The sequence below is a fragment of the Delphinus delphis genome, chromosome X, assembly GCF_949987515.2.
Source record: "Delphinus delphis chromosome X, mDelDel1.2, whole genome shotgun sequence".
Classification (NCBI taxonomy): domain Eukaryota; kingdom Metazoa; phylum Chordata; class Mammalia; order Artiodactyla; family Delphinidae; genus Delphinus; species Delphinus delphis.
Window position 1 is genome coordinate 28,021,203 of NC_082704.1, and position 144,179 is coordinate 28,165,381.

At 40.0% G+C, this 144,179-nt stretch overlaps 1 protein-coding gene across 1 annotated transcript; it reads left to right on the forward strand.

Annotated features, from left to right (window-relative positions):
- Window positions 1-23,630: 23,630 nt before the first annotated feature.
- Window positions 23,631-83,870, forward strand: KLHL13 (kelch like family member 13). Its single transcript, XM_060002923.1, has 7 exons — window positions 23,631-23,728; window positions 45,023-45,164; window positions 61,812-61,944; window positions 62,487-62,683; window positions 71,175-71,970; window positions 80,045-80,158; window positions 82,285-83,870. The coding sequence occupies exons 1-7, from the start codon at window positions 23,631-23,633 to the stop codon at window positions 82,770-82,772; spliced, it is 1,968 nt and encodes a 655-aa protein (XP_059858906.1). The 3' UTR covers window positions 82,773-83,870.
- The last annotated feature ends 60,309 nt before the right edge of the window (window positions 83,871-144,179 follow it).

Below are 144,179 nucleotides of genomic sequence, written 5' to 3' on the forward strand. Positions count from 1 at the left end.
AGCACCTCAATACATAAGGCAACTGCTAACAGCTGTAAAAGAGGAAATCGACAGCAACACAACAGTAGCGGGGGATTTTAACACCTCACTTACACCAATGGACAGATCATGCAAGCAGAAAATTAATAAGGAAACACAAGCTTTAAATGACACAATAGACCAGATAGATTTAATTGATATTTATAGGACATTCCATCCAAAAACAGCGGATTACACTTTCTTCTCAAGGGCACATGGAACATTCTCCAGGAAAGATCACATCTTGGGTCACAAATCAAGCCTCAGTAAATTTAAGAAAATTGAAATCATATCAAGCATCTTTTCTGACCACAGCGCTATGAGATTAGAAATAAATTACAGGGGAAAAAAACATAAAAACCACAAACACGTGTAGGCTAAGCAATACGTTACTAAATAACCAAGAGATCACTGAAGAAATCAAAGAGGAAATCAAAAAATACCTAGAAACAAACGACAACGAAAACACGATGATCCAAAACCTATGGGATGCAGCAAAAGCAGTTCTAAGAGGGAAGATTATAGCTATACAAGCCTACCTCAAGAAACAAGAAAAATCTCAAATAAACAATCTAGCGTTACACCTAAAGGAACTAGAGAAAGAAAAAGAAACAAAATGCAAAGTTACTAGAAGGAAAGAAATCATAAAGATCAGAGCAGAAATAAATGAAATAGAAACAAAGAAAACAATAGCAAAGATCAATAAAACTAAAATCTGGTTCTTTGAGAAGATAAACAAAATTGATAAACCATTAGCCAGACTCATCAAGGAAAAGAGGGAGAGGACTCAAATCAAGAAAATTGGAAATGAAAAAGAAGTTACAAAAGACACGTCAGATATACAAAGCATCCTAAGAGACTACTACAAGCAACTCTATGCCAGTAAAATGAACAACCTGGAAGAAATGGACAAATTCTTAGAAATGGACAAATTCTTGGAAGGTATAACATTCCAAGACTGAACCAGGAAGAAATAGAAAATATGAACAGACCAATCACAAGTATTGAAATTGAAACTGTGATTAAAAACCTTCCAACAAACAAAAGTCCAGGACCAGATGGCTTCACAGGTGAATTCTATCAAACGTTTAGAGAAGAGCTAACACCCATCCTTCTCAAACTCTTCCAAACAATTGCAGAGGAAGGAACACTCCCAACCTCATTCTATGAGGCCACCATCACCCTGATACCAAAACCAGACAAAGATACTACGAAAAAAGAAAATTATAGACCAGTATGACTGATGAATATAGATGCAAAAATCCTCAACACAGAATCCAACAACACATTAAAAGGATCATACACCATGATCAAGTAGGATTTATCCCAGGGATGCAAGGATTCTTCAATATATGCAAGTCAATCAATGTGATATACCATATTAATAAATTGAAGAATAAAAACCATATGATCATCTCATTAGATGCAGAAAAAGCTTTTGACAAAATTCAACACCCATTTTCATAAAAACTCTCCATAGAGGGAACCTACCTCAACATAATAAAGGCCATATATGAGAAACCCACAGCAAACATCATTCTCAATGGTGAAAAACTTAAAGCATTTCCTTAAAGATGAGGAACAAGACAAGGATGTCCACTGTCACCACTGTTATTCAACATAGTTTTGGAAGTCCTAGCCACAGCAATCAGTGAAGAAAAAGAAATAAAAGCAATACAAATTGGAAAAGAAGAAGTAAAACTGTCACTGTTTGCAGATGACATGATACTATATGTAGAGAATCCTAAAGATGCCAGCAGAAAACTACTAGAGCTAATCAATGAATTTGGTAAAGTAGCAGGATACAAAATTAACGCACAGAAATCTGTTGCATTCATATACACTAATGATGAAAAATCTGAAAGAGAAATTAAGGAAATACTCCCATTTACCACTGCAACAAAAAGAATAAAATACCTAGGAGTAAACCTACGTAGGGAGACAGAAGATGCATATGCAGAAAACTATAAGACACTGATGAAAGAAATTAAAGATGATACAAACAGATGGAGAGATATACCATGTTCTTGGATTGGAAGAATCAATATTATGAAAATGACTATACTCCCCAAAGCAAGCTACAGATTCAATGCAATCCCTATCAAATTACAATTGGCATTTTTTTACAGAACTAGGACAAAAAAAATCTTAAAATTTGTATGGAGATACAAAAGACCCCGAATAGCCAAAGCAGTCTTGAGGGAAAAAAATGGAGCTGGAGGAATCAGACTCCCTGACTTCAGACTCTACTACAAAGCTACAGTAATGAAGACAATATGGTACTGGCACAGAAACAGAGACATAGATTAATAGAACAGGATAGAAGGCCCAGAGATAAACCCACACAACTATGGTCAACTAATTTATGACAAAGGAGGCAAGGATATACAATGGAGAAAAACAGTCTCTTCAATAAGTGGTGCTGGGAAAACTGGACAGCTACATGTAAAAGAATGAAATTAGAACACTCCCTAACACCATACACAAAAATAAACTCAAAATCGGTTAGAGACCTAAATGTAAGACTGGACACTATAAAACTCTTAGAGGATAACATAGGAAGAACACTCTTTGACATAAATCACAGCAAGATCTTTTTTGACTCACCTCCTAGAGAAATGGAAATAAAAACAAAAATAAACAAATGGGACCTAATGAAACTTAAAAGCTTTTTTAAAGCAAAGGAAACTACAAAGAAGACGAAAAGACAACCCTCAGATGGGAGAAAATATTTGCAAATGAATCAATAGACAAAGGATTAATCTCCAAAATATATAAACAGGTCATGCAGCTCAATAGCAAAAAAACAAACAACCCAATCCAAAAATGGGCAGAAGACCTAAATAGACATTTCTCCAAAGAAGACATACAGATGGCCAAGAGCCACATGACAAGCTGCTCAACATCACTATTATTAGAGAAACGCAAATCAAAACTACAATGAGGTATCACCTCACAGCAGTTAGAATGGGCATCATCAGAAAATCTACAAACAACAAATGCTGGAGAGGGTGTGGAGAAAAGGGAACCCTCTTGCACTGTTGGTGGGAATGTAAATTGATACAGCCACTGTGGAGAACAGTATGGAGGTTCCTTAAAAAACTAAAAATAGAACTACCATATGAACCAGCAATCCCACTACTGGGCATATACCCAGAGAAAACCATAATTCAAAAAGACCCATGCACCCCAATGTTCATTGCAGCACTGTTTACTATAACCAGGTCATGGAAGCAACCTAAATGCCCATCGACAGACAAATGGATAAAGAAGATGTGGTACCTATATACAATGGAATATTGCTCACCCATAAAAAGGAACAAAATTGGGTCATTTGTAGAGACGTGGTTGGATCTAGAGACTGTCATACAGAGTGAAGTAAGTCAGAAAGAGAAAAACAAATATCGTATGTGTATATATATATATATATATATATATATATATTTTTTTTTTTTTTTTTTTTTGCGGTACGCGGGCCTCTCACTATTGTGGTCTCTCCCGTGTGGAGCACAGGCTCTGGACGGGCAGGCTCAGCCGCCATGGCTCACGGGCCCAGCTGCTCTGCGGCATGTGGGATCTTCCTGGACCCGGGCACGAACCCGCGTCTCCTGCATCGGCAGGTGGACTCTCAACCACTGCGCCACCAGGGAAGCCCACAAATATCGTATATTAATGCATATATGTGGAGCCTAGAAAAACGGTACAGATGAACCGGTTTGCAGGGCAGAAATAGAGATACAGATGTAGAGAACAAACATATGGACACCAACGGCAGAAAGTGCCGGGAGTGGGTGGTGTGATGAATTGGGAGATTGGGATTGAAATATATACATTAATATGTATAAAATGGATAACTAATAAGAACCTGCTGTATAAAAAACAAATAAAATCAAATTCAAAAAAAATACTGTCTTGATTTAGGCAAAAGATAATTGACATTTCCCTTCTTTACTGTAGCTGTTTCCTTTGCTCAGTTCAGTTATTGAGCCATTCAAGTCTCCATCCATCTGTCAAGTGAAGAAAAATACACAACCTAAAAGTTATGAGTTATGTTTTATTCAGGGACCTCACTAAGGACTGTAGCCTGGGAGACAGCCTCTCAGAGAGCTCTGAGGAACTGTTCCAAAGAGGTAAGGGAGGAGCCACGATATACAGGAGTTTTTGCTTAAAAAGAAAAAGCATGTAGCTGGACATCAGAAGATTACTGCTAATCACAAAAGACAAAAATCTCAAGTTAATGATTTTAGTGCTTTTCTGTGTATGGGAAGATGTAAGAGTCTGGGCTCATTGAAATTATTCCTTAGATATGTATCTTAATCCATCCTGAATTCCCCTCCGGGTACACTGACAGGGTGCCCGCATCGGCTGATGGCTTGATGGAAGGCAACATTCCTTGGATGCCATCAAACCAATATTCTGTTGAGTCCGAAGAGAGAGAGTACCTTAGTATCAGTTAAAGAGCAACAATGAAGGACTTCCTTGGTGGTAGAGTGGTTGGGAATACGCCTGCCAATGCAGGAGACACGGGTTCAAGCCCTGGTCTGGGAAGATCCCACATGCCGCGGAGCAACTAAGCCCGCGTGCCACAGCTATTGAGCCTGCAAGCCACAAATACTGAGCCTGTGTGCCACAAGTACTGAAGCCCGAGCGCCCAGAGCCCGTGCTCCGCAACAAGAGAAGCCACCGCAATGAGAAGCCCGTGTACCGCAACGAAGAGTACGCCCCGCTCACCGGGACTAGAGAAAGCCCACACGCAGCAAGGAAGACCCAACGCAGCCAAAAATAAAAAAAATAATAAAAATAAATTAAAAATAAAAAAGAATTAAACTGACATGTGACAGATTAATAGGAGAAAGTCAAATTTAATTTTGTATGTATGAGAACCCCACATACATGAGAGGTTCAAAGATAGAAAGGTAAAATGACACATATATGCCATCCTGAGCTAGGGAATGGGATAGGGCCCTGGGGCTTCCAAGGATGGGAGGGTAATTCACAGAACTATAAGAAGAGCAGATGTTGGGTAATTAGGTGTTTGCCCTGACATACACTGGGCCACTCAGATAAAATTTATCTCTAAGTAATAACTTATTCTGGAAAAGACCCCCAATTTAAATTCTTCTAGGTAGTTAAGGGAGGGGCAAACGTTCCTCTTGAGCCTGCAGAATCTTGATTGCCTTTAGCTCAAAATAATCCTCATACAAAAGTGGTACATTTTGGGAAGGCTCGTTCTGAACACCTTTAGAAGGATAAGACTCTTTAATGATTTCTTGCTTAATTATCATCTGAAAACAATGCTTAGTTGTAGAGGAGAGAAGAACTTACCTCTGCTGACTTGATTTCACTAAAATTGCCTCCTATAATTGGGTTACTATATGTGACAGGCCCTGAGTAAAGTTTAATAAAAACATAAGAAAGACCCAACCACCACTCTCAGGAGTTTATAGTCTAGTGTATTGTTTATAGAAAGAGTTATAATCCAAGGTGACAGGAGCTGTAATATTCGAAGTGCTATGGGAGTTTACAAAACCTACCACCAGAATCTGCTAAGGGATGTGAGGGAAGGTTTCATGGAAGGAGGTATGGTTGGACACTTAAGTATGAGTAGAAATTGGCTTTGGTAGACAAGGAGGGCAGGGAATTCCAAGTGGAGAGAATATCATATGTAAGGCCACTGGGGTGTGAGAGAGTATGGCGCATTTGAGGTCTATTGCAAGAAATTGCTCATTGAGGGGCATAAGAGAGCTCTGCGAATTGGCTTTGGGAGGGTATTTCTGCCATAGGTGTACGTGGATCGTTCTGCACCTTTAGTCATATAGCATCCTATATCTTCATGGCCTATTCTTTCCCTCCTGTGGCCATTTACTTCCTCATGATCAGTGTGAGAAGACCCCTTTTACCCCTTTTTGGTGATGTTTAGGAGTCATGTTTGTCTCTTTTCCCCCTAAAATAAATATTAGTACAATACAGAGGTGACTAATGAACACTGAATTAGATGTCAGGGGACCTAAATTCTTGTTTCCCAGTTCTCTTAGCAGCTATGTCACTTGAGCCAAGTCATTTAATAAGTGTCTCTTCACTAGGAAAATGGGGATGTTAACATCTGCACTGCCTACCTCAGGGTCGGGGTGAAAATGAAAACGAGACTCTTAAAAATTAAGAGGTATTGGGACTTCCCTGGCGGTCCAGTGGTTAGGACTCCGCGCTTTCACAGCAGGGGCCATGGGTTCCATCCCTAGTCAGGGAACAAAGATCCCGCGTCCTGCATGCCACGCGGTGCCGCAAAAAAAAAATAATAATAAATAAAAATTAACAAGTATAATAAACTTTTTAACTTGGAATTCTGCTGGGTGAGGCTATCACTTAACACTTAAAAGAAGTAAAATACTTTGTGGAGTATCTAGATAGGAAAATTAGGTTGAAAAGTTATTGACAAGTGGAAATATTCTTACTTCTTTATTAACTCCGTATGTCTGCCCTTCTGACTGTGGAATGTCATTTAGCTTGTGTCTATGTTTCCAAACTTAACATGATAACATTTCTTCCTTCCCAATCGTCTACCATGTGTAACTTAGCTTCTTTCCAATTCTCACTATAGCTATTAAATAGTAATGAACTTAAGACTTAGGTTGGTAAGCTGTGAGTTGTTATATTTTATCGTCAACCTTGAATAATTGACATCTCTTAGGTAGTTTGAATTACTCATGACTTAGCCTCAATCATTTGTGTTACCATATAGCGGTATGACCTGAGTTTTGTTACATTTTAGGAATATATAAGACGGTTATGACTCATTCAGCTAGGAATGGGAAGTTTTGAAACAGTGGCCTTCTACTCCCTTTGCCGTTTTTCCCAAGCCAATGACAGTACAGGCAGAGTTATTAGTAACAGAAAAGGAGGCTTCCATTCATTTTCTTCCTTTTGACCCCACCTTTCCCATGAGATAGAGTGGCCATACTACTGGAATCTGATAATTCACCTGAAATATACACTTCTGGGCTATAGATATATGAACAATTGCTCCCAATATAAATACCCCTGGCCATCCCTTCTTTAGATCAATGTTTCTGAAAATATACCATCTAAGAATATTTCCACACAACAGAAAACTCTATAAACCATCCAACTCATCCTGCTGTAAGAAGGAGGATGAAAGAAGAAATGAGAAGAGTACTGCTATACATGAGATGACACGATGATGATGCTATTTTAAATAGAATGTAAGTGAATTATTTATACTTGATTAATGTAGACCCTATCATCAAAAATAATGTCCAATTACTGTGGACTACCAGGAGGTAGTTACTACCCTCTTTTCGCCTTTTACAACTTCTAGATGAACTAGTTCATGTGAATTTGAATAAAACACCTGTTCTAGTTCAAAGCTAATATAAAATGATTATTGCTTTTTTTTTCTGCCAGGTCTGAGGGAAATACTGTAGCAATTGTTTTGTTTTCCACAAAACTAAATGTTGAAATGGTCTGGCTTATTCTCTCTTTGTTTTAAAATCTATGGTATTGGACTTCCCTGGTGGCACAGTGGTTAAGAATCCGCCTGCCAGTGCAGGGGACACGGGTTCGATCCCTGGTCCGGGATGATCCCACATGCCGCGGAGCACCTAAGCCTGTGTGCCACAACTACTGAGCCTGCGCTCTAGAGCCCCTGAGCCCCAACTACTGAGCCCGCGTGCCACAACTACTGAAGCCCACACACCTTAGAGCCTGCACGCTGCAACTACTGAGCCCATGTGCCGCAACTACTGAAGCCTGCGCGCTCTAGGGCCCGTGAGCCTCAACTACTGAGCCCGTGTGCTGCAACTACTGGAGCCCGCGCACGTAGAGCCCGTGCTCCACAACAAGAGAAGCCACCGCAATAAGAAGCCCGTGCACCGCAATGAAGAGTAGCCCCTGCTCGCCGCAACTAGAGAAAGCCCGCACGCAACAACGAAGACCCAATGCAGCCAAAAATAAATAAATAAAAATAAATAAAATCTATGGTACCATTGATACATAGTTTTAAAACATTCTTCCAAAGACCCAGTGGATTAAATCATTTTATGTCCCTTAAATACTGCCCTTTTTTGAAGATTTCTTGAGAAAAGTGTGGCACACATCCAAAATCACATTCTTCCATTTTTTTCTGTATTTGAATTTTTTCCTTACAAGTTAGTGGAAAGGAAAAGTGGTCAGTTTTTGCACTCAATAAACAAGAAGGTGTAGATAGATTTTATCTAGGGCATTTTTAAGTCATTGAGAGAATATTTTAAAGTATTAACTACTTTTTGAAATTATTGGCAGAATCCTCTTAACCCACTTTAACATAAAGTGCTTGAAGAAGATGAAAAGATTTTTTATTGGCAAATGAAAGAAAGCACCATGGTTTTTGCATCATTGCATAAATGTAAGAAATTATGTATACATAAAAAGGATGAGACAAAGCTGAATGCTAAATGCCAACTTCAACGAGAGCTTGTCTGTTTGACACTGAGCATAATGGGGTGTGGTTCCACAGCAAGAGAACGCTAAATATTTACACCCCAGCACACGTTTCTCTGGTAAAGCTTCTTATCCTAGATTAATCTCCCAGCTAACACTATTATCCCTTTTTTAACAACCCCCTTCTTACACTTGGATTTTCTCCCTTAATTCTTCATGAGATTCTAAACCTTCTGGATCCAATCCCCTGTCCTCACTCTCCCATCTATATCTGTGGTCTTCATGAATCCTTTTTGTTTATGGTATGGACCTTCAGGTGAATTCTCTTGTTTTACTGCAAGTAGTAAAGCAACAACAACAGCTCCCCCACCCTCAACTCTTTTCTTCCAAAGATCACAGCTCCATCGTTTAGCTGTTCTGTTGGTATCCATTTCTTATCAATTCTCTGGAGGTTTTGAACCAGAGCTGTGATATATACAGCCAACAATGTTGCATAGTAACGCAGAGTTGCTGCCCAATCCAGATCTAGTTCTCTTACATCCATATTCTTTGCTTTTTAGGCTTGAGAGTGATGAAGAAAGTTAGTGAGATTAGTGTGTACCGTGAAGTCTGGGGAGGTTTACTTTCTTAGGCCACTTACCCTCATGCTCTGGCTTTTGCCTCAGTGTCTTTTCCTTGCCATCTTGCTTCACTTTATAAAGTGTCAGAAAAGTTCCTTGAACGTTGTGTGCATTATGTGCTTTAGGAAGAATGCATAGTATGGTCCATGTGATGGAGGAACGTTTATAAACTGTAGACTCAGATTACCATGGAAGACATCACAGAAAAGAATGCAATTTGAGTTGGGTCTAGAGGGATGAATGGAGTTTAGAAAAGTGGACCAGGGAAGGGATTTCTTGCAGGAGGACCTCTGGAGCAAAGGAGGGGAAGAACAAAGCGGGCTTGTGAGGTATAGAATGGGAAGTTGGTGTTAGGAGATACTAGGCTGTGAATTAGAAGAGTAGGTTGGCCGGCTTGTCTTGAGTTTTGCGTGTTGGGCGTAGTTGTTTAATTCCTTGAGTGATCTACTCTTTCAATAAATGGCTTCTCATTGCTCATAGGATAAAATCCAAACCTCTTTGCTGGCACGTAAGGTCTTCTGTGATATGGTTCTGTGTATCTTAAAACCCACGCCCCTCAACACCATGCACCTGAAGCTCCTTCCATTTGTACTGAAGACTTTCCTGATTCTCCAACATGTTGTAATCCTCAAACCTGTGTGTGTCTCTGCACAGACTTTTTTTCTGGAGTCCACCTGGTGAATGCCTCATTCTTCAGGCCTCAGTTGCAGCACCAATTTCATTGTTCCTCTGCTGCTGTAGAATCCTGGGCTTATGCTGCTAAAACTTCTACACCATATTTTGTGCTGTCAGAGTACATGTTCGCTTCCCTCACTCAACTAGAAGCTTCCTGAAAGCACGGGATTGTGTCTTATTCACCATGTCATCCATATCACCTAACAGAGTACCTACCTAACGTGTAGCAAGTTCTTGACAGATATTTGTTGAATAAAATATTTTCGGCACATTTAATTTACGCCATGTATAGTTGTATTTTAAGAGAGTCATCTAGAAGCAATGTGATTGCTAGATTAAAGATGGGAGATGCAGAGAGGCCAGTTATATGCATTTTTTGGGAAATAGTTCATTTGTTAAAAAACAAAGAAACAGTAGGGGTTAGATTCCTGGAAAATTGATAAAGAATAAAGGATAGGAGTTATTGGTTGGCTACTAGGGACTGGGAGAGGGAAGAGTTAAAGATAATAAAGATTTAAGGTAATATGACAAATATCAGGACAATGACCCTTGAAAAAATAAGATCAACATGTTTGGTTTTTTTTTTCCTCAGTCAGATCTCCTGGTGTTAGTATTTGTCTCACCCCACCTCTGCTCTGAAGATGAACGCACTGTTCTTGTTCAGTTTACTGTAACTAAGCTCGAGATTCATGTGGTTCTGATCTTCATATCGGATCGGGAGTTAAGATAAGAAATGTAAATAGTTCAACCACGCTGACTACAATTTCCTACCGAGGGAAGGTGTGCGGTGCATAGGTTTTGAATACATAAAGCTTGTTTCTGCTTTTGGGAGCTACAACTGTGAAGTGTTATACCAGGCAGATGCACTGGGGTGCGCTACTATGTAGAGGAGCCTAGCTGTGCATCACAGCTCTCAACTTTAAAACTCCAGAGAATTTGATGAGAGAGGGATCCACAAGAACATGACAAATGATGAGAGTTCAAACCTTAAGAGAAAAATGGGCTTATTGGTAAGAGAACTTCTTTTTCTTTATTTACTGCTGTTACTTATTCATTAAAATGGCAAGCCTGTTGTTTTCATATGTGGCTGTGAAACGGTGTTCAAAAATCAATTTTATATGTATTGTAGAATTCAGGAGACATATTGGTAACCATGGAAAAATCATAGGAAGCATGTGTAAAGCTTGATTTTTTAAAAAAAAAATCACTAGGGAAATTTTACTTTATTTCAGACTATGGTATAGATTTATTTATATAGCTTAAATGTAATACAGGTTAAGAAATATATATTTTTTTAAAAGTTAAAATAAAGAATAGTGACTTGTGTGAAGATACATAATTTCACTCAGTTACCAGAAGGTGGCACACCAGATTCTTCTTAAATACACAAAAGAAAGGAATAATATTAATAGGAATATAAAATAATCTGTATTTAAAGATACTTTAATGTATTTTTAAGCCAAAAATATATATAATTGTTATTTGCTTGGTGAGGTTTATTACTAAGATATGACAAATATGAATTTAACCCATTGTAGCTTTTTATGATTCAAAAATAATTTTTGTGTGTATAGTAAAAGTAGACTTTGAAATAGTATTGCTATTAAGGAGAAGCTGTTTTGAATTTATCATTTAAAACAAAAATTTAAAACAAAAATACTTGCTACCTACCTTTTGCATAGCAAGTCATTAGATGTAGAATAACATTCTGGATAAGGTTTCTGCCAAGGTCTTTTTAAAGATACTATTAGACTATGACTGTTGTGACTTTAATAATGCAATAGTGCTTGTGAGATGACCCAGAAAAATACCAAATCTGTTTATTTTGAAGAAAAAGTTAGACAAAGGTAATGATTAGTAATGTTTACTTTCTCTAAGCTAATAGCAACATAAATGAAATAAATGTAAATAAATTGAATTTTGTGTCAGAGCTCCTCAAACACCTGCCAGCATACTTTAATGTTTTAAGCGTGTTGACAGCATATACTGCAGTGCTTCTGTAGTAGTCTCTATTTTTAAAACTGCATTCCTGAGGCAGTACCAGAAGTATGTCTGTTCATCGTTGCCTTTTGTATTAGCCCAAAGGAGTTAGGTATATGACAGAACTTCACAAAAACAAAATCTTCTCGTTAGGAAACAATACGTCTATTTATATGTTTTTATTAATTACAAGCAGTATGAAAATAAGAAAATGTAGTAAATGAACCTAGAAGAACATTAGCCATCTGTTCTCTGAAAGCTTGTGCCGTTTGCTTTCTGGTTTTTATGGCAAAACAGTATATCAGCAAAGAATTGAACTTTAGGCTTAAAAAGCTAGAAAATGACAAAGCATTCCAAGGCTGAGTATATATTTACTGGAAAAGTGTTTCCTTGTGTCCAGATTTGTCTAGTTTAGTCTTTTAGATCAGCTGCCAGTAAATGTTGTATTCAATGTCAATCTTTATTCCAGACTTTCTGAAACATTAAGAGAGTGTAGATAAAAACAAATAGAATCTTATGGTTTGCTAGTTAAGGGGTTTTTTTTAAGTTAATTCACATATTTTTAAATTGTTCTGTTCAGGATTTATAAATATGGTTTATTAATTTATAGCTAAAATATTTGCAGAGTATGCTTTGAAAATTTTGAACTGCATACAGTAAAGCCACAATTAACCAGATTTTTTTTTTTTTTTGCACTCCACTTTCAGGAGACGGAGGCAATTATCTTTAAAACAAGCCGATTTCAAGGATATATTCAAAAAATCAACTTCAGGGTATGTCTAAGGGTCTGCATTTTCTTCTACCTTTTTGTCAATGAGAATTTATTTTCATAAAAAAGACCCTGAGGTACTAGAAGCCATTCAGTCATCAAAGAAACTTTCAATAACGTCTAGGGTACTGTGTTTATTAAGACAAAAAAAGAAATTATTTCATCAAAGAAATACCACACATCATTGTATTGTGCTTTATATTTTCCAATGTGCTTTCACAAACACAAGTTCAGTTGGTTCTCATCACACTGCTGTGAGTCTGGCATCTTCCCTGTTTTACGGAGGATAACACGAGAGGTTACAAGTTTGTGGCAGAGCTACAAGCAGATCACACGTGCCCAGCTCTGTCCTCTTCGGCACCCTTCCTCACTGAAAAAGTTTAAAACAAGTCTTTAACTTCTACCCTGTATTGCACAATCAGTGTAACTCAGACTACCTCTGTTGCCTAATTGCTGTACTTCACAGTTTCCCACTTTGCATGTGTCTGTTTGTCCGCCTCCAAATCTGTCCGCCAGCTGGAGACCTTGCTTTCAGACTCTCCCAGACCTGGAAGGGTCTGGAGAGTGGGAGGGCAAGATAATAGCCATGGACAGTGGGGACAGACAACGATTGGTGAGCAGCCAATGCTGATACGCTGAGGAAGGCCAGGCACTGAGACAGAAAACAGAACCTCATTCTGACCGGGGTCATCCTGAGTGGGGGTGGGCCACCTTGACTTTTAAAGCAGGGTTTCTCCAAGTTGAGTAGACCGGGCATGCAAATCAGCTGGATTCCTTGTTTAACATACAGAGTACCGCTTCTCACTTCCAGACTTGTACATGTTCAGTATTCAGCCCAGATGATTCTTAAGCATGCTAAAGTTGGAGAGCTTCAAGGTGTGGGACGTTTTGGATGGACCTACAGTCTGTCATTCAGAGTGAAGTAAGTCCGAAAGAGAAAAATATCGTATATTAATGCATATATATGGAATCTAGAATTAAAAAAAAAAGGTTCTGAAGAACCTAGGGGCAGGACAGGAATAAAGACACAGACATAGAGAATGGACTTGAGAACACGGGGAGGGGGAAGGGTAAGCTGGGACGAAGTGAGAGAGTGGCGTGGACACATGTACACTACCAAATGTAAAATAGATACAGGGAGACGCAAGAGGGAGGGGATATGACGGATGTATGTGTATGTATAGCTGATTCACTTTGTTATACAGCAGAAGCTGACACAACATTGTAAAGCAACTATACTCCAATAAAGACGTTTAAAAAAAAAAAGGTATAGGACTTTTCTCTTGGTATACATCGGAAGGTAAAGAAGAGCCCCTTTTCTCTTGGTAGCATCCAAGTTCCATGTCGAGGCCTGTGGGGGCGGGAGTCAGGCAGGGGTGAGGAATGACAGCTGTTGCTTGCACACCTTGCTATATCTCCGTTGGAGGCATATCACAATAGATGTTGTGCATTATGGTGATTGCGAGGTATTTTCAATAGGTTTGTGTTCGTTTTCGACTCGAGGAAGATAAAGAGCAGAAACATTGCCCCCAAAAGGTGAAAAACAAGTGACGTTTAATATTTTTTAAGAGTGAACCTATCCCAGTTGTTTTCAATTTAATTTTTAATTTTTAAAAACACTAGGCTATCTAGGATTCTGGATGGTTAAGGCTTAACGGCAGCAATATATTTATGCTTACTCATGTTTCATATGTGAATACGCAGTCGGCCCGATTAGACTTTAAGGGATTTGTGGCTGGGGAACATGTGTTCTGTTGTATACTTGTAACATCTAGCAAAGTCATCACTTCTCGGTACTCACTGATGATTGAGCGAATTCAGCTCGCACGTCTTCTCTACAGGTTTTGGTCTTGGCATAGTGAGTGGATTGATTTTGGTGTTTGTGAAGTTCAAGGAGCCTATCTTACACTGTCAGGAACGGCTAATATACTACAGAGGCCTCAGTATAAACAAATGCATTTTAGTTGACAAATGCGAAAACGTGGTCCTAATTAATCAATTGGCTAATGCTTGTTCCCTGTTTAGAGTATCAGTTTAAGCTCCATCTTGCTGCTTCTTCACCCTTTTTGGAATACAAGTTATGTTGGTCTGTGCTTTACAGATCTGAATCTCAAAAACTGTTGATTCTGGAAATCCCTAAACACAAATGTTTTTGTTTACTGGCTGGACAGCATCAAACCAAGTGGCCAGACCCTGTAGTGGAAGACATAAAAATGCTCAACAGTGTCTCTGACTTAGGTCAAGCTGAATAAGGAATGAATGAATAAATATATGCTAGCTAAAGATGTATTTTACTCAAGTGTTGTATACCTTCAGAATTCCATGAGAAATAACTGATTATTGAAAACATATATTTGATTTTGAAGACGTGAAGTGGTTCTGAACTACTGGTTGAAGTAGACAGACTTAGGAAGGCAGTCAGGAACCCCAAATTTAAATTGCATCTAGCTAAAACCTAGGGTCAGCCTAGAAGATGAATTCTGTTTTTCATTCCCTCATGTCAGAATCGCATTTACTTTACTTAGTAGTACAACATGAGATAAAGGAAAAGAAAGGATTTCCCCCACTGGACAACCATTGCATCCAAGTAATGAAGTTAGACATAAATCTAAAACAATGCTGTTGTTAGTTTGTAACACATGAACACTTTATATAACATGAGTTAATGATGTCTTCCATCATAGGATTTTCATAATTGCTAAATATGTTTTTGAGACATAGCAATTTTTAATTGCACACTAGCTTCTGTAATTTAGACTTGCTACCATATATTTGGCATCTTGCAGTATAAATGTTTCTATACCTCCCTCCCTGCCTTTCTTTTAAGAAAAAAGTCTTTAGGGAGTTCCCTGGTAGCCTAGTTGTTAGGATTCTGGGCTTTCACTGCCGTGGCCCAGGTTCAACCCTGGTCTGGAAACTGAGATCCCGCAAGCCACGCGACGCAGCCAAAAAAAAAAAAAAAAAAACTTTAGAATTTAAAATTACCCATGAGAAGAACTCTAAATTAGAGAATGAGAAGGTTCTCAAAATACTCATGAAAATAGAGGTATTGACCTGTTTGCTAAGTCTCTTTAATACCACCATAGTAGGCAGATATCGTAACTCTAAATTATACCTTTAAGGAAACTATTGGTCCCCATGTTATGGCAGTGGGTCACAAGGTTCAAGTTTGAAGTTGAGCCTTTTTTGGACTTTAAGATATTTAAAACAAGATTAAAGTAATTGCATATAAAGGGCCTTTTTCATGGAAAATTTAAGTAGTGTGGTATAATCTCAGTGAGTCATTAGGATTAGCTTTTCACGAAAGTGTTTGCTTCTGGTTAGCAAAATATTATTGTGATTACCCTAAGTATTTGTAACCAAGATTTACAAATACTCAGGGAGAAGAGGTGGAACGACTTAGGTAATCGCCTAGATCTCAGTTTTGCCTGTAACATTTATGGTGCGCATGTGAATGTTATAATAACTCTTTAGATAAAAGGATATAAATACGATTTTTTCAAGATAGTAGCATTATTTCATTAATTTTAATTGGGATATTGAGGAAAATGTCTTATTCTAAAGGTCTTTCAGCAACTCAGATTTTTGTAAAAAATGTAGGTATTACTGAAAGAATGTATAACATAGGAAATGTTGACTTTCTTTAACTGGCATGCTTTTGAGACTTAGGTATGTGATGTGCTTATTATTTTAAAAAGTTTTTCAACCATTATAGATAAACATTATTAGAAATGATTTACTCTTATCAACATAGTTCATAATTTACAAAAATTAAGATTGTAATATTGCTTATTACTTTGTCTTCATGCACAGTTTGTAGTGTTGCTTCTATAGTTGATGCCACAAAGCAGTGAAACTATTTGAAAAGCTTTATATGCATATAATTTTTAGTCAGTAGAGCCATATTCTTAACTTTTCTTTTGAGTAACACTGTACATTTTAAATAGATTTTTATTTTGATAAGTTTGCAGACTTATCAAACAAACACATCAGAAACTCTAACGATAGTTTGGCTATTTTATTTACCAAATGTAATTTAAGGAGATACTTAGGAAGTTGTTGAGAGACAACTAAACAGTTAAATTATTATTATTTGAGGTGAGAGCAGAGATTTTTCCTTAGAGCAATCCATCATCACTGTCAGTGACGCCTTTATTTTACTTAAGAAAGTATGTGTTCTGGGTGATTTTCTTCAACATATGCTTATTTTTAACAAGACAATGTGTATGTTTAATTTTTTTTCATTTTAAGGACTTTATAGCCTAAAATTATCAAATTAACAAATGGATATTCCTTTTACTTGGAACTCTGCTTTTAGTCATAGCAGAATCAATAACAGCATTTTTAAAACTTTTCAGGATATATCCTGGCTTCAGTACACAGTTCTTGTTTAACCACTACTCTGCTTATAAAAATCTCGCTTCCAATCTGCTCAACAAATACCTACTGAGTGCTTTCCCATGTGCCAGGAATAGTGATCAATTAGGAAGATAAAGATTCAGGGATTCCTTCTTGAAGGAGGAGCCCGAGTTTGGGGAAGGCATCTCAGGCAGACAAAGAAGCAAAGCTGGAGCACGGGGGTGTCCTAACAGCAGGCCTCTTATTGGAGCCCTGGGTACATTATCCCTATTTGATGATCATAAACTGTCTCTGTAAATGGCTTTTTTCAACAATTTAAAAATAGTAATGCAAAATCATGTATATAGATAGTATGTATGTAAAAATCATTGATTTCCACCATTACCCCTCCCAATACACCCAAACAATTTGATTTGGGGTTTAAGGCTTTTTTTTTTTTTTTTTTTGGCGGTACACGGGCCTCTCTCTCACTGTTCTGGCCTCTCCCGCCGTGGAGCACAGGCCCCGGACGCGCAGGCTCAGCGGCCATGGCCCACGGGCCCAGCCGCTCCGCGGCACGTGGGATCCTCCCAGACCGGGGCACGAACCCGTGTCCCCTGCATCGGCAGGCGGACTCTCAACCACTGCGCCACCAGGGAAGCCCTAAGGCATTTTTTAATACACGGGAATACTTAAGAATTAATTTAGGTTATGCATGTCAAAGATGTATGAAGACTTACTTGGGCATATGGATTTGGGAATCATGTGAACGAAGAACTCAAGGGTAGCCCCCCCCCCCAAAAAAAAAGCCATAAAGAATATAGATACTGCAGAAAACGAAAAGAAGAAGGAAGGGCAAGGACTTCTGAATTTCCCATTCAGTGCAAATCCTTTTTTCAGCGTAGTGAGGTTAAGGGTAGTCAGAATCTGTGGATCATTGGGTCCCCGACAGCTGGATCTCTCTTGTTGCCTGCTCAGTCCTTTCTACACCAGCTCCCATCTTAGCCTCATAAGCTCATTCATCTGACCCCCAGTTATAAAAGGTGCTACATAAACATCAGGAACCACTACCATTCTGGCTTTCCATTCTCCCTCCAGCCAGTCCATTACCTTCCTCACCCTTACTTTTTTTCTCCTTTGTTCCCCTTACCTTATCAGCTTACTAGCTCCTCTTATTGCTGTTCTATACCTGACTCCCCCAAAGCAAACAAAGAAACAAACAAATGCTTAGTACCCATATTTTCCTTTGGAAATGTTAAAGATCAGAAGAGTATTTCCCTTCACATTACTTATGCCATCATGGCCTGAGGAATTCTCTGGGCCTACACACACACATGTGCGTATGTGCCTGCACAAGTGTGTTTTTCTACTTGTTTGTATTGTGAAGGAGATTGTGTACAGTAATCCAAGGCATAGTCATGGTTACAATAATCTATGTAAATTCTTTGTGGGACCGTAAGAGTCCACACAGTTCTGTTAAGGAAATTGATTTGTGAGAAGGTGCTTATAAAAGATGAAATAATGACTTTCCAAAGCAGCTGTCTTTGAGAAATGTCTAGGATTTTCCATTTTGATCTTAACAAGGCTACATATCAGAGTATCTAGTAAGAAATTTTTAATGTATTTGATATTCAATTTCCTAAAACAAATGAAAAGGAGACACACACACACCTAAGTATATATAGCCATTCGCGTGAACAGTTCTATTTCCTGTAATGAGGAGCCCTGAATGTATTAAGAATTGTGCTCTGTTGTCTAGAAGTTACCTTTTTGTATGCTTTAAAGGGTTTAACAGTCCTACTTGGTTGCCATCCAAGTACTTTTACTGATTGGTAGAATATAAACAGAGCACACGATTTGGCATGATCTACAGTCTTGTCTGAGCAACAGGAATAACATGGATCTCCCAGATTAGTCTGAAGGGACATTGTCAGGACTCCAGAAGATTACACAGCGCCTGCTCATACAAACGATGGTTAATGCTATTATTCTTCAGTTGTACTTACCACGGGATTAAGCAAAACTTGCAAGAAAAAGGTAGGTTAGTTCTTAGGGAATATTGGGAAAATATGGAGAAAGGTCAGATATGTGACATATTAGTCAATTCATTTCACGAGATGGTGGTACTGGAGACAAACTGTAGCAGTCTGTAAGCAAATTAAACTTTCATATAAAGTTACTTAGAAACATTTACATTGAGAAAAAAATGAGGCTCTTGGCTATATATTTCACTTTTCTCTCATACTATGACGGGCTTGATTTTTACTCACCGTTTTCTCCCTGATCATTCTTAAACACCTTCTGGAATTAAGATTTTGGAAATGGTCTTTCTGCACACGTTTGTATTTTTGGTGTTCCTTTCCCATGTCTGTCTTTGAGTGTACATACAATTGGAGGAATAAATAACTCTTTGTAGTTCTTTTGAATACATTGAGACATTTGTAGAATGTGGTTCACTTCATATGGAAACAAACATCTTCTGGAACTGTCTCATTGAGAAGAAAGGACAGTAGGGATTCTAGAGCAGGAGTCCTAGACTAGGAGATGGAATTTGGTTTCTAGTTCCAGTTCTGCTACTAGCTAGTAGTGTGACAAGTTAACTTCTCTGGGCTTCAGTTTTTTCATCTATACAATGAGGGTACTGAGCAAGATGATTTGTAAAAGTTCTACAAACCTTCTCTTTCTACTTTGGGAACCAGGGAATTCTGTGTTGTAAGATTTGGCCAAGAATGACTTCTTTCATGGCCTTGGCCAAGTCCCAACATTGTTCTTTATTACATCTCTGAAATACGCATTCACAGGTATTTTTGAGTGATTGATGTTCATACAATGTTTTGAAGAGCTTTTGTGCATGTTGTCTTTCTATCCCATTTTAGGCAGTTGTCCATGATAGAAACCAAGTGTTCTGTAAATGAAATCAGTGTTTCCTGTGATGTGAACGAGGGCGTTTGACATTTCCCAGTCTAAATATTTTTTAAAATTAATTAATTAATTAACTTGTTTATTTTTGGCTGTGTTGGGTCTTCATTGCTGCACGTGGGCTTTCTCTAGTTGCGGCGAGCAGGGGCTACTACTCTTGGTTGCAGTGCGCAGGCTTCTCATTGTGGCGGCTTCTCTTGTTGCGGAGCATGGGCTCTAGGCGTGCAGGCTTCAGTAGTTGCAGCACGTGGGCTCAGTAGTTGTGGCTCGTGGGCTCTAGAGCACAGGCTCAGTAGTTGTGGCGCACGGGCTTAGTTGCTCTGCGACATGTGGGATCTTCCCGGACCAGGGCTCGAACCCGTGTCCCCTGCATCGGCAGGCGGATTCTTAACCACTGCGCCACCGGGAAGGTTCCCCCCAGTCTAAGTATTAAAGTAGTGGGACCACTGAGCTTGCATAAAATTATATTTAAAATATATATTTAATCATTTTCTTCCTTTCACTCTGTAGGTGAAAACATTTTTAGTTCTGGAATGTAATGGTAATTACACTCCGTAGTTGCTACTAGAGTCGCCATCAGGGTAGTAAAATCTGATTAATTTGGACTCTGCTAATTTGTAATTGGGGCGATTTTACCTGGCTGAAGTTTATTTCTAAACGACGTATGAGGAATGGTGTTGTTAAGCAATTTAATAGTGTAAAGTATATTTCATGGACTATATTTCTAGTTAAGGGAATTATTTTTAAAGCCTTTGGCGTATTGGTTGTTTGCTCACGAGAGAGAATTACAAATGACTTCTAGCAATTTATTAAATCAAAAGAAATGAATATAAATAAATGCTCATCATCAGATATAATGCTTTTCGGGTTTTGGGGTCTTTAAGAGTGTTTAGGATGGGTGGAAGAAAGCAGTCTTTCTTTTCACTTTGAACAAATATTACAACCGTTGGAGTGCTACAAAAACAGGTTCTGAACGTTAAGTCTAAGAGCTGATTTGGTGGTATTGGTTGATTTCTTTGGAGCCGAACGAGATTAGACCAAGAATATGTTGGTTTTTTGAATCAGTTGATTGTTCGTAGTAGAATAATAACTTGAGAACCTTTGCAATAAAGTGATCTTCGCCTGTTTTGGGAGGTTACCCTCTTGGAAATTTGGAAAACTCTACATTCACCCTATTTCCCCCTCATAAATATTGAGTCGTCTTCACAGATAAAGACTCAAAACACTTAACTACCTTGGTTTTACATAGGTTTGGGGGTCTTTGTTCTCAGAAGGAGAAGTTACATTTGCAATTGCTACTTTGTAATATTTTCATAAGCTGGAAAGTGATTGAAGTTTCTCTCTAAAATGGCTCCATATAGCTAATTTGTAGCTGTTTTATATTTTCAAATGTTTGAGAATGCTTCAGGACTTTGGAATGAGACATTCCAAACTTGCTTGATGAGTGTGTGGTGTGTGTGTGTGCGCACGCGTGCGCGCGTGTGTGTATTGTGTGTGTTTTCCTTCTTGGGGTTTCCAAGAAGTTACCACTGCCAATTGTACCTAGGACCTTTTTGCTCCTTAACTATTAAGATTATTATACAAATCCTTCTAATGTAAAATATTGACTACAGTTTATTTGTATTAGTGGCACTTTTAAAAAACTTTTAAAATGTATTTTGGCCACTAAGATATTGATAAATATTCCTTCCTCTGATTCCTTTGAAGACTTCTGTGAGACAGTTTTTGGCGGGGGGGGGGGGGGGGTACTGAAAAGAGTTGGAAATATCATTTAACCCTTTAAGTTGCTTGACTGAGTTTTTGTGCAGTGTTTTTGTGTCTGATCGATTGAATAAAAATTATTTGTGAGGTAGTGATGGCTGAGACCTATTTAGTATTTAATGAAGTTTATGCATTACTGGTCAATGTTTCAAAATAAGCTTTCTCTCCTTAGGTATGTATGCGTGAATGTATATACTATGTATACATATATGTTGGATTTCATAGGAAAATACATTGTTGAATATTGATGTGTTCTTGAAGGTACTTGTGATTACCTTAGGTGATTTCACGCTGTATTCTGGTATATGAAATTACGTATTTTGCAATTTTTGAAAGCAGTGTCTTTCTTACAGAAATAATTACCTGTGCTTTTTGAATACAAATGAGAAAGGCTCTTAGGGACTAAATCTCAATCTTTCAAAAACTGGGAATCGTTTGGAAAGAGCATATGAAAGCCAGCTACTTAAGTTGAAAGCACAAGCTTATTGTTTGAATATACACTTGAAAGTAAATATGAGCTTTTCATCACTGCGATGAGTTTTTAAAAAGGTAGCGGCTTTCATGTCAATGGCGGTCCTCCTTTATTAAGCTTGCATTTGATGAAGATGGGTAATTCGGTTTTTAGGTAGAAGGTGGAAGGACGCATTGAGGGTAGATATTTAGTGATGGCGACTTGCCTACATCAGAAATAAAATTCTTCAACCTGAAAATAAAGAGTTCAGCATAATACCGGTTTATCCTATTTTCACTTCTTTGAATTGTGTAGAAAGTGTGTGAGTTTGGTGCTTTAAACAGAAACTTGAAACACCCAGTCGCGTTCTGGGCATTTACAACGCTATTTTCTGGCAGTATTTTAAAACAATACAGATGAAGCCTCTATTTGCCGTTACTTTCATGAAATACGTCAACCTCCCTTTGACGGCAGCTTGAATTTTTGATCCTCCTTGTCAGTTACTAACCCCTAGAGGTTACCGGACCCGCCGCTGAGCTCTGGAATGGTCCCTGCTGGACACCTGCTTGGTGTCTCTCCTCTAGGCAATTTGTGAGCTGTTTGGGGGCGGGGGAGGCGTGAAGGAGGGTGAAGGGGAGGGAAAGGGGGAGAGAAGAAGGGGAGGGCAGCACTGAATTAGATTGTTGATAGCGTCCCTCCGAGGACTGCTATTAAGAGCACGCTATTCTGTACTTCTCTGCTGCAGAAGACAGAGTGATATTCGTGTTAGCACACAGCATGTTGTAAATGTATGAGATTTTTGCTCTTCCTGGCTTGGAAATAAGAATAGGGAAAAGAGAGCAACTTGAATCAGAAGCTACTAGAAGAGCGTGCAGAGTTCTGCAGCAGTTTATATTTGTTCTTACATTTTGCCTTCTTCTAACTGGAAAACAGAGAGACTGGCATTTTTTTTAAACGGGCTCTTCCCATAATGGCATTCTTGTATTGTGTGGCCAGAGCTTGCACAGGAGGAAAGCAGGCTGCCGAATTTAGTCACTGATCTCTATTAGCTGTGGCCTAAGGCTATGCTGAGGTTTATATCCCATTTGTATTGTTGCAGCTCAAAAGAAGAATGTTCAGAGGATGACAAGTGTATTCTGAGTAGGTATGTTGTTTCATTTTCATATGAAACCCGTCTATTTTTTTTTTTCCTGCTACTATTGGTCAGAAATCAGGTTAATAGGTGCAGAATATAGTGCAGTGCTGCAGTATCCCTGTTAAGGTAGAACAATGGTAATGCAAGCTTAAAATAATACCAAAAAAAAAAAAAGAACCACCCCAAACCCTAGCCGCTTTTATCAAATAAAGCTGCATTGTGTGGTATGCACAGTGCAGTCTTTTCAAAAAAATTATACTGCAGTCAACGCTTTCCTAACGAGGTGGCACTATTGTTGAATTCGAACGATAGAATCATCATTTGCTTTAGGGGACAGGAGGATTTAAAGGAGGTACCTTGCAGCCCTATTTTACAGATTGGAAGCATCGGTTTAAGGGCACTGGCAGAATCGTTTGCTTGTTCTCCGCGGCAGCCACTGCTGTGTCAGTACAGTGTGGAATGGAAGTCATAGTTGGTAGTCTGTTATGGAAACGCTGTTTACTGTTATTGTAGTACCGTGGTGACAACATGCCATTGAAATGGAAAACGAGCTCTCCTGCTATCTGGAAATTCCCAGTTCCTGTGCTTAAAACATCCAGGTCAACTCCACTTTCTCCAGCATACATGTAAGTGAGAGAAAATAGGATATTAAAGTGGGATTTCATTCATGAATCAACCTTGTGACAAAAGGGGGTAGAAAATCCCAAACAGCAACATCCAAAACCCCACAAGATTAAAAACCTCAAGCTTGCTTACATTTAAATATATTGGCATGCCCACATTTCACCATTGTTTTGGTTTTCTAGGAGTTTATGTTTCTTTTCATTTAAAGTGCCTAATGGTAATGTAATTACTAAGATGAAAGTCTAAAGGTATATCTAAGGAATTGCATAAGGATAAACTTTTACATTGGTTGGATGTTTTGAATTTTTGTGTATCTGAAATACTTAAGATGACTTCTTTTGTGTAATGGCACAAAAACTGCTTATGATTGATGTTGATGTGTTAAATATGGAAATGCTTTCTATAATTTTTTGATGAATTTGAAACATTCAGAGTTAACACATTGATCAGAAAATGAGTCTTTTATTGAGGACTTGATACTTGAGTTCTGTATGAACATTAATAAGTTTGATATTATATCTTTCTCAGTTTTATAATTCGAGTTCTGAAGTATAAGTTTGAATTTGTGCAAATTATAGTTCTATGAGTAGTTATTTATATACATGGAGTTGAAAAGTGTATTATACAAATATCTATTTTAGAAATTTATTTTAAGTAGATATGTACTGAAATATATCGGGATGTCTTTCTAGAATTTTTGAAAATCTTATTTTTTAAATTTGCAAAGTGTTGCTTTAAAAACAAAATCTTGGAGATATAATAAAATATTCTTTTAAAGTATTGTCTGTGATCTTTTTTTAGTAGAGGAAGGAGTGAGGGAAAGCTGGACTTTTTTTTTTATTAAATAATTGTACGAGAAAAGCTTTTGAGTGAAAGTCTGTCTTAACTGTAAGTGTTCCCTTTAAAATATTTTTCAGTAGGACAGATGTGGAAAATTCTTCCCGCTTTAGGTCCATTGTGTGTTTAGAAATCTGGTGAGTTGCCATTTTATTACTTAGTTTTTGTTTTATATGAGGTTCAGATGCACAGTGGTATCTCTCTGGTTCTTTGAAAGGCTTTCAGCTGCTGAGGAAGTGTGCTTGTGCTCTCAGTCCAAAAGAAGCAATTCCCGGGAAAGCGAGGAAAAATGAGGACATTTCAGAGTTGAATCCTGTCATCATTTCATTTTCAGATTATTTTTTCTATTCCTTCTTAGAGATGCTTCAGGTTATTTTATCTGGGTGTTAAACTCTGTTTCCTATAAAGTTAAAATTTTAAGTTATATTTGTAAAAGAAAAAAGAAAAAAATCAGCTCTGTTTGTTTCTCAAAAGCTGCATTTGTCAAAAGTGCAAATTAATGGAGGTGACAAGTTAATGGAGCTCCTTCAAATAATTCGAGAAAATGAGATGTGCCTGTTGACTTTATATATCTTAGCTGGTGAGAAATGACCAAAGATTTACCAAAAGCAACTTCATCATCAAAACAAAACATACACACCCCAAACTAAAATCAATAGGTTACAATTAATAATGGTTACTAATGATTCTAGTATTCCTACTGCATTTTACTGTCCAAAAGATCCAATTTGTAGCCCCTGTTGCAGCTGATTTGCTAATTTTTAGAGATGATTAAAAAATACTTACATTTTTAAAATCCATACTAGCCACAAGCTCAGATACAGCTTAATACAACATCTTTAATGAAACACTTTCTTTCTTTTAAGTCCTCACCTCTTTGACCTGGTGATATGAGTGAACTGATTTAGATGAGAGAAGCCAGAAAATGTCATAGATCTTGCACGTTGGCATTGAGTGTTGGTAGTACACATATGTAGAATGGAAAAGTATATTTGAGGAGCTGGTGTTAGTCTGGACTATTTTGACATTGTGACGGTCTGTATTGTTAAATTGGCCTTAACTTATTTTTTTAATAAATAAATTAATATGAGGTTTAAAATATTATGTAAATATACACAGAGAATATATGTTAAATATAGGAAAAGAAGACTAGCTTGGGGAGTTTAAATCAAGTTTTAAATAAATTGTTTCGTTTTTGACTGATTTAGAGTTCATTGCCTTGCTGGGCCAGAAATAAAAATACCACGTTTAACATGTTGTTCTCATCAGTGCTTCCTTATATTCCATAGCACTTCTACACACAGATGATATTTAAGTTGAGCATATTTTTCACTCAAAAACTGTAAAGAGCAAGTTAGAATCCTGGGTCAAGTAACATCATGTTTGCTCTCATGGTCGGTTGGGTTGGCAAACATAGATTAGATGGCTACTTGTGTCTTTTGGGTCTAAAGTCTTTGCATTGAAATGGAGCAGTTAAACTCTGACTCTCTGATAGATTGTGATATTTTAGGATTTACCTGTAAAATTACGTATAAACATTAAAAATACTATCTTGAATATAGAATTCTTCCCAGTTAATATAAGCATCTTTTGGTATATTTGCTCGTATTGGTTTGTAATGTTTTATCGTTATTTACTGTGATTTGTCGAATACATATTACATGATTTTCATTGATGACTTGGGTGCTTTTTCAAAGACTGAAATTTCAATATAAAATATTTTTGCTTGTAGTAAAAACGTATTGTAGTAATGGAGCAAATATGGAGAAATATAAAGGTTCCTTATGGTTTCTTTCTAAACTCAATGTAGGTGCTGCTGGCTAGAACTCTTCCATTGATGCTGGTGATATAGGGCAGTGCTGCTATCCACTAGTGAAAGCTAGAATAGAGAATGTTTTACTTATTGCAAACATTGAACAGAAAAGCTTGTTTTTCCTTGTGGATTTAAAGTCCAAGTTGGCTTGCTTTCTGCTTGTTTAGAACCTGAACGTGAGTTAAAACCTTTCCATATTTTCAAGACTTATTGATGATAAAGACAATGTTTATGATAATATTAAGGAAAATAGTTTCTTATATAGCATAAAGTGCTTTTCAAATTGTGTTAAAATATGATTTGGGAAGAGTGGAGTATCATAAAGACAAAAGATTTGGGAAAATAATCCTTTGGCCTCCACATAGCTTGATTACCAAATATTATTTAGTCTCTATTAGGTAGAGTCTCCCTTCAGCTTCAGTTTTGAACACTTGCAAGGGTGGTGTGCCATCCATGTGGAATTCTGAAGGGACTGTCTTGATCAAAATCTGACTGATGTGTTTGTGTTACACTCTGTTCAGCAGAAGGTTGAAGTTCAACCTTAGCCTGAAGGAGTATCTCCTGGTCAGCGTAAGCTAAATTAGTAGACTCTGCTCCTGACAGGTGTGAACCATGTAAATTAACCTGTCAATTTGCCTAAATTAATAAAGCTGAAAGGGCAGTCACTTCTAAGCGGTTTTCTGGTGTTTTGGTATTCATTGTTTTCAGGCAGCAAATGATTCCTTCAGGCTGATGTTATAGGGTTAATGTATTGTTAGATTCCAAGGACACACTGAAATAGAACAGAATTAGCATTAGCTATCTTTTATCTTTCTTCACAAGCAGTTAAGTCTCGCTAATAATGGTGTGGCCACAAGGAGGAAGACAATAGGTAAGAATTAACCAGCACAATGTAACAGTGAATCATAGCAAGCCAGACAATGGGTGTAGAATGAGTGTTAGTGAATTAGACTTGTCCTCTCTTAGCCGATACACTTGTATTCAGTTAGCATCCTGTTTACAACTATTTTGTTTACTATGTAAAATATATTTTAGAGTAAGTGCCAATAGCACTGACTTTTATAGAAATCATTTTCTATCATTTTATCATTGAGATTCAGTATCTAGATTTCCCTAGAAAAACTGGTGCTTTATTTAATTGTCAATAATTTGTCTAGATTTAGTCATACTATATAAATATTCCTTGTTTGTGGGTGATTCAAAGGACAGTGAAAATTAAAACATGCACTTTCTAAATTTGACATGTTTTCTGTCCCCTAAGATTGTCTTTTTTCTAATTTAGTGAATAAAATACAACCTTGAAAATAAAATAAAACAAAACCTTAGGTATCCTTTTCATCTAGCAAAATACTTCCCAAATTGATATTCTCAAATTAGAAAAGAATATAATTAGTTAGATATTTTCACAATTAGTGTATACATAAACTTTTGTTTGTGTCTGCTTAATTTGTTTTTTTACTACATATGCTCAATCTAACAAAATTATGTGGAGAAATAACATAAATAACACAGAGCAATTTAGCGCTCATCTGTAACTCCTGTAGCATGTTTCTTGTGAATTTCCATCGTCTGAACTTGCAGAAGGGCTAGCTTAACACTTATTAATGGAAAATCATACAGATAAAAGTGACCTTAGATGTCATTTAGAGAATCCAAATCCCCTTTAAAGCAGGAATCCTTCCTGTGACAACTCTGAAAGATGCCGATGCACGTTCTCCTTGATCACTGTCAGTGACAAAGAGCTCACTACCTCCCCAAGCCAGCACCTTTCATTCGTGGACAGCTCTTCCATGCATTGAGCAAAATCAATTCCTCTTATCTTTCATCTCCTATTCCTAGTGTGGCCTTCTGGAGCTATGGAGAAAAATATTATTTCCTCCATAACGTACAAGCCTGGAAATCTTCTTTCTTTAACCATTACTCATGTGACATGTTTTCCACACTCTTCACTCTGCTGGTTGTGCCTCACCCAGATAGTTTTTTTGTGTTAAACTTTATACAAGATACTACATGTGAATGAGATGCTCCCCACGTGGTCCGACTAGAAGAGACCTCTCTCCTTTCATACAGGCGTTTTGCTTATCTTAAAGAGCCTGCAATTATATTATTTTTTAATCATAGCATTCATCCTGAACCACAGTGACTCAGAGTTTACAAACTTCTTTTCGGAGGTTTACGACTAGATTTCTTGTTCCTCCTAGTCAGCGTTTATTCTCTTGGCTACTTCAAATCTTCGAGTCTGAGGAATTCTGGCATGTGCAAATGAAATTAAAATTTTGTTTTAAAGCCTATTGTATGTGTCTTTAAAAAGATCTCTTAAAACCATTGAATGTATCTGAGGAATATTGCACACAAGAAACTTACAAGACAGAAAGCTAGTATTTCGGATGCTTTCAGCAATTTCCAAGAATTTTACTTGTCGAAAATTTATCTAGATTCGTTGTTTTTTTATGCCTAAATGAGTGTTACTTCCAAGTACCCCTCAAAACATTTCCCCAGAGGGAAGAGAGACGGAAATGCAAATCTTTCACCGTCGCGGGAAGTCTGGAGTTACTAAGAACTCTGAGGATTCCAGACATTCTGCTTGAAATTTAGAATATTTAGATGAGACCTAAATAGGGCCAAGTTAGGGGGAGGGAAAAGAAAGAAGGAAGAGATAGGCAAGTATCTGTATTAATGACTGTATTACTTGTAGAGTCAAGAATTATAAGCGCTGTGCATGCCGATATTTTAAATGGAAATAGCAGCCACAGTGTATTGCTTTATCTCCTCAAGGCCAAGAAAGAGGTGGTATAAACGTGAGATTCTTAGGGCATCAGTACACAAAGAAGTTACTGAGCAATCCACTTTTGAAAGAGCTCAGTTCTTTTTCAGTCACCTTGTATATTGAGTTTATAATATTCAGAAGTTACTGCCTGTTATGCGCCAGGCATAACTCTGCTGGGTGTTATGGATATAGTCCTTGCAGCTATTCAAAATGACTAGACTTTATCTTCTATCCTATCTTTCTTTATAAACAATTAAATTGCTTGATTTATTTTGCTCCTGTGAAAATGCTAAACCAAGACAACCAGTTTAAATAACATTCTTGTTTACTGTGCTTGCATTATTGATAATGGATTTAATGGCAATAAAACTACTACAGAGGAGAAATGTATCTGGGCTCACTGAGGAGATATGAATTGGATATAGATACCAGATCTTAAAGTGCATATTCCTATTGTGATGATCATTTCGCAATATATACAAATATCAAATCATTGTGTTGTACACCTGAAACTAATACAATGTATGTCAGTTATACTTCAATATTTAAACAAAGAAAAAAAGAGAAAGTACATATTCCATAAGATGGAAAATGATGCAATTTACATTTAAACTTGATAGTCACTTTTTTTTTTTTTTTTTTTTTTGTGGTACGCGGGCCTCTCACTGTTGTGGCCTCCTCTCCCGTTGCAGAGCACAGGCTCCGGACGCACAGGCTCAGCGGCCATGGCTCACGGGCCCAGCCGCTCTGCGGCATGTGGGATCTTCCGGGACCGGGGCACGAACCCACGTCCCCTGCATCGGCAGGCGGACTCTCAACCACTGCGCCACCAGGGAAGCCCGATAGTCACTTTTTTAAACAAGAAAAATGGAGTGCCATTCTTTAAGTTGGACAGGGCTTAGGTACTTTGTAGCACACAAGTGTATATATTTTTACCTTACAAGCATCAACAGTTTGATCCCAGACTATATGATGTAATCTTAGAGAAAAATAAAATTATATTATGTTTCCAATTATAGTAAAATATTTTCACTGGCATGACTTACTATGATGAGGGTATATGTTGTTTTTAACCCAATTTTGCGACATTTATGGTATGGTAAGACAGGAGCATGCCCAACTCGTTGGACAATTCTTCTTATGATATGGTTCAGTGGAGAAATGAAATAACATGTTTCCATAAGAAAAATGTAATTAAAAACAACTTTCAGAATTCTTGAATCTAGCCTATACAACAGATATTGTAAATTTCATGTGAAACATATTTATTTGCAATTTTCAAAAATGTCCTGGTTTAACATAGTTAAATGTAATACAATTTATTGAGTGCTACTATAAAAGTGCAAACCACTGTGTGAAAACTTCCCCAATTTTGCTATATGGGGAGACACTGCTTTGGGAAAGATTCCCGGTGTTCTCCTTACTTGTTGCAAGTAGTAATAAATCCTTCCCTCACTGGAAAAAAAAAAGTGCCAAGCACTTTGGAAGCTGCCTCCCAAACACTCTATAAGGGTAAGTCTTTTCCCTGTTTTACTCTAAGGGCACAGTGGTTCCGAGAAGTTAGTTAACTTGCTCAATGTTACACTTCAAGTAAGAGGTGAAGTGAAAATTCAAACGCAGTTCTGCTTGATTTCAATGATCTTGACTCCTCTAATGCCTTTTTCTTTTTATAGACTCTTGCTACTTTCATGCCATCTACTACTTAGGAAATATCTCACTAGAATTCGAAGAACAAAGGAGTATGACAGATGAGATAAACTTTTTTGAATTGGGTGGTGGTACAGGGAGAAGTTAGCTTTACTTTGTGGTACTGTCAAGTGGTGAAGTTGCAGGAAAATACTGGGGCAATTATCTCTACTTACTGATATGATACTGGGATTAACCTCATTGTTTCCTATTTCTTTCGAAGCACTATTCTACCTTCGTTGGCCAACCACCTTTTCTCTCCCCAGTAATTAGCTGCCATTGACTGGAGCAGATGTGCTCTGTTTATCACAGTCCTAGGGTACTAACCAGTCAGCATGTTTAGTACTTTCTTGTGGACATGATTGTCCCATTGCTTGATTGTGTGCAGGCGCTGAGAAAAACCTCCACGTATGAGTTTTCTATTGCTGCCATAACAAATTGCTGCAAACTAATGGCTTAAAACGTCACAAATTTGTTATGTTATAGTTTTTTAGGTCAGAAGTCTGGTATGGGTCTCACTGGGCTAAAATCACGGTGTTGGTGGAGCTCTGTTTGCTTCTGAGGCTCTAGGGGAGACTGCATTTCCTTCTCGTTTGGATCATTGACAGAATTCAGTTCTTTGCAGTTGTAGAACCACCAAGGTCCTTATCTTCTTGCTGGCTGTAAGGCAACAGTTGATCTCAGCTTCTAGAGGCCACCAGCATTCCTTGGCTTCTGGCTCCCTTTCTCCATCTTCGGCGCCAGCAATGGCAGGAGTCTTTTTCACATCTCTCTCTCTCTGACCCACTCTTCTGCCTTTCTCTTCCACCTTTAAGGACTTAACGTGATTAGATTGGAAGGTGCAGGGGCTCGATTGAGTTTTTGATTTAAAAGCCTTGAATACTGTATTTTAAAACAGTGAGATTTTGAGAATGAAACATTGTGAGAATGATACATTAGAGAGGCAAGCTCATTTGAGTGTTCGTGGACAACTGGGTTAAACTAGTGCCTTTGCTATCGCTCTGTCCTTCCTCTCTCCCCCTCCTTTTCTCCCCCCCACTTGAAAGTCTCTCACTGAAGTTATTTCTACAAATTTTAAAAGACCTTTGCTCATTTACAGCTTGCCCTGTAACATCTTCTATTTTCACTCTTTGTTTTTCTGGTTTCAAAAATATAGTGCTTTTCACTGATCAGTGAGATCAGAACATATCTTAAAAAGAGCATAAGTATCTTATTCAGGATTCTTGGACTCTGAGAGCTGGGAGGAACCTTAGAAATCATTCTTTGTCATACCACTGTACCTTGAAAGAGAATGTGATATTTAAGTCTGGTCACTTTTCCTCCATCTGTGTACATTCACATCTGATGAGTTAACTCAGTCTTAATTCATATTTCCTTTTTATTATTTTATCCCATTTCATCAATTGTATTACAAATTAATGTTAAAAACCAGTTTACAACAAAAACTTCGACTAGATTTCTCTTTATACATGTGATCACGCCAGAGATTTTTCTCTTGTCCTACACTGAACTGTGTTCCTAATTAACTCACAGTTCGATCTACAAAATACTTTGAAATAGAGTTTTGAAAAGTATATGGATGTTTTAGGTTGTAAGTAGATTATCCAATAGATAATCCCTTAGCATCACTAAACTGAAGTGATTTTCATTCATTATGAGCACTTTCCCTCAAAGGATGTGCATATGTAATCATTTCTGAATGATTCACAGCTAAACAAAAGTTCATGAAACTGGAACCAAAATTTTCGTCTAAAGTAGACCAGTGACCTGGCTCATTAGCATATTTTTCATAAGCATATTGCTGAAGTATATAGATAGATGCAATTAGAGACTTTTCTTTCAAATGATGTGATCCACCATCATATGTTTGGCTTTCTTTCATATAATTATAATTGCAGATTTTATATATATATATATATATATTTTTTTTTTTTTTTTTTTTTTTTTTTTTGGCTGTGTTGGGTCTTCGTTGCTGCGTGCGGGCTTCTCATTGCAGTGGCTTCTCTTGTTGCGGAGCACGGGCTCTAGGCTCATGGGCTTCGGTAATTGTGGCTCACAGGCTCTAGAACGCAGGCTCAGTAGTTGTGACTCACGGGCTTAGTTGCTCCGCGGCATATGGGATCTTCCCAGACCAGGGCTTGAGCCTGTGTCCCCTGCATTGGCAGGCGGATTCTTAACCACTGCGCCACCAGGGAAGCCCGCAGATTATAGTTTTGAATAGTGGATATTATTTGATTGCTGATGCAGCCTTGCAGATAGCCTGATCTGGGATGAATAGTCCTTTAAAATAAAATAGCAGTAAGGAAAGTCGATGTTATTTATTTATTTATTTTGGCACTTATATGCTAAATATGAACTGATACACTTCTGTACCAGGGAGCAAAGTTTGCAATTAGTTTAGTTACTGTGGTTTATATGAATTATGCAACATGGTATTTGTTAGTAGATGATGTTGAGAATTTACTATTATTTTTATATCACTTAGTCCTTTGGAAAGTAATTATTTCTTTCACTGTGATCTCTTTGCAAGCAAGTATCCCGCCTGCTCTTTTTACATATCTCCTAGTGCAGTGGCTGGCACATAGCAGGTGTTCAGATATTGAGTTGATGAATGAATTTTTAAAAATTTATTTATTTATTTATGGCTACACCGTGCAGCATGTGGGATCTTAGTTCCCCAACCAGGGATCGAACGCAGGCCCCCTGCTTTGGAAGTATGGAGTCTTAACCACTGGACCACTGGGGAAATCCCCAATGAATGAATCTAGAGAGAGTAGTTTTTAGGTCTGTAGCCTTGTGCAAATTATTTCACTCAAAGTGTGTTGCATTTCTTCATTTCATATATAGAGGAATCTAATAAATTACAGTCTTGTTAGAGAGTAAGTTACAGCTATCTTTCCTACGAAAAGAACTAATCCAAAATCCTGATTCTGTTCCTTGCTTTCCGATAAGTACCATGATGCTGACACAGACTGAAAGTAATTTTAATAGAAGCCATTTACCAGTGACCAGAAAACTTTAGTCATGGTTCATCAAATTGTAATTTGATAAAGAAAGTAAGATTATAATCTCTTCCAAGAGAGCAACTACTCTTAAAGTTAAGAGTTATTTGACTTATTTTCACATGTCCTTTACCATGAGGGGAAAACTATTTTAGACAAATTTCTGTTTTAAAACTAGTATGTTTGTACTTAATTGATAATGTGTTTTCTGTGTATAGTTTGAAAACAAGAATGGCTGACTAGGATAAAAGGAAATCTGAGTAGGGTTTAGGAAAAATAAATTTTAAATTAGTACTCAAATAAATGATCCACATTTACTTATGTTCTGAATTGTTTTATACTTAAAAAGGCTAAACCCGGGGCCACGGCAGTGAAAGCGTTGAGTCCTAACCACTGGACCACCAGGGAACTCCCAGCAGATATTCAATTTAAATTAAGTTTTCCTCCTATCAGAAATATTTTAAATAAATGCTTTTACACATTGCTTGGTTAACAATAGGACAAAAAGGCATAGCAGTTACTAATGTATGAAAACAGCATATTCTAAAGCAAAACAATTGATAGTTTGTGAATAAATTTGGATTTTTATTTATTCTCAAATCATTAAATATGTATTTACTTTGAATTATTTGCCAGAATGTGCAACTAGTTAAGGAGGGCTAGTCCAAGGAGCTTTGAATGCAAGAGCGTAGGCTATGGCTTTTGTTCAGCAAGCAGAGAGGAGTGATTGAATACTGCTCTTGGAAAACTGTCTCCACTAGTGAAGGGGCTTCTAGTGTGTGGAAACCTTTCCTCCTTCACAGCTCCCTCCCAGAGGTGCAGGTCCCGTCCCTATCCTTTTGTCTTTTATTCTTTTTTCTTTTGCCCTACCCAGGTACGTGGGGGGGGTTTCTTGCCTTTTGGGAGGTCTGAGGTCTTCTGCCAGCGTTCAGTAGGTGTTCTGTAGGAGTTGTTCCACACGTAGATGTATTTTGATGTGTTTGTGGGGAGGAAGGTGATCTCCACGTCTCCCTCCTCCGCTTTTTTTTTTTTTTTTTTTTGCGGTACGCGGGCCTCTCACTGTTGTGGCCTCTCCCGCTGCAGAGCACAGGCTCCGGACGTGCAGGCTCAGCGGCCATGGCTCACGGGCCCAGCCGCTCCGCGGCATGTGGGATCTTCCCAGACCGGGGCACGAACCCGTGTCCCCTGCATCGGCAGGCGGACTCTCAACCACTGCGCCACCAGGGAAGCCCTCCTCCGCTATCCTGAAGGTCCCCCCGGTCCTCCACCCCACCCCACCCCACCCCGTCTCCCCCCGCCCCGCCCCCGCCAAAACTATAAATACAATCACAGTATGTGAAGATGCTATACTGTAACAAATATGTAAGTTATGTTACTAACCAAATCCAAGGAAGAGGTAATAGATACCCAAAGTGTGGTAGGGGCAGTGAGAGTGGAGAGATGGTGAAAGACGCATACTAGGGAGATACTTAGTAGTACTTTGTCAGTTGCCTGGGCATAGGAGAGGGGGGAGAACTAGGGGTCTAAGATGACTGAAATATTTTGATGATAACAACTTTATTTTAGAATCCAGAATATCCTATCTATGTCTCTCTTGAATGCGTGACATCTAGATACATTTGAGATTCCTGAACTTCCTTCTGACTGACCAAGCTTCCAGGAATAATCATTAAGAACTATGTAGTCAAATTCATTTCCCTTGCGAGTACCTTTAAATAAGCCAGTTTTCTCCTTAAAGCATGATCTAGAAAAAGATTGGATTTGGGACATTTAAAATGACTTATTGCTTCAAGAAATAGCTTGTTGTAGATGGGATGAGTTGAGGGGAATAGCATTTAGGCCAGCATTTTCCAACTAGCTGGCCAAACTTTTGACACCCTGACACTCATCTTGGTGAGTCTTCTCTGCGTCCTTCTCACCTGCACTCCGAGAGTCAGAAATTATAAATTGGGGTGTGAAACACTGGTTTAAAGGACGGTATGGAAGGAAGGAAGGGAATGCTTCTCTCTTGCTTAATATCCTTCTGTCCTATTTGTCTCAAACAGACGGAGGCAGTACTTCATTACTACTTCACAATTCATAGATCGCTTCTGCAAAACACATACACAGTCTGAAAATGCTCCAATTAGCTTCTATTCAAAATTCCCACTTAGATGACTGGGAAATGTGAGTGCTGGATGCCTACTGTCATGTTGTTTAAATTATACGGTCTGCCTCTACCCTTTTTGCGTTCCACCCAAGAACACAAACTTTCTTTAAGCCAGAGACCATAATGTTCCTAAAAAGAAACACCTTTCCCTCAAAGTGGCAAACTCCTCAATGAATTATAATTTGCATCTACTCCCTCAAAAAAAAAAAAATAACCAGTCTCCCTTTCAGGAAGTCATTACCAATTTTATCAAGAATACTTACTATTTGGGGTAAACATAGTCATGGTACATAAATACTTTATGCAAAGGACTCCTTCCTTAGCGTTGCTGTACGATGGACAAAATCTTATAAAAGTGTTTTTTTTTTTTTTTTTTTTTTTTTTTTTTTTTGCGGTACGCGGGCCTCTCACTGTTGTGGCCTCTCCCGTTGCGGAGCACAGGCTCTGGACGCGCAGGCTCAGCGGCCATGGCTCACGGGCCCAGCTGCTCCGCGGCATGTGGGATCTTCCCGGACCGGGGCACGAACCCGTGTCCCCTGCATCGGCAGGCGGACTCTCAACCACTGCGCCACCAGAGAAGCGCAAGAGGGATAAGTTAAAGTCTTAGAGCTAAGTTTTATTTTAAAAAAAAACCTTAATGGTGAGGCAAATATGTACAAAGTGGAAAATAATGTTAATATGAAAAATTGTACTAAAATTAGACTTTTTGCTTTGCCAAGCTCCACGTCTGAAACAAACTTGAGAGAGCTATCCTTAGTGTTATTCTCAGACTCTTTGGGTTTAGAGTCTGTCTTCTGATTTCTCTTTTTGTATTACCTTCCCCTGTCTTAAAACTATTGGCTGTCATATTAAAACATTGGTGTGATTAAATCATATTAAACATTATATTTAAATGAATGATTTGATACATTCATTGAAATAATTAGAGATACTGCTAGGTCATTGCAAAATCAAGGTTGAGATTTGTTACATTTATTACAGGCTTTGAAGACAGAATCAGTGGGACTCGTAGAGCTGCCAATTATAATTCTTAAAACATGGAGTACAATTGGCTATTACTTTTAAGTTGGAAAGTCTTACTCTTTATTGTTTTTTTTCTTATCATGTTTCCTTTTAAAAGAAAAATAAACATGCCCTTAAGACCTGGTCATGAATTACTGACTTTGCGAAGCTGAATATAACTAGGAAATTCAGAAAAGACAGAAAAGGATTGGATTTTTATCACTTGATTAATGATTCCTCCTGTTCCCAAAGAGATTTGTCTCAGTGATTTCTAACTGGTTTTGAGTTTGTGGAATCTGCCTTTATAATAAACTCTAAAATTGGATAACTTGGATGTTTGAATATTTAATAATCTGAAATTTTAGGCATGTGAAAGCTCAGTTCTTTAATAATACACTTTTGCATTGATACGCACTATAGCACCATAGTCAAATTTCAAAGTCAGTGAGCTACAGATAATAGGAATAAAGTGATACTTTGGTTAATATAAATCCTCTGGGAGCAAAAAGCTCCTTTATAGAAAAGTGGCATGCGTGTTGGAGCTCCGGTTCAGTTTCTTCATCTGGGGATAGAAGAAGGAGAAGGCATGCTCCTGACCTCAGGTATAGCTCAGACTTCTCACTGGCCAGGCTGGTGCTGGCTGTAGGGGGGCAGGGAGCATCCTTTCAGAGGATTATAACTATTTCCTCTGTGCACTGGGAACGGGACTATTGATGGTGATGGGAGTCCGTGCTGTTTCCCCCAACCTACACATCCATATTGCTCTCTCTCTCCCACCACTACCACTTGTGTACTTGCTCACCTTATATGGCTTCTTAAGGCAAGGGAGCTTCAACTTCGACTTAGCTTTTTTTATATAGTAGGTATGGAATCAACATTTAGAATTCATTTTTTTTTAATTGAAGTATAGTTGATTTACAATGTTGTATTAGTTTCAGGTGTACATACAACATAGTGATTCAATATTTTTATAGATTATACTCTTGTATTTCTGCTTCAGGTATCTATCATCTATCTATCTATATCTTTCATCCAAATATTATGATAAATGTAAAGAATGAGAAATAGTATATAAACCAAAAGTAGAATTTTCTAGTCTAGATGCATGAGACTTGATGTAGTTTAATTGGTATATGAATTTTAAAAGGTGAAGGAAGACTAAAGTTTTGAAATATGGTAGACAGAAGGAGCAAACATTAATCTGAAAGTGTTTCAGGGACAGGATTGAGGTATTCAATGCAAATGCTTTATGGTTTGGATAATTAACTTTCATCCTGTTAGAGTAGACTATCATTTGTCATTCCATTTGTTTAGCCCAATTCCCTCATCTGTGTCATAGTGCTATTTCTGTGATGGCGATGGGTGGCTTTGGAATTCAGAATCTGTTCTTTTAAATGTTGGTATCCGTAATGTCAAGTTCTCCCTAAATCTGATCTGAGTTATATCCTAGGATATGCTCCCTCCTGACCCCAGATGTGTTGGGAGAATGGCATGAGAGATTTTTAGCATTGGTATTGTTGTTATGGAAGTAGTGGTAAAAGTGGGTAATTTTAGACTGAAGTAGTTCAACCAACAAATTGCTTCCCTATAACAGAATGTGTCTCTCTGAGATCTTCCTCATGTTTATAAATTAAACACTGAAACGTTGATTGCTTTATGGCCTCTACTCTGCTATTTTTCATTTTTTAGGCTTGGTGTGATGGGAACAATTTGGTCTCTGGAATCAGACTCAGGTTCAAGTCATAGTTACCAGATTCTTGGTGAGGCCTTAAACTCTCTGAGCTTCAGTCTCCTGTCTTTAAAATGGGATTGTTATGAGGATTAAGTAGCATAGAGAACGTGTCTGGCACACTGCCTAGTACACAGCAGGTGCTGGGTAGATTATCTTATTCCTATGTTAAAACTGACATCAGCTATTTATTAATGTGATTTTATTTTACATGTGACAGACATTTGCATATAAAGAAGCTTCTTTACATTGGAAAATCATTTTACAGTCTGGCCCTATCACCTTGAAAGTTTTTTCTCTTTTGTGGGCTCTGGTATATAGCTGCAGCAGAAAAGAAAGCCTCAGAAAGGTTAGCAGCTATTTTATATCATCTATGCTAAAGATTTCCATTAGCAGATTTATTGCAAGTTGACAATAATGTACTTATACTTATGTCATTAAAAAATACAAATAACTAACCAAAGCTTTATCTTTTCTTGACTTCTTTCAGGCAAACACCTTGTTGAGGAGACACGTTCTCCATAGTTTCTTAAATAGTGATTAATTTACGCCTTCTTAAGAGAAGTTGCTCCCACGGGGAGATCGGGGACATCAGCTCCGTGCTTTGTGACCACCTAGAGGGGTGGGATAGGGAGGGTGGGAGGGAGATGTAAGAGGGAGGGGATATGGGGATGTATGTATCTGTATAGCTGATTCACTTTGTTATACAGCAGAAACTAACACAACATTGTAAAGCAGTTATACTCCAATAAAGATGTTAAGAAAACAAAGAGAGAAGTTGCTATGATATTTATGATTTCCTTGTACAGTGATACCGTAAATGTCATTTTAGTTGGGACGTATCTTTATTTTTTTATTTTTTAAAATCTTTTATTTATTTTTTAAAGCAGTTTATTTATTTATTTATTTTTGGCCCTGCCGTGTGGCTTGTGGGATCTTAGTTCCCCGACCAGGGATTGAACCCAGGACCCCTGCAGTGGAAGCGCAGAGTCCTAACTACTAGATGCCAGGGAATTCCTGGGACATATCTTCAAATATTTTAGGTTTTAAGGTGTTTTTCTTTTAAAGAAAATACCAGGCTTATTTTATATATATTAACTTACTTCATGAATTGGAAATTTTCCTTCTTAATTTTAAAAACACTTCCTTTTTTTTCTTAATGGAAATTGAGAGAATGTGTGTGTGTGTGTGTGTGTGTGTATCATTCAGTTTTTGATGGGAGGCGTGAAGGAGAGCTGATTCTAAATTTTGTGTGGTAGGAAGATTATTAATATCTTTAGAATTCAATGGAGAATGCATACTTTGAATCTATAGAAAAATCAATGGGAAATGACTAATATCATCTTAAGCTTTTAATTTATTTCTCATGGGGGAAGGAAATACCTTGACGGATTTAGCACTCAAATTCAAATGAATGTGAGAACAGGTGGCTGAATTTTTCCCCCACCTGCCAATGCAACTTTATAGCAAGAAATGTTTCATTTAGCAAATGCTACAGCTAGCAGACACTTCTCTGTTTCAGAGCAGAAAAACAAATGGCGGGGGAGTTCTTCTTTGAAGAAAGCCTTTTTCTTGATTTTCTTTTTAAATTGTGAGTGTGAGAAATATGTATTTTCTTCTTCTGGGGGACGGGTGGTGAAGCGTGAGTCAGTGCCTTGATTAACCAAGCTGACTTGTTGTGTTGTTATACCATTCATGACTTTTATTTTTGTTTTGTTTTGTTGTTGTTGCACTTCTTGCACACCAACCCACTGGCGCTGACTTTCAGTTAGAATAATATTATTACTCTGGGAAATTGCAGTATTTGAATAATACTTTTGACACTAACTCAGAAACCCCTGTTCTTTTGTTACGGTGGCATTATGTTATTAGAATTACATACATTGTTAGGTTTAACCACTTTGTAATGTGGTAGTCACAAGCAAGAAGTGCTGTCACACTGATCAGGAGCTGAAGAGAGAAAAGTTAAAGGCATTGATATACTTTTACCTTTCTGGTTTTTCTCTGATTCACTTATTTTTTTCCCGCAGAAATGAAATCAAGTAAAGGGAACAACTTGACATGTATTCTGATAGTCTTGGGCAGTATGTTTCCTCTGCAAGTGCATGTATCCTATCAGCATGTTTTATTGAGACTGATGAGTGTCCTAAGACTATTTGAGGCTTTGGAACCAAACGATGCAATTACGAGATACTCTTCCCTTCCCCATATGGCATACCAACAAACCCGATTGCTATAGTGAATTCTAAGTACACGGTTCTTCATAGAACATCTACCAAACTATTACCTCTACAGAACTATTCATTGTAGAAAACATATTTGAACCAGATTGACAGACCACTCTTGCTGCAGCCCACCCACCAGTAATACACAGTCTTTTATTGTCATGATGTTCAGTGTAAAAAGGAAAAGAATGTGTACATTTGATGATTTTAAATTTTTCATTAAAAAATCCATGAGTGAACAATGCCGTGCTGACGGCAGGGGCTTAATATTTATTTGCACTAGCAATTTTGAGAGTATATCTTCTACTCTACTCTTTTATAAGTTTACAGATTTGCTTTAATTTGCATATTCTGGAGTACGAATGGAGTTGAACATTTTTCTATCTGTTAATCATTTGTACTTTTATATTTATGAATTGTGTCCCTATGTCATTTACACCTGTTTCCCTTGGGGTAATTTTTTAAATATGGAAGGCTTTGAGGCAACATTACAATGTTAGTATCACCCTGTTAACATGTGACAATTGCTTAGACTATTTCCTTTGTCTTCAAATACTAGTACAAAGAAATGCCACAGTCTCTGTATGTTTGGTTTGACCACCTTTGCAGAGCTTTCAGTAAGACCATCAGGCAGTGCTTCCATCTCTACCTAATGCTCTTCGAAAAAGTAATTGTTCTCTTTGAGCAAGTGCACTTGAGTGACTCATGTACACTTTGTGAAAGATTGCTTTCATGCTCTGTGGTTGGTCACTGTTTACAAAATAAGATGTGTCCGGCGGTAGTGGGGCGGGCGGGAATGGTGTGGTAGCAATATGTAGACGCTGGAAGAAAAAGATTCAATTTTTCAAAAGAAAATTGATGAACACAATCTCTCTCCCATGAATAATTTTACAGTTTTGATGAAATAGGACTATTTGGACAGGGTTTGCTTGATTCTAAATTGGCATGTAAAAGTGAATCCAAATAACAATTGTTTTTTGTTTTTTTTTTTTGTTTTTTTTTTTTTTCTCTCCAAATAACAATTGTTTAAAGCCGACTTAGGAATTATTCTTCCATGAGTTTACATAGGACAAAAGCCTTTCCACATAATTATCTTATAAACTTCAAAGCTATTATGTACTTATCTCCTGTAAACAGTTGATTTTTCAGATTGATGGACTGGAGGAGAGCAGAGGTATTCTATTATTAGGCAGTCTTGGAGGAGTTAGTGGTAATTAATAATCCTACTGTGTTTCTGACTGCCAGCGTTACCTCATGGAGTTAACTCTCAGACTGGGAAGTTATTTAGAACATGAAATTTCTTTAGAAAATCTGTCCTGAGGAGGTTAATCCCTCTGTACCGGGGTTTCTCAACCTTGGCATTCTTGAAAGTTTTGCCTGAGCACTGCTTTGCCGTGGAGACCTTTCCTGTGCCTTGTAGGATGTTTAACAGCATCCCACCAGATGAGAGTAGCAACGCCTCACTACCCTGCGACCACGTAAAGTGTTTCCAGACATTGATGCCCCTCCCCGCACTGAGAACCACTGCTCCTTTTATTGCTTTCAACCATATGACTTAGAAAGGATAAGATTAAAAATGTTATTTGTTCTTGGAATTACTCAGATAATCATTCCTTTAAGGATAGTTTGATGTCATTTGTGGCTTGGAGTTTGCAGAGAGGTTTCACCTCCTTGCACTGTTGAAGAACAATGCTCTTCACATCCAGTCAATAGACTTAGTGAGTAGGAGATAGAAGGGAATATTGAATCCGCTGGGGAGGTTGACATGACATGTGCTGTTACTGATGCAGAAATAATAGGGAATGTTCTGAATGTTTAAAAGTCAAAAGATGTTGATAAGAAGTCATGAAAAAGATGATTTTAGTGAAGACTTCTTTAGCTTTTGAAGTAATTAGTTAGAAAGCCAGACATATTATCTTGCCAAGAATAGGCTGCATTTTTATATTCTGCCTTTCGATTTTAAGAGCAAGAGACAAATGACATGGAAACAAGTTGTGATCTGTAGTTTATTTAAAAAAAAAAAACAATTTCCAGGATATGTCATAGGGGCAGTGCGGTTTCAGCTTTACTCCTGTCCCGTTTACATCTGTGGTTCTGTGAAATAATAATTGACGGTCATTTAAGGCACTGCATGATAAAGAAATGTCTCTGGAATGATCCACAGAAATGAGATTCTGTATTCATTCAGATGACATATATTAAACCTCTCATGTGCCAGGTTCTGTGCAGGGAATACAGAAACTAATGAAACATTCTGCTTGAATGTCCCATTAAAATAATTCTGGATGAATGGAAAATTTCTGGTTAGGGGTACCAGTCACCATCAATCTATTTCCCACTTTTCCATTTGATTCTGTAATTAAATGTCTGTCTGCAAAAGCTGGTTAAAAGTATCTGCAAATGTATGTATGCTATATATCATGTATATAATTTCTTTTAAAAAGCTATTTCTGAAGCTAGTGGAAAACTATATTCATTTTCTTTTATGCTTGTTAAAATCTTATTTAAATTATTATCTTCTTTATTAAATATCCATGAGAGTTGAATAAAACATGGTTATATATTATTAATTCATTTTTTGGTTATACTATGGCTCTAATATCGTTAAGAAGAATTGATGTCACCCTTAAGGCCAGGATTTTTGCTAATTATTGCAGGATTTAAAGCCATTTGGTTGGTGTCAAAATTCAAAAAGGAGAATCTTTGTTAAAAGTATGGTATTGTTGTAAAACTTTTTTTCCTATTAAAACTGATCAACTTAGATTATAGGTATGGTAGGGAAAAAATGAAATCTTTATGGTATTGGATAGAGACGAGTTAGAGAAACCAATAATTCAACCTTCGGGAAGTTAGAAATAAATAGGAAAAAGGCATAGTTCTAGCACTTGGAAATCCATTCTTCCTTCCTCCCTTCTTAATGTCCATTTTAGCAGTCTGCCCATCATGAATGCACAAACCCGTTCAGAAGCATGGGGCTCCCTGCTCTCAGGTGATTCAGAAACAGTTTTAGCAGTGTACACTTAAGGAAACACAAGTCTGCCTAGTCTAAGGAATAATGAAAGGTTGTACCACAATGGTCAATTTTTAGTGTAACCTGAGGCCTTTAACTATTATTTCGCCATTTTCTCTGTGAAACTAACTACAGGTTGACTACAGGTTCTCTAATGCTTTTGATGGTCCCTGAAAAATGTGATATATACACGGGCATAGCTTACGTTTATTATTTTTATTATTTGTTTGTTTGGAAAGATGAAAAGGCCACTACACTGTAGCTGTTTCGCTAAATAATCCCAAGTGATTATTTAGTGAGAGATACTGCTAGAAAAAGGAATTCTTTCATGTGTAAATTTTTTTGTTCAGTTGGGGTTGATTAGAACTATAGTAACACAAGAGGAAGTAATGTATTAGGATGCCACAGTTAATCTTTGACTTTTACTTATGGGGTCTTTGGAGTTTGGAAACAGACTAAACTTAGATTCAAATCCTGTTCCAGTCCCTTTAATAACTTTGTGACCTTAGGTAAGTAATTTGTAACCCTTCTGTAGCTCATTTTCCCTACCCTTAATAAAAAGGAGATACTAGTAATACCTGTTGCAGTGGATTGTTTTGAGGATTATATGAGATCATGTGTGTAAATTTCTTGGCAATACCTGATATATAGTGACTGTTCAATAAATGGTAAATGTTACGTTTATCTTTCTAAAAGCAGGGATTCCAAAGTACTTTTAACTGTGAATAACACAATTTGATGGTATTGCTACCTAAACCACCCAATAGCAAAACAATTACTCTGGCACTAGAGAAACAAACCCTTTGTAATTATAGTTTTGAGCCAGCTTTTAGTTGATTTCTCAGTTCCCATTTATCTATTCTGACCTCGGAAAGCTTTTTACAAATATATATCTATTTCTTCTATGATGTAGAATGGTATGAGCCTAAAATACAGTGAAACAACATTCAGTATATTCCGTGGTCAGATGATTGGCACATAATCAGAGAGTGTCTGTTTCTCTAAATCATCCAGTTGTTGTGAATTATATGACAAGTTTTCATTGGTTTTTCTTTCTGATTTCAAAACCTTTTCAGATCTCTAGTGGAAGAGGAAGACCAACACATGAAATTGTCCCTTGGAAGCAGCGAAATGGGCCTCTCCTCCCATTTGCAGTCTTCCAAGGCAGGAACCACACGCATCTTTACCAGCAATACCCACAGTTCTGTGGTGTTACAGGTAATCTCACTGTTGCATTATTCATAGCTTTAAAAACCACCCAGGGTTTTTGTGGTGTGGGATGTCACTAGTGGGAGAGGTTGTGCCTGTGTGTGGACAGGGGGTTTGTGGGAACTCTGCTCAGTTTTGCTGTGAACCTAAAACTGCTCTTTAAAATAAAGTTTATGAATAAAAAAAACAAAGAGCAAACAAATAGAGGAGAAACCTTGAGGGGGGGAAAACTGCATACCTTCCTGCTGTTAAAAAAAATTCTGAGTTCATTCTTTGTTTCATTTGTGTAAGGGAGGTCTTGCTGTCATGCCACATTCTTACAGAATGTTGTGTCTGGCAACGTTGACTTTTCATTATGTCTCAGCCAAGGTAAATATCACAAAGTCCCCATATTAAAGTTTCTAGTTCCTCCCTCACAACCTATTTTCCCATCACCTTTATCGTAGTTCTCAAGATCGTATTTATTTGGTGTCTCAACTCACATTGGCAATTGTAGGTATGGGAGTAGGGGTGAGGGCCGCTGGACGCAAACACACTGATACATGCAGAAGTAATAACTGACATCAAAGGAGAGGACAGAAAAACAATAGAAAGCCAAAAGAACACCAAAGCCCTGCAATGTGGGGCTGTGTAACATAGGGATAAGCTGTCCAAGTACTTCTGACTATTGTGGACACTCCCTGACCTCGGTGGATGTTGCTGAGTTACAGAGCAATAGTGTAATGCTTGATGTCCATAAATTCCTGTTAGATATAGTCAAATTATATCAGTCTTCTCAGCTTAGTAAGTTAAGGAAAATAAATCCTTCTAAATCTATTTTTTAAAGAAATTTCCCCCGATGAATTTGGTATGAATGCATATCCTTGGTCAAGAACCATGATAGTCCAGCAGTATATAGTATATAGTATAGTATATAGCATAACGGGAGACGGAAGCTTGCACTTTGCTGTGTGGCCTCGCTGTGCCATGTAATTTCTCTGGGATTCATTTTCCTTATCTCCAGACTATGACTCTCGAGTGGGAGATTTCTAAATTTTCTTCTAGTTCCCATTTGTGATTCATTGAAATCTCATTTTTCCAATGTTTCAATTCTAATGGGATCTGGTTCATCATATCATCAACAGAAATGAGAGGGTCAGGAAGGAAAAGCTTCCCATCTCCTGGTATCTTAGTTTATGTAAATGGTTTAATTGTTGGTTTTACAAGATTACGGGAGGAAGAGAATAAGGGGTCAAACAGTTAGGAAAAGCATGAAAGGAAGAGGTTTTTTGTTATATTAAAGTACTTTCTCTAAAGAAACATAGAAACTCACTTACCCCTCCGCTATACTTCTGCCCTATCCATGACCATAGTCATGTGTTAAAGCCAATTTTTGTGGTCCTGCTAATTTTTAAAGTTTACCTTAAACCAACTAATGAAAGCCACTGCAGTGCAAAGAGATTTAGAACAGTGGTCCTCAAATTTTATTGCATATCAGAATCACAAGGAGAAGGGCTTGTTAAACAGTGAGCAGTGGGCCCCATCTCAGAGTTTCTGATTCAAAAACTCTGAGGGTCGGGCCCAGAAATGTGCATTTCTAACAAGTTTCCAGGTGATGCTGTAGGTCCAGGGAGCATACTTTTTGGAAACACTGTTCTAGAGGCAGGGTCCTTTTTACACCAAGAGAGATGGCCTCTCCCTTTCTCCCTATGTATCATATGGACATTACAAGTTATTGTTATAATGGGGACACACTGGAAGTAGCTTAAATATCCATCAGTAGGGAAATGGTTACTCAAATTACGTTGCATCAAAACTGTGTAATACTGTGCAGTCACTAAAAAGAGTGAGCTAGATCTGTGTGTACTGAATGGAAAGGAAATATTAAATGAAAAAATAATAGGACAGCTGTGGCATAGCTACACAATGGAATATTATTCAGCTCTATAAGGGAATGAATTTCTGATACAAGCTACAACGTGGATTAACCTGGAAAACATTATGCTAAGTGAAAGAAACTAGTCACGAAGAGCATATTTTCTATGATTCCATTCATACGAAATTTGCGGAATAGGGAAATGTACAGAGACAGAACATAGACTAGTGATTGCTCAGAATTGGAGAAAATCAGAGGATATAAGGATGATAGCTAAAGGATGCGGGGTTTCTTTTTGAGGTGATGAAAAATCCTAAAATTGATTGTGGAGATGGTTGTACATATACTGAATTGTACAGTTTAAATGGGTGGATTGACATGTATTCACTGCTATATTTAAAATGGATAACCAACAAGGACCCAATGTATAGCACAGGGAACTCTGCTCAATATTCTGTAACAGCCTAATTGGGAAAAGAATTTAAAGAAGAATAGATACGTGTATGTGTATAACTGAATCACTTTGTTGTACACCTGAAACTTACACAACACTGTGAATCAACTATACCCCAATATAAAATAATAAGTTAAAAAAATAAATGGGTATATTGTATGGTATGTTAGTTATATCTTCATAAAGCTACTTAAAAAAAAGTAACAGGGCAATATATATTGTATAATCCCGTCTATTTGTAGAAATAATATACAATATGTACACATATACATGCATGTAAATGCATAGCAAAAGGTCTGGAAACATTAGGGAGGCTGGTGAATGATGTCTTACACTTTGCTCTGGGTAATCCTGCACTGTTTAATTTTTTTTACTATGGAAATATTTTTGTGTCTAACTTAAAAAATATAATGGTGACCAAACAGTTGTAGCTGGGTCTTAGAACCCTTAGCTCTGTCACGTTTTAGCTTGGCTTTTGTTGATCTAGGCTGGCAGTAGGAATGGAGATGTGAAAGTAACCCGAGAGTTCATTCTTTCTTCAACTGATTTTTTATGTTATAATATTTTCTGTGGTGGTGTAGAGGTACCACTCCATATTGCTATTGAAAAACATTGTATGCTCTCTTTAAAAGTCTATTAAGGGCTTCCCTGGTGGCGCAGTGGTTGAGAGTCCGCCTGCCGATGCAGGGGACACGGGTTCGTGCCCCGGTCCGGGAAGATCCCACATGCCACGGAGCGGCTGGGCCCGTGAGCCATGGCCGCTGAGCCTGCGCGTCCGGAGCCTGCGCGTCCGGAGCCTGTGCTCTGCAACGGAAGAGGCCATAACAGTGAAAGGCCCGCGTACCGCAAAAAAAAAAAAAAAAAAAAAAGTCTATTAAAAATTATGTTCTCACTAACTGAGATTTTTTAAGTCCAAGCACTAACAGAGACTGGGGTTTTTTGGTATCTAATCTTAGGTGTATGGTTGTCAAGGGAACAAGCTAGAGAAGTGTTTAATGTGTAAATGTTATCATTGTTTTAAAATTAGCAATCACACAAGCTCCAGCTTCAAAAGGCATTGAAAGTAGCTGTCAGGGGAACAGATCCATGGGGAAAAACTATTTAAAGAAGTCTCACTCTGAAGGATACCCTAGTGCACAACTACAGTGGGAAGGACATGAGTTTAGGCTAAAAGTGGAATCCTAGTTACCAGCTAGTTATGTGACTTTGGGAAAGTCTCTATCCCCTACGGGCCAGTTTCCTTATCGGTAATGTGCGTAGTGGATGTGAGGATTAAATGTGACAATTTATGGGAAAGTAAGGTGCATAATAAATATCCACTTATTTTCCTTCCATTTGAGCCAAACAGGGAAGGTGTCAGAGGAAATGTTGATCAGAAGTGATGGGTGTGCCAAAGAAGGTGTCCATCTGGTTGGCTTGATCTGCTCCAGCAGACTGTCTCCACTGAATAGGCTTCTGGAAACTAGGCTGTCAAAGAAAGTGCCTGGAAATAATTTTGATACCTGATAGGCTCGAATTCCTAGAATTCTGAACCAATTCCGGGAGAATTCATGATGGAGTTAGCAGTGCAAAATACTTTTACTCAAGTAAGGAAGATTAACCAGGGTTTGCTTAAGTAGTAATTGGTGAAGTCAAGAATTATTTCACTTCCCTCACTCCTTTACTACTGCTACAACTGTGGTTACTTCTAATGGAAAACGTCCATCCTTTGGCTTCACCCTGTTATCCCAGGTTGTTAACATCTTTTAAACCCCATACTACGGTGATTCATCAAATCATACCCTTCTTAGCATCTTCATTTTTTTAAAGTAACAACTTTAATTTTCATCTATATTATCATCTTGTATGTATCCATTAGTAGTCATTCCCCATCTACCCCCAACCCCTTTCCTAACCCTAGACGATCATTAGTCTACTATTTATCTCTATAGTTTTACCTATTCTATATATTTCATGTAAATGGAATTATACAATGTATGGTCTTTTGTGACTGGTTTCTTTTACTTAGCATGGTGTTTTCAAGGTTCCTCCACACTATAGTATGCATCAGTACTTTTTTCCTTTTTATGACTAAATAATATTCCGTTGTATGGGTATACCACTTTTATAAAAATCCATTCATCCATTCATGGACATTTGGGTTGTTTCCACTTTTTGGCTATTGTGAATAATCATGCTGTGAACATTCATGTGTGAGTGTCTGTATGGACATGTTTTCATCTATCTTTTGTGTATACCTAGGAGTGGAATTGTCGGGTGATATATCATTGTGTTTAATCTTTTGAACAACTGCCAGGGTGTTTTCCCAAGTGACTGTGTTTTACGTTCCCATCAGTAAAGTATGAGGATTCCAATTTTTCTATATTCTTGCCAACACGTGTTATCTATCTTTTTGATTATTGCCATACTAGAAGGTGTGAAGTGGTATCTTATGGTTTTGATTTGTATTTCCCTGAGTACTAATGATATTGAGCATCTTTTCATTTTTGCTTATGGCCACTTGCATATCATCTTTGGAGAACTGTCTCTTCAGGTCAGTTCTCCATTTTTTTAGCTGAGTTATTTATCTTTGTATTATTCAGTGGTAAGAGTTCTTTATATATTCTAGACACAAATCCGCTAGCAGATACATGATTTGCAAGTATTTTCTCCCAGCACCTTCAGTTTTGTGGTCCCTTATTGGTCTTCCATAACTACTCTGCCAATCTTCAGTCCTTTATCCATTCGACCATATGATCTTTGCTACTGCTTTACCTTAGTAGAGTTAATGGGACAGATAGTCAAGGCAAATTTCTGGAAGACTTCTGATTTTTCATTATTCTCTAAACATATGTTATTCTTTTATACTTAAGTATCTTTGCACTCATCCCTTCTCCCTGGAATGCCCTTACTTAAATTTCTTGGTCTGGTAAACCCCTATGTATTCATAACGATCCATCTTAAATGGTCAACGGTAAAACTGGAATTCCAGTTTCGGCCTAAACTCAACATTCTTCCCACTACAGTTATGCAGTGGGTAATTCTGCAAAGTGAGACGTCTGAAAACAGTTTCTCCCATGGATCTGTTCTTCTGACAGCTAATTTCAATGCCTTTTAAAGCTGGAATTTGTGTAACCTAGGCAGAGTCGGCAGCTTCTGCTTTACCCCCCTCTTAGCCCATCAATATTACCTATCAGTGAGATCCACAAGATCTAGAGTCTAATTTGTTGTTTCTGTCTGCGTGTGATCTAGTGCTGGGGTACATGGTGAATGATTAATAAATGTCAATAGATTATAATTATTGTTATTTATTATTAATATTATTATTATCATTGAAAGGGATAATACATATAAAGAGCCTAGCCCAGTACCTGGCACAGAGGAAGTACCCAATGCTTTTTACTGCTCTTATTGATATTGTTTATGGAATAAATGAATTTGGATAGCGCTTATAAGTCACTTTCACATATGCTTGCCTCATTAATATGTGAAACAATTTTGTGATGTACAAAAGGCAACAATTATTATCCCCATTTTATAGATTGGGAAACTGAAGCTCAGGAAAGTTAGAAGGCTTGCCCAAATTCACTTGCCCACTAAGGGACAAAAACCAGGACTTGAACACAGGTTTTCTAAATGTAAATTTGTATTTCTTCTAATCTTGCTCTAAAATCTATTCTCTTTTTAATGTCTTTAAATATTAAGTTTTCACTGAATATAAATATAAAAAGATATATTAAAGGCTAAAAGATAATTTGGCACGAATGATACAGTAAAGATTTTATTCTTAAGAGAAATAACAGAATTACACAGAGTGTCTTCATGCCTGCCTGCCCTTCCTCCCTTCCCCTGTCAAAATGGGGGTGAATGGGGGAACCAAAGAGAAAAAAATGTTAACTGCCATTTGGAAACATCCCTGTTAGGACAAGGAGGCCATAAGTAGAGTACCATGTTTCAGCCTATCAAGCTTGAAAACGCCTCCCGGCTCCAGATGTCTAGATGCCTAATGGATATTTTCTCATGTTAAGATTGGTGCCTATCAGATTGCTCTTCCATACTGCCCTCCATTTTACCTATTTATTTTCTCTGTTCAACTTCAGTTGCAAAGTCAATGACAGATTTGGTTGTATTGTCTCAAGTTATTATCTATGTAATAGACTGCTAAAGAAATGGCTTTTCTCAAGAGCCTATACAAATTAACTTGCATTGCTTTCCAGTGGGCTAACTTCATGAAATACTTATCCTAAGGTAAATGTTTGGGTTGCTGATCGTGTCATGTTGATGAACTGTACCCTATTTAAAAGTTTTATGATCATAAGGTAAGCAACTTTTAAAATATATTATTAGCATAAGAAAGGCATAATGATTTTAGAATAAGTTATATTTTATAAAAGAGGAACTTGAATAATCCAGATTGTTGAAGTTTTTATTAAAATGATACTTTTTATTTCTTTATTTCAGTTTCCTCAATGTCACCTAGAATATAGGGAAATGAATATATAATTTTTCTTAGGGATAGTTCTTCAGGTACTCAGGTTAGGGTACAATAGGTTATTCTAATACTTCCAATTGAGTGTGTATCTTTAGTATATAAGTTGGAAGAGAGTCTACCACCTTTCCTTTTAGGCCACTTTACTGTATCATTACCCTGCTCTTTCAAATGAGTTTTTTTGTTGTTTTGATATTTAGCATGTTTTAAGTGATAGAGAGGACCAGTAGATACCAACCAAGAGTTAAATATGCTCAAATACATACTTTCAATTTCTGATTGTCTCTTGCTAGTATATAAAATACTGTTTGTTACTGATTATTCATCTTATATCTTGCAACCTTGAAAGACTGACTTATTAGTTCTAGAAGCTTTTTTGTAGATTCTCTAGGATTTTCTACATAGACAACCATTTTACCTATAAATAAAGATAATTTTATTTCTTCCTTTCCAGTCTGATGCCTCTTATTTCTTTTTCTTGCCTTATTGCACTGGGTAGAAACTCCAGAAAAATGTTGAATAGAAGTGATCAGAGTGTACATTCATTTTTTTTTTTTTTTTTTTTTTTTGCGGTACGCGGGCCTCTCACTGTTGTGGCCTCTCCAGTTGTGGAGCACAGGCTCTGGATGTGCAGGCTCAGCGGCCATGGCTCATGGGCCCAGCCGCTCCGCGGCACGTGGGATCTTCCCGGACCGGGGCACGAACCCATGTCCCCTGCATCAGCAGGCGGACTCTCAACCACTGCACCACCAGGGAAGCCCCAGAGTGTACATTCTTGCTTTGTCCTAATACTAGGGGGAATGCGTTCATTCTTTCAGCATTAAGTGTGATGTTAGGTTAGGTATAGATTTGAGGAAGTGTCTTTCTGTTCCTAGTTTGCTGAGAGTTTTGTGGGTTTTTTTCCAAATCGAAATTGTTGTTGGATTTTGTCAAACACGTTTTTGCACCTATTGAGATGATCTTATCATTTTTCTTTTTTAGTCTATTAATGTGAATTATATTAATTGATTTTTGAATGCTAAAGCAACTATGCATTATAGGAATAAACACCACTTGCTCATGATGTATTATCCTTTTTATATATTATTAACTTTGATTTGATATAGTAGGAATTTTTGCATCTATGGTCATGAGGGTCTTTGGTCTTAGTTTTCTTTGATTATCTTTGTCTGGTTTCTGTAGGATAATAATGGCCTTGTAGAATGAATTGGGACATGTTTCCGCCTCTTAAGTTTCTGGATCTGTTTTTGTAGAATTGGTGCTATTTCTTCCTTAAATGTAAGGTAGAATTAACCAGGGAAAATTCAGTTTTATAGTATATATATGGCTACTCAGTTTATCTATTTCTTCTAGAGTAATTATTAGCAACTTGTGTCTTTCAAAGAATTTGTCCATTTCAACTGAGTTGTCAAATTTATAGGCATACAGTTGTTCATATTTTCTTGTTATCCTTTTAATGTTTGTAGAGTCTCTACTGATATCACCTCTCTCAATGCTGTTATTGATAATTTGTATTTTCTCCATTTTTTTCCCCCTAATCAGCCTGGCTGGAGTTTTATCAGATGTATGAATCTTCTCAAAGAGCCAGCTTTTTGGTTGCTTTTTAAACATTTCTCTATTTTCCTGTTTTATATTTCATTCATCTCCACTTTGATCTTTATTATTTCCATTCTCCTGTTTAATTTGGAATTAATTTGCTCTGCTCTTTCTAGTTTCTTGAGGAAGCTGAGATCTTTCATCAGACCGATAATAGTCTTTGCTCTGAAATCTATTTTGTCTGATATTATAGTCATGCCAGGTTTCTTTTAATTCGTGTTAGCTTGGCATATCTTTTGCCATCATTTTACTTTTATTTTTAACTAACATACAGTAAAACTGATTTTTTTAAATTGATCTATACATATGTGAGTTTTCACAGATATATTGTTTCATGTAATCATCACCACAATTAAGATGCAGGACTGTTCTATTATCCTAACGTACTCTCTCTTTTTTTTTTATAAATTTATTTATTGTATTATTTATTTATTATTTTTGGCTGTGTTGGGTCTTTGTTGCTGTGCGCGGGGGCTTTCTCTAGTTGTGGCGAACGGGGGCTACTCTTCATTGTGGTGCGTCAGCTTCTCATTGCAGTGGCTTCTCTCTTTGTGCAGCACATGCTCTAGGCGCGTGGGCTTCAGTAGTTGTGGCACACGGGCTCAGTAGTTGTGGCTCATGGGCTCAGTAGTTGTGGCTCACGGACTCTAGAGCACAGGCTCAGTAGTTGTGGCACACGGGCTTAGTTGCTCCGTGGCATGTGGGAACCTCCCGGACCAGGGTTCGAACCCGTGTCCCCTGCATTGGCAGGCGGATTCTCAACCACTGCACCACCAGGGAAGCCCCTAACATACTCTCTTGTTACACTTGGTAGTCACACTCATCCCTACCTCTAAGCCCTGGATACTACTGATCTGTTTTCTGTCACTGTGTTTTTGTCTTTTGAGAATATTATGTAGATGACATCATACAGTCTGTGAGCTCTTGAGACTGGCGTCTTTTACTTTGTGTAATATCTTCAAGATCCATTTACTTTGTTTTGTGTATCAGTAGTCTATTCCTTTTTATTGTTAAGCAGTATTCCACGGTGTGGAATTTTGTGGGGTCTCTTTTTCCTGATCCTCCATCTCCACCATCTCCCCAGTACTCCCAGTTCTGTAGGGCTCTCCTTATGGTCCTCTGGCCTGAAAGCTGGGACTTCATCTGATCAAAAAAGGTTCCTCTCAGAATTTTAGGAATTTGCTGTCACCACTGTTACCGCTGTCACTGTTGCCACCACCAGTGCCTTGGAATTGCCTGGGGATTGGGGCTCAGAGGAAAACAGAGGGGAAAAAAGTGAAATGGATCTTTCTCCACTCCCCGTGAGCTTTCAGAATCCCTTTCCTTGCTCTTCCAGCCAGAAGTAGAGCTTTCTCAGTCTGCTCCCAGATGACTGCCTCCAGGTTATATGATGCCTTAAGTCCAGGCTCGGATACACTGGGGGGGAAAGTAGGGAGTAGGGTGGGGACTCAGCATGAGTTTGGTGGCACTTTTCCTTTCTGATTTCTTCCCCAGTTCTTCTGTTTTCATTAACGTATTTTCTATGTACTTTTAAGCTTTGTGAGGTGGAACCTCACACTTATTCTAGAGCAAACTTTTTCCCAGTACTGAGACAAATCCTTTTGAGTTCTTTACCCAAAGCCCTAGTATTATGACGTTACCAGTCTTGTGGTTTGAATAGGATCTGTTTCCAGCATTTGGCGAACCTTGAAGAGTGTTCCCTGTGCTCCTTTTAGGTGGTTCTTTCCCCCAGACAAATGCACTCATCAGTACTCATCTATATACTTGAGGGGGGATTGTTTGTAGATCTCCACAGCCCTCTCTCTGTGCAGAGCTCCCCTCTTGTATTCTGCCCTACAAACCTAGCTGCCCTAAGACACTCAACCCTGGGAAAATGCTGGGCTTCGCCTGGGTTCCCACTCCCTGTACCTCTGGAAACTCCAGGCCATAAACAATCATGGGGCTCCGCTAACTTGTTTCTCCTCTTTCACAGATCTTCTCCTTCATCCAGCCTGAAACTATTATTTTTTATATATTTTGCCTGATTTTGAGTTGTTTCAAGAAGTAAGGTAAATCCACTCCCTGTTACTTCATCTTTGCTGGAAACAGAAATCTATGGGCTATACATTGACCCTTGAACAATGCAGGGGTCAGGAGTGCCAGCCCTCCATGCAGTCGGCCCTACATATCCACAGTTCCGCATCTCCAGATTCAGCCAATCGCAGATCGTGTAGTACTGTAGTATCAATATTTACTATTGAAAGAAATTCACATGTAAGTGGATCTGTGCAGTTCAAACCCATGTTGTTCAAGGGTCAGCTGTAATTAAATGCTAAATTTAATTACAGACTCCAGATGCCTAAGTCTTTTAGAGATTTGGTTAGAGAAAGCTTTACATAGTAGGTCAAATTTGAACTCGGCTTTGAAGGAGGGAGGATATTCTATGTGAAAAATAGAATAAAATAGCATAATTTAGCACAATAAATTGGCATAAATAAAGGTACTGGAAAAGGAGTAAGCCTGGGTTTTTACCGATGAGGTAGTCTGGAGAACAACCTGATAAGATGGGTCAGCATACTTAGGGAAATGATGAAAAATAAGGTTGAACAGTTGAGTTGGGGCCAGATTAGAGAAGTCTTTAAAGCCTTATATAATGATATAATGCAGTGATGGAAAGCCATTAGCAGTTTTTAAACTCCAAGCAGTGTTATATAATGAGAATAGAGTTTTAATTAATATCTGTTCCTTTTCTGTCCTCTGAATGAAATGAACAGTGTCTCATAAAAACATGACTGTGATATTGCTTTGATCAAATACATTACATTTACTTAAAGATTAGAGTAAACCTATTCCTCTACCTTCTCTTCTTTTAGTTCCTTAATCTTTGTTCATAAAACAATTTTAAAGTTAATAATTTTTATTGCTCTTCTTAGGATGCATTTCCTTTTTACTCCACTTCCTTTTTGAAATTACGCTGATCAAAACTAGGTAGAATCTGCTAGTAAGTTACTGCCAATGCAGAATTTAGTGGAACGATGTGCTTATCAGATTACTTTTTAATACGTGAGAGTGTCAATCTACCTTTTTTTCCACAGTAGCATTCTGTTTATTTTGAAAGCTGTTGACATCCAACCAACTTTTGGTATACATTATTTGTAGCTCATCAGGTTTCTATATTATAGTGTGTAATGTCAGTACATACCCTCCTCTCTTTTATCGTGACCATTTAAAAATTTATCAAACTCATTTAAAATGTTTCAGTCCTTCAGAGTATGACATATGTACCTCCCTCTATTTGATAGTATTTGAAGTTTCGATATATGAGGTAAATTTACTACAGAGAAGAGAAGAACCTTTTCTTTAAGAACCTTTTTCTTAATGCTTATTTTTTCCCTAAAAGGATGTGAAGAAGAAATAAAAAAGAAGATATGGGGATGTTAATAGAAGAGGGAAAGGGAAATAATAGAGTAAAGAAATTGAGAACAGACAATAATCCCCTCATAAATAGAACCCAAGGCTCAGAAAAAAATAGAAAAATAGAGAACTAAGATAAGGATTGAGTTAGAAAGAAGTTGAGTTTAAAGCAGTAAAAACAGTTTAAAGACACTCCAAAAAGACTAATGGGAAACTTTGAGCAATTTTGCGTAAAACACAGCTGTATCTGTATATCGTGGATTAGCATGCAGAAATAGACAAAAATGTTTATAGAATTCTGGCAAGAGGAATCAGTACAAATTTGGTGGAAGAAAATGATTTTATAATAAAAGGACACATTTTAAGTGTACAAGGTATCTTCAAGAATATTCCTTGAGTTAAATAGGGGGAAAGATTATAACAGTGAAAGCAAAAGGTAGACGTACAGAGGGCAGATGAGAATTGTGGAAGAGAATGACCCCCCCTTTTCTTATTTTTATTTTTAAATTTTGTATTATTTTTATATTTTCTTGGACGTGCTGCGCAGCATGTGGGATCTTAGTTCCCCGACCAGGAATCAAACCCGCGCCCTTTGCCTTGGGGTGCAGAGTCTTAACCACCAGGGAAGTCCCCCCTGCCCCACTTCTTTTCATGTGTACATTCTTCACAAGATTAGAGTATAAAAGTTGTTTAGAAAAATGACTGTACTTCTGTACGACAAAGTATGTTGTAGAGGAACTTTAGTTTTTTTTCTCTTTAGACACAGCTGGGATAGTACAGATAACAACATGCAAACAAGATATTTAGGTCTGTATGAAAACAGTCTGAATTGACAGATCTTATTTGGATTAGGACAGCAATAATCAGGAATAAAATTAGCAAATATGGAATTGGATAGTGGGATTATTTGTGCATTTGAAAATAAAGGTTATGAAATGTATAGAAAGGGAAACTACTTCACATGCAGTGAAACAAATGCAAAACCTCTCAAAAGCGGACAATTTGCCAAAGGTAGATAAATTAAGCTTAGGATAGAAAATACTCAGAATGTGATAAAAGTGGTCTAGGAGCCTCAGCTTCCTTTCTGTGGGGATGCCAGGTTATACTGAGAATGGTTAGAGGATTTTTTTTTTTGATAGTGCAAATGGAAGCAAAATGATCAAATCTGTGAAGAGGGTAAACGCTCCTAGTGTCTTAGCTGAACTGTCGAGATTTTAAAGATTGAGTAGAAACCTCAACAAGCAGTTTTAATGGAATATGGACCAAATGAGAAATGACACAGGTAATGATACAGGAAACATTAGCCATGCCTTTTTTCAAAGGGGAAAAGAAGGAATAATAAATAGTAGGAAAGAAGCCTACTGACATTACTCAGTTCTCAGTATAAAATATTTGTAGGAATGTTTTAAAGGCAGGAGGGCCAACAAATGAGCCGAGAAGGTTTTGGGTTTTTTTTTTTAGTGGAAGAAAATAACTGATTAGATAAAATCATTGCTTTTGACTGAAGAAGCCATGATTGCCTTTCAAAGATGTTATCCACATATACCTGAGAGAGGAAGATTCAAAAGTTATTTGCTGAATAAAAATAAAGTAAGATGGCATACTGTACCTAGTTTCATCTGATGGGTATCTTGACATCTCTCTTTTTTGCCAGTACCCAAGGTATGACAAATTTCCCAAGATAAACTATATGCTTTAACTTGCCAGTAGCTATTAAAACTTTAAAAGTATATGTTGTTGAAACCAACAATTCCACTTCTAGGAATACCTCCCACAGATCTACTCACACAAGTAAGTATATGTACAAGGAAGGTCATTGCAGCATTGCTTGTAATAGCAAAAGTTGAGAGACCAAAAGTGAGGAATGGATGAATAATTATGGTAGACCCCATACCCCATGAAATTCTGTGCATCCACTAAAAAGAATGAAGTAGATTTGTGTGTACTGAGACAGAGGGCTGTCCGTGTTACACACTCAGGTGAATTTGTGTGTGTGTGTGTGTTTTTGTGGTACGCGGGCCTCTCACTGTTGTGGCCACTCCCGTTGCGGAGCACAGGCTCCGGATGCGCAGACTCAGCGGCCATGGCTCACGGGCCCAGCCGCTCCGCGGCATGTGGGATCTTCCCGGACCAGTGCACGAACCCACGTCCCCTGCATCGGCAGGCGGACTCTCAACCACCGCGCCACCAGGGAAGCCCAGGTGAATTTAAAAAATGCGTAACAGGGGACTTCCCTTGCGGTCCAGTGGTTGAGACTCCGCGCTTCCACTGCAGGGGCGCAGGTTCTATCCCTGGTTGGGGAACTAGGATCCTGCATGCTGTGCGGCCCGGAGGGCCCCCCGCCCCCCAAAAAAAGATACGTAACAGTAAGTGTAGTATCCTACTTTAAAAACTCCTATATGCATATGTGTAGAAAGTGGCCTGGAAGTATATATACTAAACTGCTAACAGTAGTTACTCTTAGTAAGTAGAAGAGGTGGACTTTACTTTTCTATTTTTATCCTTCTGTATTTTTACAACAAACATATATCTAAAATTTTTAAACCTGAAATTTATCTGAAGGAGAAAAAAGCCAAGCCTTTGGGAGCCAACCTTTTCCCCCCAAACCCTGGTTCAATTCCTCTTCTCTCATCTTGGCCTGTACAGTTTACCACAAGTAAGCACTATAGGCACAATTTATTTTATTATTGAGAGTAGGTTCACAAGTAAAGTTCCTGGTTTCTAGTTAGCTTGTTACAAAATTCAAGTTCTACATGTTGTTGTTGTTGTTGTTGTTGTTTTCGGTACGTGGGCCTCTCACTGTTGGGGCCTCTCCCGTTGCGGAGCACAGGCTCCGGACGCGCAGGCTCAGCGGCCATGGCTCACGGGCCCAGCCGCTCCGCGGCATGTGGGATCTTCCCGGACCGGGGCATGAACCCATGTCCCCTGCATCGGCAGGCGGACTCTCAACCACTGCGCCACCAAGGAAGCCTGTTGTTGTTGTTTTTAATACCAAGTGGTGGCTTCTGGGTAAAGTCTGGTTTGTTTGGTCAAGCATTAACTGAACATTTGTTAAGTGCCAACTGTGTTCCAAGCACTGGGGAATTCAAACATCCTAGTCCCTCAGCTCTTCTACCTGATGGTTCCCTCCTCCTCAGTGGCTTGGCCATCCCATCCCCAGCCCCAGTGGTCGCATTCAGGACTTCCCAATTCTCGTATGCTCACCTACGTTTGAAAGGCAATCCCCTTAAACTTACTGCAATTTAGACTCCATACGTGAATTTTCAAAAAGCCACTGCCTACCTTCTCCATGAAAATAGTTCCCTAAAATGGACATCTCTTTTTACCTCTACTTCTCTAAATAACAAGAACAGGAGATGATTTAGCAATGGAGAAGGGAAAATATTGAGGGGGCGCGGGGGTGGGGAAATGTTTGTGTTTACAAAGGAAAAGGGGCATTTGTGAAAGAGTTGATATTTGTGAACAAAAACATATGTCAATCACTGTTGGAGAGAGGAAAGTATGATACATAATCCTGTTCTAAAGTATATGTATAATGTATAAATATTTTTGGAGTAAAAATATTTATATCTCTCTCCAGAGAGAAAGTGGCTGGATCACATTATCTCTTTGAAGTTCTAGTTCTGTAGATTCAAACATTTTCTTTAAAAAGCAATTTAAAAATTATGACGAGAAGATGTTTAGACTAAGATTTATATTATACATATGTGCAGGATCACTATTTCTGAAACTGCATTCTTCAGTATGTCGTGCCTTTTGCTTCTTAAATCCATGAAACACGACTTTAAATAAAAGTTTTATTTGGGGTCATTAAAATAAGAAGGGGATAGAATAATCCTTGCTATTAGTGCTTGTTGTATTACATTATTATATTACATTATATTATTAGAAAGTAATTTGTAGGACTTCCCTGGTGGTGCAGTGGTTAAGAATCCTCCTGCTAATGCAGAGGACACGGGATTGAGCCCTGGTCCGGGAAGATCCCACGTGCCGCGGAGCAACTAAGCCCGTGTGCCACAACTACTGAGACTGAGTCCACGAGCCACACCACTGAGCCCGCATGCCACAACTACTGAAGGCCGTGCACCTAGAGCCGGTGCTCTGCAACAGAGAGAAGCCACCGCAATGAGAAGCCCGCGCGCCGCATGGAGGAGTAGCCCCCGCTCGCCGCAGCTAGAGAAAGCCCGTGCGCAGCAACGAAGACTTAATGCAGCCATAAATAAATAAATAAACAAACTAACAAATAAATAAATCTAACTAGTAAGAACCTACTGTATATATTAAAATAAATAAATAAATAAAAGTAATTTGTATGAGTATCTTCATGATTTTTTATAACAGTACATTTCCATTTTTGAAACTACAGACTCCATCTTGCAAAAATCTTTTTTTATTCTCCATTTTTTTATTGTGATAAAATATGCAGACCATAAAATTTACCATCTTAACCATTCTTAAGTGTACTGTTCAGCAGTATTAAATACATTCATAATGTACATCCATTACCACCATCCATCTCCAGAACTCTTTCCTTCTTCACAAACTGGAACTAATTCTGCACATGGGAAAAGAAAGTGTACATGGTAATTTTTTTTTCAAAATACTGTGAGAGCCAATGGTTATATAAATAAGTGAATGTATATACTCTTTCCTTATTTGTTCTTAATCCAAATTAATCTTAATTTTATCTTTTTTCTACAGTGAGTTAAATATATATTGCCACATAGCAAGTAGGCTGTTCAGTTTTTTCTTCTTCTGAGTCATTATTCTACTGGCTTTATGTTCCAAATATATTCCCCACACATTAATACGTCAAGAGAATTCTAGCACACAGAGATCTGTATTCCCATTTTACCTTGCCGAGCGGCTCATCTCATGTTCTTGTTGTAGGGGTTTGACCAGCTCCGACTTGAAGGGTTGCTCTGTGACGTGACCCTGATGCCAGGGGACACAGATGACGCCTTCCCTGTGCACAGAGTCATGATGGCCTCTGCTAGTGATTACTTCAAGGCTATGTTCACAGGTAGCTTGCCTTTCTAACGTTAAAACAGTATGAAAAATATGTGTTTAAATCCTTGTATTGGTAAAGGAAGATTCAGTTCTTTTGGTCAGTGTCTTTACAAGAAGAAAGAGGAGTTTCAAAAGGAATAGACACCCAGTATGTACAGTTGTGGGTGGCCCTTTTTTAACCTGGAAAATGGATGTACCTTTCTTATTCTTCTGTCCACCTTTATCTCATCGCTTTGCTTTCCCAGACACATATCTGAATGGGCCATCAGAGATGAATACAATCCCCACTAATACAGTCTCTAATCCACCAAAAGATCTGAAGTGACAGGAGAACATTTTGGAAGCACTTGCATCGTATACCACCTCCATTAGTATAGAGATATTCCTTTTTAAGTACTCTCTTTTAACTATAAAATATGCAGAAACCTGACTCTGATACAAATGCTGCACAGAATAAAATTTCCCTGATTTTATCATATCTAGTTAGCAGCAGAAGTGAGTTTGACCTTAATTAAATTATCCACGGTCATTTAATGGAATGTCTTTTTATTTAAGGTGGAATGAAAGAACAAGATTTAATGTGCATTAAGCTTCATGGCGTGAGCAAAGTCGGTTTAAGGAAAATTATTGATTTCATTTACACTGCAAAGCTTTCTCTTAATATGGACAACCTTCAAGACACACTGGAAGCTGCCAGTTTTCTACAGATTCTGCCGGTTTTGGACTTCTGCAAAGTATTTCTCATATCTGGGGTAAGACATTTTCAAATCAAATCTTTTCCTGCGGTGGACTCCGTCATAGCCTGTTTAGAGTAGACTCATGAATCTGTTGTATAGACGTGAAACTCTGGCCATTAGAGAGAGGTGTCATGTTGTCTATGGTCTAGAAGCAGGTCGATGGGAAAATATTACAGGTGCATTTTTACAAAATAGAATCATTTAAGAAAAGCCTTCTGTGTAATCAAGTGACATTAGACAGTAATAGTGTTTGATAACGATATATTCCTTAACCTGTTTGTTAACGTTACGTATTATAATTTGGTTTTATTCACCTTAATGATTTTATACAAACAGGTTCCTTAAATGGAATTCTGTGGGAAAGTAATCTGAGGTTCTAGAAGTCTTTTAAGATAGACTCAGTCATTTTTTCTTCCTTTAAATATGGGAGTTGGATCCTGAGAAGAAGTAACATCGATGTGTAAATCTGTAAGGATATGAGTCTTGATTCTATAGAGACACATCACCTACTGAGTCATTTTCAGCCTTTTTTAATAGATAAAAGAGGGTACATACAACCACCAATCAGTGAACTGCTTACAGTCACCCGCTTCCTGAGGACGGTGCCTCATTTTAGTTGAGACCCTTAAATTAATAACACTTGATGCTTACACTTATCGATTCTTAACATTGCTTTGCACTGATCTTAGCAATACGTGGTTGTCCTGAGCCAAACTAGGTACAGTGCCATAATTTCCTTGGAACTAATCACTAACCATAGACACTGTTGACCTATTGTACTTATCACTTAAGATATTCGTTGTGATCAGTTCCTTAGTTTGAAAGAAAAGAACCAAACTGGGTGAAGCATGATTTGTGAAGTTATAAAAATATACACGTCAAAATAACAGTATTAAAAAATAATTTTGTTCTAGATAACTCTATTTAAAGCAAGTTTATCTCAAGATGATATCATAGTAATTTTGCAATATTGACAAATTTCCTGTAATTCGAATGTTGGTTCCTTAACCTCCTTGAAGCATTTATTATAACTATGTTTTTGCCCTTTTGAAAATTTCTTCGTTTTTATAAACACTCAGTATTGTCTTAAAGGTTACGTTTTTCATTCCTAGTGTCTCTGCAGATATCCTAAAGCCCGTTTCTAAAGGAGAGACATGTCCCTGACAAAGCTTACTTGTGCTATAGTTTATGCCAACACTCTTCGTTTTAGAACTATCTTGCCTATGAGCTTTGAGGAAACAGCTCTTTCCTTAGTACCATACTATTTACTTGTCTTTCATCCTGTTTGCTTAGGATATGTCTATGTGATTGTACGTTGGAAATCTTCCCTCTCAGAATCCATGCTAATTTTTGAGAAAAGTTGGTGGATTATTAGTTTAAGGATTATATAAAATCCAACTTTTCCTTTATCCTTCTTTCATGAATTCCATATCTTAGTTAAATATTCAGGCTTACTCTATTACCCCTTTCCTTCTCAGCAGTCAAATGAATCAGGAAAAACAGTAGCCCTGGGTGCCTTTCCTCTGTATAAGAACTGAAAGTTTCAAGATAATATAAATATTTTTCAAAGGTAGATTTGTTTTTATTTCTCCCACAAGCTAAGTTATTTTAGATAATTTTAAAATATAACAGCCTCATGATTGTGTGCTTAACCCAAATGTTTTGAGGAAATAGGTTTATGTTTTTAATGATATAGTAGGATTATAGTTCATATAACCAAAACACTACTTGGGTTTGAGCGTCTAGAAAGAAAAATTAGCTTCGAACACAGTTCTTTTGTATCCGTACTTAACCATTTGTGTGGATGAAGAGGAGCAGTGGTACATAAAATGTGAGTCAGCAAATCATCCACTAAGCATTTATATGTTAATTTCGAATGATAACTTTCAATATGATAATAATTGACAGATACACACTACTATACATAAAATAGATCACTAATAAGGACCTACTGTATAGCACAGGGAACTCTACTCAGTACTCTGTAATGACCTACATGGGAGAAGAATCTAAAAAAGAGTGGGTATATGTATAACTGATTCACTTTGCTGTATACCTGAAACTAACACAACATTGTAAATCAACTAAACAATAAAACTTTTTTTAAAATTAAGGGCTTCCCTGGTGGCGCAGTGGTTGAGAGTCCGCCTGCCGATGCAGGGGACATGGGTTCGTGCCCCGGTCCGGGAAGATCCCTCATGCCGTGGAGCGGCTGGGCCCGTGAGCCATGGCCGCTGAGCCTGCGCGTCCGGAGCCTGTGCTCCGCAACAGGAGAAGCCACAACAGTGAGGGGCCCATGTACCACAAAAAAAAAAAAAAAAAAAAAAAAGAATACACCTGCCAATGCAGGGGACACGGGTTCGAGCCCTGGCCCGGGAAGATCCTACATGCTGCAGAGCAGTTAAGCCGGTGCGCCACAACTACTGAGCCTGCGCTGTAGAGCTCACGTGCCACAGCTACTGAGCCCGCATGCCACAACTACTGAAGCCCACGCGCCTAGAGCCCCTGCTCTGCAACAAGAGAAGCCACTGCAATGAGAAGCCCGCGCATGGCAACGAAGAGTAGCCCCCGCTCACCGCAACCAGAGAAAGCCTGCGCACAGCAACAAAGACCCAACACAGCCAAAAATAAAAATAAATTAAAAATAAAATTTAAAAATAAATAAAATTAAAATTAAAAAAATAAAATGAACAACTCTATATTGCTTAAAAAAAAACACACACAACAACCAATAATAAAGCCCCACTTGCCTTTGGTGCGATAGAGACGCCAGTTTTCTATAAGGGAGCATCAGGCTCAATAGAACAAGAACCCCTCCCCTCCGACCTTTGCCTTCCTTTGCAGTAATACTTTTATCTTAGGGTTGTAATTAGTATTAGAGTTTATAGTAGCTGGTACTTTTGTTCTTGCTGAGTGATTTTCTTGGTACTTATAGAAAAGAGGAGCATGAAAAGAAAACAGAAGGATGACAGTGAAGGATATAAAGCAGAGTAGGTAAAATTTTCTATAAAACTAAAAACATTTACTGTCATATATCATGGGGATAATGGAAATTTACCTTTGTTTAGTTACATACCTACAAAAGTTACATTAGTTTTTGTCTTATGACACTGCATAACTACAGCATGCTAAATCCCATGCAGCCACTCCCTGATTTACAAACAGGTTGTGGTCAAATTTTTTGTTTACCATTTGTTTGCCGTTTGGAATTTGTAACATCTAGCGTTTTCCCCACATTATTACTGTTATGAAGGATTACAGGCTAGCTCGTAGAGCCCAATTTAATGTAAGGTTGCTGAAATAGAACATTTGTAATTGAGGTGGAAATATTACAATTTAAATTTAGTTATACAGAATAAACAGAGCAGAATGAAGGTAAGCAAGAAACCCTTTTCTTTTTTACATAAAAGCATATTTAATCAGAGAATGAAGCTGCCCCTGTGCTTTAGACTTGGTGTAGTCTTTCTTTAAACTCATTTTTTTAAAGTGCTTATTTTTTTTCTTGATACAGGTCTATCATTGGTTCCACCTGTACATTTATTGTCACTGATCAGGTTGGGGGGATCACAATGAAGTGCAGAGACGTTTATTGAGGTGACTGGGGTAAAGAGTGGGAGACCTTGGAAAACAAGGGAGGTGCATTTGTGGGAGAAAAGGCAACAATGAAGGGAATCAGAAGAAGTTATTAGAAAAGACGGCTTCTTTTGCTATAATGTGATGACAGCAGCACGAAGCTTTGGGAATGTTCCTTTTGACGTAAGAATTTCCTGTATAGTACATATATTTCATATTCCTTCTTTAATCTAAATTGGATTTATCCATTAAGATTAATTAACACGTCTTTCCAGGTAATGCTTTTGGGGAGGTTCAATGCAAATTAAAGAAAAAATTGTATAGATAATTTTACAACGAATCAAAACTGTTTCCCTCCCCACCAAACCAGTCTTGTTTTCCTTATTGCTAAGGCTGATATTCAGTAAGTAGTACCCAGATACCGGTTGTTTATGATCGAGCATCTATTCTGATTAGTTGGTACTCAAATATTCTAAATATCATCCCTGCATATAACTTTAACCAGCCCATTCTTGCCCATCTGCCATCTGGGACTCTGGAGGGAAAGAAGAATCTCAGCCTGGGCCTAAACCAATTTACGCCCCCAAAGACCATTGTGATCACTAATACTGCAACCAGCAGAGGAAGTGCATTCAAAGTGAAAAGGAATAAGAAAATTGGCTTCCCCAAGCTGGACACACCATCAGTATTCACCTCGAATGGCACTCATCATCCGAAGAGAGACAAGACTGGGAGAGAAAGGCTTTAGTTTTCTTATCATCCCTTTGTTCTTCTAACCAAAAGGTCCCTTCCTTGTGTCCTGTGATGTTCTCACCTGTGGAAGGAGGCCCAGGAGAAGATGCCTGTTATATCCTCGACCCCCAAAAGTAGCTTGTTTGATCTCTTCCCAGTCTTTTTCTGTGGACGTGCTTTCTCTCTCTGCATTGGTTGTACTTGATGTCAGGCTGTCATTTTAATAAACTAGGTAGCGCTAAGGAGAATTTGGTACACTGAATATCTGAGGAGTCCCCCCAAATTTGCCAGCTAATTTCTTAGTGTTTGCTCTCCCTTTGAGAGTACAAAAGCAGATACTCATTTGCTTTTTTTTTCCTAAATGAGAATTTATTTGTATAAGACACTGAATTTCAGCAACATAACATCACAGATTGCTGATGAAAGCTGTCATTAAAGTATCAAATTATGTTAATCACAGCTGAAAGCTGTCATTAAAGTATCAAATTATGTTAATATTGCAGCAGTGAATACCAGGATGTTAATGACAATTGAGAATTATGATGCTTAGGACTGCCTTTAGGATGACCATGAAGGTTGCTTGATTATAGTAGAATAATTTATAGTAATTTATATCAAGGAAACTTAAATGTACACTTGATTATTTTTAAAATAATGTCATTGGTTCTCATAAGCAGTTGAGAAATTTTGTCCTTTTTTGCTTCTCTATCCTTTAAAACTCTAATATAATTATTTGGCTTAACTTCTGTAATGACTCTTTTGAATTTTGGCCAGGGTATATATTCAGATGAAATTAGAGTTCTTTCTACTTATGAGTTTGGGTTTTTTGTTTTTTGTTTTTTGTTTTTGCGGTACGCGGGCCTCTCACTGATGTGGCCTCTCCCGTTGCGGAGCACAGGCTCCGGACGCGTAGGCTCAGCGGCCACGGCTCACGGGCCCAGCCGCTCCGCGGCATGTGGGATCTTCCCGGACCGGGGCACGAACCCGTGTCCCCTGCATCGGCAGGCGGACTCTCAACCACTGCGCCATCAGGGAAGCCCGAGTTTGGTTTTTTTAATAAGCTTTAAATTCATGTTTTATATTTTAAAATGTAATGTATTCTATTATGTACATGAATTGCATTGTATGTTATATTAATGTACATATTCATTATTTAATATTGTCTAGGCTAAATGATCAGGACTATGCAAGCTGAAGCACTTTTAAGAATTATGACTGAGAATGCATTAAAATGAACTATAATTGAATAATCCTGTATCTTTCCAAAAATTGTTTACCGCTATTCCGTCATTTTTGATCTGTTTATATTGTTAACTGTTATTCTAGACTGTGCTTCTGCGATCCTTATAGCCTACAATTAATATTTTTAGCTTTGATTACATGCACTTCATAAAAATTAATTTCCTATTACATATTTTTCTTATCTGAGTCTCATTTAAAATTAATAAGGTTCTAGTAATTTGCTACGTTAATTCAGCAGATATTCTATTTTTAGTTGTATCTATCATCACGTCTTTAATTTATATATTGTTGATAATTGTAGTATTTAACCTTTGCTATATACCTACAGTGTGGTAGCTATTGTACATGAGCTATAGAAAATACTTAGTCTTTGTATCAAGAAGATGACAATTCAGAAGTTTATGAAATACCATTCTCTGGTGATTTTTTTTTAAAGGAAAGAGTAGGCAGCTATCTATATTGACTGAGTAGTCTGTCAAGGATTTTCCAGTCCTGTGCATTTGTATATCTGATATATAGAAGGGATTTTCCAAATGCCCTTAAATACAAGGTAGGTTTTTTTATCCTATGTTTTAGTAACTGTTTTCTTATTGAATGAAACCGAAGAAGGAAAGAGGAAGGAACTAAATACCTTGATCCCAGTTCTAAGTTACACAGTTTGGTTTCCGTTAATCTTGGTTTGTATTATATGCTATAAATTTAGATTTAAATTTGGTGACTAACAACCAATGCTATCATTTTGCCCATTTAAAATATACATTCTTTGTTGTTTTTATTTGTAATCATATCAGTAATGATAAGAATCTGCATACTTAGGAAATATATTTGTGTTTTCATCAACTTTTGCTTATCCATATTAGCAAACATCTTCAAAAATGAAAATTGGGACTTCCCTGGCGGTCCAGTGGTTAAGACTCCGCGCTTCCACTGCAGGGGGCGTGGGTTCAATCTCTGGTTGGGGAACTAAGATCCTTCATGCTACGTGGCACGGCCAAAAAAAGAAAAAAAAAAAACAGTGAAAATTACCCTTGCTCTGGGGAAAGACTATGTCTTACTTACCTTATAAGGTGGACCTACTACCCCAAACAGGAATCCCTTCCACCTGGGGTGATTTGGGCAATGAGGCTTTAACTGTAACTTCATTTACACAACTTAAAATTGTATGAGACACCAACCTGCCACTCCTAAAAGTGGATTAGCATGTATTTATTATTATTATTTTTTTTTTTTTTGCGATACGCGGGCCTCTCACTGCTGTGGCCTCTCCCATCGCGGAGCACAGGCTCCGGACACGCAGGCTCAGCGGCCATGGCTCACGGGCCCAGCCGCTCCACGGCATGTGGGATCTTCCCGGACCGGGGCATGAACCCGTGTCCCCTGCATAGGCAGGCGGACTCTCAACCACTGCGCCACCAGGGAAGCCCCGTATTTTTTATTATTAACCAAGGTACTGAACAGTATTAAACTGTGGATTTCAAAAGGCCCATAATTTGTTAATTTAGTTTTCCTGGTTCTTTTGTGTTACAATTTATTTTAGGTAGTTTTAAATACATAGCTATTAAGTATAATAACCATTTAAAATCGTTGATGGTTTTTGTGAAGCAAATAGGATGCTTAAAAGAGTTCAAATTCTTCTTGAGTAATAAATCTGTGAAAATAGCAGCGTGTGTGTGTGTGTGTTGGCCTTAGAGCTTTCAGTGGTATTATATCATAACTGGGCTGTTACTTTATGCAGAGGAGTCATTTCAGCTTTTCAACAGAAAGATGATAGAAGGATCAGCCAGTTTTCTCTTAAGCATCTGCCGATCTGTTAATAATACAGTTGCATCAATGAGGTTTATGTAACATTTGTGAACATACACCCTGACAAAATTAAGAAAAAACATTTGAATCCTTTGCCTTTGACCTGTCTCTGTGTTTGTATACACACACACACACACACACACACACACACACACACACACACACACAGGCATTTGTATGGTAGGCTTGTTTTTGTGACTTATGCTTTACATAATATTTGCTGATATGATTTTCCTATTTTCATTTTGGACCCACCATTTATTAGAGCACTGAAAAGACTTCCTGCTGAAGATAGGCCTCTCCATAGCTTCTCTCCTTTTCATGGCGTCCGGTTTTGGTATATTTTACTCTGTGCTGGGGAAATCTCGGGGGGCTAACGTGGACTCCAGGCAGAGCTACAGTATGCTGAGAGTAAGAGGGTGGCTAAGGAGAACTGTGGTGCCAGCCATCAGCATACATACCAAAAACTAAACAAAAGGAATGATTTGATGTGGAAACACCCATTCCAGCCCTCAAGAAGGTGATTTCCTTGCTTCTGTTTAAACATAAATAATATGGAGAATAACTTCACCCTAGGAATAATGGCCCTATGAAATTATCTTCACTATATGCAATAACTTTTAAAGGAATTAAAATGAATCATAGTGATGAATGAAGCCTGTTGACATGAAAGAGACATTTAGGGATCGGGTACTAGAATTTTTCTGTGTGTGGATCTGCTGGCTGAGTTCCTTTTAAGAATCATGACTGAAAAGTGGATTGAGATGGTTCATAATAGAATAACTTTCTATTTTTCCAGAACTTCCATCTGGCCAGAATTTTCTTAGTATTTGGCTGGGGGTGGTGAGAACACATTTTGAGGAGAGAAGAGTAATTATTTTGGCCATAGTCAAGTTATACCATTGTTTCTTAGAGTAACTTTCAGTCTAGTGACTTGGAATGAGCATTTTCTTTTAGTCACCTTTCTATTGGATTAGGTAAGGGTAGTTTGTGAATTCCCTTTAAATCGTTAATATATGGAGAAAGGAAGCTTTATTTGCATCTATATGGGCAGTAAAAAGCGTATTTACTCTCATTCTAGTACGGGTATTTATGTATCCAGGCGTGAGTGCCATGAAAGTAGTTGGGTTTTAATTTTTTGTAATTGGCTTAATAGGTCACTTTAGACAATTGTGTCGAAGTTGGGCGGATTGCCAACACCTACAATCTGACAGAAGTGGATAAATACGTTAACAGTTTCGTCTTGAAGAATTTTCCTGCATTGCTGAGCACCGGGGAGTTCTTGAAACTCCCTTTTGAACGTCTTGCCTTTGTGCTTTCCAGTAATAGCCTTAAGCACTGCACTGAACTTGAGCTCTTTAAGGCTACCTGTCGCTGGCTACGCCTGGAAGAGCCTCGGATGGACTTTGCTGCAAAATTAATGAAGAACATACGATTTCCACTGATGACACCACAAGAGCTCATTAATTACGTGCAAACCGTGGATTTCATGAGAACTGACAACACGTGTGTGAATCTCCTTTTGGAAGCCAGCAATTACCAAATGATGCCATATATGCAGCCAGTGATGCAGTCAGACAGGACTGCCATTCGGTCTGACACCACTCATTTGGTTACACTAGGAGGAGTGCTGAGGCAGCAGCTGGTTGTCAGCAAGGAATTGCGCATGTATGATGAAAAGGCTCACGAGTGGAAGTCCTTAGCCCCCATGGATGCCCCAAGGTACCAGCATGGCATTGCCGTCATTGGAAATTTCCTGTACGTCGTTGGTGGACAGAGTAATTATGACACAAAAGGAAAAACAGCAGTTGATACAGTCTTCAGATTTGATCCTCGATACAATAAGTGGATGCAAGTTGCATCTTTAAATGAAAAGCGCACCTTCTTCCACCTAAGTGCCCTCAAAGGATACCTGTATGCAGTTGGTGGGCGAAATGCAGCTGGTGAACTGCGTAAGTGTGTGCACTTCTATTAAGCGTAGAGACGAATTTCTTTACCCCCAGATTCTTGTCAAATCATAAAATAAGCAGTTTTGTAACATCAAAGACCAAAAAATGTAGCCAGGATTTATTTTAAACTGTTTTTCTTAGAAAATATCAGAGACCATCTGTACGCCTTATCTGGGCATACATTGTTGGCCATACTACGAATTATTATCTTACAAATATATCAATATGTTGCAGAATGTTTTACTTGTGCAATATCTATGGTTTTCATCTTGAAGGTTCAACTAAAAAGTATGTTCTGCTAATTTAAATTCTAATAGTATCTTGGACAGAAGTTTGGCATGTTCCCTCATTTTCCATTTTAAAAGCCCACATAATAGTTTACTGAACAGGTTAAAATTCTTCCTTACAGAGCACGGACTTTTATAGTTGCTTCTTTTACGTAATCTGTTACCTACCACAGGCCACAGAGTAAGATGATTTTCTTATCTACTAAGTGTTCAGAGTTCAATATTATCCAGAGTTTATTTACTGTGAGTATTATGATAGGTAACTATTAGTCTCAAAAATCATTCTCTCTTGGTGAAATACGAAACGGTTTTCTTCACTGTAAACTGATCTGGTAAGCTTTATTATTTGATGGTCCCTTCCTCCTAATCTAAGATCAGCGACAAGTACAGTTAACATAGACCAATACTTTGGCTACATAAATTAACACTAATTTTGATATTTTAGATAAAATTGGAACAAGGTGGCTGTCCAAGAAGTCAGAAAGACCACATTTTATGTCATGTGTTACATATCTGTCATTACCATCATTGTTTGGTAACAATGGGTAACACCCATCTTCCTTTATTCTCTGTTCGAAATAGAGTCCCTGTAGTTGAACGGTATTCCAGGTTCCATAATGCTGGGGAAGTTTAAAATATTGGCATTGGCTCTGGATAAATTCAGAGTAATTATCAGAATCTTTTTCTTCAGTATTCTAAAAAATAAAAGGTAGTCTAATGGATTTGAGAATAAGCAGTTTATTGGAGACAAAAAGAGCTGCTCTCAGCTCTTAAACTTTTCAGCTTATCAAGCTCTTTCTTGTTCGTGACATGGTCTTTTTTTTATATATATCCTTATTGGAGTATAATCGCTTTACATTGTTGTGTTAGTTTCTGCTGTACAACAAAGTGTATCAGCTATACGTATACATATATATACCCATATCCCCTCCCTCTTGAGCCTCCCTCCCACCCTCCCTATCCCACGCCTCTAGGTCGTCACAAAGCACCAAGCTGATCTCCCTGTGCTATGCGACTGCTTCCCACTAGCTATCTATTTTACGTTTGGTAGTGTATATATGTCCATGCCACTCTCTCGCTTTGTCACAGCTTACCCTTCCCCCTCCCCGTGTCCTCAAGTCCATTCTCTAGTAGGTCTGCGTCTTTATTCCCGTCTTGCCCCTAGGTTCTTCATGACCACTTTTTCTTTTTTTTTTTAGATTCCATATATATATGGAATACCATCTTTGTTTTTCTCTTTCTGACTTACTTCACTCTATATGACAGACTCTAGGTCCAGCCACCTCATTACAAATAACTCGATTTCGTTCCTTTTTATGGCCGAGTAATATTCCATTGCATATATGTGCCACATCTTCTTTATCCATTCATCTGTCAGTGGACACCTAGGTTGCTTCTGTGTCCTGGCTATTGTAAATAGTGCTGCAATGAACATTGTGATACATGTATCTTTTTGAATTATGGTTTTCTCAGGGTATATGCCCAGTAGTGGGATTGCTGGGTCGTATGGTAGTTCTATTTGTAGTTTTTTAAGGAACCTTCATACTTTTCTCCCTAGTGGCTGTATCAATTTACATTCCCACCAACAGTGCAAGAGGGTTCCCTTTTCTCCACACCCTCTCCAGCATTTATTGTTTCTAGATTTTTTGATGAGGGCCATTCTGACCAGTGTGAGGTGATACCTCATTGTGGTTTTGACTTGCATTTCTCTAATGATTAGTGATGTTGAGCATCTTTTCATGTGTTTGTTGGCAATCTGTATGAGTGACATGGTCTTAATGTTACTGATGTTTCCTACCCATTTTTTTTTTCCCCTTTGTTGTCACAGTGAAATTTTTTCTAAGGCCAGACTTTCCAGATTGTTGGACTAGCTGTCAGGATCATGAACCACACAAGTTTCCCAATATATTTTAATAATCAGACTTTTAAAAGCACTTGACACATTAATACCCTTAGTGTAGAATTGTCATTTCCTCAGTCAACCCACACACATTATTTTCATGTTATTATACTATTTTAAATTTATGGTGTCTGGAAAGAACCAGAAGATGCAAGTAGTGACTTGACACTTTCTTAGAAAAACCACTTATGTAAGTTCATCTTTACAAGTTTACAAATTATAGGTCATTAGCCCTGGCAGTCAGTGGTCGTTTTGAAACTTCTTTTCTCTAAGGAAATAGCTCCATTTTTCAGTCACTGCTTGCTTGGTAATGTTATCACCTCTGTTAATATGCAGCTATTAAGTTTTCAATATATTGTTCCTAATATTTATATTCTGAGAATTTATCATCTTCAGGCCAAGGAGAGTTGTTATATAAGACTGAGGCGCTAGAGGCTTCCTTCTTCTGACTTAATCCTTACCCTGTTTGAGTTCTTCCCACGTTATGCTCAATTGGAAACAAGAAGTAGACTACCCCGTTGGGCAAGCGGCTGGCTTCCTTGCTCATGACCTTCAGAAATCACCCCCTTAAAGTCTTATTAAAAACAGTCTTCTGTGTTTCAGTTTGAAAGTGACAGGATACAAGAGAATCATGCTTTTCATGAGCTGTTCCTAAATTTGTAATAACTGTTTGATTATATTTAGACTTTAAAAACACAATCGCCCAGAGCTTAAACCTAAGGATAATGATTTAAATATTCTTAAAAAATACTCCCCGTCTAGATGGTAAACAGAGATCCATTTTTATCTTAATTCATAAACTGTGTTTTCACAAATAAATGTATGATTATAATATAGACACAAACCCTCAATACCGAAGGACAACTATAATTCCATTTGGAGGGCAACTATTTGATATTTCTTTCCGTTTGAAAGTTTCTCCTAGAATCTATAAGCAACTAAGCTTTTGTAGAAGATAATTGCTTCCCTTAAAATCAGCATACCCAGCAAATCCATTCTGTGCTGCATATTTGAAGTTAAAATATATTGGAAGTTTGTTTTAAAAAATCACGTGATTGACTTATTAAGCACACTCCAATATAGAGTCTTGATTCCAGGAGAACCTTCAGGCCCCAAAGAGTCATTATATAAAACCAAGTAGCAAGCAGCTTCGTTTTGTTTGGTTTGGTTTTCCGCCTGACCCACGCTACCCCTTTGAGTTCCTCCTATTTTACACCCATGTGGGGATATGAAGTAGGCGGGTCTGTCTTGTCACATTCTGTATCGTTGAGGTAACCGATCGTGATGTAACCACCCTGATTACCTCCCCAAAGAAGAACATGAATGTGTTCTTCCGAATTCTGTTTATAATGTTTCTCCTTGTGTAAATAAGAAGAGGATATGTGTCAGTTGCCCTTTGTAATTTTCTTAGACCCATTAGTTTGGCAGAATAGTAGATTTTGGTTCTAAAGAAATGCTTGCTTATACTTCTGAATGTTCCAGCGAGGCAGAGTTTTTAACATTTCTCATGTTCCATAAGCGTTTTTTAATGGCATCCCCTCCCTCCGCCCCACACTAACATCTGTTGTAATAACATTCCATCTTAACTGATTGTGTTGACGTAGTCATATGTCTATGTAAATAGAGAAGGGGAGTAGGAATGGGTGTCAGGAAGACGGGATTGATGGGAAAATCATTTCACAGTTTAACAGGTTCATTAGTACCAGTACACCATTTATTCTTCATACACACAATAACCATTGCCTGCATATAATGATGAAAAGAAAACAGTGGCAGCGTTTGCATGACATTTTAGATCATTTTAATGCATTTAACCTTTTAAAATCTTGCCATGGAGTGTATGGACCCAAGCCCATAGTACATAAAAACGATACTGTTAGCGTGTGTGTGAGCCTGGCTTATTGCTGAGATATAATTCCTTAGAAATGCTACTTTCCTTTGACACTGGGTACAGTGGGAAACTGGGGAAAGCTTAGAGTAGCTGTCACTTAAGTGAAAAAGGGGTCAGTTATTTCTGGTATCTTTCAAAATTGTCATATAAGAAATTGATCTTCCATTGAGGTTTTCTGTATTGAGGAGAAATATGACAGCTCAGATATCTTTCACTTCAGTTAAATAAGTCAGGATTTCAAATAATGAAATAACTTATAGAAAACGTGTTAGATTTTTCCAAATAAATGTACAATAAAATTACTGAAATTTATCAAATGCATCCATATCCCTTAATGGATTTGCAGTTTATTAAGCGACATATTACCAACTGGCACTCTAGGATTCTAGAGACCATCCCCTCTTTGTGGGAGCCATTATTGTCCAAATGGTTTTCTTCAGGACTAATCTCTTTCCTAACCTCAAATAGCAAGTAAATTCCACGTCATCCCTTGTGCGCGATTCTGAACTCCAGTGGAATCACCTGAGAAAATAAGAGTCCCTGATGAGTAATGTGACATAACCAACCGAAGTGCAATTCTTAAATTAGGGAGGGTCTCTAATTTAAATACTAGGCCACCAGACTACTGAAGGTGGTTCTCTAGAATAGGGATCAGAAAACTGATCCCTATTGCCAGAAAGGAAATCTTTTTGGCTTTGCAGGCTGTAGGATCTCTGTCACAACTAATCAGCTCCGCTGTTGTATTATGAAAGCAACTATAGACAATTTGTTTATAAACAAATGAGTGAAGTTGTGTTCCCATAAAGCTTTATATATGAACACTGAAATTCGAATTCCATATAATTTTCATATTTCACAAACTATTCTTCTTTTGATATGTGTTTCCAACTCGTTAAAAATGTAAAAGCCATTCATATTTTTATCCTGTTGGCCATACAAAAGCAGACGACGTACTGGATTCGGCTTACAGGCTGTAGTTTGCCTGACCTCCCCTGTTCTAGATTTTCCCAATTACCTCATTACCATTCCTATCTGTCACAGACTGTGATGGACTCACTGCTTTGTGGCTCCAATTCCTTGATGCTCATCCCGTGTCCCCTCCCCCTATCAAGGTGGTTGGCACTAACATCTCATTGCCTTGTAAATACGGAAAATAGAACTAAGGGCATGTATCAATATATAGACTTGTTAGTTAGATATATTCTATTTTAAAACTAAATATATTGTTTTTACTAATAACAATCCTGCATGGAGACAATAAAGATTAAATGATGGGAAAAGCTAAAGGAGATGGGTTATCTAGCTGGAAGAAGACAAGTTTAGGGATGATGAACTATTATATACTTGTTGTGTTACTGGTGATTAATAGCCATCTTACATTTCAGGGACCCCTGTATGAGAAAGTATAGATGGATTCTTATAACCCCCATTACCAAAAAAATGCAGTTAACTCAGTGATAGAAGAACAGCATTATCTTTCTACATAGGAAAATTTTAATAATCGTAAAGAGTGAATAGCTATTCAGATTCTAGCTCCCTATAAAAGAATAAGAGGAAACTAATGCAAACTGCATCAGAACAGATTGAATTAGACGCAAAGAAAGAGTGTAACAGTCTAGAAATTTCAAAGGTCAAGGCAGAATTCTTCATTAAGAAAAGCACAGAACTGGAGTAAAAGCTACCTTTGACATCAAATAGATGGAAAGAAGTCTTTAAAACCCTTCTGATAGGATGTGTGATTAGACTACATTCTTTTATCGGATAAAACCCTACCATTAATGATATACATTCAGGAGGATTTTGCTTGTCGATTAGGCAAAAGTCATGCTGAAGGCAAATGGAACTGAACATTCAAGAAGACATCCAGGACTTCCCTGGTGGCGCAGTGGTTAAGAATGCTCCTGCCAATGCAGGGGACACGGGTTTGAGCCCTGGTCCAGGAAGATCCCACATGCTGCAGAGCAACTAAGCCTGTGTGCCACAACTAGTGAAGCCCGCACACATAGAGCCTGTGCTCCGCAACAAGAGAAGCCACCGCAGTGAAAAGCCCGTGCACCTCAACGAAGAGTAGCCCCCGCTCGCCGCAACTAGAGAAAGCCCGTGCGCAGCAACGAGGACCCACCGCAGCCAAAAATAAATTAATTAAAAAAAAAAAAAAAGAAGACATCCAGTGACTGAAAATAGTCACAAACAGTATTGGAGCAAACAATTTTAGTTTGTCATTAATTGTGGAAATAGCCCTTATTTGGGGGCAAGATTTTGCAGGATCTTGCTACCTGATGGGAAGGTTTAGAAGATATAGAGTTGGTAAGGGTCCAAGCCTGAAGCAATGAACAAAAATAACAAGAGATAAAAAAAGAGAACAGTTAAAAACCTTTGAAATAAGACTGAAAATTCAAAACTAAAGTAGAAAAGGAAATCAGTAAAGGGATACGAGAAGTGGTATAATACAGGTGTTGTTAGAGGAGAAATAAGTAGTTCATGTAGTGAATTTGATGAAATGAAGTTATTAAAGAGAGTAGAAAATTAATCTCTCTCTCTCTCTAGTTTTGCCTGTTCTCACATTACTGTTGTTTTCTTAAATAGGAAAACTGGTTCAAAGGATGATTCATCAATTAGGATTGCATTTGGCTACAAGTAGCCAAATTTTATTCCGGTGGCTTGATCAAATAGCCCCACTCAGTATCCTCCTGCTTCCGTTCCATTGCCTACAACTGTATCATATCATCAATTCCAGCTTCAAGGGAACCTGCTCATTTGAATTTTATTTTGAGTTGGGCACAGTGCTTTCCTGAGCAGTGTTGTGGTTCTGTTAGTAAGAAAAAAGCAGGGTTAGTGGAGACAAGCATTTGGGTTAGCAAGTGGCAACGTCTGCAATAAATAGTATAAACTTTTCAAATCAGTCTAGATGTTGTACTTTTGACCAGAGTCCTCCTAACATCCCTATTGTTTTTCTGCCTTTTAAAAAAGATCACATTTTCTATCTGTCTGGACTGTCATTGTTCTAGTCTTGAGGTTATAACAGATTGATATTTAAGTAAGATGAGGCCTCAGATACTTTATGTTAAAGATGATAAATTTGTTACTGAGAGGAAGTACCCCTGATAAAAATCTGAACTTCATATTATGCTGCTAATCATCTTCAAGTTAAGAGCAGTACTGGCTACAACGGTATTGGGTGGTTATATACAAGCTATTGGCTTTAATGTGTACATACTGAAAAATTATCGTCAGTGTCCATTTTGTAGTCTGGATATAAAATAAAGCAATAGGCATCAAAACATACACCAGGCAGTGTGCATACTTTCATTTTCAACTTAAAATTTTGCTTCATATCTGTTAACCTTTGTTTCCTATATGGTGTATCATATAGAATCAAAGTGTTTTTCTTCCTTGTGATGTTTTTCATCTTCTCTTCCCACATGTGTAGAGCAAAGAAATGGGAGAAATGTCAAATTATAAAGATGTAACAAGATCCTAGAAGAAAAGAAATCCTAGTGATTTCTTTTTTTTTTTTTTTTTGCGGTACGCGGGCCTCTCACTGTTGTGGCCTCTCCTGCTGCAGAGCACAGGCTCTGGACGCGCAGGCTCAGCGGCCATGGCTCACGGGCCCAGCCACTCCGCGGCATGTGGGATCTTCCCAGACCAGGGCACGAACCCGTATCCCCTGCATCGGCAGGCGCACTCTCAACCACCGCGCCACCAGGGAAGCCCAATACTAGTGATTTCTGCAGCAACAGAAATGTTACCTTATTATATTACGTAGCTCATCTGATGTAACATGTATCAATGTATTAATGGTTCATATTATTAACATAACGTCAATAATTAATATAAGTGACCCCCAAAGAATATCTCATAGCTATAATAGAAATGTTTCAGTTATTTGGATATTATTATTGTTCCGCCTAAAAGGAAAAATAATTAATTGCTAAATTTGAAATTATAAATCATTTTTAAAAATTCATTCATTCTTTCCTTTTATTTTTTAAACAACAGCTACAGTAGAATGTTACAATCCAAGAACAAATGAATGGACCTACGTTGCCAAAATGAGTGAGCCCCACTATGGCCATGCTGGAACTGTGTATGGAGGCGTAATGTATATTTCAGGTAAATAATTGCAAATGCAATTAATGTAATACATAGACTTTTAGCTATGTCACCATCTTTCCATCTGGTGTTAATAATAATCCTGGAAATGGATAACCAAAATATAATTTGTATTGATTTTAGAATATATTTTGTGTGTACATTTGCATATTAATCCTTTGGCATTTTATAAGTTTATAAGACTAGCGGCAAACCAATCCTACTGTAAATACCTTACTTAGAAGAAATTGGAAAGCTTTCAGCTTCTCCAGCTTGCCTTTCAGTCCCCATACCCTGTACTCCAATACCTCGGTACTCTAATAACCACCATTCATATTCTCTATAACAACATTTAATTCATTTTTATTCAGAATTTGCTAAACTCTATGAGGAAATATATCATTATGTAACATATAAGCTCTACTGTGCATAAAACTTGCTACCAATATACACATAATGCATAATAATGTTCATTCTCTCATTTAGTGCAACCCATAATATATGTTACTCTTGTCCTTAGCATTATAATGGGTTCTACTATGGTGTCATTGCATAAATAATTCTGTGTTGATTACCTGTATTTTGGCCATATGCACATATACTTTTCTGATAAAAAATTCTGAAACAGTTGCAGTTCGCTCAGTGTCCCAGTAACAGCTTTCCTTCTCAAACGGTTGGTGTTCAAATCATCCTTCCGTAGAATTTAGAAAGGAGTCTTATTTTAATGTAATGTTCACTTCAGGTATTGAAATTTTATTCCGTTATTCAGGTTCTTACCATTTGGCCCTGACACAGTCTACCTCTGACAGTTTTCCCCCTTTTGAAGGCCTGCCAGTGTCAGGCCAGCAGTTACGCTATTAGAGAACAAAGGCGATAAGGTGATGTTTGTGGTCTGAGTCTCTGAACGCTGCCTTATGAAATCTCTAATGAAGAAGGATCAGGGAAAGGCCTGTAGTGTATGATTGGCAGGTTTCTGGTGTTAAATATATGAGCAACTATGGGACGTCTTATATTGAAAGAGCCATCCACTAATCAATGATTTACACCATCCACCTATTTTACGTGTGTAGCTGCTATGCCGTTATAAGGAGAGCTCCAGGTCTTCTGGGGGAAAAGAAATGACATTCGAATGGTTCTAGTGGGGCTTTGGCATAACTAGGATACGTTGCACAAATGACCTTCCCAGTCAAGAGTAGGCTAGGAACCACAGCTGAGTTTCAAACCAAAGAGCACTGTTTTGCTTGCTGACAATTCAGTGAAGTACAGAAAAAACATCTAAAAGCAGAAAAAAAAATCGATTGCCATCTGGCCACCAGACGTAGAGCTCTGAATGATATGGCTAAAGATTAGTTTAGTTTTCTCCCTAATCTGCAGAATATATAGTCTGATCCTTTCATTGTACAGGCTGATTTAGATGTGCTCTAAGAATATCCTTTGTAGATGATATAGACTCAATTGAGCGACAACGAATTGCTGTACATGCAAAATTCCATATATATTCAGCATTCTAATTCTTTAGCTTTTTAAGAGAGGACATTACCCACCCTCACCCTACCCACCCAAAACTCTACAAAAATAATCAGTTCCGAACATTCGTCTAAGCTTGTACATTTGCACGATACTTTCAACTTTTCCGAAGCACTGTGATTTATTTCAGTTCATGGTCACAATCCTAATGAGAGAACTAGAGTGGACATTCTTATCTGAGAAATGAGGAAACGGGCACCTAGGCTTTAAAGTGCCCTAGCCCTGTGCTCAGCACCCAGAGGGTGCTCGCTGAAGGGCAGCAGAAGTGAATGATGCTTTGTAGTTGGGATTTCCTGTAAACCCAACTCTAAGAGTGGCCAAAATATATTTTCATTCTGTAAAGCCTCTTAAATCCCATGGGTCTCTGTCTGAGAAAGTCATTACAATAATATAAGCTGCATTTTTGTTCTTTAAGGAGATGAAAATGTTATTTTCTTTATTTTTAATCCAGAGAAAGTATAGCAGGGAGACATTTATAAGAACAAGGTTGATAAGCTCTAAAATGTCATAATACCTGGATAGACGTTAATTATCTGTGACCTGTGACAGAGAGTCTCCTATTTACTTTTGCATTTTTATAATAATCTGTTTACCCCATGCCTGTAATTTTCATTCTCTAGGAGGAATTACTCATGACACTTTCCAAAAGGAGCTCATGTGCTTTGACCCTGATACTGACAAATGGATCCAGAAGGCGCCAATGACCACTGTCAGAGGTCTGCATTGCATGTGTACAGTGGGAGAAAGGCTGTATGTCATTGGTGGCAATCACTTCAGAGGAACAAGCGATTATGATGATGTCCTAAGCTGTGAATACTACTCACCGATCCTTGACCAGTGGACCCCAATTGCTGCCATGTTAAGAGGGCAGAGTGATGTTGGGGTCGCTGTCTTTGAAAATAAAATCTACGTGGTTGGTGGGTATTCATGGAATAATCGTTGTATGGTAGAGATAGTGCAGAAATATGATCCAGATAAAGATGAATGGCATAAGGTTTTTGATCTCCCAGAGTCCCTGGGTGGCATCCGAGCTTGCACACTCACAGTTTTTCCACCTGAAGAAACCACACCATCACCTTCTAGAGAGTCCCCTCTTTCTGCACCTTAAGATCGTCCCTCCAACTAAGATGCTGTAGTCCTATCTTTGCAACGTGTCATGGATTCTCTTCTTTCGCCCTCCCCCTTAAGTAGTGTATGTTAGGATTAGCCTCCAGTAATTGATACAAATATTGGAAAAAAGACGACATTGATGTTCTTTGTGCTGTTTGTTTGGTGGTAACAAAACCATTCTGGAAATGTATCCCATAGAAGCTGATGTTTAACATACGAGGAGGAAAAAAAAAAAAAAAGCAAGGCAAAGTATTGTCCATAAGATGTTTCTGCAGTACTTTTTTGATGCTGTGTACTGGGTGTAAGGTATTTGTCATCTTACATTAGAAAGCCCAATAAACCAAGTTGAAGGTGGATTATAGTAAATGTACAACTGTGCTAACTAGGCTTCAAAGTAAAAAGTTTTCCTTTCATCTTTGACTGTGAGATGTGAAAGGGAGGTAGCCCGCTCCAACAGGAAACAATAGACAAAAGGTTGCCAACTCGCATGAGCTACCTCCCTCTTTTCATAAAGTATTTTTGACATATCTGTCAGCCCACCTGTCTGTGGGGTACATTGAGAACACATCGAGTTTCTTAGACACACAGGAGAAAGAATAATTGTAATTCACGAATATTAATTTAAAAAAACAGCATGACCCCTCAACTTGTAAGCAAGGCTTTGGGGTTTTTTAAGTGTGTATAAATATAGACACACACATATATCAAATAGAAGAATTTTAAAAACTGAGTAGCACGTCAAACGAATGCAAAAAAGAAAACTTTGAAATTTCTTCCAAAAAGCAGCTTCCATTAAAATGGGAATTCAGTATGCACGTACTGAACGCACGTAGGTAGAATCATACTGAATTTAGGTGAATAAGGGCTAGAAATTTTGAGCAACTCAATTTGTCATTTGGCCAAATTTTTCCTTCCAAAACTGTAATCTCCACCTTCTCCTTTGCTGTTGAGGTAACTTACATATTATATGTATTCTGTATACTCAGTTCATAAGATTATTTAGCACAAAGTATAGCAGCTCCACCTGGTGAGAGCTCCTTTCGCTCAGTGAATTCCACTTCCATGTTTTATTTTTTTTGTTCAATAAAAACATTTAATGTCGCTTTGGTGTGAGGTATCCTGTTCTTGTCTGAGTTGGCTTCCTTTGGCTTCCTTTGATTAAATACCTTTCTTTTTTTTTTTTAGTATGCCAAGATCCAAATGATCAGAACTTAAGAGTACTGAACAGCTTGGATTAATGAATACTAATGACTTTCATTCAAGGAAGAAAAGAATTTGACCAGGTCAAACTTCATTGGTGAAAACTCATTGTTGGTTGTCTTTGAGGAATTAGTTTGTAGAAGATGCTAACTGACCCCTCTCCATCCCCACAGGGTAATATATGTCTAAACCACAAGAGCAGTGAAATTTCTGAGGTCGGTTTCCCGGATCTTCCGGAAGATCCATCTTGCCTAATGAGAAGGGATTGTGTAAAATGACTTAAGAGATCTGTTCTCGACCGAAAAAATGTTTTTGTAAGAGATTGATAATTATGTTAGGGCCGTATGTATGATCTTTCCTACTTTATCTGCAAATGACCCGATTAAATCTGAACCAAAAATTTCGAGCTATTCCAAACCAACTAGAGTGTTGCCAAAGTTCTTATCTAGTGGAGAATTGGCAGTGCCTACGTCACTGCCTCTGTCTTGAGTTAATCATAATGAAGAAAACAATTTTCCCATCAGTGGTACTTTTGAATGTTAGGAGAAGCCTGGTTTGAATTTGAAAGACCCTCTTTGGCAAGATTGTTCTTAAGTCAGAGAAACTGGTCACGTGATTTCAGTCGTCTGCTTGTAGGCAGGTCAGATTCAGCCATTTGCAGAGAGTTAACACCCTCCTGAACATGGGAGCATGTACAGGACAGACTAATGGTCCCACCACAGTCCAGTATGGGTGTTCCTGGTCAGGCGGCTCTCCTCCAAGCAGCAAAGGTTTTTTCCATCTTGTGGCTTCTTCTGCCTCTTGGGTCCTCGGAATCTTCTCCATTCAGTCAGCAGAAGAAAAATGGAACATTGCAGGTATGAGGGCTGTCGGGCTTGAAAGAGGCATGCATCACTTCTACCCACGTTCTGCTGTCCGGAAGTCAATCCTGTGTCCACACAGAAGCCCAAAGGGGACTGGAAAATAGCAGATAGCCGCGTGCCCAGAAAGAAGAGGAAACAGGGCTGGTGATCCGGTCGCAGTTTGCCGCAGGGAATAACAAAGCACAAGGTTCTGTTTGACAGCTTACCTTTTCTGCATCCAGGCCATATGTTATTTAGAATAACAATTCACGTCATGCAAGTGCTGTTATTAAACAATTCCAACAGCTGGTAAATTATTACACATTTTCCTTCACAGCGAATAACAATTTTTCTTTATAAAAAATCCCTGACAGTCATTAGTTGGCTCTACAAGCATTTCTCCCGTTTGCCTTTCTTAGGTTCTTGATCTACTTGAAAAAGGAGCTACTGAATACATTAAATCTCAAAAGGTTCATCATTTCCCTTCCTGGTCAAGGTTGGTAGAGTGGGGAAGATGAAAGAAAACAGCTACTTTGCCTGTTTCTAGAATTAAAAAAAAATTCAGCTCATAATCAGGTTTGCCCTGAAAAGTAAAATGATGACCTGAACCTGTTTCCTCTCTAATATTACTTTAGAGACTTAACAATATATAAGTATGTATTGTTTCCTTGCAAGTTGCTAAAATAATTCCCTCCCATTATACCCGGAGAGAATGCCCCCATAGGGCAAGTAAGTGGTGTTGTATTTCATTAGTTCAACTGTGACCTTTTTTTTTTTTTCCATTTCAAGGGCCTTTGTGTATTGCCCACCCCCCCAAGAATGGTAAGTAGACTTCCTCATGTGGAAAGTTGGCCCTGCCTCTAATTTTATTCTTGGCCATTGTGTCTTATTTTCAAGGCACTAGACCTCAGGTTTAATCCTTTCCACATCAGAGATCTCTTGGAGTATGCGGGCAGGAAAGTAAATGTGAAACAAGTCCACAGGGATTAAAGGAATTTTATTTTAAATTGGTCAAATCATGTAGTAGTTTACAACTCTTGGTAATTATAAAAAGGCAAAATACAGAAAAATTGGTAAATACAAGAAAGAAGAGAAGTCATTCATCTCCCCCCATATCAGTAACGATTGCTAAATGCGAGTATGTTGGTTTTACACAATTATCAGAACATTACAGGTTGGCCAACGTCTTCTGTAAAAATCAGTAAATATTTTAATCTCTGTGGGCCGTTGGTCTCTGTGGCAACTACTCATCTCTGATGTTGTAGTGCAAAAATGTCGATAATGTGTAAATGAATGAGTGAGGATGTGTTCTAATAAAAGTTTAGGACACTGAAATTTGAATATCATATAATTCTCACATAGTATAAAATATGACTCCTCTTTTGAGTTTTCAGCCATTTAAAAATTGTTAGCTCCTGGGCCATAGAAAAACAGACCATGGACCAGACTTGGTCCATGGTCTGTAGTTTGCTGACTCCTGCATTACAAGAGTGCGTTTCATTATCATTCACTTATTCTTTTTTAAAAAAATTAATCAATTCATTTATTTTTAGCTGCTTTGGGTCTTCGTTGCTGCGTGAGGGCTTTCTCTAGTTGTGGTGAGCAGGGACTACTCTTTGTTGCGGTGCGCAGGCTTCTCATTGCGGTGTCTTCTCTTGTTGTGGAGCACGGGCTCTAGGCGCGCAGGCTTCAGTAGTTGTGGCACGGGAGCTCAGTAGTTGTGGCTCGCGGGCTTTAGAGTGCAGGCTCAGCAGTTGTGACGCACGGGCTTAGTTGCTCCGTGGCGTGTGGGATCTTCCCGGAAAAGGGCTCAAACCCGTGTCCCCCGCATTGGCAGGCGGATTCTTAACCTCTGCTCTACGAGGTAAGCCCCCCATTTATTCTTTCAAGAAACATTTACTGTGAATGTATTTTGTATCAGTCAATGAAGAGTCCTAGGGTCTACAAAGATGAATAAAACTGAATCCCTGCCCTCAAGGAGCTCAGTCTAATTGGGTAGATAGATGCTTACAACGTAGTGTGCTGGAGGCTAGGATGGGTGTCTAAGAAGCCACATCTGAACAAGTCACAAAAATAGATGTTTATAAAATGAATGCCTGGGACTCGAGTGCCTGCATTAATAAAATACAACTTTTCTTGCCACAAAGCTATAAATAAAAGAATGCGCATAAGGAAGGGGCAGCCAGTCCATGAAAGCCTAGCTCCTGCCCCCTGATCAACTTGATCTAATTACCCCAACTCCCAACTTGCTGGTTCTGTGCTAAGCAGGGTCACACACAACGTGTCCTTTAAAATACTCTGTAACCAGCAGAGTACAGGATGGGATATTTAACAAGACTTTCCTAAAATCTCTGTGCGTCAATATGTTTTTTTTACTGCAAGTAACAGAAATCCCCAACTCTAACAATAAGGAAATGTGTTTTCTCACAGAGCTGCAAAGCCCACTGGAGATAAAGGAGGCCCCAGGCAAGATGTACTTAGCTCAGTGTCATCAAACTCCCAGGTTGGTTTTTTTTTTTTCCCTCATATCCCCACTCTGTTTGCAACAGCATTTGTAAACACTGTGTTTTGCCAGTAGCATCCCTTGTTCACAGCCACAGAGAGAGAAAACCTCTCCCTCAATCATGGAATTTAAATTCTCTTTAGTCTGATGGAGGCAACCCAGGACATATGATTCTCGTGGCCCTGTTGCCAGGGGAATGCGGTGCACGGATTGGCTTAGATTAACTATCTTACATGAAATTGTTGTTGGGGAATTAACCATAATACCCTCCTCTCTCAGGAAGAACAAGAAGGAAACATGGAGAAGGAAATTTAGCTAATTGGACTGACTGGTTCACTTTGTCCCAAATCGGTCTAGGCTTTTTCTAGGTTCATGTTTTTCAAAGTCTGGGTCACAACCTATTAGTACAGAAATTCCCAAAGTGTGGTCCAGGCAACCTGGTGTCCTGAGACTCTTTCAGGGAATTCATGAGGTCAAAACTATTTGCATCATAATACTAAGCTCTCATTTGCCTGTTTCACTCTCATTCTCAAGTGTACAGTGACATTTTCCAGAGGTTGAAGGACACACGGTGATGCCATTACTCTGTCAGGTAATGGGATATGAGTTTGTGTATTCTTGTATTTTAAAAACCCTCAGGGAGTTCTCTGATGGTCCAGTGGTTAGGACTCGGTGCTTTCACTGCCGTGGCCCCGGGTACAATCCCTGGTCGGGGCCAAAAAACAAAAGCAAAAAAACCCTCTCATTGTTCGTTTCTAATACAGTAAACATCAATAGCTATAACTCACATAAACACAACCTCTTTGGTATCCTCAAATTTTAAGAATGTATGGGAGTCCTGAGACCCAAAAGTCTGAGAACTACTGAGTTGTAAGATCAATTTTAGAAACATTTTTTACAGAAATGGAATAAAAACTAGAGTGTGCCGTACATCATAAATGTAAGTATTGTTTTGTGAAGTTTTCTTTGGATTATGTGTATGTGTTTATATATACACATGTATTTAATCAAAAGAAAAAAATTCACAAAACAATACTTATATATGTGTGTGTGTGTGTGTGTGGTTACAATATAAGTAAAATGTTCTAATGTGGGACCTGATCAAAAATGGTTGAAAGCACTGCTCATTGGTCCTGAGCATACTCCATGTAACAAAGGCCCTCTTCCCGCCATTCCCTCCACCACCAAGGAACACACTCAAGTCTCCTGGGTTGTTTAAAGTCCTGACACCAAAGAGCGAGGCCCCAGCAGATACATCACCTAAGGTTTGATTTCTCAGTTCTCATGTCTTATCTGAAAATCTACCTGTTCCCTCAGTGATTAAACCCAGGCAGCCACAACCACCTCTAAGGTCTGCCCTAGCCTGGTAGGAATTTGCACCAAAACCACATTAGACGACAACACACACTCTGAATGTAGCGTAAGTGGCACACAATCATGGCAGCGGGCCATGATTTTGATTCGTCACACAAATCTCTTCACGAAGGTGTTTCTCAAAAGGAACAGTAGCTGTAATAGACATTAATAAATATGGAAAGCAGGGACTTCCCTGGCGGTCCAGTGGTTACGACTCTGCGCTTCCATTGCAGGGGTCACGGGTGCGATCCCTGGTCGGGGAGCTAAGACCTCGCAAGCTGCGTGGTGTGGACAAAAATAAAATAAAATGTACAGCTTTCAAAATAAGGAAATAAAGAAATGAATTACGTACAGAAGGCAAAAAGGGCCTGACTGTAAGCCATAGAAACCAAACTCCAACCAGCTGAGGCGAAAAGAAAAAAAATATATGAGACCAGTTATTGGGGCATCTTACACAACCATAAGAAGACCTGAGCTGCTGCTGGGACAGAGGGAAAACCAGAGGAAGGACTCAAAGAGCGTCAGTACTCTGACTCTGCTTTTCTCTCAGGGTTGGACTCGTTGCTTCCCAGCCTCTTTGACACGGCAGTGGCTAGGAATGGGGGCTCGGAGAACGTCTGCCTTTCCCCACGATGACAAAATGCTCCCCGTTCCCCATCATCGGTTGAAAATTCCTTGGGAAGCACAGCGATAGGACGGGTTTACATTAGATGCTTACCTTTGGATGAATACGCAAGGGCCGCAGGGCCCTGATGTGAGGGGCAGGAACTCGATCCCTGGAAAGGGGTACATTCCCATTGAACGGGCAAATTATTTGGAGCCAAGATGTCCCCCAAATTGATGTCTAGGCAAATAATAAGTTCAAGATACACAGAGTAACCCCACTCAGGTCCAAAGGAAAATGTGTGTGTGCGCCAATCAAGAGGTCAAATATTTCTCGAAAGCTAACAGAGTTTGTCTGGAGAACTGATTCCTACTCAGGGCTCAGGAAGTACCTCTCCACCTGCTACCTTCCACCTCACTGTGGTCTACACATACCTTCAGGCCTGCCTGCTTCGGAAGGACATCGTGGGACGTAGTCAGGAAGAACTCACACTGCTACCTCTCATTGCCCATCACCTTCACTGTACGGCTTCTTGGTCCCGGTAGAGAGAGAAATGCAAAATGACAAAAACTGGCAGGATCTGAGCTAGGATCTCCAAGTGTTTGTTTTGTAGTCTTTAAAAAGGCAGCCTCCAAGCTGTTAGTTAAACACAACAAATGTGCAATGAAGTTGCTGTAGCAGATTTTCGGAACAAGGCTGGGAACGTGGTGGCAGGGCACCAAATGCAGTTAGCATGGCCTAGCCAGGAACAGGTCCTGTGTCCTTGGGACAAATTAGAGTGACTTGTGGCCAGAGCACTCAAGGGCAAGAGTAGGTGTCCTGGTGGCCACGAGAGCTGATAAAGGCTGGGACGTCTGTGACCTTATATCGGGTGCCTCCTTTCTGTCCCTGTACTAGAAGCTTTTTCCTACCAACTCTTTGACACCCTCAGGTAAGAGAGATGATCACAGTCTCTCCTGCTAGAGCATTGAGAAGGTTACAGGGAACGTGTGGATGTATTTGGGAGGCTTCTGGATGTGTGTACATAGGCTGTACGTCTCCACCAATTAGGAGTCCAGAATAAAATGTTTGGGACAACTGACTCAGGAGTGAGAGATTTGCAAAGTCGTGGCAATGTCAGGTTGTGTGGTGCTGGGCAACCAGTCAGACTGATCCAGTGCGGAAGGCAGGGGCGGTCATAGCCAGGGCTACGTTCTTCCAGAGTCAGGTATCTGGAGTCAGGGAGTTGGCAGAGGGAGCTGAGTCAGGCACACAGGCTGCTGGACGGCCCATCCGCTGCCGTCTTCCTCATGCTGAAATTTTTAATACTAAAAATGAAATGTAAAGTGAAAAGCCTTGGGCTTCCCTGGTGGCGCAGTGGTTGAGAGTCCGCCTGCCGATGCAGGGGACGCAGGTTCGTGCCCCTGTCCGGGAAGATCCCACATGCCGCGGAGCAGCTGGGCCCGTGAGCCATGGCCGCTGAGCCTGCACGTCCGGAGCCTGTGCTCTGCAACGGGAGAGGCCACAACAGTGAGAGGCCCGCGTACCGCAAAAAAAAAAAAGTGAAAAGCCTTCATTTCTGGTAAAAAGCCTTCAAGTTGAAAACTTCCTGGCACAACTGAGGACACAGCAATCTGAAGTCTCCTTTTCTTACTCAATACTCTGTAATACCCTACATGGGAAAAGAATCCAAAAATGAATAGCTATATGAATATGTATAACTAAATCACTTTGCTGTACACCTGAAACTAGCACAACATTGTAAATCAGCTATAATCTAATATAAAATTAAAAAAAAAATTAGTCTCCTTTCCCTGCCCCCCTCTGATGACTCTGAATGAGCCCTTCCCACTTGGGAAGGGCTTGAATCTTTTTTGGATTCAATTCAATTAGTCCATTGCCTTAGACTAATGGCCCGAAAGGGCTAATCATCATCATCAGTGAAAATATTTCCAGCAATAGAATTTTCCATCACGGGTTCGGAAGGGTGACATTTTTTCAGAGCTCTCAGCGGGGCCAGAAGCCTGAGAAGCATGCCTGGGGCATCCATGGGTACAGAACTGAGCAAAAGTGAGTTTTTACAAGTATTTCTTAAGGTAGGCTAAACTGCTGTAACACACAGACCCCCAAATGATGAAGTCAACGTTTTTGCTTCGTACCCACGTACCAGGCAAGCTGTGTTCTGGATCTGAGGGCGGCTCTCCTCCACGCAGTCACTCAGGAGACAGCTCTCCCATCTACAGCTTCCCAAACAGCCACGATCGTCTCCATTCCGGTGAGCACCAATCAGAGAGGAGGGAATAGCTGAGGAGCGAGTGAGAGGATTTGCGGGCCAGATCTGGCTGTGGTGCACAACTTCCCACACAACTTTCAAGGAGGCTAGGAAATAAAATCTAAGGTTGGACTCAGAAGAAGAAAGAGACCATCGTGGTGAAGCGCTAGCAGATGCTGCCCCAGCGAAAGAGTCTCATCTCTGATTTAAGAGGCAATGCGTTGCCGAGGAACTGGCAGAATCTCATGCAGGGTCTGTCAGTCAAAAAGATCTCATGGGGCTTGAGATCGTGAAGTCAGAGAGGGGACGAGAGTAGATTGCTTTTGTAGATATCAATGAGGGAACCCCATCTGCTACGACCCTGGAACTGAAGATTAACTGTACTTAAAACAATCAAGATGACACTGGTCAGACAACCACGTGACCAATTTCAAGATGACTGTCAGAGCTGACCGTGCTGTTTCTGCATGTAGCCCGCTCCCTCCATCTATAAAAGCCCTGCCCACTGCTCAATCCTGGGGGAGCTCCTGAAGCCCAGTGCTGGAGTCAGAACCTCAGGGGACTGTGGGCTCTGTCCATTCGGTGTAAACTGTGAACCTCTCTTGTCAAGTAGACAGTCAAGAGCAAAATACAGGGGGAAACCGAGTCACGACCTCTGAGGCGTGGTTTGCTTCTTTTTCGTAAGAGGAAAAACTCCAAACCCAAAGTTATGCACTAAGGTTGGTAGCAAGAAATTGATTACAGATGATCAAAGCAGGGTCTGGACCCTCTGGACCAGGGTTTCCAGCAGGAAGCTTTGGTTGGCTATCACAGAGGAAACCCCAGTCTCCAGGATGGGCCAGGGGAACACAGGGACGTGCTCAAAAGCTGGCCCTGGTGAATTACTTCTGTGAGACTCCTAGGGTTCTGTGACAGAATCGTATTTTCTGACTGCTTTCTGAGGTTCCTCATAGTTGCACTCGCTCGTTCATTTCTACTTAGCAGTGTGCAGATACAGATTTTAATGACGTGGGGAAACTTAGCTGATGGTACTTATTGTTCTGCAGGGCAGGAGCTGTGAGGGCCAGAGAAGGCAAGGTTCCAGGAAGTCTAAGGAATTAGACACACTGCCCTTCAGTGTACGGATGTCAAGGGGCGGAGATGGCCGTCATGGCCTGGTCAGCTCAGGTAGGGAAGTTGCACAGGGCTCGACAGGTGTGTATGTATGTATGTATTTCTGAATGAAAGATTCTTTGAATTCTATAGTGGGGGCCCAATTGTTTTGAGTCCTGAGCCTGGAGCCTGAGGGAGACTCTGGGGCCAGTGAGGCCAGTGCCTCAAAGGACGCCCATTACTATCATCTAAGAAGAAATCTCATGAACGGAGCTCCATCCAGAGAGGCCACGGGAGGAATATTTTGTCAGGGGCGCCTGGGACATGGCTGGAATCCGTGGCATTGCCCATTTGTCACATCTGGTGTCTGCTCTTTCTTTTTTCTCCCCTTTGATAGATTTCCTCTTTGAATCCCCCTCAGTCACTTACCTCTTCATGGAAGTGGGCAGATCTGGTTTTTTTTTGCGTGTGTGTGGTACGCGGGCCTCTCACTGTTGTGGACTCTCCCGCTGCGGGGCACAGGCTCCGGACGCCCAGGCTCGGCGGCCATGGCTCACAGACCCAGCTGCTCCGCGGCATGTGGGATCTTCCCGGACCGGGGCACGAACCCGTGTCCCCTGCATCGGCAGGCGGACTCTCAACCACTGTGCCACCAGGGAAGCCCCAGATCTGGTTCTTTTCCAGGAGCATATCTGAAAGAGAGAGAGAGATCTGAGAATAAGTACACGGAAAGCATGGGAGTCTTCGGAAGGTGAAAGAATTCCCACTCATCCATCAGGAAGGCGCTACCCAGTTTGCATCCGAGGGAAACACTGTGTGTGGTCACAGGTTAAGGAGACAGAGTTTTCAATGAGCTGGAGAGCTGACCCCTTTGTAGAGGTTGGGCTTAGGAGTCTGAAGGTGGTGAGGGAGGAGGGAGAACTGCCTCATGAACACATTGGGCAGGGCTCCCCCATATCTGCCACTTTCCTATTCGTGGAATGAAGCAGACAGCACCCTCATAGAATGAGTCCTGCGTGTCCCATTTTCTTGGATATCTGTGAGGGTGGCCCCGATAAGATTGGGGCACCCATTCGTCAGGGGTGTCCTAGCCACACACTCATGCTGCTGCATGGATAACCAGGGGCTGTCTCGCAGTCGCCAAAAATCCAGGAAGGCACCGTGGAAAATTGAAATGTTCCAACAGATCATATAGGAGGGGGCATGGGGACTTCCAGTTGTTAAGTCCAGTTGTTAAGATTCGTGCTTCCATTGCAGGGGGCGCGGGTTTGATCCCTGGTGGGGAACTAAGAACCCACATGCTACAGGGTGGGGGGAAAGGAGGGGGCAATGGGTGTCTTTTAGTGAACCCACACACTGAGCATTTCACTCACTCCACGCTAAGTTTTCGATCTGTTCTTTTCTTCTATGTAGCAAGCAGACAGGCTCCCAAAGGTCTGAGAGCCCAGAGAGCCACCCACCTAACGTGTTCAGACTCTAAATACATGTAGGAAAGCAACAGTTGCTTGGCCTGGGAAGCTGGGGGTTGGGGTGGACTGACTAAGGGTCAGATAGCAGAGCACAGTCGGTTGTAAGACAATGAGCCCATTTCACCCCCCGGATGTCTCTGGAAGATGGCTCCTTGGTTACGTGAGGGAGAGTGGACCCTTATTCCACATTCTTGAGAGCGGGAGGGGCTCTTGAGAGTTGGCAGATGTTTTGGCCACAGACCCACAGTCATTGGCAAGGGTTGAGAAGAGCCCAAGCCAGAGTTCTTTCGAGGGGGTAGCAACAGCACAAGGGGAGAAACCATCTCTTGAGGAATTTTTCACCAAACACTTGCCCTCTGAGTGATAATGACCATGATCGGAACTAGGGAGGCCCCTGTGAGAGTGGCCATGGCTTGGAGGGGTCCAGCACTGGAGGGACAAGAAGGGCGGCGGCGACACTATAGTCACGGGCAGAAGACCTCTCAATTGCTCACATAGCACAGAGGATGGAGGCTCTGTTGGGAATGGCGACTCAGTGAAAGCTGGGATCCCCTCCAGTTTCTTTTTTTTTTTTCAATTTCATCTATTTTTTAATTTATTGGCAAAGAGGTGTTCATAGATGTCTCATCACTTTCATTTTATAGATCACTTGTTCTCATTTCCAATATTATCTATATGTGTGATATGTTTGTCTTAGTCTCTTTTGCTTGATTTCCTCAATTTTAATCTTTATTTCATTTTTTAATCAATATTTTTAAATTGAAGTATAGTTGACTTACAGTGTTGTGTTAATTTCTGCTGTGCAGCAAAGTGATTCAGTTATACGTATATATACACATTTTTAAAAATATTCTTTTGCTTTATGGTTTATCACAGGATATTGGATATAGTTCCCTATGCTGTACAGTAAGACCTTGTTGTTGAGCCATCCTCCACTTTCAAAGAGAGGCAAAGAGACAGTGAAATATATTCTGTTGTTATTATTGTTTTCAGGCTTGTCCAAGGTAGAATATATGTGGTCCCATCAGTCTGTATAGAGGCAGGAAAACAGTGAAGTCCATTTGTGTCTACTATTGCTTTCTGTGAATCTAAGAGGAAAGGTGTATAGTCTCTGATCAAAGGAAAAAGAGTTGAGTGAGTTGCCTGAAGCCTGCCAAGGTGCCAGCCTATAACAGGGGGATCTGTCTGACCCTCAGTGTTTCAGAAAGATCAAGGCTGCAGTGGGTGTGGGCCATGGCAGAAATGCGGTGGAAGATGTAGCCAGAGGGAGATGGACAGCCTCGAGCTGGACTGACTTGAGTGCAGGAGGCCAGGAACTCGCAGAAAGGCTTAGCAGGGATGCCTGAAAGCAGAGAGAAGGATCTTGGTCCTGGTACTTCTGGAATGTAAGGAGCATATACCCATCAATAGGAGTTCATGTCCAGTCCACCCCCGCTGTTTCTTGGCCTGAGAAGCAGATCCCAGGGAGGCCGGGGCCTGTGACTCACATGCCCCGGCACAAGAATGACGGAACGTTGAGTTTTGTGAGTTTTGTGGCTGATGAGGCCTCAGGATGCCTGTGTCGTTCGGGATTCTCGCCCAGATTTTCCACCTCATTTAATATGTTAAAGTAATACACGAAGGCTTTCCTTCTAAACTGGGGTGTTCTAGGGACAGTGCTGGCTCTTGGATTCACTGGAAGCCAGCTGCTATGGTCTGAATGTTTGCGTCCCCATAAAATTCATATGCTGAAATCCTAATCTCCAGGGTGATGATGGTATTTGGAAGTGGGGTGTTTGGGAGGTGATTTGGCCATAAGAGCCCTCACGAATGGGATTAGTGCCCTTATAAAAGAGACCTCAGAGACCTAGCTTGTCCCTTCTGCCATGTGAGGACATTGAGAAAAGACAGCCGTCTAGAAACCAGGAATCAGGCTCTCCCCAGAATCTACCAGCACCTTGGACTTAGACCGCCGAGCCCCCAGAACTGTGAGTAATAAATTTCTGTTGTTTGTTTGGTTTATTTTATTTTATTGAAGTATAGTTGCTTTACAATGTTGTGTTAGTTTCTGGTGTACAGCAAAGTGATTTTGCTTTCTACATATATACTCTTTTTCAGATTCTTTTCCATTATTGTTTATTACAAGATACTGAATATAGTTCCCTGTGCTATATATACCTTGTTGTTGACTTTATATATAGTGGTTTGTATCTGTTAATCCCAAACTCCTAATTTATCCCCCACCCCCCACCCCAAATTTCTGTTGTTTATAAGCTACCCAGCCTGTGGTATTTTTTACTAAGACACCAGCCATCTCCACTGACCCCTTCTTCACACCACCACCACTGGGATCCGTAGCTCTGACTGGCTTCCTCAACCACTTAAGCCAGAAAACTCTGTTCAATATCCTGACGCCACAAAACAGAACGGTGGGCTTCCTGCGGTCTCCCTCCTTCAAAAGAATACTAGCAGATAATGTAATGAGAATGTAAAAGGTACCTGTGGTTTTCCAGTGCTTTTATAGAACTTTGAGAAGTACATTTTCAAATGTTTTCCTTTCTCTTTTTAAACTATTTTTGTTGTTTGAGTTTTTCTTTACGAGGAAAACCGGCCCTGTTTGTAGATCATCTGATTGTTTATGTGGAAAATTTCAGGGACTCTGCAGTACTGTAACCAGAAGTGCTCGCCGCTCAAAAGCCGATAAAGAGGCCAAGTTGGTGGAAAGGAAAGTTTGCTTTATTTTGGAGGCTGACAACCGGGGTTGGGGGGAGGGCGGACGCCTGTCCAAAGGCCGACTCCCCCCACCGCCCCCCGGCCGACAATCAGGGGGCAAGAGCTTTTCTAGACAGAGGGAGGGGGCTACATGCAGAATCAGCACAGTCAGCTCTGACAGTCATCTTGAAATTGGTCATTGGTGGTCTGACCGGCGTCATCTTGATTGTTCTAGGTACAGTTAATCTTCAGTTCCAGGGTCAGTTTGTTTCCATTTCATTGAGGCCAATTCTCGGAATTGTGGCAGCTTATGTCACGGCTATAGCCTGGTCATCGTGTAGTTAACTTCTTCCACCTGGTGTGCGTTTCAGTATCTACAAGGCAGCTCACAGGATGTGGCTCAGAATATTATCTCTAGTCCTTGAGAAGGAACTAAAGGTCCTTGACTACGCTTAAGGATTAAACTATTATTATTTGGTCTCCTTTGACTGTTTCCCTTTGTTTCTGCCTGTTCTCACTTCTCTGGTTAAACTTATTCTTTGGCTAAAGTTTTTCCACAGACAAAAGTCAGGGGGAGGACATAAGGGGAAGAATCATAGGGTCCTGCTCTGTTTCAGGCCCCTTTTCTTTGGTACTCCTCAGTCTTGAGGAGGGATGGGTGCAGAACAAGAGGGGAAGAAGGTTTGGGTAGAGGGTTAGTCACAAACTTGGCAGAGGGGCTCGGGTTTAGTTCCATTTCTGTTTCAATTTTCCCCAACTGTTTGAGGGAATGGGGCGACGACTGCTCTTGCCTACTTCTTGCTGAAGTGGGGCGTAGACCTGCCTAATTTGGGGAATGGACACAGAAAAGGAAATAATCTCGAGCTCCATGCTTAGCATCAATATTTTGTATTATGAGATCATTACCTCTCTCCTTGATTACTTTGTCATAGTACCTGGAGAAACATTTGCAAATTAGTAGACATTTTACAATGAAGATAATAATCGAAATGCATCTTCGTATAATTCTCTGAATGTATTTTTTCTTAATGGTTAAAGCAGATGTACAGTGTATGTTTAATAGGCCATAAACAGGCTGTTTTGGTTAGCCTAAAGTTCCAAGTAAATCATGTATAAGGCAGAATGACTTCCTCACACCTCAATATGTGAAAATTTCCTCCATCATTTTTCCCTTTTAATTGTAACTCTTTCCATAGAAAGCATTGATACTCAATATATTTTTCCACCGTTGCCAGAGTGGCTCAGTTGCCTGCTCTGGGTCCACTCATGTCCCTCAGTGCTAGGCCTCTTTTTGTTTATGTATTTGCCTAGCTGTCCACGTTGGGGGAAAACTAATCAGATATCGTGGACAGGCTCAGAGGTATGTTAATCGGGAAACACTTTATAGACCATGCATTTTATCATTTATATCCAATTCTCACACAAACATTGTACATGTGCGTTAAGCAGTAAACTTAGAGCCAGCAGTGATACACATCATGAGTAGTTGTACTCTGTGACAACCTCACTAGACAGTTTTTTCCATTCTGAACATCGAGGTCAAAAGTATGGTTATAAACAAAACAATAGCTTTCCATCAGAATTTTGAATTTGTGAATTTCTTACCCAGTTCAACAGTATGATCTGAAAGTTATCAAATGTTTTCCATATAATTTAACATACCAAATAATCCTAATTAGTTTAGAGAAAATTCTTTTCTCTTAACAGAGAGAGAAAACCAAATTTAGTCATGTATCAGTTTACTGTTACAACAAAATTCATCTACCTAATTAAATTCAGTCTAATCTTAATCCTGACAACATACAAAATTCTTTTCTCAGAGTTCCTTTTTCACAAGCCTTTTATCACTTTCTGGATCCATACAAATCTGTCCTTTTTTTCCCCATCCAACCCGTAGTAGGACAAAATTATTGTCATCAGTTTTCCTCAACAAAAATATCTCCGTTCTTTATACTTTCTCTTCGCCTACAACACATATCCTACTTGCTTTACACACTGAAATGCTTCTCTTATCATATTTACATATTACAATTTTTAACTCTTGAAAACCTTAACAAAACCAAGTAATTGAACTATTTATTATATCAGTATTTTATGATTGGCAAACTTAAGAACATATTCCATAACCTCTAAAAACGTATTTTTTCATAGCACAATTTCTCTTTAATGTGGTACAAGATGTGTGTTTAAGAAACCCAAACATCTTTACTTTCCCTCTTGGTCTTGCGAGAAGACAAAAAGTAGGTAAATTTAGATTTCTTTGATTTGTAAGTGCTTACTTTTTTTTTTAAAGCCAATTTGTAATAGAGCTCTTTGCAAATTAACCAAAGACAAAGACACATATATCCAGACAGAGATCTCATTGTTTCGTCTTTTTACATTTCATGAATTAGGCATTGCAATTAAACTTATCAGTTTATGAATAAGAATCCAAATAGTCAAATTTACACACTCAATTTTAAAAGGCTTCTTTTTTTCCCTGTTTTTTTTTTTTTTTTTTTTGGCTTGAAGTTTTACTAATTAACCCAAGGCTGAAGTCTTAGGCAAAGTGGGCCGTTTTTGTACTTCAAGGACATGATAAGAGTTACCTTCAAGTGTTCTCCTAGGCATATTTTTGTTTTCTCAGGGTGAGAATTCTGCAAACAGTATTTTATCAAGCTAACTTTCTCTAACTGCATATGCAAAAAAAACCAGTTTGGGAATTTCAAAAGAGTTTCATCTTAACCAATTTTCTCGAGAGTCTAAAGAATACTCTTGCCATACATTGGTAAAAAAAAAATCATCTTTCTTTTTCTTTAGTCATAATTTTGTAGCTAAGATTTTTCGAATGGATTGAACCTGAATTGCCCATTTTACACAGGACAACAAAGATATCAATCACACAGAGGGAATACGCACTCACGCACCAAAATGCAGATCTGTCACAAATCCTCCTCAGAAGATGACCGGTAAGGAGTCCCAAACAAACACTCCCTCAACACAAATGGTCCTCAACGGTAGACAGACGGCAGAACCAATTGGCAAAATACCCTCAGTGCTCACAGTCTTCAACGGTAGACAGATGTCAGAACCAATTGGCAAGAATGCCCAAATGGCACTTAGCGCTCACGAATGGGAAGGGGGCCCGGGTGCACACGGGTGGACTTACCTGGTCTTGGAGCTCGTCAGCTTGTCCAGATGCATCTTGCCGTTCCACCAAGGAAAAGCGTAAGTTGGCAGCCGGTGCCGAGGAAGGGAGAAACGGGGAGGATTCTTGAAACAAATGGTTTTGGCAGCTGCCGGGAACATCCCCCAAGTCCCCTTCTCGGGACTAGCGAGCAACAGGCTCATCGCAAGCATCCTGGTGCGTTGTCATGGCCGTGACTCTACTCTGGAAAACCCAGGGGAGCCAGATGTCATAAGAGCACAGAAGCCATCATACCTGCGGTAGCCGCAGTAGCCCCACTAGCCCCACGCTGGGCGCCAAAAACTGGAACCGAACGTGGGGTCTGGCTGCTCGCCCCCTAAAAGCCGATAAAGAGGGCAGGTTGGTGGAAAGGTAAGTTTGCTTTATTTTGGAGGCTGGCAACCAGGGTGGGGGGGAGGGTGGATGCCTGTCCAAAGGCTGACTCTCCCCCCCCCCACCCCGACAATCAGGGGGCTAGAGCTTTTCTAGACAGAGGGAGGTGGCTACAGGCAGAAACAATACAGTCAGCTCTGACAGTCATCTTGAAATTGGTCATCGATGGTCTGACCAGCGTCATCTTGATTGTTTTAGTTACAGTTAATCTTCAGTTCCAGGGTCGGTTTGTTCCCATTTCTTTGAGGCCAATTCTCGGAATTGTGGCAGCTTATGTTATGGCTATAGCCTGGTCGTCATGTAGTTAACTTCTTCCACCTGGTGTGGGCTTCAGTATCTATAAGACAGCTCACAGGATGTGGCTCAGAATATTATCTCTAGCCCTCAAGGAGGAGCTAAAGGTTCTTGACTATGCTTAATGATTAAACTATTATTATTTGGTCTCCTTTGACTGTTTTCCTTTGTTTCTGCTTGTTCTCACTTCTCTGGTTAAACTTATTCTTTGGCTAAAGTTTTTCCACAGACAAAAGTCAGGGGGAGGACATAGGGGGCAAGGATCATAGGGTCCTGCTCCGTTTCAGTACAGCTACTAGAACTAATAAATGAATTTAGCAATGTCATAGGATCCAAGGTTAATATAGAGAACTCTAATGTATGCTTATATACTAGCGGGAAAAAATTGGAAAATGAAATTTTAAAAAACCCCATTTATAGCAATGCCAAGAAACATAAAATAACTAGTAATATGTTTAACAAAAGACAGTCAACAGCACTCTGATTGTATTGCTGAGAGAAATTAAATTAGATGAGACTGAAATAATTGGAAAGATATGCCATGTTCAGATTGTTAAAGTCTCTAAATTGTTACGATAACCATTTTCTCCAAACTGAATTCAAGATTCAAAGCCATCCTGGTCAACATCCCTGCAGGTCCAAGTGAGCCATGCGAGGGGTCCCAAGGAGCCAGGGCCACGGCCCCTCAGGGGAGCAGCAGAGGCGAGGCGTGCCTGCAGCCTGGGCTGCGCCCGGATCATGGTAGAGGTGGCATAGCCTCTGCTGGCCTTCAAATGCAGTGCTGCCCGACAGAAATACTATGTGAGCCACAAATGCCAGCCCAGCCATATGTGTCGTTTTTAATTTCCCAGCAATCACATCAAAAAGGTGAAATTGTTTTTCATAATATACTTATTTAAACCAACATTTTCAAAATAGTATCATTTCCACATGTGATCAACACTTAACGTTACTAATGAGATAGTTGTACATTATTTGAGATCCGGTATGCATTCTACACTTACAGATGCTCTATAGCCACGTGTCACCAGTGGCTGCCGCACTGGCCAGCCCACTTTTAAGCGATATCTTCTGTTATTCTCTAGTTTTTACAGTTATTTTTAAAATCTACTTTGTTGAGGTCTGATCGACATACAAGAGCTGTACATATTGAATGGATACAACCTGATGAATTCGGAGGTAAGTTTGTACCAGTGAAACCATCACCGCAACCTATGCCATAAACATATCTGTCAATGCTACAAGTTTCCTCCCACCCTCCTTATTTATTTTTATCGTCATTGTTATCATTTTTATTTTATTGGTTTGTTTCTTCCGTTTGGACAATAGCACAGGTCATCAGATCAGCCAAGTTCATCCCCCATGGGTCCTGAAAGTCAGAGACTTTTTTTCTGTCACCCTCTGGGTCTGACTCACTCACCCTCCTCGAGGCAGACTGTGCATTCTTAGGGTAGGTAAGTAAGAAGATCACAGAGGCTTCCTTGAGCCCCTTAACATGTGAGGTCTTCCTATGTTATCATCCCTCAAAGGGCTTTTTATTTATTTATTATTTATTTTTGGCTGCATTGGGTCTTCGTCGCTGCACGCAGGCTTTCTCTAGTTGTGGCCAGCAGGGGCTACTCTTCGTTGCAGTGCACGGGCTTCTCATTGCGGTGGCTTCTCTTGTTGTGCAGCACGGACTGTAGGTGCGTGATCTCAGTAGTTGTGGCTCATGGGCTCTAGAGCGCAGGCTCAGTAGTTGTGGCACATGGGCTTAGTTGCTCCGCGGCATGTGGGATCTTCCCGGACCAGGGCTCGAACCCGTGTCCCCTACATTGGCAGGCGGATTCTTAACCACTGCGCCACCAGGGAAGTCCCCTCAAAGGGATTTTAAATATAATCTTCCCTTTTTGTAGGCAGTTTTGAGGAGGATGTTTTGTCAATGTCTTCCATTTCAACAGCAGTTAAGGTGTTGCCCCTGTGGGTCCCTCGAGCAGACAGACCCCCTCAGCAATATCTAGCTGTTTGATAATTTTTTTTTTTTTTTTGGCTGTGCCGAGTCTTAGTTGCAGCACGTGGGATCTTTAGTTGCAGCATGCATGCAGGACCTAGTTCCCCGACCAGGGATCGAACCCGGACCCCCTGCACTGGGAGTGCGGAGTCTTACCCACTGGACCACCAGAGAAGTCCCTGACAATCTTTAAATAACTGGCCACGACTAGCCCCTAGGTCGGGCCAGCTGACCTGCCTTTGGGCAACCTTCACACTCGTGGGCTACCTACTTACGGGGATCTGACCACACGATAGAAATGATTCCTCTGCGAAGTTAATGCAAATTCCTTGGCATGAGAGTATAAAGGCTTGTATGGTAGCCTGCCCCCTGCCTCCATATTACCTTTTTTAGGTGAGAGAAAAGAATTTGGAGTTTATAATGCTGAATAAATCTTTGTCGTTAGCACCTGGCCTGCATTACACAATTTTAGATCTTTCCCCTGACGGCTGCCCGTTCAGTAGCCTAAATTTTTGTAATAAGGGCCTGCTCCCCTGACCTTAGTTGTAACCTGCAGCCCTCTGAACAGGGGGCTGCCTTCCCCAGAGGCCTCCTGCCTCTTAGCTTCTCCTTTATTAGAAATCGGTATCTTGACTGACTCCTTTCCTCAAACCCTGTCCAACCCGTCCTTCTACTTAAATGTGTGCCTAAATTTTCTGTCCACCTATGGGTCCCCCAGATCTGCACCGACCTCCTTCTGTGAATGTGCTTCTCCTTCCTAGCATCTGCCTTTAGGACCAAACGACAACTATAAAGGTCCAGGAAACGAAGCTTATCACGATTATAAATGACTGGAGGCTTCGTGTGCCCTGCCTCAAAGCACTTAAAAATTCACTCACTGGATTTATTTTTATCGTCAGACCTTCCTTTTCTCTAGCTCTACCTGGAGTCATATGATCACCCAGGGTGGAGACTCTCTGACCGATGCCTCCCTGTGCTGCCGTCTTTTCATAACGGTGCCCACCCCTGCCCCCAGCCCTGGGGCCTAGCTAACTCCCTCTGGATAGCTTCTCCAGCTTTTATTTTAAAAAGTTATTTTTATTTTTTGGCCGTGCGGCATGCGGGATCTTGCTTCCCCGACCAGGGATCAAACCCGTGCCCCCTGCAGTGGAAGCGCACAGCCTTAACCGCTGGACCACCACGGAATTCCCACTTCCTCAGCTTTTAAAGCAAGGTCCGCAGAAAATCCCAAGGGCTCAAGGGAGACTTCTGGGCACCATTCGACTAGGTGCCGCACGTGTGCTAAGTGTCGAGGCCAAGGCTTCAGAAGCCTCTGTGAACTGAGACAGAACTGGAGCCTCTCTGAACCTGTTGTGTTTCATGCCTGTTTCTCCTCCCATTGCCCAAATCTGTAGTAATTCATTAAGGATGAGCAGATCAGACCTTTCCTAGGACAAGATCTGAGATGAATGCCCAGGTGGGAAGGAGTTATCATTCAGAAGGCAACAGGACTTCCATACCATCTTTAAAAAAACCCCGTCTTATTTGGAGAGCACCACAGAAGGTGAGTAACCCCTGACCACTAGCCCACACAGTCCCAAGGGTACAGCAGAGTCTGGTACAGGCGTGCATCTGTCAATAGGACCGATTCCCACAGCCAAGGGCAGCCAGCACTACTGGGGATGTGTCCCTCAGGCACCTGGCAGCCCCACCTCTTTGACCAAGGAGGCCTACCTGTCCCATGGACCCGGCAGAGTCTGGTGGAGGAATAGGGAAGAAACTGATCCCCAACAGGTATAGAAAAGGATGGTCCTCAGGAGGAAAACACATCTGAGCAACGAGATGGGACAAAATAATCACACACCAGGCTAGGAGACCCCACCTACTCCATGCCCGGAGAGGCTGGGGGGACAGTGATGCTGGAGGTGAAGGAAAACCACAGACGCACTGAGGACAGGCTGTCTGTGACCAGGCTCTGCTCTTACCTGGCCAACGACCTACATTTCTCGTTTTTTTTTTTTTTTTTTTTTTGCAGTACGCGGGCCTCTCACTGCTGTGGCCTCTCCCATTGTTGAGCACAGGCTCCGGACGCGCAGGCTCAGCGCCCATGGCCCACGGGCCCAGCCGCTCCGCGGCATGTGGGATCTTCCCGGACCGGGGCACGAACCCGTGTCCCCTGCATCGGCAGGTGGACTCTCAACCACTGCGCCACCAGGGAAGCCCCATTTCTCCTTTTAAAGGCCTGTCTGTCTTGCTAGAATTCTCAGCCCTGGTGCTGGATCTGAATGAACTCAGTCTCACTGTTTGGTTTCTTTCAATGACAGCACAATCTATACGCTGTACCCTATCCACTGGAGTCAGACCGTGTTTGCCCAGCTTCCCAGGTGGAGTGTCCACCGACTCTACTATATAGAGGGAAGGAATTCACAAAACCCTGTCTGCCCCCACTAGTGTCTCCTGGTGGAGGCCGAAGTAGAAGGTGGAGCTTTGGGCTTCCTAATGACAAGTACTCTGCTTCAAGAGAAAAAAAATAATCATTGTCTCAGAGGACTAAATAAGAAGTCAGTCACATGAAGGTATACATGAAAGGAAAACCTCAACTGTGGTAGCCCACTTTTTCCCTTCTTTCCTTTTACGGTGGAGGGATGAGGGGCCTCCACAGTTAACGGAGAAGCGTGCTGTGTAGTTAGCTAAAGCGCACACTCGGCGTGAATCAAAGACTTTTCAGTTTCCTCACTGATGGTTGCATATTCCGCAACCTTCAATTTTAAAATCTGAGCTTACTTGACCTTCATTCTTGCCATTGGAGCTTCTAAACCTTCCCCCTGACCCCCAGCCCCTGACAACCACTAATCTGTTTTCTGTTTCTATCCATTTGCCTATTTTAGAGCTTTTGTGTAAATTAAATCAAACAGTACGTGGCCTTTTGTGTCTGCCTTCTATCACTTAGATAATGTTTTCATGGTTTATCCATGCTGTACCACATATTGGTATTTCATTCCTTTGCATTACAGAAGAGTATTTCATTTTGTGGACATAAACCAGATTTTGTTAACCATTCATTAATTGATGAACATTTGGGTTATTTCTACCTCTTGGCTACTGTGAATAATGCTGCTACGCGCTATTCGGGCGTGAGTTTTTGTGTGGTTCTTTGTTTTCATTTCTCTTGGGTATGTTCCTAGGGGTGGAATGGCTGGGTCATATGGTAACTCTATGTTTACCTTTTTGAGATACTGTCAAACTCTTTACTGGAATTAATTTTTTTCTTTTTACTGGAATTAATTTTGATGGTAGCAGTTTTCCTGCTTCAGATAAGCATTTACTTACATAGATTAGACAATACAATAACTATTTGAGAAACAAAGATCACTGGATATAACTGGGGGATGCATTTCCCCTCCTCCTTGAGATCAGCATTTATTTATATTGATCAGACCCCATCAATACTTCTTCCAGGACCAAATATCATTGGAGTTCATTTTGATGGTGACCGAGAGCCTATGATTTCCCCTAGGCTCTCTTCTTGTCAGTTTCTTTGCCAAATCTCAACCTCCAGCCTTGCCCTTTTTCTAGTGCCTGTTCCTTCTTCCCCTTTACGGCTCCATTTCCCCCTCACCCTTCCCACAAGACTAGGTTCTTTGATTTGGTGTCCGTAAATCACATAATTATCTGGTTTAAAGAGTATCTGAGCCTTGAAAACTATTCTCTGGGGGCTGGACATACAGAGTCCATATTTAAAAATATAGAAAGGGAGAAAGGAAAGGCAGAAGGGAAGCAAGATAACACAATGAAGTTGGTCTCAAAATGTGGCTTCAAAATTAGAATGAGCTGAAAGAGTCTCAGCTTTGAAAGATGAGAGAAAGAAGATCCACATATAAAATCAGTTGGTCCCCCACACATTTAGAACCTTGAAGCTCGTGATCATATATGGTAATCAGTCTCCTTCCATCCAGCAACAGCCTCTGCTAGGCTCTGCCTTCCGTGGAATAGCTCTTTTCCAGAAAGTTCTGTCCTCATTCTTCTGTCTTCAGAGAAGCACCTAGGGGAGGGGGTGCTTAGTTGAGTTCTCCTTTAACCAATGACATTCTGACCCTGTCTTCTCCTCCCTACTCCATTTTGCATCTTCCAGAATGTTCTGCCCCTGTCCTTGCAGAAATTTCCAGAGAGGGGAGTTCTGCTCAGTTCTCCTTCAGCCATGTTCTGAGCCAGCCCCTGGTATTTTCCTCAGACCACCCCACACAACGACTCCTGCTCAGACTTCTCCTCATTCCACAGATCAAGTGGTCTGGGCACTCCTTTAAAGCCCTGAGCCCACACAAGGCCCTGAAGGAAGCCCACTCAGGGGCTACAGCAACACACTGAGCTCTCACATCAGACCTTCCACCATCCCTGTACTCAAGAGAGTGACAGAGGGACTTCCCTGGGGGTCCAGTAGTTAGGGCTCCATGTTTCCACTGCAGGGGTCCCGGGTTCCATCCCTGGTCGGGGATCTAGGATCCCACAAGCCGTGTGGCGAGGCCAAGAAAAGAAAAAAGAGAGAGAGTGATCATTCCAGCTCCAAAATGTTATAAGAGGCACAGAGTTTTCCTTAAACGCAAGCACATCCAACAGCTGGACACGCACATGAACAACAAATAAACACGCTCAGAGTGATTGTTTATAAGATGTGAGTTTGTTCAAGCACCACTATCTGACGATGGGTACCTATTGCCAGAATTCCCAAACAATGCCTTGCGCAGGCACAGTGATGAGGGAAAAAAGCCATGAACTAGGCATTGGGAGACCTGGGCTATGGTCCCAGCCCTGCCATTAACTGACTGTGTGACCTTGGCCAAGTCTCTTTCCCATTGTTTCCTGATACATGGAGTGAAGGGTTTGGATTGGAGAAGTAAATTCCCAAAGTGAGTTTTTAAAAAATTTATTTCAATTAATTTTTTTTCTGTGTCTACAAGTTTCACAAAATAATACATGCTCACCAATACTCATGAGTGAAGGACCCAGATATTTTCTGTCCTATCATTTTCTGTTATTATTTTAATTGCCTGCTGTGACCCCAGAAACCCATTTGCTGACTCAGTAAGGAGAGACGACTGGTGGTTTGCAGAACACTGGACTGGAGAGTCTTTAAGATATTTTTCTGCTTAATGTTCTAAAAATCAAAGGGGCTAAGTTGGAAACGTGGCAAAACCAAATATATAACATTCATCCACAGCCTCAGTCTTGCTGAATCTCTCTCTTTGACCTTCCTCAGATTGGCAGCAGCCATAAAAGAAAAGTCAGATATTCTGTAGCTCCAGGTGACAAGGGCCCCTTCCGACATTCACAGTAGGGGATAACCCAGGCACTTAGCATCTCTACATCCCAGCATCCTCAGCTGTAAAACAGGGATGATAATGCAGACCTTACAGGTTGTGATGAGGGTCAAATGAGATTCTGGGTGAAAAGGTGCCCACAGGGGTCATGATCTGAACGTGACCTGCAGGTGTGATTTGTTTGTCATACGCTGGGCACACCCTCCACTTTGCCACTGTCCCTACCGCTTGTATGGCCTGACATCCTCTGTGCACATTCAATGACTTGCCAGACCTCTAAGTCCATTGGAGTTTGCTCTCTGGGCTTAGCATAGGGCATAGGTCAAATCTGGCATTTAATTCAGGTCCTTTTCTTTATTTTCTCTGGTCCTAGCACTGTGGAAATCACTTAACTCCTGCAACCTCAGGCAGGTGGTTTAAACTCTTAAGTCTCACTTTCCTCATTAAGATGGAAATGATACCTGCCCTGTTTGCTTTTCGGGGTTATTGAGAGGATCAAATGAGATACAGTTCTCCATTGCTTCATCATTCATTAATTCATTCATCCAACTTTTATTGATCACCCTATGTCCCAACAGCAGCCTTGCCCATTGCTTCCAAGAAGACTCCAGTGTCAAGAGGAAGACAGACCTGGAAAATGGTGCTGCAGTAAAGATGGTCCCAAGGGCTGGACACCCAGCGAAGGAAAGGCAAGTAGCCTGGGGACAGGGGCAACAAGTCACCGTCAGCAAGATTGTCAAGTCTTAGGCTTGTGTTGGAGGGGGGCTGTATCAGAGGAGCACCATTTTGATGCCTGAGATAATGCTACCAAATCATGCTTTATGTGACTCTGCAACTGCAGCTCTTTGTGGTATCCAACACCTTTTCCTTTATGTTCTCTCATTTTTTCCTCCCCCCTCTGCCCCAACTGCTGATATTTCAGAGACACTAGAGACTTGTCCAAGATCACTTTCTAAGCAGGCCTCTTCCCAGCTGCCTTCCATAGGCACGCATCCTCTGTTTCATGATGGGCACTGTATTTTATGATGGGAACAGGATGTACCAAAGGACTGGGTGGGGTATGGCGTGTTTATTGCCATTCATCATGTCCAACATCCCGCAGAACTTGAAGGTTCTGGTGCTTTGGGATCTAACTGGCTGGAGTTAACATTGCCTGGCCCTCTTACAGTTTGTACTTCCAGAGCTTTTCATGTAACACACATATCTCTTCGTGGCTTTTGACTGTACCGCTGTGCCCATTTGTTCAGCTTCACCACAGTATTCTGTCATAATTAAACCAGGCAAGGTAACAACACAGACTCATGATTAACAAATTAATCAGGCTCATGTCGTATATCCTGACAGTGTTTCTTATTACTCATGACACATCACAAGGCGATTCTTCAAAGACACCTGAAGAATAGTGAGTCTAATTTTGGCCAATGAGTGATGACAAATTTGTCTTCATTCATCTATGGCATGGTCATAAGTGAAAAGAACCCAGGTGCTACTGAAGTGTAACTGGGTGGTAAACATATGAGCCTGACCGAGATGCAAAATGGGGGCTCACTTCATGGAACCATGAGATTTGGACTTCTCTAAAATGATCTGAAATAACTGAGAGACATTCAGTAGAACAACTGGTACTCATCCAGAGTGACAAGATGTTGAAAAACAATGAAAGATTAAAGGACTGTCACAGACTGGAAGAGACCAAAGAGACACAACAATTATAATCCAGGACCTGGATTGTATCCTAGAACAGGAAAGGGACACTAGTGCAAGAAGCCTGGTGAAATTCACGTAAGTTCTGTAGTTTAGTTAATAGCATTGTACTGATGTGATTTTTTTTTTGGTTTTGATCATTTTACTAAGATTATACAAGGTGTTAACATTAGGGGGAGCTGGGTAAAGGGTATATCTGAACTCTGAGGACTACTTTTGCAACGTTTATGTAAATCTAAAATTATTTTAAAGTAAGTTAAAACGTAATCTGAACTATATAGGCATAATCTTACTAGACAACATGAAATGGATGAACTGGCCATCCAGGAGCTGAACTCACTATTTGCTATGGGGCGTTAGCCCGCTCCATGTTTCTTCTTTGGCCTTATGAATCGGTCAGCTTTGTGTAGCCTTTTACACATATGGGTAGTGAGAAGCTTAGACCAGGCTGAAGGATGATTCTGAATAGATGGGTGTCATCATGGGGCTGAATTCTATGACCCAGACATCTTTGTACCTCAGTTTCCTCATTTAGAAAATGTGGGATTGGACTCAATTTTGAAGAACCCTTTAAAGTTTGGAGATTCTATGGCATTACTTCTAACACAACTGTCAATACTGAAGAAAATGGACCTTGGGAAAATCTGAAACAGGGATGTCAAAGAAGGGACGGCTCCCTTGGAGGTAATAGGACTTGGTAGACATTGTGGAGCTACTGGTATCTTGTGAAAGCTAGTCCTAAATGATTACCTCTAAACAGGAATGGCATCTTGTTGGATGTTGGGGATAAGGGATGCTGGGAGCAGATTTTGGGGTCAGTTTACACTATTGGAAATAGTAATTGAGGACCCCTCCTTTGTCTGGGTGTCATCCATTCATAGGGTGCTTATGAACTTTTTTTCACTCAAAACAACATTGTTGTCCAGGAGAGTAGAAAAGTATGTTAATTATAGGTCATAGTTTATTCTAAAATTGTTTATCCATATATTGTCTCCAGTTTCAAGATGAGGAAATTGCAGAGCAATATGTCCCTGTGGCTTTGCCTGAAGTTGGAGGAATTCAGTGAAGTAGCTTCCTACTCTGCTCCATGCACTGATAATAGTAGTCAAAGTTTCAGATACACAAGGTGAATAAGTTCTGGGGATCTACTGTACAGCAGTGTGATCAGTTAACAATACTGCATTGTATGCTTGAAATTTTCTAAGAGCATAGATCTTGTGTTCTCACCACCAAGAAAGAAAAGAAAAGACAAGAAAATGGCCATTATGTGAGATGATGGGCGTGTTAATTAGTTTGATTTTGGTGATCATTTCACAATGTATACATAGATCAAAACATCAGGGCTTCCCTGGTGGCGCAGTGGTTGAGAGTCCGCCTGCCGATGCGGGGGACGCAGGTTCGTGCCCCGGTCCGGGAGGATCCCACATGCCGCGCCATGGCTGCTGGGCCTGTGCGTCCGGGGCCTGTGCTCCGCAGCGGGAGAGGCCGCAGCAGTGAGAGGCCCGCGTACCGCAAAAAAAAAAAACAAAACAAAAAACCCCATCAAATTGTACATATATACAATGGAATATTAGCCATGAAAAGGAACGAAATAGTGCCATTTGCAGAGATATGGGTAGACCTAGAGACTGTCATACAGAATGAAGTAAGTCAGAAAGAGAAAAACAAATATCGTATGATATTGCTTATATGTGGAATCTAGAAAAATGGTACAGATGAACTTATTTGCAAAGCAGAAATAGAGACACAGATGTGGAGAACAAACTTATGGATACCAAGGGGGGAAGGGGGAGAGGGATGAATTGGGAGATTGGAATCGACATATATACACTACTATGTATAAAATAGATAACTAATGAGAACCTGCTGTATAGCACAGGGGACTCTACTCAGTGCTCTGTGGTAACCTAAATGGGAAGGAAATCTAAAAAGATGGGATATATGTATACGTATAACTGATTCACTTTGCTGTACAGCAGAAACTAACACAACATTGTAAAGCAACTATACTCCAATAAAAATTAATTTAAAAAACCATCAAATTGTACACTTTAAACATATATAATTTTTATTTGTCAATTATACCTCAATAAGCCTGGAGGGGAAAAAAGCACATTCAAGCCATTATTGTTTTGTTCCTTCTCATCTACCCTGTGCCCCTGAGGTGCGTAAGGTAGATGAGACCACTCTACTGCTTTTTACAAAGGAAGGAAATGTGCTAGAAAACATGAATCCAGGGACCATACATGGGCCTATGTGCATAGGAGCTCCATGAATTCTCCAAGGGAGGATGCTCGGTGGCAGTGAGATACATTTTGTATTTTTCCCCCAGTTGTTACTTCTGGCTGGGAGAATGTTGTCACTGGCTCACCTTTTGAACATTTTCTTGCTTAGGAGGATTCAAACTTTTAAAACTATTACTCCACTGCTTCTAAGGTGTCCCAAGGCCTAGTAGCTGTCTTTTCCATGAAGCCACAAAGGAGGGAAATATTTTTGTGAAACTTGACATTTTGAAAGAATTAGCAAGGGTAATCAGGTAAGAGTAATGGGAAATATCATTATTTTTTATTACCATTAAATGTAATGTTTTGCTAACCTTTTTCTAAAGCTACTGTGGGTACTAATTTTGCTTGATTTTGTGTTAAATTTTTAATTATTAAAATCTGCTGTATTTCCTCTTAATAAGCTTTATGTTTTAGGCATGCAAAGTCAATCCCATTAAACTCTCTTAATTCAGGTTTTTCAATTGAACAAGAGTTCGGCACATATTAACATCATTAAATTAATAACCGTGATCTCGTAGTTCCTTTGAATAGTGAATTGGTGGAAAAAGATCTTTACTTTTGAGTTTTGATTGCATTCCTCTGACTACTCATCTCCAGGAGGTCTCAACCTGCACACATGCAACTTAAAGTTTGGTTGGAATTGAACTTCAGAAATGTTTCCTGATGAGGTAGCACCTCTTTTTTTTGTAAAACACAAAGGAAGAAATGACCTGGGCCCAACAGCTCTTTATTTAAATTTTTTTTTACTGGGATATAATTGACATAGAACATTTTATAAGTTTAAGGTGTACAATGTACTGATTCGATACATTTATATATTGCAGTATGATTACCACCATAGTGTTAGCTAACACCTCTGTCATGTCACATAATCATTTCTTTTTTTCGGTGAGAATAATTAAGATCTAGTTTCTTTTTCTTTTTTTTTAAAATTTATTCATTATAATTTATTTATTTTTGGCTGCATTGGGTCTTTGTTGCTGCGGGTGGGCTTTCTCTAGTTGTGGTGAGCGGGGGCTACTCTTTTTTGCGGCACACGGGCTTCTCGTTGCAGTGGCCTCTCTTGTTGTGGAGCATGGGCTCTAGGCACATGGGCTCTAGGCACAGTAGGTGTGGTGCGTGGGCTCAGTAGTTGTGGCTCGCGGGCTCTAGAGCGCAGGCTCAGCAGTTGTGGTGCACGGGCTTAGTTGCTCCGCAGCATGTGGGATCTTCCCGGACCAGGGCTCGAACCCGTGTCCCCTGCATTGGCAGGCGGATTCTTAACCACTGCGCCACCAGGGAAGCCCCCTAAGATTTGAAGTCTGTAATACAGTATTATTGACTATAATCACTATACCAACAGCTCTTTAGAAAGTACAGGTATCATAACCATGATTAGATAGTTACAGGAAATCATTGTGGTAGGCTGAATTCTAAGACAGCTCCCCAAGATTTCCCACTCTAATCCCCAGACTGTGACTATCACGACATATCTGCAAATGACATTTTGCAGGTTCCTAATAAGTTGACCTTATGATAAGGAAATCATCCAGGTGGGACCATTCTAATCACACGAGCCCTTTAAAAACAGAGTTTTCTCCGCCTGGTAGCATAATAGGAAGTTCACAGGGATTTGGGGCATCAGAAGGATTTCATGCACCTTTGCTGGCTTTGATGGTGGAGGGGAAAGAGGGGCCCACATGCAAGGAGCCTATAGAAACTGAGAGCAGACCCGGCTGACAACCAGAAAGGAAGTGGGGAACTCACTCCCAGAGTCGCACACAACTGGATTCTGCGAACAACCTGAATGGGCCTAGAAGAAGATTCTCTCCCAGAGCTTCCATGTAGGAGCCCGGTCTTGTCGACAATTGGATTTTGCCTTGTGAGGAGCCCCAGAGCTCAGAACCCAGGTGAGCCTGTTGACTTCCGACCTCCAGAACCATGAGATAATAAATGAATGCTGTTTAAGCTACCATGTTTGGGGTAATTGTTAGGCAGCCATAGAAAACCAATGCGCCATTCCCGGAAGTTGAAGGAACTAGGGCAATTTATTCTGGATAAGAAATGATGACATATACACACTACTATATATAAAATAGATAACTAATAAGAACCTACTGTATAGCACAGGGAACTCTACTCAATACTCTGTAATGACCTATATGGGAATAGAATCTAAAAAAGAGTGGAGATATGTATACATGTAACAGATTTGCTTTGCTATACAGCAGAAACTAACACAACATTGTAAAACAACTATACTCCAATAAAAGTTAATTAAAAAAATTAAAAATAAATAAATTAATTAATTTTAAATAAAAGAAATGACTGAGGGGGAACATTTAGATAGCTTTTCATGTGGAAAAAGTAGTAGATATTCTGTTTTGCTATAGAGCAGTGCTGGCCAATAAAACTTTTTGATGTGATGGAAGTCTTTTTTTTTTTGCAGTACGCGGGCCTCTCACTGTTGTGGCCTCTCCCGTTGCGGAGCACAGGATCCGGGTGCGCAGGCTCAGTGGCCATGGCTCACGGGCCCAACCGCTCCACGACATGTGGGATCTTCCCAGACCAGGGCACGAACCCGTGTCCCCTACATCGGCAGGCGGACTCGCAACCACTGCGCCACCAGGGAAGCCCTGATGGAAGTCTTATATAGCTTCACTGTTCAATACAGCAGCCACTAGCCACGTATGGCTATTGGGCACCTGGTACATGGCTATTGCATCTGAGGCACCGACATTTACATTTTTAAATTTTATTTAATAGGAATGACTTTTGATTCAAATAGTCATATACGATTACTGACTGCTGAATTGGACAGAACAGCTTAAAAGGTTAAAGCAGAAATATGCACTGAAGCACCAGGGCAGCAGATTTAATTCGACATAAGCATGACCTTTCTACTAATCTGATCTATTTACAGATAGAACAGCCAGGTTTTCAATAGTGGGTTCCTAGTCACTGGAAATGTTAAACAGAAGCTGGATGATTATATATCAAGGAATATGATCAAGGATGATTATGTGTAGGAAGGATTCCTGCTTTGGGAAGGAGGTTGCCTAGATGACCTCTCTGATCTTTTCTAATTCTGAGATTCTAGGTTCTTTTTTTTCTTTTTTTTTTAACATCTTTATTGGAGTATAATTGCTTTACAATGTTGTGTTAGTTTCTGCTGTATAACAAAGTGAATCAGCTATACATATACATATATCCCCATATCTCTTTCCTCTTGCGTCTCCCTCCCTCCCACCCTCCCTATCCCACCCCTTTAGGTGGTCACAAAGCACCTAGCTGATCTCCCTGTGCTATGCGACTGCTTCCCACTAGCTATCTATTTTACATTTGGTAGTGTATATGTCCATGCCACTCTCTCACTTCATCTGAGCTTACCCTTCCCCTTCCCCGTGTCCTCAAGTCCATTCTCTACATTTGCATCTTTATTCCTGTCCTGCCCCTAGGTTCTTCAGAACCACTTTTTTTTTTTTTTTTTAGATTCCATATATATATGTGTTAGCATACGGTATTTGTTTTTCTCTTTCTGACTTACTTCACTTCAAAGTGGAAATAGCTTTACTGAGCTTCTCCATATGTTATCAGGAAATTAACTTCAAGTAGAAGCTCTTCCTGCCTCCCTCCCCCATATATTTATTTTTTCAAAATGCATGGTGGAAAATTTTTCATCGTTTTTTGAGGGAAGAAGTTTCCCATAAATAAGAATAACATATGAATTTTCTCTTTCAGTTATGCAAGATGAGTAAGTTCTAGAGAACCAGCATGCAACAATGTGACCATAGTTGGCAATATTGTATTGTGTATTTGAAATTTGCTAAGAGGGTAGATCTTGGGTGTTCTCTCCATAAAAAGTAAAATGGTAACTGTGTGAAGTGATTTGCGGTGAATACTTCACAACGTATACATATATTGGGTCATCAGGTTACATACCTTAAGTTCAGTGGACCCTTGAACAACTCGGGGGTTAGGGGCACTGGCCCTTTGCAAAATCCCAGTATAACTTTAGACTCGGCCCTCCCTATCTGTGGTTCCGCATTCATGGGTTCAACCAACCGTGGATCGTGTCGTACTATAATACATATTTATCTAAAGAAATCCATGTATAAGTGGACATGCGGAGTTCAAACATGTTGTTCAAGGGTCAATTGTATGATAGCTTTTGTTTTTTTGGCCGTGCCGCATGTGGGATCCTAGTTTCCTGGCCAGAGATCGAACCCTCGCCACCTGCTGTGGAAGCGCGGAGTCCAAACTACTGCACCACCAGGGAAGTCCCGGTATATATAGCTTTTGATCGTCAACTATACCTCCATAAAGCTGGAGAAAATACTACAAAAAATCTTTCTCAAATACAGGTGTTATTTTTACTGAGGTGAAATCCACATCACATAAAATTAACCATTTAAAAGTGTGTACAATTTCATGGCATTCAGTCCATTCACAGTGTTGTGCAACTCTCTCTATACATTTATTTCTATACATTTGGATGTGATAATCTGTTGAGAGAAGTGCATTATTTGCAAGAACCATCAGAGGGGAGGTTTTCTGGAGACAGTGTACAGAATCTTCTTAGCAATCTTTGTCTTTTGTCCTTGCTCCTAAGCTTGAGTTACTACCTGGCTTTAGGTCATATAGGCTTTTGACCTCTAACACCAGGAATAAATAGTTTAAAATGTAGGTCCTGCAGACATATTAGGTAGGAATAATTCCTACTCATCACTCACTAGTCCTGTAACCTCAGGCAAGTTGCTTCATCTCTTTGAGCCTCAGTTTCTTTATTTGTAAAAGTGAGCTATCCTAGTATCTACCTCAGAGAATGCTGTGAGCATTAAGTGAGCTCGCAGGAGTTCCCTTGCAGAGTGAAGTGTTCAATAAACATGATCTATTATCACTGTGATCAACAATACTATAAACATCAGCATCAGCATCTGAAACGCCATGTGATCTTTTTTGCCCCCGGGGAGGAAAGCACTGTCAGTGGACCGCACACAAGGCCTATGGACAGTGGGGTGGAGCGGAAGGAAGCACCGTGTGGGCTGTAGGGTCATTTTTTCCCTTTGGTTTCACACAAAGAGGTGCTGCCTCAGCAGGAAACGTTTCTGAAATTTAATTTAGTTAGGCAGTTGGAGAGTGTCAGTCTCTTGAACGACAGAGCTGGTCCTGAATCCCTAGGAAAGAAAATAAATTGTTTCTGTGAGATTTTCTATTAGTGTTGTGCTGTAGAACATTCTCACACTGCACTGACCTCTTCACCTTGACCAAGCCTTTCAGATGATGTCACCGGAACTTCCCCGGAGGTGGAATATGGGCTTTATAGGACCTTCTCCATTGAGCATGTTATGCTGCAGGCTCCTTGGAGACCATTCGAGAAGCCTTGGTTCATTATTCCCCCACAGCGTGGTGTCATTAGGGAAAAGCAGATCTGCCACTTTAGTGCTTCCAGGGCTTTGGAAGAAAGTGTCAAGTGAGATGACAAGTCTTGTCTGTCTGTACGGTACTTCCTATTCTTCTCCACAGGAATCCTCCCATTTGGCCCGCCTTTGGCCAGATCTGTGCTTTGTTGTTTCTGGGCATGCTAGAATTTTTCTGGCAATTGAACCCATTTGTGGGTTTTAATGGTTTTTGGTTGACAAAGCTGCTTGTTCCTTTCTTTTTTCTTTTATTCAAATAGGATTTTTCTAAGGGTAAGAGGAATTTTATTGTAGTCTGTTTAAATGGCCTCAGAGAAACTACTATATAATTGAATGCAGTCCAACTGTTGGTACTGTTTCAAGCACCAACGTGAACTATTAGGACAGATTTGCAATACGAGATTTTCATGTGTGCACGTGGCTACGATCGGATGAGGAAGCATAGATCTCTTATTTAAGAAAAATACCCAGGGAGTGCTTTTGTAAGCAAAGACCCCTTTCAAAGTGCAATAAGGGCTTCCCTGGTGGCGCAGTGGTTGAGAGTCCGCCTGCCGATGCAGGGGACACGGGTTCGTGCCCCGGTCCGGGAAGATCCCACATGCCGCCGAGCGGCTGGGCCCGTGAGCCATGGCCGCTGAGCCTGCGTGTCCGGAGCCTGTGCTCCGCAACGGGAGAGGCCACAACAGTGAGAGGCCCGCGTACCGCAAAAAAAAAAAAAAAAAAAAAGTGCAATAAAATAGGTGGGACTGAGGCTTAGAAACAGGATGGAACAAAGAAGATTCCTAAAACATGAAGAGCCTGGGGGTGGGGGGCGGAGGGGGCGTGTCGGGGGATCTGATTCTGCTTCTGGATCTCTCCCTGACTCCCTGTGTGGCTTTGCCTAGGCACTTTACCTTTCTGGGCCTCAATTTCCTTACTTGTACGAAGACAGGATTGGACTAGAAGAACTCTAAGATCCCTTCCAGTTGTAGACATCTGTGCTTCAATAATTCTACATAGAAAAAATAATTTTGTTCGATTCGGGTGACCAGAAAAGTTAAGGATTAGTGTTAAAGAGGACCTGAATCACCCGTCGTTGTGATTTTGTAAAAATTGTCCTAGAATGGCTGTTTGTGTTGCCAAGAATCACTAAATGTATGATCCTGAGTTTTGAGCCAATACAAGTTCTCAGATCATATCTTACCCTCGACCTTTGTATTCTCTCATCTAGTTGAAAAAAAAAAAAGACCCCAAATGTTTAAACAGTGTTCTACAATTTCCAATTTTTTTTAATGTAACAACCCTTGAGTCGGGCATGAATTATTATCCCCATGTCTATAGATGAGGAATGTGAGGCTCAGAGAAGTTAAGCGACTTATTCATGGTCACATGCCTAGGAAGTGATGGAGCTGGAACTTCATCTCAGGTTGCCTGTCTCTAGGACTAGTTCCCATACAACCCCCATGTTTTCAATTACAATAATTATTTTATTGAGCAACTGTTTTACACCAGATATTGTAAAAGCTTTCGTTTGTTTGCTTTTTACACTCCTTATTTTCCAGACAAGGAAACTAAGGTACAGCGACATGATGTATCTTGGTTAAGGTCAAACACCTATTATGGGATAGAGTTGAGGTCAGATCGCCTGTTTGACTGTAACTCTGTTCTCTTACTAGCATGCCTTTAATTATTACTGTGTTTGTTAACCTGCTTCTTTTGCTAAACAGACCTCTCTCAAAGGTTATTTCAATGAGTATGTGACAGCAAAGGCCTTGGAAGTCGGAGCTAAAAGGCCAGGTTAGGCTAAGGTGAACTATTCTCATCTCGAAACTGCACAGCTGCAGCTTCAGCCCTAGCCCAGCCCTCACCCATGAGGAGTTCCCTGAAGGTGTGCAGTGTGGTTCTAGAAAACTGTTCTATTCCAGCTGACTGCAACATGCTTCCATCAGATGATCTCGTCCTCTCCCTTCACTCAAGCCTCTGTTCAACCACACCCTCTTCGGAGGGGCCTGCCCTGAACACCTTATCCAAAATGACACCCTTGGCTTTCTAGCTCTGTATTCTGCCTTCTTTTTCTCTTTAGCACTTGTCACCACCAGAGAGACGGAATATTTATTTAGTCATTTGCTGTCTGTCTCCCTCTACTGGAATATAAACTCTCTGCGGGCAGGATTTTTGTCTATTTTTTCAATGTTATATTCACAGCTCCTAGAACAGAGCCAGGCCCAGAATATTTACTCTGTAAATATTTGTTGAAAGAATGAAAAGAACAATGACAGTGAGGGTAGTGGTGGCTACTTATGCCTGAAGAGTAAGGATTTAGGTGAGAACATGGGCAAGGGTCACTAGAAATTCTGGCCAGCGTCAGGAAACCAAAGGGTAGGATGAGTTGTCCAGCTGGGAAAGTCAAAATGTGTTGAAAGAGTTAGCTCCAATTATATGACCAGTAAAACTGGCTAGCTTTAGGGGTTTTTTAAAATAAGAAAGATGTGTCTTTTTTAAAAAAAATATTTATTTATTTTCCTTATTTTGGGGGGCTGCATTGGGTCTTAGTGCGGCACACGTGATCTTCCCTGAGGCATGTGGGATCTTTCGTTAAGGCGCGCAGTCTTCTCTCTAGTTGAGGCTGGTGGGCTTAGTTGCCCTGTGGCATGTGGGATGTGGGATCTTAGTTCCCCGACCAGGGATCAAACCTGCGTCCCCTGCATTGGAAGGCGGATTCTTTACCACTGGACCACCGGGGAACGCCCAGCTTTAGGTTTTAAAGTAAATGGATCTTCCCAAATTTCAACTTAAACCATGTATCCCGGGATCTTTAGAGCTCATCCAGTCCACCTCCATCACAAGGATAGTGACACAGGGGAAATGGGAATAACTTGCCTAAGATCAAACTTGGCCCCTTAGCTGACAAGATCAAATGGAAGCCTGGAAACCTGAGTGGCCTCGCCCTGGGAGACATTTTCATGTAATATAATGGACTGGATAGTTACTAATAACTGAGTGAATATCTTTTGACTTTTATGATCATTTTGCTCGTGATCTCTGTTCGAAGACCAGGGGGTCCACTGAGATATTGTGATTTATAAGAAATATAAATTTGGTCATTTAGATGACTAAAAGATATTTTTTACATATGTTTGGTCTTCCTCCACAGTTCTAAGCTCACAGCTCCTAAACCCCTTGGAATTTCCTAAGTGTCGAAAGCCTTAAAGGTGTCTTTTGCTATGTTAATGAGGTGGCTTTTGGAAAGCAGTTAGGATGGGGGCTGGTTGCCAGGTGAATCAACCACATTATTAGAGGCTTGGAACTTTCAGTCCCACCCACTGACCTCTGGAAAGGGGAGAGGCCTTTGGAGGTTGAATTTTGACAATAGCCAATGATTTAACCAAGCATGCCTAAATAATGAGGCATCTATAAAAGCCCAAAAGGACGGGGTTTGGAGAACTTCCAGGTCGGTGAACACGTGGAGATTTGGGCAGAGTTTTGGGCCTGGAGAGGGCACGGACGCACCATGCCTTCCCCTATGCATCTCTTCCATTGGATGTTCATCTGTATCCTTTATCACAACCTGTAATAAACTGCTAAACGTAAGTAAGTGTTTCCTTGAGTTCTATGGGTCAAGAGCCCAAGGAGGGGCGTCGTGGGGACTTCTGATCTATAGTCAGCCGGTCAGAAGCACAGGGAATAACCTGGACTTGGGACCAGCGTCTGAAGTGTGTGTCTCTGTTGGGGGATGGGCCATCTTATGGGACTGAGCCCTTAACCTGTGAAATCGGACACTATCTCCATGTAGGTAGTATCAGATCCGAGTTAAATTGTAGGACACTCAGCTGGTGTCGCAGAGAATTGCTTGATGTGGGGAAAAACCACACACTCGGTGACTGGAAGTGAAGTGTTTTGTGTGAGTATCCAAGAAGACTCATGTGTGGAAAACTGAATTTTTCGAATGCAGCAGCCTGTAAGTAACCAAAGTGTACCACAAATATTTTTGAGAATAAAATTTCAGTAAAACTTCAAGAATTGTTTAGCTATATGGAAACACCTGGGAGTCTTTAAAAAATTATTAATGCCTGGGTCCCGCTTCTAGAGATACAAATTTGATTGTGATTCTAATGTGCTGACTGGGTTAAGAATCGTAAACTTGGAGGTCAGGAGTGTGCATTTGGGAAGGAGACAGAATAGGGTTTAAATCCCATCGCTCTTATTTACCAGCTGCTATGATTTTGAATAATTGTTTAATTGTTCTGAGTCACAGCTTCCCTATTTGTAAAATGAAGGCAATCGACCTCACGGGAATTTTGAAGGGATTTAATGAAATAAGGTCCATAAAGCCTGTAGCATGTTGTCTGAACCACGCGAGCACTTGATTAATAATAGCTGCTATTATCATTGTTATTATTATCATGCCAAATAATAGTAATTATTATTATGCTGAATAATGAGTTTTTCCCCCCTCTGTGTTTAAAAAATGGCTACTTTAACAGTGTATAACGATTAGTCAAATGGTACAATTCGAAACTATGGGACTGTCTTGATGCAGCTCTGGGCGGGGAGACCTGTATAAAATGAATGAAGACAGACTACAAAGTGGGACGGAGGTGGTTAAAACAGGCCGGCCATGTAGTTCATCTATAGAAAGCACAGCTCTGAATTCTGTGGGAAGCAAAATTCATACATCGCTTCCTGGGCTACATTCCACACCGGTTGAAAGTGAGGCAGTGATTGATGTTCAGATCATCTCTGGGCAGAGTTGGGGCAGCTGCACAGCCAGATCCAGGCTCCAGAGAAGCAGCTGGGTACCGCTGGCCTGGGGCCCGCTCCAAGGCTGCTGGCAAGCAAAGAGCACTTTACCACTGAGAGGTAGGCAGGTTAAGGTCAGACAGAATGTGAGAGAGGAGCTTGACTAATCCCTTGTTTTCTCCCTTTTCTCTTGTCAATATTTTTGGACTAGGAAAAAGAGGACAGCAATAATAATAACAGAGAAACATTCTGCATGATAAAAAGCCATCTCTTGGCCGGCCACGACCCGAATATTCTACCCCCGGGAAGCCTGTTTTGCATTTGCAGCGAGAGGGCATTGAGGTAAATTGACCTCCTTTTTGATGACGGTAGCTTCAGACTCAAACAAGAGCTGTGTGATTTTAGATGAGTCAGACTTTAAATTTTCGCATTTCAGCTGGAGGTAATAACCATTAGTATGGAAAGATTGGCAACAAAGTCTTCTGAGTAGAAGCTGTACCATACTTATTTGTGTTTGGTAAGGGATGCATTCACCGAAGTATGAGAACGTTGGAGTTGGCTAATGGAGGGTGGGGGAAGCGACACAGGATGTCTGCAGATCCCTTCATTTAGGGCATTCTTCAAAAATAGATCCTTTGTGCGCATCAAATATTCTAAAAATAAATTTCAATTAACTTCTGATTGTGTTTTTAAGAATACAATGGAGCAGAATCGAATTCTGGATGAGAGAGAATATATCATCCTAGTTTAGGGAATAATTTCCATTAAAATGACTTGAAATTCATTTTGTGAATCACGCTTATTATGATATTAGACCTCTGCCTACAGAAATATTGGAAGAATATTCCTTCTTAATCGAATGGAACCAATTTTCCTAACAGCATTTCTCATAACTTTCCATAATTATTCGTCAAAATGTACAAACGTCCACACATTGCTGGCAATAAGTCTCAAATAGGATGGAAATGAGCTTACACATCTTCCATGTGGGTGATCACATATTTTTCGAATGCCTTTGTGGAACTGACACAGAAAACTTTGCGGGCCTGTTTTACCAGAGATAAGGAGGAAAGCTAATTAAGACCTTAGTCGCTTCTTTGGGGAGTATTATAAGGTACAAGAAGCTTTTAATTGGGTTTTGCTTCCCTTTTTAAAGATAATCATTTCTACCTACATGTTCAGGTGATCATTTCTTCAGTTTCTTTCAAACGAATGCTTGTTTGATCTTACTTAGAAATGACACATGACAAATGGTCTTTATGTGCCAAATAAAATAATGAAGTTGGGAGAAATTCACAGACTTTTTTTTTTTTTTTAGTAAACTCTTCTAATTTGACATTCTTGGTTTTTTTTGTACATAATTTTTAAAAAATTTATTTTATTTATTTAGTTTTGGCTGTGTTGGGTCTTCGTTGCTGCGTGTGGGCTTTCTCTAGTTGCGGCGAGCGGGGGCTACTCTTCGTTGCGGTGCGCAGGCTTCTCATTGCGGTGGCTTCTCTTGTTGCAGAGCACAGGCTCCAGGCGCACGGGCCTCAGTAGTTGCGTCATTCGGGCTCAGTAGTTGTGGCGCACAGGCTTAGTTGCTCCGCGGCATGGGGGATCTTCCCAGACCAGGTATTGAACCCGTGTCCGCTGCATTGGCAGGCGGATTCTTAGCCACTGCGCCACCAGGGAAGCCCCGTGTTCTTGGTTTATATTAAACACAACTACCAATGGCTGTATTGTCAGTTGTTACCAACATCCTATGGGACCTTTAGCCTGTCTGCTGATCTGAACATTTTCAGTTGTAAATCACTTAATGCCCCCATCCCTCTGCCTCCCCCTCCCCCTGCCTCCCACTCCCCAACTTCAGCTGCAGGATAAATATCTTCCCTTATATGGTGCTGATGGAACTTTGCAAGTTTGAGTTAATTTCAGAACATTCAGTACTGTAGCTCACTCCTGTCATTTTCCAACACCCAGAAGCATGTCTTGCGTAGGCACGATCTCTCTGCAGCCCACTCAGGAACATGAGTAATGATCTTTAAGTGAACCATATCAAGAGTGTAAGGGTTTTGGATAATTTAGACAAGAAAATTGGAACAAGTGTGCATTTCTCTAAAGAATGTCACTCTGATTTTCTGCGTAGTGGGACTACCCAATCCGTTAATGCAAAAAACCTCTCAGAGGGCTAGAAACTATTTTTTCAGCCAGCTAGGGAGGGTGCCTGCCTGCGTGCTTATGTGGTATGTTTTTGCCTGTGTGTGTACATAAGCATGTCTCCAGAGATTAGAATGGTAGAGCCACAGTTTCCTTTCAGACTCATGAATAAAAAATATAGGACAGAGGAGCACAGATGATGTTTTTCTCCTGTGTGTTAGCACCACAACAGATTCCTGGGGTGACAGTTCTTAGCCCCGCCAGCTACTGACTCTCTGCCAGCTTGTAATTAAAACCCTTTAGAGTGAAGGATATGTGTCCACTGACATTGATTGACACCCTACTCGGTGCCTCTGTGACAAAGGGAGGAAAATCAGGTTTGGATTTTTTTCCCCCTTTTACAATGAGTCATTCTAGAAGAAAGAATCTCAAACCCCAAAGAGAAAACCTAGTAACAGGTAGAAGATCTGGATTAGAGGGGAGAGAGAGAACCTTAGTTAGATATTTTCTAATTGCACTTCTACCTCACAGATTTAAATTTTTTCTAGCCAGAGACTAGAAGGAGTACACCCTAGCATTGGGTGACATTCTGGGGAAGGAAGCCAGTGTAGGTTTTGTGGGACCTCTTCTGGAGGCCCTATTATATAAATGAATGGGAGAAATGGCTAGAAACCATCCCTGTTTGGGGCTGAGAACTATTACCATTTCCTACATTTACTCTCCTGTTTGTTCTTCCTAAGAACTTTAGGGAATGAGCCGTGCAATGACAGTTACCCCCATTCTATAGAGCAGAGGTCCCCAACCTTTTTGGCACCAGGGACTGCTTTCATGGAAGACAATTTTTCCACGATCGGGGTGGCGGGGGGAAGGTTCAGGCGGTAATGCGAGTGATGGGGAGCGACTGGGAGCAACGGGGAGTGACAGGGATGGGAGCGATGGGGAGCGATGGGGAGCGATGGGGAGCAATGGGGAGCGACGGGGATGGGAGCGATGGGAGTGATGGGGAGCGGCAGATGAAGCTTCACTCGCTCGCCCACCGCTCACTTCCTGCTGTGCACCTGGTTCCTAACAGGCTACGGACCGCGTGGCCCAGTGATTGGGGACCCCTGCTATAGATGACAAGACTGAGGCCCAGGGAGTTTACTCAAGGTCACACAGCTAGTCAGTAGCTGTATCAGGGCTGCTTTTCTTTTCAGCTCGTCTGCTGGTTACATCTCTAACACAAAATAACTTGTTTGTACCTTGTTTTTTTTTTTAATTTTTGACCGAGAAGGATGAGGAATTTGTTTCACCTCCATTACCTCATCCTTTCTCCCCTTACTTCTTTATCAGTATGTAGTAGGTGATTACTGTGACCATGAGGAAGTCACTTCCTTGTGCTGAGCTCCAGTTTTCTCATCTGTAAAGTGAGAGTTGAGTCGCATGCTCTTGAAGTTTCATTTCGGCCCTGACCTTTTGTGACTGAGAGTCAATGAGCACACTCTTTGAATCATTTATGCAGTTTCTTGTTCGGATTGCTACACAGTTGTAGCAGAAACGTTACCGCTGTCTGAATATGAATCAGTGAAGAGTTAATGCTTAAACTTGGACCTTATGGTAGCAACCATGACTTATGTGAGGAGGAATTTTAAGGTTTCTTTGTCCACTGACCTGTATCAACACAAGCGATCCAGAAAACTACTGCTCATGCAACATTCTGACCGGACTGCCCTGTCACCAGTGACGCTAAATGATCGTGATAATCCCTGAAGGAAGAATGGAAGTCCATTTGTCCCTTCAGTCCAGAATTGGCCTGACACTGAGTCCCAGAGACCTTGCACATCAAGTCTCTCTCCACTGGTAATAAATGGTGCATGTCATCTTATCAGGCCATGATTAGGCTGATGTGTCTTTTTTGCCCAGGACTATTTTAGTCATCTTCATTTTCAACCTTCAGTTTCAGGGGATGATTCAGACAGCTTGCATTGTGCCAGGACTGAGTTCACAAATATTTGTTGTCCTTCTCAGAAGCTGGATAGGGCAAAATATACTTTTGTTTACCACTTGTATGCTTGATCGAAAATAAGCAGCCGTTTGGCTAATAGCCACATCACACACGGGCAGTGTGATAGGGCGGAAAAAGCACGGGTTTACAGTTAGACTCTCTTGGATTGAGATCCCAGCTCAGCCAGTTACAAGATGTGTGACCTTGGGCAAGATTCTCAACCTCACAGAGTTATAGTTATCTCATATGTAAAATGCATATGATAATGCCGATTTTTACGGGATGTCATAATTTACGGAGGGTTCCTGGCACGATGCTCAATAAATGGCAGCTATGTTATTAAGGAAGCTCAAATGTCATCATGATGGTGTTTCTATTTATACATGTGTTTCAGAGGCTGCATCTGGAAAGAAGCCCAGGGCTTATTTTATTCCTCTTTCTCTGCCTCATTGCCTAGTACAGAATCTGGGATACAGTTAACATTCAAGAATTATTAGTTTAAAAAAAAAAGAATTCTTAGTTAAATGAATGACTGACTGAATGTATGAATAAGCCACAGTAATATGAACTAGATGGCAGCAAACTGGTCAATTCCAAGGGCTCAACTACTAAGTAAGTAGGCAAACCCGAGACTCACATCCACCTCTTCTGATTCCAAGACAAGTGCTTGTCTGTAGTATCTACCTTATAAATCTATAACTGTTTTGCTCCCCCCAGTGTAGGAGCTTTTGTGAGTTTCTAAAGCTTTGACAATCACTCTTTTGCTCTCTAAGTTTTTAAGGTGGGTAAGTAGGACAATCTCATTATTTGTTCATTCATTCATTCCACAGTTTTGAGTTTGAGAGCAGAGAATTTGAAGAAAAGCATAGGTTGGAGGGGCTCTGTATCAGTATAGGAGTCTATAGATAATTCCAGAATAGTCCACTGTATTACCTATAACACTGAGGCATCTGCCTTTTTTTTTTTTTTTTTTTGCGGTACGCGGGCCTCTCACTGTCGTGGCCTCTCCCGTTGTGGAGCACAGGCTCCAGATGCGCAGGCTCAGCGGCCATGGCTCACGGGCCTAGCCGCTCCGCGGCATGTGGGACCTTCCCGGACCGGGGCACGACCCCGTGTTCCCTGCATCGGCAGGCGGACTCTCAACCACTGCGCCACCAGGGAAGCCCGAGGCATCTGCCTTTTATTCTTCGGTAAGTTCATTCTCACCGAAGAAAAATAACATAAATTCTCTCCGTCCAGCTTGCTTGCCAAGATCCATGTTGTTGATTAACTAAGCCCATATTTCCTGCTGGTAAGAGTAAGGAAGAGGGGTCCTCTCAGAGTACACAGGGAGAGGCCCTACTCTGGACTTCAGATTGTCTCATTTCTACTAATTATTCTCTGTCTGTTCCCCCTTAGCGTGGAAACAGGCGGGTTTCACCCACTGATCCCACTGGTATTCTGACCACTGCCAATACTGACAGACTCCGGAGCCAGGACCTCACACTCCTTCCCATGGCCATTTGGTGAGTCAGCAACGAGGCCTAGATTAGAACCCAGAATGCCCCAGGCCTGAGCATGGGCTTCCTTAGGTGCTAAGAGTTCTGACAGCTGGGAGGAAAAAGATTTGTTTGAAGACATTTGGTACTGGGCTTCCGGACCCTGAAGATGAAAATAATCCAAGAGATGAACCAGATTTATTACAATTGAAAACAATAGTTACTTCCTCTGTTGAGTTTAGAAATACTGTATTTGGTTTCAATAACGCCTAAAACACTTTTAAAGGCTTGACTTCCAGGCTCTCCAGCCACTCTGAACGATTCTTAGCCAGTTGGGTGAATTACTGTCTAAAGAGATATTTTTTCCAGTTTCTTTTCATATTTCAAATACTTGTAGTCCTCAAACATATAAAGACCCCCTCTCCACTCCCACCCCCCTGCCACATACACACCCTATGTCCACATCACTTATACTTTGGAGCCCCTGATCTGTCTGTCCTGGGAAGCTGGTGAATTTTGTCTGTACAAGCTTGGGCCAGGTTTACTAGGTCAGAATTTATGAGGCCGTGAAAGGACAAATGATACTTCTTGATTGGAGGCTAAGAAAGTACCTTGATTCTCAGATCTGGAAAGAACCTTTCAAGGTTTCTTGGGAATAAATTCAGTGTGTCCTGATGTCTGAATGGTGCTCCTGGTTAAAGCAAAGGAATGAGAAAAAAACTTTTCAGATGAAGACAAGATACTACCATATTTTTGTGTGCAGTGGCTAGAAACTTCTAATGCAGGAACTACATTAAGACAGGAATTAAAAAATGTTATTTTTTTATTACCTCTCTGGGGGTGGAGGGTGTCGATGGGTAGCATAGGGATCAGCATGAGAATTATAGAGAATGTGTAGCTTGGAGGCAGAAATTTGGGTTTTTGGAGAATAGGAAACATAGCCGGGTGATTTGGGGAGCCCCATTATTATAATCTACAAAGAATCTTTTTCAATTTTAATTTATTTTTTTTAATTTTTTTGCCGCGCTGCACGGCATGCAGGATCTTAGTTCCTGAGCCAGGGATTGAACCCGTGCCCCCTGTAGTGGAAGCATGGAGTCTTTACCACTGAACGGCCAGGGAAGTCCTTACAAACAATCTTACTAGTAATCACTTTACATTATTGATGTGAAACTTCAACATACCTGTATAAACACCCCAGCACAGTGTCTGTCACGCAATAGGAGCTCAATAAGTGGTATCTGTTATTACACTCTGACTCCAGACACTAGGTTCATTGTACTACACTGCTTAGTAAATGTTCATTGAATGGGGCAGTGTATAGGATTAGCCAAGCTTGGATCCAAGTTTGAAATGAAATGGAATTATTCTCTGAATATCAAGGAGTTCCTTCCTTGTTCTGCCAAGGAAGCCAAAATCTTGTGGCACCTCCGAATCTAGACTGGCATGGTGGCACAATGCTTCTTACCGAGGTTCCTAGATATAGGCCCAGGTAAACGGTAGGTTTATAAGGCTTTTGCAGTTGTTATTACCTGTTCTGAAGCATTCCGGGTTTGGATCAATTCAGCTCCTTCATGTTTTATTCAGAGGACTGAAGGGAGCTACTAATTCTGTTTATCATTTACAAAAGAAAAATAGCTTGAATTTATGGACCTGAGCATTGTACGTAGCCCTTGTGATTGTGAAACCTTTACTTTGTTACTTACTTTACTGTAACGAGACTGGTTTATTCTGGAATGTGCCTCAATGGGTTGACCTCAGCTGGATAAAACCAAGTGAGAAAACCCTTCTGGGTTTTGTTTTCAAAGAAGGTTGAAATGTCAGGATTAAAGAAGACTGTGTTAGTTCCTAAAGGGACCCTGGCTTTGGAAGATGTTGAATACCTGACCTTCGTGATGGTGTGGGCGTTGAAGAGAAGTACATTTATGAGTCTTTATGAGTGGCAGCGTCAAAGAGTTGCCTGGCTTATTGGGGGGCCTTAATCTCCGTACTACCACAAGCTACATTAAATAAAAATTGACCAATGCCAAAACAGCATGTAATCTCAGCTTCAAATCAATATCCCTCCTCTGCCCCTTCCAACTAGAATGTTACCCCGAGCCTCTCTTTTGTAGAATTTCTAGAGTGGCCACTGGTTCTGACTCTGTGCCATGTGCATGGCACAGTGCCATGTGCTTTATATCCGTTATATCTATGTTACTCATAAAACCCTATACTATGGCTTTTGTTATCTTCATTTTATGGGTGAGAAAAATTGAGTCTCAGAAAAGTTCAGTGACTTGATCAGATCAAGATGGGTAAAAAGTGACAACTGGGATTTGAAACTGGATCCATCTGACTCTCGAGTACATGCTTATTCCACCGTTGCTACACTGGTGAGGGCTGTCTAAGATGCTGGGAGGGGGATGGGGGGATGGGTGTTATAGAGGTCCTTAGAAGGCTTGAGAAAGGTCACTCACTTCGTTCTGTCCTTGAAATGACCATTATTAATTATGGGGCACTATTTAGAATTCATCACCATGTATGGTCATTTTTAACTGATTTATGTTAACTGTGGAAAATAAATAAGTTTGTGTAATGGGCCCATCTTAGCATCCTGGACCACAAAGAGTAACAGATGCTCAAACCCTCTTGAATATATTATTAGTCTATGGGTGATAATTAACAAATAACTATAATGATATCACAGATGGAAGATTCTAGAACTTCAAGATCGCCATGGCCATTGTTTGGTCTGTGAGGTGGAGTGTCCTTCCTAACTCAGGAATCAGTAGCCTTGGAGAGCCTCAGTTTTCAGTGACTTGAACTTTCTATCACCAAGCTGGAACATTTAATTGAAATGTGAGATGTGTATATACAATATTTTGGTTGTTTTGGACTTGAGTAATTTGTTCAAAATGGCCATCATTGGGAGTAACTTCAATGATCCTACAGAATCTAGAGACTGGTCTGGAGACTTCAGAGTTAGTAAACAAGTTCAACTGGAAAGAGAGAGGGTGTTTCAAAGCATGGCAGAAATTGCTGTCACCTCTTTCAGCCGTCTCATGGATCCTTCCAGAAAAACCTAAGGTATGTATGTCTTGAATATCACCAACTGAGAACACAGCATCATCCTGTTCATGGGGCACAGTGCCAGGAACAAGAATCTGGGCTAGATCCTGGGGGTAGGTTGCCAATATCTTCCTTGGTGAACTAAGAAAGGAAATGAAATTAAGAGCTGTTAGGAAGGTATATAGATGGCCGTGAAAACCATTGTCTTATTTACTTACTTTTGTTAAAAGCTCCATTGCGGAATCTTTTTCTTTTCATCTCTACTTTATCACTGAGATTTCAAAGTTAGAATAGAGGTTTTGACTATAGATCAGCAATCCCCTCTGAAATTTTAATTTCCATTTATTATTTAAGTTTACAGAATTTCCTTTTTGTCTATGACTCAATTTTTTCTTGCCTCATCTGGCTTCTATTGTATTTCCCCCCCCTTTTTCTCTCTCACTTCTGGTATTGTTGATAAAACTGGTGTGGTTTTGCTTTCAGGCCATGGCCACCTTGCTACATATCTCACATATTGCCAGTTGTTTTAGGTCTGTGAAAAATTCCCTGACACGAAGTAGTGTTTCACCTTTTGATGAAAAAGCAGCCTGGTTTGTTCTACAGATGTTTTATATGAAGAAGCTCTGCTATGTATCAACATGGTACATTTCCAAACGATTTGTCTTACCCTTTGAATACTGAGGTTTTAATGACCCCTGTGCCAGGGCCACACTCAAACAGAATTAGGGGCTTGACAAAGGAGAAATACCTGTGGTCATAGAGGCTGAAGTAGACCCACTTGCAACCTTCCCTTCTGAGTAAGGTGGATGTCATTTTTTGTTGAGGGTCGAGTTTACACCGAGAAGCTAGAGTCTTAGCTGAGCGTGGTTTGCATATTTGCAGCCATGGGAAAAACCTCTGTCCCTTCTGAATTGTATCAGCTCCGCGGTGGCAAACTTGTGGTATGTTTTTATTCTGCTCTCATCTTTCTTTCTCATCTTTCTTTCGAGTAACAGCTGCCGAGCAGAGTTCAAACTCTCCATCAATGTGGTGACCATATTTTCCAATTGCAAGTCAGGACACATGGTCTGACAAATTCCAGTGGACTTAAACGGAGACAATGGAATGGAATATTTGAAGTCCAACCCAGGACAGAATGTATAGATAACCATTCTTAGAAAAACAAGCACGTTCACATTTTGTCAATGTGGGAGCATTTGTTACAGCTCCTATTTATGACAGAAAATGCCGTGTTTCACAGAGCTATTAAGCTCTTTTGCTCCTTTCGAGATTCTGTAGTTAGTTGTCCTTTGCTGAGCTCTCAGGTAGGATTAGACTAGTCCTGCTGAGTTTGGGATGTTCATTGTTTCCGGTACAGTAGCCACTTGGTGACAGGAACCGCACATGTGTTTGCGTGAAGATAACGCTAGGAGCCATATTGAATTACTCTTCATATCACCGTAAAGGTTCTGACGTGTGGCCTATGTAATCAGTATCCTTACCTAGTGCTGATTCTTCATACATGAAATTTTGAGGAGGCATGTGAGTTTTAAGGGTCTTACAAACTCCTAGACTGAGAGGGAATAAAGTGGCCAAAATTCATGGGAGTGTTGAAAGAGCTTTCTTATCTGCAAATGCAGGGACGATGCTTCATTAGGAAGAAGCCATTAACATTATGGCAAAAGGACTCTTCCAGCCTCAGAACTGAGGCCACTCAGACTACTAGGAGAGCCCAAAGTATATAAGAGGTTTAAATGCACATTTGGAGTTTATATAAAAGTTGTGAATGTGCCCTCAGAAAGCAGTGTGATTATTTGAAAATTTTAGTATAGTCTGAACCCTGAATGTAAGAAACTTTCTTTTTGCTCTTTGACAAAGTAAACCCTCTCTTCTCCCTCCTAAGACCATTTCGTTCTTATTTAAAACCAGGAGTTGAAGGTCCTTGGCTCCTTCAAGGTCAGCTTGGCAGCTAAGATGACACTAGGCCTCTGTTTGTTCCCCTTTCCCAATTCTTGGGATTAGAAATTGCTCTTACCCCCCTAAGTTTGTGGTTGTCACTGCACTGGCTCTGGGTGAAATTTTTCTGTTTTCTTGCACAAAGTAAGAGAGAAGGAAGAGAAAGGAAGTGTCTTTACATTTATGGTTTAACTGATCAACCAGAGTGTGAGCTCATCTCCTAAGAGTGGCCACAAAAATCAGGTTGAGAGGGTCACTTTCATTGCAGAGCTCTAGCTAGAAATGGCTCTTGTAAACTCTAACTTTACCTCCTAAAATCAATCCTTTGGGACCAAGAAGGTTCTCCTATTGTCCCCAAATAGAAGTGCTACGGGATTCTACTGACAAATCCTGTAACACCTCTGATAACTCTCCAGTCTGTGACTTAGCAAGCTAAGTGTGCATGGTGTTTCTATCAGGGAAGGTTTATCATTTGCCTTAGCCACTGTTCTTGGTTAAAGGCAACAAATGCTCTCAGAGCGTTGCCTGTAGGATCTGGATCCACGGTATTGTAGGTCCCTCTATCCTTTATTATCTCTGGAAGAATGTGGCTTGGAGCCCAGATTGTGAGGTACGTGAAATGAAATTCAGTGTCCTCTAATATTCCTGCTCTTTGTTCTTTGGTCTGAGTCAGTCTTTCCTTCATTCATTTAATGCATATTTACTGAGGCTTCAGTATTTGTCAGGCATGGTACTAGGCATTGAGAATACAAGGGGTGAGCAACGCAAGATCACAGTTTTCACAAAGCAGCTGCATAGAGTAGCAGTTAAGAGCACATTTTGCAATCAGACTGCCTGGGTATGAACCCTGGCACTGCTACTTAACAGCTGTTTGATAGTAGACAAGTCACTTTAAACTCACTATGCCCTAGTTTCTGCATGTGTAAGATGGGACTAATAATAGTACGTCCCTTACAGGGTTGTTATGCGCATTAGATGAGTTCCTGGTCCATATTAAGAATTATATGAATTTTTTACTAAATAATATGAAGCTTACATTACTAGAATGGAGAAGATGGATAATTATAGATCATGATAAGCAAAGGGAACAGGTTGATGAGTTCAGTATCCTGATGCTGTTCATATCTTGTCATAATATTTTTTCTGGGAGAGGATCTTATGAAGTCATTCGTACTATGAATGGAAAGGTCTTAATATATTTCTATTTCTACAGAGGGCGAAGCTCACACTAGATATAAACCAATTGTTAAACTTATTGCCCTTTGAAATTATCTTGGAGGTCCCACCACTAGAGTCCAAGTTGGCTGCTACAGCTCCAGCAATCACATCTATTTTCCAGGCAGCAGAATGGAGGAGAACAGGGGAAAGGGTGTGCCCTCTCTCTCTTAAGGAGACTTCCCAGAGGTGCCATGTAACATTTTGCTTACATCTCATTCTCTTGAACTTAGATGCATGGCTTCACCTAGCTGCAAGGGAGGCTAGGCAGGTAGTATTTTCTGTGTTGAATGTGCTCAGCTGAAAAGTTGAGGTTCTCTTTACTAAGAAGGGGAGAAGGGCTACTGGGAAGCAACTAACAGTCTTTGCCACAGTGGCAATCCAGTTCTGTAAGTTCATACCTGAATTTGTGGCTTTTCATTTTCTCACTTTGAGACTATCACTAAGACTCCTCTTTTTCTCATTAGGCATAACTAGGTTGGATTTTTGGCTCAGATGAGATGAAAATCTGACATTTATTGAACACTTACTCTATGCCAAGCACTACATGATAATGCTATGAGGTAGGCTCTATCATTGTCCCCATTTTCTGGATGAGGACATTGAGGAACAGAGAGGCTCAATAATGTGCTGTGTAGTGGCAGAGCCAGGATTCAAATGCAAATTGTTTGACGCCAGAACCTGTTTATTATTAACACAGTGTCGCTTGATTTGCTTAGAGTTGGGGAAAGGGAATCAGAAAAAGTAGGAAGGAGGGAGAGAGAGGTACTGTAAAAGCAGCATTTCTTTTGCGTGAAATGTTTAGAAGCTTCATATTCATAACTTATGGAACATGTGTATAGCCTCATGTTTTGAACCTTTTATCTGATTTGGTACAAATACATTTCTGACTGAACCAATTGGTTTGCCGTTCAAGGACCTTCACAATCTGGACTGAACTTTTCACATCTACCTCAGCTCAGAGCACAGAGTGTGACGTAATGGAAAGAAGTTTTAGAATTTGGCAAATCTGGGTTTGTTCCCCACTTCTACGACTCTCAGCTGCGTGGCTTTGGGCAATTTACCTACCTCTTTGTATGTGAGTTTTATTTTTCTTTAAAACAGAAATGATAACAGCTACTTTTCAAAGGCAGTTGCAGAGAATACATGAAACAATGTAGGTGAGACTGCTAGCATTTAAATGAATGTTATTTTCTCCCATCTTGTTTTTCTATCTCCCCCCACCCCGCTTTCTCCCCTTTCCAGTGTGTACTAGTCAGACTGGTTAGTTTCTTTTCTTTAAGTATAATCTACTCTTTCAAACCTCTGTGCCTTTGATTTCGCCATTGCCTCTTCCTGAAATGCCCCATTCTCTTCTCCCTTTGTTGCAGACTGGCATCTGTTGAAGTCTGCCAATGTCTGCCCACGTACCTTTTGTTGGGTCTGCACAGTGTTTGTTACCTGCTTTTGTTTTTCATTTTATTTTATTTTTACCAAGTTGTTTTGGAAGTAGAGTTGACTTACAACATTGTGTTAGTTTCAGGTGTACAGCAAAGTGATATATATATATATATATATATATATATATATATAAAAATTCTTTTTCAGATTCTTTTCCATTATAGGTTATTAAAAGATATTGAGTATAGTTGCCTGTGCTATACAGTAGGTCCTTTTTGGTTTTCTATTTTCTATATAATAGTGTGTACATGTTAATCCCAAACTCCTAATTTATCCTCCCCACGTTTCCCCTTAGGTAACCATAAGTTTGTTTTCTATGTCTGTGAGTGTATTTCTGTTTTGTAAATAAGTTCATTTGTATCATTTTTTTAGATTCCGCATATAAGCCATATCATATATTTGTCTTTCTCTGTCTGACTTCACTTAGTGTGATGATCCCTAGGTCCATCCGTGTTGCTGCAAATGGCATTATTTCCTTCTTTTTTATGGCTGAGTAATATTCCATCGTATGTATGTACCACGTGTTTATCTGGGTTACCTGCTTTTTAATGGGGGCATATCCAATTCATTCAGCACAGATCCCATCACTTGCTATTAACACCTAGTCCATTTATGCTAGGGTATGGTCCCTGCTGGGCTCCTGAAGGCACTTCAGCTTGAGACATCTCCTGCCACAGTTTAAACACTGCTTGCTCATCGTTTAAGGACCATCTCAAATGCCTTCTCTCATGAAAGTCTTCCTTGATCTGATTATAATCTGAAGTTTCTTGCTCCCCCAATCTTTTTCTTTTTCCTAAAGTAAATGAAATGTACTTCTTCCTCAGCTTTGTGTTAATGGTGTGTGCAAATCTTACGCACATACTGAAATGTACTGAAATCTAAGCTCCCTGAGGACGGGGATCCTGTTTTTTGCATCCCGGCAACCTCCTCCACACCTAGCAGCCGTCTTCCTCATATTGGGCACTTAGGTGCTCATTGACCGGTCAGTGAAATCACGCTCACTGCAAAGCTGAACTACAAGAAGTTCATCAAACCAAAAGTGTTTTGTAGCAATGCATTTTGGAAATAGATAATAACACATTTTGATAAGAATTCAAGAACTGTCCAACCAGATCATTCTCTGGGAAAGACAGAAAGTAGATTGTTCACTCAATCCTCAGTGCTGGCACAGGAGCTGTATTTTTTTAGTGTTGTTTCCAAATTGGTATTGACGTCAGACGTCTTGGCTTCTGCTAAATTTCATATTCAACAGGATGGGCTTTGAAAGGGAAATGGAGTGAAAACTCATCAACTGGGAGGCTCTAAAGTGAATGTGCGTGGTTAGTGTAATCAGTGACTAATTAAGGTGAGGTTTATGGCTGTTTCACTCTTTCACCCTGAAGAAATTTCCAGGCCAGTTACGCACCACTTCCTACTGATGAGTGGGAGGCCAGAGGGTCAGAAAGTCAACGTCATTGAAAGGTCTAGTCCTGTCATAGGTAGGTTGATAAGTGGGCTTGAGGCCTGAGGAATAATTATTCTCAACAGGTCATTTGGTTTCCTCTGGTGAACCGGAAAGACTGGGATGGGATTTTTTTCCCAGCCCAACATCCTCTCTTGGTTCTAAACAAGTACCCCCGCATTCTTATACGGAGGCAGGAGTTCTTCAATGCTGTGATGGCTTAGACAGTCCTCAGTGGGGGGGTGGGGGAATTTCTGGGGTACCCTAAAATGGGGGTGACAAGTACAAACTTTTGAGTTTAGTGGGGAACCGTGGCTGGATTTCTAAGCGGTGTGCTAAAAAAAAACTGGCTAAGGCTTCCCTGTTGTTCATGGCTTTGGTGTTGATGGTTATTTTCGTTCTCCCACCCTCAATCAAGAGATAGATTGAGAAGGCCTGTGTCTCAGAAGTGTTTGCAAGAGCAAAAAAAGTAGAAACACCTAAGGAGCCTTCAAAAAGGGATTAGAAACTTTAAAGTTGCAATCAGAAGCTAAGCAGATCTCTTTTTTTTAATTAATTAGTTTTTGGCCGTGTTGGGTCTTAATTGCTGTGCGCAGGGTTTCTCTAGTTGGGGTGAGTGGCAGCTACACTTCGATGCGGTGCGCAGGCTTCTCATTGCGGTGGCTTCTCTTTTTTGCGGGGCACGGGCTCCAGGTGCGCAGGCTCCAGTAGTTGTGGCGCACGGGCTTAGTTGCTCCGCGTCATGCGGGCTCGAACCCGTGTCCCCTGCATTGGCAGGTGGGTTCTTAACCACTGCGCCACCAGGGAAGCCCTAAACAACTCTTTAAAGAGAAGACAGATCTCTCTGTGTATGTTCATACACTTCTGTGTATACAATTAGATGATGAGAGCGAATTGTAAAATACACTTTCGTGGGGAAAAAATGGATGTGTATAGACATACTCATGTATGTATACGTACTCACAGATGTCTGGAAGGATGCTTAGCAAAGGCCATCAGTTATTTATCTGGTGGCAGGTGTGGGTGGGGTTTGTAGGGGAAAATTCCTATTTTATATTGATATTTGCTTTGTTGTTTATGTTTTTATAACAAGCATGAATTACTTTTGGGATCAATGAAAACAGTAAGTAGATATTCTTTTCTTAAAAAGGAAACAGAAGGAGTTCTTTCTGATGTCCTCTATTCACACTGAAATGTGAATTACTGACAAGAGCTCTGAAAATTACCCTTTTGAGGGAGGCGTGGGGTAGGATTTCTCCAGGTATCAAAGCCTTAACCTGATGAAATCTGGCTTTTACTACCTGGATTTCAGCTGGGTATTGGTAAACTGAAACTACAGATTCGATTTCCTGACTCTTCCCTCAGGGTTTCTGTCTGCTGGGGGTAAAAGTACTTTTCAAACCACTTTCCCCAGGGCCTGTGAAGGGCAGTGGAAGCCCAGCAGCTGTGCTCCCAGGCCCTCCACGGCTGCTTCGACCAGGGCAGTTCCACTTCTGCCTGCTTTTCTGGTATCAAGGTTTCAACTAGGATTTCATCTGGGGGAAAAAAAAAAAAAAGACTCTGCTACTTAATGAAAGTTTAAGCTGTTCTACGCCAGACTTAACTAGAAAATAGGTAGAAAAAAATCTCTCTCTTTTATGGATGAGGCATTGAGGGTCAGAGAGTTAAGTGAGTTGCTTTAGGATAGACGTGGAATTAAGTGGTCTTACTTACAGTGAAGCCTTTAGTTTGGTGATCTTTTTACCTTGTCACATTGCTTCCCACAAGAGGAGCTCCTTTTGGTGAGCTCAGGGGGACACAACTGAATTAAGAACCGTAGTGAAATGCACAGTTGTTTTTTTTTTAACATTTTTATTGGAGTATAATTGCTTTAAAATGGTGTGTTAGTTTCTGCTTTATAACAAAGTGAATCAGCTATACATATACATACATCCCCATATCCCCTCCCTCTTGCGTCTCCCTCCCACCCTCCCTATGCCACCCCTCTAGGTGGTCACAGAGTACCCATGTGATCTTCCTGTGCTATGCGGCTGCTCCCCACTAGCTATCTATTTTACATTTGGTAGTGTATATATGTCCATGCCACTCTCTCACTTCATCCCAGCTTACACTTGCCCCTCCCCGTGTCCTCAAGTCCATTCTCTATGTCTGCGTCTTTATTCCTGTCCTGCCCCTAGGTTCATCAGAACCACTTTTTTTTTTTTTTTTAGATTCCATATATATGTGTTAGCATACGGTATTTGTCTTTCTCTTTCTGACTTACTTCACTCTGTATGACAGACTCTAGGTCCATCCACCTCACTACAAATAACTCAATTTCGTTTCTTTATATGGCTGAGTAATACTCCATTGTATATATGTGCCACATCTTCTTTATCCATTCATCTGTAGATGGGACACCTAGGTTGCTTCCATGTCCTGGCTATAGTAAATAGAGCTGCAATGAACATTGTGGTACATGACTCTTTTTGAATTATGGTTTTCTCAGGGTATATGCCCAGTAGTAGGATTGCTGGGTCGTATGGTAGTTCTATTTGTAGTTTTTTAAGGAACCTCCATACTGTTCTCCATGGTGGCTGTATTAATTTACATTCCCACCAACAGTGCAGGAGGGTTCCCTTTTCTCCACACCCTCTCCAGCATTTATTGTTTGTAGATTTTTGTTTTGTTTTGTTTTGTTTGTTTGTAGATTTTTTGATGATGGCCATTCTGACTGGTGTGAGATGATATCTCATTGTAGTTTAGATTTGCATTTCTCTAATGATTAGTGATGTTGAGCATTCTTTCATGTGTTTGTTGGCAATCTGTATATCTTCTTTGGAGAAATGTCTATTTAGGTCTTCTGCCCATTTTTGGATTAGGTTGTTTGTTTTTTTGATATTGAGCTGCATGAGCTGTTTGTAAATTTTGGAGATTAATTCTTTGTCAGGTGCTTCATTTGCAAATATTTTCTCTCATTCTGAGGGTTGTCTTTTGGTCTTGTTTATGGTTTCCTTTGCTGTGTAAAAGCTTTTAAGTTTCATTAGGTCCCACTTGTTTATTTTTGTTTTTATTTCCATTTCTCTAGGAGGTGGGTCAAAAATGATCTTGCTGTGACTTATGTCATGGAGTGTTCTGCCTATGTTTTCCTCTAATAATTTGATAGTGTCTGGCCTTACATTTAGGCCTTGAATCCATTTTGAGTTTATTTTTGTGTATGGCATTAGGGAGTGTTCTAATTTCATTCTTTTACATGTAGCTGTCCACTTTTCCCAGCACCACTTATTGAAGAGGTTATCTTTTCTCCATTGTATATTCTTGCCTCCTTTATCAAAGATAAGGTGACCATATGTGTGTGGGTTTATCTCTGAGCTTTCTATCCTGTTCCATTGATCTATATTTCTGTTTTTGTGCCAGTACCATACTGTCTTGATTACTGTAGCTTTGTAGTATAGTCTGAAGTCCAGCAGACTGATTCCTCCATCTCCGTTTTTCTTTTTCAAGATTGCTTTGGCTCTTTGGGGTCTTTTGTGTTTCCATACAAATTGTGAACTTTTTCCTTCTAGTTCTGTTAAAAATGCCATTGGTAGTTTGATAGGAATTGCATTGAATCTGTGGATTGCTTTGGGTAGTATAGTCATTTTCACAATGTTGATTCTTCCAATCCAAGAACATGGTATACCTCTCCATCTGTTTGTATCATCATTAATTACTTTCATCAGTGTCTTATAGTTTACTGCATACCAGTCTTTTGTCTCCTTAGGTAGGTTTATTCCTAGGTATTTTATTCTTTTTGTTGCAATGGTAAATGGGAGTGTTTCCTTAATTTCTCTTTTAGATTTTTCATCATTAGTGTATAGGAATGCAACAGATTTCTGTGCATTAATTTTGTATCTTGGTATTTTACCAAATTCATTGATTAGCTCTAGTAGTTTTCTGGTAGCATCTTTAGAATTCTCTATGTATAGTATCATGTCATCTGCAAACAGTGACAGCTTTACTTCTTCTTTTCCGATTTGGATTTCTTTTATTTCTTTTTCTTCTCTGATTGCCGTGGCTAAAACTTCCAAAACTGTGTTGAATAACAATGGTGAGAGTGGACACCCTTGTCTTGTTCCTGATCTTAGAGGGAACAGTTTCACTTTTTCACCATTGAGAATGATGTTTGCTGTGGGTTTGTCATATGGCCTTTATTATGTTGAGGTAGGTTCCCTCTAGGCTCACTTTCTGGAGAGTTTTTTATCATAAATGGGTTTTGAATTTTGTCAAGCTTTCCCTGCATCTATTGAGATGATCATATGGTTTTTGTCCTTCAATTTGTTAATACGGTGTATCACATTGATTGATTTGCGTATATTGAAGAATCCTTGCATTTGTCGGATAAACCCCAGTTGATCATGGTGTATGATCCTTTTAATGTACTGTTGGATTCTGTTTGCTAGTATTTTGTTGAGGATTTTTGCATCTATATTCATGAGTGATATTGGTCGTTAATTTTCTTTTTTTGTAGTATTTTTTCCTGGTTTTGGTATCAGGGTGATGGTGGACTCATAGAATGAGTTTGGGAGTGTTCCTTCCTCTGCAATTGTTTGGAAGAGTTTGAGAAGGATGGGTGTTAGCTCTTCTCTAAACGTTTGATAGAATTCACCTGTGAAGCCATCTGGTCCTGGGCTTTTGTTTGTTGGAAGATTTTTTCTTTTTTGCCGTATGTGGGTCTCTCACTTGTTGTGGCCTCTCCCATTGTGGAGTACAGGCTCCGGAAGCGCAGGCTCAGCGGCCATGGCTCACGGGCCCAGCTGCTCCGTGGCATGTGGGATCTTCCCGGACCGGGGCACGAACCCGTGTCCCCTGCATCGGCAGGCAGACTCTCAACCACTGCGCCACCAGGGAAGCCGTGCTGGAAGATTTTTAATCACACTTTCAATTTCATTATTTGTGATTGGTCTGTTCATATTTTCTATTTCTTCCTGGTTCAATCTTGGAAGGTTATACCTTCCAAGAATTTGTCCATTTCTAAGAATTTGTCCATTTCTTCCAGGTTGTCCATTTTACTGGCATAGAGTTGCTTGTAGTAGTCTCTTAGGATGCTTTGTATTTCTGATGTGTCTGTTGTAACTTCTTTTTTATTTCCAATTTTCTTGATTTGAGTCCTCTCCCTCTTTTTCTTGATGAGTCTGGCTAATGGTTTATCAATTTTGTTTATCTTCTCAAAGAACTAGCTTTTAGTTTTATTGATCTTTGCTATTGTTTTCTTAGTTTCTATTTCATTTATTTCTGCTCTGATCTTTATGATTTCTTTCCTTCTACTAACTTTGCGTTTTGTTTGTTCTTCTTTCTCTAGTTCCTTTAGGTGTAATGCTAGATTGTTTATTTGAGATTTTTCTTGTTTCTTGAGGTAGGCTTTTATAGCTATAATCTTCCTTCTTAGAACTGCTTTTGCTGCATCCCATAGGTTTTGGATCGTCGTGTTTTTGTTGTCATTTCTGTCTAGGTATTTTTTGATTTCCTCTTTGATTTCTTCAGTGATCTCTTGGTTATTTAGTAATGTATTGGGTAGCCTCCATGTATTTGTGTTATTTACGTTTTTTTTTTTTCCCTGTAATTGATTACTAATCTCATAGCATTGTGGTCAGAAAAGATGCTTGATATGATTTCAGTTTTCTTAAATTTACTGAGGCTTGATTTGTGACCCAAGATGTGATCTATCCTGGAGAATGTTCCATGCACACTTGAGAAGAAAGTGTAATCTGCTGTTTTGGGATGGAATGTCCTGTAAATAAAAATTAAGTCCATCTTGTTTAATGTATCATTTAAAGCTTGTGTTTCCTTATTTATTTTCATTTTGGATGATCTGTCCATTGGTGAAAATGGAGTGTTAAAGTCCCCTACTATGATTGTGTTACAGTCGCTTTCCCCATTTATGGCTGTTAACATTTGCCTTATGTATTGAGGTGCTCATATGTTGGGTGCGTAAATATTTACAATTATTATATCTTCTTCTTTGATTGAGCACTTGATCATTATGTAGTGTCCTTCTTTGTCTCTTCTAATAGTCTTTATTTTAAAATCTATTTTTTATGATATGAGAATTGCTGTTTCAGCTTTCTTTTGATTTCCATTTGCATGGAATATCTTTTTCCATCCCCTCACTTCCAGTCTGTATGTGTCCCTAGGTCTGAAGTGGGTCTCTTGTAGACAGCATATATACAGGTCTTGTTTTTGTATCCATTCAGCCAGTCTATGTCTTTTGGTGGGAGCATTTAATCCTTTTACATTTAAGGTAATTATCAATATGTATATTCCTAGTACCATTTTCTTAATTGTTTTGGGTTTGTTATTGTAGGTCTTTTCTTTCTCTTGTGTTTTTTCTGCCTAGAGAAGTTCCTTTAGCATTTGTTGTAAAGCTGGTTTGGTGGTGCTGAATTCTCTTAGCTTTTGTTTGTCTTTAAAGTTGTTAATTTCTCCATCGAATCGAATGAGATCCTTGCTGGGTAGCGTAATATTGGTTGTAGGTTTTTCCTTTTCATCACTTTAAATATGTCCTGCCACTACCTTCTGGCTTGCAGAGTTTCTGCTGAAAGCTCAGCTGTTAACCTTATGGGGATTCCCTTGTATGTTATTTGTTGCTTTTCCTTTGCTGCTTTTAATATTTTTTCTTTGTATTTAATTTCGTATAGTTTGATTCATATGTGTCTGGGCATGTTTCTCCTTGGATTTATCCTGTATGGGACTCTCTGTGCTTTCTGGACTTGACTATTTCCTTTCCCATATTAGGGAAGTTTTCAACTATAATCTCTTCAAATACTTTCTCAGTCCCTTTATTTTTTCTCTTCTTCTTCTGGGACCCCTATAATTTGAATGTTTGTGCATTTAATGCTGCCCCAGACATCTCTGAGACTGTCCTAAATTCCTTCTTTTTTCTTTATTGTACTCTGCGGTAGTTATTTCCACTATTTTATCTTCCAGGTCACTTATCTGTTCTTCTGCCTCAGTTATTCTGCTATTGATTCCTTCTAGAGAATTTTTAATTTCATTTATTGTGTTGTTCATCATTGTTTGTTTGTTCTTTAGTTCTTCTGGGTCCTTGTTAAATGGCTCTTGTATTTTCTCCATTCTGTTCCCAAGATTTTGGGTCATCTTTAGTATCATCACTCTGAATTCCTTTTCAGATAGACTGCCTATTTCCTCTTTATTTGTTTGGTCTGGTGGGTTTTTACTTTGCTCCTTCATCTGCTGTGTATTTCTCTATCTTCTCGTTTTGCTTAACTTACTGTGTTTGGGGGTCTCCTTTTCACAGGCTGCAGGTTCGTAGTTCCCGTTGGTTTTGGTGTCTCCCCGCAGTGGGTAAGTCTGGTTCAGTTGGGGTGTAGGCTTTGTGGTCGAGGGGACTGGTGCCTGTGTTCTGGTGGATGAGGCTGGATCTTGTCTTTCTGGTGGGCAGGCCATGTCTGGTGGTGTGTTTTGGGGTGCCTGTGACCTTATTATGATTCT

Excerpts from the sequence above, each read along its gene's own strand:
- KLHL13 (XM_060002923.1), top strand. The coding sequence starts at position 23,631 with ATGCCATTGAAATGGAAAACGAGCTCTCCTGCTATCTGGAAATTCCCA. Across the intron at positions 45,165-61,811 it reads ACAGTTCTGTGGTGTTACAG|GGGTTTGACCAGCTCCGACT; the intron begins GTAATCTCACTG and ends TTCTTGTTGTAG. Across the intron at positions 61,945-62,486 it reads CTTCAAGGCTATGTTCACAG|GTGGAATGAAAGAACAAGAT; the intron begins GTAGCTTGCCTT and ends TTTTTATTTAAG.